Below are 144,179 nucleotides of genomic sequence, written 5' to 3'. Positions count from 1 at the left end.
GGGGAACGGAATCCGACAGCAAAAAATCAGCTGTCGGAATCCGTTCCCCCTCTCCCATTATGAGAGATATTGATGTAGTGGCTTAAAAAATGCTGAATCTATTTTGTGTTTGGATGTAGTTACCTGGCACCAGTTCAAAGAAATATATTTTGGAGTTGTTGCCTTTTATTATGATAGGAAAATATGGGATCAAAAAACAAAAAAAGAGCCCTAGCCGGGACTTGAACTTGTGTCTCCTAAAAATCATCAGCTCTTAAAAGTCATTGCACTGACCACTAGGCTATAAGGGGTCAATAAATCGGCATAAGTTTGATAGATATTAGAAGATAGTTTTTATTTGAGAAATATTACATTGAACCATTTGGCTGACGATTGCATTTGAAATTAGTTTGAGTACACCTTCTTGCTTTCCCTGGGAATCGAACCATTGACCTTGGCGTTGCAAGTGCTCTACTGTTTGAGCTACATGAAGGCTTGATAAAGTGAGATTAAATGTATGGTGATTTCCTGGTTTTTGACTTTTTTATATTAGGAAAATCTGGTATAAAAAAAAGTCCAAGAGCCGGGACTTGAACTTGTGTCTCCTAAAAATCATCAGCTCTTAAAAGTCATTGCACTGACCACTAGGCTATAGGGGTCAACAAACCAAAACCATTGAGATAGATATTAGAAGATCCTCTTTGTTTGAGAAAAACAGGGGGAACAGACTCCGACGGCAAAAAATCAGCTGTCGGAATCCGTTCCCCCTCTCCCATTATGAGAGATATTGATGTAGTGGCTTAAAAAATGCTGATTCTATTTTGTGTTTGGATGTAGTTACCTGGCACCAGTTCAAAGAAATATATTTTGGAGTTGTTGCCTTTTATTATGATAGGAAAATATGGGATCAAAAAACAAAAAAAGAGCCCTAGCCGGGAGTTGAACTTGTGTCTCCTAAAAATCATCAGCTCTTAAAAGTCATTGCACTGACCACTAGGCTATAGGGGTCAACAAACCAAAACCATTGAGATAGATATTAGAAGATCCTCTTTGTTTGAGAAAAACAGGGGGAACGGAATCCGACGGCAAAAAATCAGCTGTCGGAATCCGTTCCCCCTCTCCCATTATGAGAGATATTGATGTAGTGGCTAAAAAAATGCTGATTCTATTTTGTGTTTGGATGTAGTTACCTGGCACCAGTTCAAAGAAATATATTTTGGAGTTGTTGCCTTTTATTATGATAGGAAAATATGGGATCAAAAAACAAAAAAAGAGCCCTAGCCGGGACTTGAACTTGTGTCTCCTAAAAATCATCAGCTCTTAAAAGTCATTGCACTGAACACTAGGCTATAGGGGTCAACAAAACAAAACCATTGAGATAGATATTAGAAGATCCTCTTTGTTTGAGAAAAACAGGGGGAACGGAATCCGACTGCAAAAAATCAGCTGTCGGAATCCGTTCCCCCTCTGCCATTATGAGAGATATTGATGTAGTGGCTTAAAAAATGCTGATTCTATTTTGTGTTTGGATGTAGTTACCTGGCACCAGTTCAAAGAAATATATTTTGGAGTTGTTGCCTTTTATTATGATAGGAAAATATGGGATCAAAAAACAAAAAAAGAGCCCTAGTCGGGACTTGAACTTGTGTCTAAAAATCATCAGCTCTTAAAAGTCATTGCACTGACCACTAGGCTATAGGGGTCAACAAACCAAAACCATTGAGATAGATATTAGAAGATCCTCTTTGTTTGAGAAAAACAGGGGGAACGGAATCCGACGGCAAAAAATCAGCTGTCGGAATCCGTTCCCCCTCTCCCATTATGAGAAATATTGATGTAGTGGCTTAAAAAATGCTGATTCTATTTTGTGTTTGGATGTAGTTACCTGGCACCAGTTCAAAGAAATATATTTTGGAGTTGTTGCCTTTTATTATGATAGGAAAATATGGGATCAAAAAACAAAAAAAAGAGCCCTAGCCGGGACTTGAACTTGTGTCTCCTAAAAATCATCAGCTCTTAAAAGTCATTGCACTGACCACTAGGCTATAGGGGTCAACAAACCAAAACCATTGAGATAGATATTAGAAGATCCTCTTTGTTTGAGAAAAACAGGGGGAACGGAATCCGACGGCAAAAAATCAGCTGTCGGAATCCGTTCCCCCTCTCCCATTATGAGAGATATTGATGTAGTGGCTTAAAAAATGCTGATTCTATTTTGTGTTTGGATGTAGTTACCTGGCACCAGTTCAAAGAAATATATTTTGGAGTTGTTGCCTTTTATTATGATAGGAAAATATGGGATCAAAAAACAAAAAAAGAGCCCTAGCCGGGAGTTGAACTTGTGTCTCCTAAAAATCATCAGCTCTTAAAAGTCATTGCACTGACCACTAGGCTATAGGGGTCAACAAACCAAAACCATTGAGATAGATATTAGAAGATCCTCTTTGTTTGAGAAAAACAGGGGGAACGGAATCCGACGGCAAAAAATCAGCTGTCGGAATCCGTTCCCCCTCTCCCATTATGAGAGATATTGATGTAGTGGCTAAAAAAATGCTGATTCTATTTTGTGTTTGGATGTAGTTACCTGGCACCAGTTCAAAGAAATATATTTTGGAGTTGTTGCCTTTTATTATGATAGGAAAATATGGGATCAAAAAACAAAAAAAGAGCCCTAGCCGGGACTTGAACTTGTGTCTCCTAAAAATCATCAGCTCTTAAAAGTCATTGCACTGAACACTAGGCTATAGGGGTCAACAAAACAAAACCATTGAGATAGATATTAGAAGATCCTCTTTGTTTGAGAAAAACAGGGGGAACGGAATCCGACGGCAAAAAATCAGCTGTCGGAATCCGTTCCCCCTCTGCCATTATGAGAGATATTGATGTAGTGGCTTAAAAAATGCTGATTCTATTTTGTGTTTGGATGTAGTTACCTGGCACCAGTTCAAAGAAATATATTTTGGAGTTGTTGCCTTTTATTATGATAGGAAAATATGGGATCAAAAAACAAAAAAAGAGCCCTAGTCGGGACTTGAACTTGTGTCTAAAAATCATCAGCTCTTAAAAGTCATTGCACTGACCACTAGGCTATAGGGGTCAACAAACCAAAACCATTGAGATAGATATTAGAAGATCCTCTTTGTTTGAGAAAAACAGGGGGAACGGAATCCGACGGCAAAAAATCAGCTGTCGGAATCCGTTCCCCCTCTCCCATTATGAGAGATATTGATGTAGTGGCTTAAAAAATGCTGATTCTATTTTGTGTTTGGATGTAGTTACCTGGCACCAGTTCAAAGAAATATATTTTGGAGTTGTTGCCTTTTATTATGATAGGAAAATATGGGATCAAAAAACAAAAAAAAGAGCCCTAGCCGGGACTTGAACTTGTGTCTCCTAAAAATCATCAGCTCTTAAAAGTCATCGCACTGACCACTAGGCTATAGGGGTCAACAAACCAAAACCATTGAGATAGATATTAGAAGATCCTCTTTGTTTGAGAAAAACAGGGGGAACGGAATCCGACGGCAAAAAATCAGCTGTCGGAATCCGTTCCCCCTCTCCCATTATGAGAAATATTGATGTAGTGGCTTAAAAAAAATGCTGATTCTATTTTGTGTTTGGATGTAGTTACCTGGCACCAGTTCAAAGAAATATATTTTGGAGTTGTTGCCTTTTATTATGATAGGAAAATATGGGATAAAAAAAAAAAAAAGAGCCCTAGCCGGGACTTGAACTTGTGTCTCCTAAAAACCATCAGCTCTTAAAAGTCATTGCACTGACCACTAGGCTATAAGGGGTCAATAAATCGGCATAAGTTTGATAGATATTAGAAGATAGTTTTTATTTGAGAAATATTATATTGAACCATTTGGCTGACGATTGCATTTGAAATTAGTTTGAGTACACCTTCTTGCTTTCCCTGGGAATCGAACCATTGACCTTGGCGTTGCAAGTGCCAATGCTCTACTGTTTGAGCTACATGAAGGCTTGATAAAGTGAGATTAAATGTATGGTGATTTCCTGGTTTTTGACTTTTTTATATTAGGAAAATCTGGTATAAAAAAAAGTCCAAGAGCCGGGACTTGAACTTGTGTCTCCTAAAAATCATCAGCTCTTAAAAGTCATTGCACTGACCACTAGGCTATAGGGGTCAACAAACCAAAACCATTGAGATAGATATTAGAAGATCCTCTTTGTTTGAGAAAAACAGGGGGAACGGAATCCGACGGCAAAAAATCAGCTGTCGGAATCCGTTCCCCCTCTCCCATTATGAGAAATATTGATGTAGTGGCTTAAAAAAAATGCTGATTCTATTTTGTGTTTGGATGTAGTTACCTGGCACCAGTTCAAAGAAATATATTTTGGAGTTGTTGCCTTTTATTATGATAGGAAAATATGGGATCAAAAAAAAAAAAAAAGAGCACTAGCCGGGACTTGAACTTGTGTCTCCTAAAAATCATCAGCTCTTAAAAGTCATTGCACTGACCACTAGGCTATAGGGGTCAACAAACCAATACCATTGAGATAGATATTAGAAGATCCTCTTTGTTTGAGAAAAACAGGGGGAACGGAATCCGACGGCAAAAAATCAGCTGTCGGAATCCGTTCCCCCTCTCCCAATTATGAGAAATATTGATGTAGTGGCTTAAAAAAAATGCTGATTCTATTTTGTGTTTGGATGTAGTTACCTGGCACCAGTTCAAAGAAATATATTTTGGAGTTGTTGCCTTTTATTATGATAGGAAAATATGGGATCAAAAAACAAAAAAAGAGCCCTAGCCGGGACTTGAACTTGTGTCTCCTAAAAACCATCAGCTCTTAAAAGTCATTGCACTGACCACTAGGCTATAAGGGGTCAATAAATCGGCATAAGTTTGATAGATATTAGAAGATAGTTTTTATTTGAGAAATATTACATTGAACCATTTGGCTGACGATTGCATTTGAAATTAGTTTGAGTACACCTTCTTGCTTTCCCTGGGAATCGAACCATTGACCTTGGCGTTGCAAGTGCCAATGCTCTACTGTTTGAGCTACATGAAGGCTTGATAAAGTGAGATTAAATGTATGGTGATTTCCTGGTTTTTGACTTTTTTATATTAGGAAAATCTGGTATAAAAAAAAGTCCAAGAGCCGGGACTTGAACTTGTGTCTCCTAAAAATCATCAGCTCTTAAAAGTCATTGCACTGACCACTAGGCTATAGGGGTCAACAAACCAAAACCATTGAGATAGATATTAGAAGATCCTCTTTGTTTGAGAAAAACAGGGGGAACGGAATCCGACGGCAACAAATCAGCTGTCGGAATCCGTTCCCCCTCTCCCATTATGAGAGATATTGATGTAGTGGCTTAAAAAATGCTGATTCTATTTTGTGTTTGGATGTAGTTACCTGGCACCAGTTCAAAGAAATATATTTTGGAGTTGTTGCCTTTTATTATGATAGGAAAATATGGGATCAAAAAACAAAAAAAGAGCCCTAGCCGGGAGTTGAACTTGTGTCTCCTAAAAATCATCAGCTCTTAAAAGTCATTGCACTGACCACTAGGCTATAAGGGGTCAATAAATCGGCATAAGTTTGATAGATATTAGAAGATAGTTTTTATTTGAGAAATATTACATTGAACCATTTGGCTGACGATTGCATTTGAAATTAGTTTGAGTACACCTTAATACTTTCCCTGGGAATCGAACGATTGACCTTGGCGTTGCAAGTGCCAATGCTCTACTGTTTGAGCTACATGAAGGCTTGATAAAGTGAGATTAAATGTATGGTGATTTCCTGGTTTTTGACTTTTTTATATTAAGGAGAATCTGGTATAAAAAAAAGTCCAAGAGCCGGGACTTGAACTTGTGTCTCCTAAAAATCATCAGCTCTTAAATGTCATTGCACTGACCACTAGGCTATAGGGGTCAACAAACCAAAATCATTGAGATAGATATTAGAAGATCCTCTTTGTTTGAGAAAAACAGGGGGAATGGAATCCGACGGCAAAAAATCAGCTGTCGGAATCCGTTCCCCCTCTCCCATTATGAGAAATATTGATGTAGTGGCTTAAAAAAAATGCTGATTCTATTTTGTGTTTGGATGTAGTTACCTGGCACCAGTTCAAAGAAATATATTTTGGAGTTGTTGCCTTTTATTATGATAGGAAAATATGGGATCAAAAAACAAAAAAAGAGCCCTAGCCGGGACTTGAACTTGTGTCTCCTAAAAATCATCAGCTCTTAAAAGTCATTGCACTGACCACTAGGCTATAGGGGTCAACAGACCAAAACCATTGAGATAGATATTAGAAGATCCTCTTTGTTTGAGAAAAACAGGGGGAACGGAATCCGACGGCAAAAAATCAGCTGTCGGAATCCGTTCCCCCTCTCCCATTATGAGAGATATTGATGTAGTGGCTTAAAAAATGCTGATTCTATTTTGTGTTTGGATGTAGTTACCTGGCACCAGTTCAAAGAAATATATTTTGGAGTTGTTGCCTTTTATTATGATAGGAAAATATGGGATCAAAAAACAAAAAAAGAGCCCTAGCCGGGACTTGAACTTGTGTCTCCTAAAAATCATCAGCTCTTAAAAGTCATTGCACTGACCACTAGGCTATAGGGGTCAACAAACCAAAACCATTGAGATAGATATTAGAAGATCCTCTTTGTTTGAGAAAAACAGGGGGAACGGAATCCGACAGCAAAAAATCAGCTGTCGGAATCCGTTCCCCCTCTCCCATTATGAGAGATATTGATGTAGTGGCTTAAAAAATGCTGATTCTATTTTGTGTTTGGATGTAGTTACCTGGCACCAGTTCAAAGAAATATATTTTGGAGTTGTTGCCTTTTATTATGATAGGAAAATATGGGATCAAAAAACAAAAAAAGAGCCCTAGCCGGGACTTGAACTTGTGTCTCCTAAAAATCATCAGCTCTTAAAAGTCATTGCACTGACCACTAGGCTATAAGGGGTCAATAAATCGGCATAAGTTTGATATATATTAGAAGATAGTTTTTATTTGAGAAATATTACATTGAACCATTTGGCTGACGATTGCATTTGAAATTAGTTTGAGTACACCTTCTTGCTTTCCCTGGGAATCGAACCATTGACCTTGGCGTTGCAAGTGCTCTACTGTTTGAGCTACATGAAGGCTTGATAAAGTGAGATTAAATGTATGGTGATTTCCTGGTTTTTGACTTTTTTATATTAGGAAAATCTGGTATAAAAAAAAGTCCAAGAGCCGGGACTTGAACTTGTGTCTCCTAAAAATCATCAGCTCTTAAAAGTCATTGCACTGACCACTAGGCTATAGGGGTCAACAAACCAAAACCATTGAGATAGATATTAGAAGATCCTCTTTGTTTGAGAAAAACAGGGGGAACAGACTCCGACGGCAAAAAATCAGCTGTCGGAATCCGTTCCCCCTCTCCCATTATGAGAGATATTGATGTAGTGGCTTAAAAAATGCTGATTCTATTTTGTGTTTGGATGTAGTTACCTGGCACCAGTTCAAAGAAATATATTTTGGAGTTGTTGCCTTTTATTATGATAGGAAAATATGGGATCAAAAAACAAAAAAAGAGCCCTAGCCGGGAGTTGAACTTGTGTCTCCTAAAAATCATCAGCTCTTAAAAGTCATTGCACTGACCACTAGGCTATAGGGGTCAACAAACCAAAACCATTGAGATAGATATTAGAAGATCCTCTTTGTTTGAGAAAAACAGGGGGAACGGAATCCGACGGCAAAAAATCAGCTGTCGGAATCCGTTCCCCCTCTCCCATTATGAGAGATATTGATGTAGTGGCTAAAAAAATGCTGATTCTATTTTGTGTTTGGATGTAGTTACCTGGCACCAGTTCAAAGAAATATATTTTGGAGTTGTTGCCTTTTATTATGATAGGAAAATATGGGATCAAAAAACAAAAAAAGAGCCCTAGCCGGGACTTGAACTTGTGTCTCCTAAAAATCATCAGCTCTTAAAAGTCATTGCACTGAACACTAGGCTATAGGGGTCAACAAAACAAATCCATTGAGATAGATATTAGAAGATCCTCTTTGTTTGAGAAAAACAGGGGGAACGGAATCCGACGGCAAAAAAATCAGCTGTCGGAATCCGTTCCCCCTCTGCCATTATGAGAGATATTGATGTAGTGGCTTAAAAAATGCTGATTCTATTTTGTGTTTGGATGTAGTTACCTGGCACCAGTTCAAAGAAATATATTTTGGAGTTGTTGCCTTTTATTATGATAGGAAAATATGGGATCAAAAAACAAAAAAAGAGCCCTAGTCGGGACTTGAACTTGTGTCTAAAAATCATCAGCTCTTAAAAGTCATTGCACTGACCACTAGGCTATAGGGGTCAACAAACCAAAACCATTGAGATAGATATTAGAAGATCCTCTTTGTTTGAGAAAAACAGGGGGAACGGAATCCGACGGCAAAAAAATCAGCTGTCGGAATCCGTTCCCCCTCTCCCATTATGAGAAATATTGATGTAGTGGCTTAAAAAAAATGCTGATTCTATTTTGTGTTTGGATGTAGTTACCTGGCACCAGTTCAAAGAAATATATTTTGGAGTTGTTGCCTTTTATTATGATAGGAAAATATGGGATCAAAAAAAAAAAAAAGAGCACTAGCCGGGACTTGAACTTGTGTCTCCTAAAAATCATCAGCTCTTAAAAGTCATTGCACTGACCACTAGGCTATAGGGGTCAACAAACCAATACCATTGAGATAGATATTAGAAGATCCTCTTTGTTTGAGAAAAACAGGGGGAACGGAATCCGACGGCAAAAAATCAGCTGTCGGAATCCGTTCCCCCTCTCCCATTATGAGAAATATTGATGTAGTGGCTTAAAAAAAATGCTGATTCTATTTTGTGTTTGGATGTAGTTACCTGGCACCAGTTCAAAGAAATATATTTTGGAGTTGTTGCCTTTTATTATGATAGGAAAATATGGGATCAAAAAACAAAAAAAGAGCCCTAGCCGGGACTTGAACTTGTGTCTCCTAAAAACCATCAGCTCTTAAAAGTCATTGCACTGACCACTAGGCTATAAGGGGTCAATAAATCGGCATAAGTTTGATAGATATTAGAAGATAGTTTTTATTTGAGAAATATTACATTGAACCATTTGGCTGACGATTGCATTTGAAATTAGTTTGAGTACACCTTCTTGCTTTCCCTGGGAATCGAACCATTGACCTTGGCGTTGCAAGTGCCAATGCTCTACTGTTTGAGCTACATGAAGGCTTGATAAAGTGAGATTAAATGTATGGTGATTTCCTGGTTTTTGACTTTTTTATATTAGGAAAATCTGGTATAAAAAAAAGTCCAAGAGCCGGGACTTGAACTTGTGTCTCCTAAAAATCATCAGCTCTTAAAAGTCATTGCACTGACCACTAGGCTATAGGGGTCAACAAACCAAATACATTGAGATAGATATTAGAAGATCCTCTTTGTTTGAGAAAAACAGGGGGAACGGAATCCGACGGCAAAAAAATCAGCTGTCGGAATCCGTTCCCCCTCTCCCATTATGAGAGATATTGATGTAGTGGCTTAAAAAATGCTGATTCTATTTTGTGTTTGGATGTAGTTACCTGGCACCAGTTCAAAGAAATATATTTTGGAGTTGTTGCCTTTTATTATGATAGGAAAATATGGAATCAAAAAACAAAAAAAGAGCCCTAGCCGGGACTTGAACTTGTGTCTCCTAAAAATCATCAGCTCTTAAAAGTCATTGCACTGACCACTAGGCTATAGGGGTCAACAAACCAAATACATTGAGATAGATATTAGAAGATCCTCTTTGTTTGAGAAAAAACAGGGGGAACGGAATCCGACGGCAAAAAATCAGCTGTCGGAATCCGTTCCCCCTCTCCCATTATGAGAGATATTGATGTAGTGGCTTAAAAAATGCTGATTCTATTTTGTGTTTGGATGTAGTTACCTGGCACCAGTTCAAAGAAATATATTTTGGAGTTGTTGCCTTTTATTTTGATAGGAAAATGTGGGATCAAAAAACAAAAAAAGAGCCCTAGCCGGGATTTGAACTTGTGTCTCCTAAAAATCATCAGCTCTTAAATGTCATTGCACTGACCACTAGGCTATAGGGGTCAACAAACCAAAACCATTGAGATAGATATTAGAAGATCCTCTTTGTTTGAGAAAAACAGGGGGAACGGAATCCGACGGCAAAAAATCAGCTGTCGGAATCCGTTCCCCCTCTCCCATTATGAGAGATATTGATGTAGTGGCTTAAAAAATGCTGATTCTATTTTGTGTTTGGATGTAGTTACCTGGCACCAGTTCAAAGAAATATATTTTGGAGTTGTTGCCTTTTATTTTGATAGGAAAATGTGGGATCAAAAAACAAAAAAAGAGCCCTAGCCGGGATTTGAACTTGTGTCTCCTAAAAATCATCAGCTCTTAAATGTCATTGCACTGACCACTAGGCTATAGGGGTCAACAAACCAAAACCATTGAGATAGATATTAGAAGATCCTCTTTGTTTGAGAAAAACAGGGGGAACGGAATCCGACGGCAAAAAATCAGCTGTCGGAATCCGTTCCCCCTCTCCCATTATGAGAGATATTGATGTAGTGGCTTAAAAAATGCTGATTCTATTTTGTGTTTGGATGTAGTTACCTGGCACCAGTTCAAAGAAATATATTTTGGAGTTGTTGCCTTTTATTATGATAGGAAAATATGGGATCAAAAAACAAAAAAAGAGCCCTAGCCGGGACTTGAACTTGTGTCTCCTAAAAATCATCAGCTCTTAAAAGTCATTGCACTGACCACTAGGCTATAAGGGGTCAATAAATCGGCATAAGTTTGATAGATATTAGAAGATAGTTTTTATTTGAGAAATATTACATTGAACCATTTGGCTGACGATTGCATTTGAAATTAGTTTGAGTACACCTTCTTGCTTTCCCTGGGAATCGAACCATTGACCTTGGCGTTGCAAGTGCCAATGCTCTACTGTTTGAGCTACATAAAGGCTTGATAAAGTGAGATTAAATGTATGGTGATTTCCTGGTTTTTGACTTTTTTATATTAGGAAAATCTGGCATAAAAAAAAGTCCAAGAGCCGGGACTTGAACTTGTGTCTCCTAAAAATCATCAGCTCTTAAAAGTCATTGCACTGACCACTAGGCTATAGGGGTCAACAAACCAAAACCATTGAGATAGATATTAGAAGATCCTCTTTGTTTGAGAAAAACAGGGGGAACGGAATCCGACGGCAAAAAATCAGCTGTCGGAATCCGTTCCCCCTCTCCCATTATGAGAGATATTGATGTAGTGGCTTAAAAAATGCTGATTCTATTTTGTGTTTGGATGTAGTTACCTGGCACCAGTTCAAAGAAATATATTTTGGAGTTGTTGCCTTTTATTATGATAGGAAAATATGGGATCAAAAATCAAAAAAAGAGCCCTAGCCGGGACTTGAACTTGTGTCTCCTAAAAATCATCAGCTCTTTAAAGTCATTGCACTGACCACTAGGCTATAGGGGTCAACAAACCAAAACCATTGAGATAGATATTAGAAGATCCTCTTTGTTTGAGAAAAACAGGGGGAACGGAATCCGACGGCAAAAAATCAGCTGTCGGAATCAGTTCCCCCTCTCCCATTATGAGAGATATTGATGTAGTGGCTTAAAAAATGCTGATTCTATTTTGTGTTTGGATGTAGTTACCTGGCACCAGTTCAAAGAAATATATTTTGGAGTTGTTGCCTTTTATTATGATAGGAAAATATGGGATCAAAAAACAAAAAAAGAGCCCTAGCCGGGACTTGAACTTGTGTCTCCTAAAAATCATCAGCTCTTAAAAGTCATTGCACTGACCACTAGGCTATAAGGGTCAACAAACCAAATACATTGAGATAGATATTAGAAGATCCTCTTTGTTTGAGAAAAACAGGGGGAACGGAATCCGACGGCAAAAAATCAGCTGTCGGAATCCGTTCCCCCTCTCCCATTATGAGAGATATTGATGTAGTGGCTTAAAAAATGCTGATTCTATTTTGTGTTTGGATGTAGTTACCTGGCACCAGTTCAAAGAAATATATTTTGGAGTTGTTGCCTTTTATTTTGATAGGAAAATGTGGGATCAAAAAACAAAAAAAGAGCCCTAGCCGGGATTTGAACTTGTGTCTCCTAAAAATCATCAGCTCTTAAAAGTCATTGCACTGACCACTAGGCTATAGGGGGTAACAAACCAATACAATTGAGATAGATATTAGAAGATCCTCTTTGTTTGAGAAAAACAGGGGGAACGGAATCCGACGGCAAAAAAATCAGCTGTCGGAATCCGTTCCCCCTCTCCCATTATGAGAAATATTGATGTAGTGGCTTAAAAAAATGCTGATTCTATTTTGTGTTTGAATGTAGTTACCTGGCACCAGTTCAAAGAAATATATTTTGGAGTTGTTGCCTTTTATTATGATAGGAAAATATGGGATCAAAAAACAAAAAAGAGCCCTAGCCGGGACTTGAACTTGTGTCTCCTAAAAATCATCAGCTCTTAAAAGTCATTGCACTGACCACTAGGCTATAAGGGGTCAAAAAATCGGCATAAGTTTGATAGATATTAGAAGATAGTTTTTATTTGAGAAATATTACATTAAACCATTTGGCTGACGATTGCATTTGAAATTAGTTTGAGTACACCTTCTTGCTTTCCCTGGGAATCGAACCATTGACCTTGGCGTTGCAAGTGCCAATGCTCTACTGTTTGAGCTACATGAAGGCTTGATAAAGTGAGATTAAATGTATGGTGATTTCCTGGTTTTTGACTTTTTTATATTAGGAAAATCTGGTATAAAAAAAAGTCCAAGAGCCGGGACTTGAACTTGTGTCTCCTAAAAATCATCAGCTCTTAAAAGTCATTGCACTGACCACTAGGCTATAGGGGTCAACAAACCAAAACCATTGAGATAGATATTAGAAGATCCTCTTTGTTTGAGAAAAACAGGGGGAACGGAATCCGACGGCAAAAAATCAGCTGTCGGAATCCGTTCCCCCTCTCCCATTATGAGAAATATTGATGTAGTGGCTTAAAAAAAATGCTGATTCTATTTTGTGTTTGGATGTAGTTACCTGGCACCAGTTCAAAGAAATATATTTTGGAGTTGTTGCCTTTTATTATGATAGGAAAATATGGGATCAAAAAAAAAAAAAAAGAGCACTAGCCGGGACTTGAACTTGTGTCTCCTAAAAATCATCAGCTCTTAAAAGTCATTGCACTGACCACTAGGCTATAGGGGTCAACAAACCAATACCATTGAGATAGATATTAGAAGATCCTCTTTGTTTGAGAAAAACAGGGGGAACGGAATCCGACGGCAAAAAATCAGCTGTCGGAATCCGTTCCCCCTCTCCCAATTATGAGAAATATTGATGTAGTGGCTTAAAAAAAATGCTGATTCTATTTTGTGTTTGGATGTAGTTACCTGGCACCAGTTCAAAGAAATATATTTTGGAGTTGTTGCCTTTTATTATGATAGGAAAATATGGGATCAAAAAACAAAAAAAGAGCCCTAGCCGGGACTTGAACTTGTGTCTCCTAAAAACCATCAGCTCTTAAAAGTCATTGCACTGACCACTAGGCTATAAGGGGTCAATAAATCGGCATAAGTTTGATAGATATTAGAAGATAGTTTTTATTTGAGAAATATTACATTGAACCATTTGGCTGACGATTGCATTTGAAATTAGTTTGAGTACACCTTCTTGCTTTCCCTGGGAATCGAACCATTGACCTTGGCGTTGCAAGTGCCAATGCTCTACTGTTTGAGCTACATGAAGGCTTGATAAAGTGAGATTAAATGTATGGTGATTTCCTGGTTTTTGACTTTTTTATATTAGGAAAATCTGGTATAAAAAAAAGTCCAAGAGCCGGGACTTGAACTTGTGTCTCCTAAAAATCATCAGCTCTTAAAAGTCATTGCACTGACCACTAGGCTATAGGGGTCAACAAACCAAAACCATTGAGATAGATATTAGAAGATCCTCTTTGTTTGAGAAAAACAGGGGGAACGGAATCCGACGGCAACAAATCAGCTGTCGGAATCCGTTCCCCCTCTCCCATTATGAGAGATATTGATGTAGTGGCTTAAAAAATGCTGATTCTATTTTGTGTTTGGATGTAGTTACCTGGCACCAGTTCAAAGAAATATATTTTGGAGTTGTTGCCTTTTATTATGATAGGAAAATATGGGATCAAAAAACAAAAAAAGAGCCCTAGCCGGGAGTTGAACTTGTGTCTCCTAAAAATCATCAGCTCTTAAAAGTCATTGCACTGACCACTAGGCTATAAGGGGTCAATAAATCGGCATAAGTTTGATAGATATTAGAAGATAGTTTTTATTTGAGAAATATTACATTGAACCATTTGGCTGACGATTGCATTTGAAATTAGTTTGAGTACACCTTAATACTTTCCCTGGGAATCGAACGATTGACCTTGGCGTTGCAAGTGCCAATGCTCTACTGTTTGAGCTACATGAAGGCTTGATAAAGTGAGATTAAATGTATGGTGATTTCCTGGTTTTTGACTTTTTTATATTAAGGAGAATCTGGTATAAAAAAAAGTCCAAGAGCCGGGACTTGAACTTGTGTCTCCTAAAAATCATCAGCTCTTAAATGTCATTGCACTGACCACTAGGCTATAGGGGTCAACAAACCAAAATCATTGAGATAGATATTAGAAGATCCTCTTTGTTTGAGAAAAACAGGGGGAATGGAATCCGACGGCAAAAAATCAGCTGTCGGAATCCGTTCCCCCTCTCCCATTATGAGAAATATTGATGTAGTGGCTTAAAAAAAATGCTGATTCTATTTTGTGTTTGGATGTAGTTACCTGGCACCAGTTCAAAGAAATATATTTTGGAGTTGTTGCCTTTTATTATGATAGGAAAATATGGGATCAAAAAACAAAAAAAGAGCCCTAGCCGGGACTTGAACTTGTGTCTCCTAAAAATCATCAGCTCTTAAAAGTCATTGCACTGACCACTAGGCTATAGGGGTCAACAGACCAAAACCATTGAGATAGATATTAGAAGATCCTCTTTGTTTGAGAAAAACAGGGGGAACGGAATCCGACGGCAAAAAATCAGCTGTCGGAATCCGTTCCCCCTCTCCCATTATGAGAGATATTGATGTAGTGGCTTAAAAAATGCTGATTCTATTTTGTGTTTGGATGTAGTTACCTGGCACCAGTTCAAAGAAATATATTTTGGAGTTGTTGCCTTTTATTATGATAGGAAAATATGGGATCAAAAAACAAAAAAAGAGCCCTAGCCGGGACTTGAACTTGTGTCTCCTAAAAATCATCAGCTCTTAAAAGTCATTGCACTGACCACTAGGCTATAGGGGTCAACAAACCAAAACCATTGAGATAGATATTAGAAGATCCTCTTTGTTTGAGAAAAACAGGGGGAACGGAATCCGACAGCAAAAAATCAGCTGTCGGAATCCGTTCCCCCTCTCCCATTATGAGAGATATTGATGTAGTGGCTTAAAAAATGCTGATTCTATTTTGTGTTTGGATGTAGTTACCTGGCACCAGTTCAAAGAAATATATTTTGGAGTTGTTGCCTTTTATTATGATAGGAAAATATGGGATCAAAAAACAAAAAAAGAGCCCTAGCCGGGACTTGAACTTGTGTCTCCTAAAAATCATCAGCTCTTAAAAGTCATTGCACTGACCACTAGGCTATAAGGGGTCAATAAATCGGCATAAGTTTGATAGATATTAGAAGATAGTTTTTATTTGAGAAATATTACATTGAACCATTTGGCTGACGATTGCATTTGAAATTAGTTTGAGTACACCTTCTTGCTTTCCCTGGGAATCGAACCATTGACCTTGGCGTTGCAAGTGCTCTACTGTTTGAGCTACATGAAGGCTTGATAAAGTGAGATTAAATGTATGGTGATTTCCTGGTTTTTGACTTTTTTATATTAGGAAAATCTGGTATAAAAAAAAGTCCAAGAGCCGGGACTTGAACTTGTGTCTCCTAAAAATCATCAGCTCTTAAAAGTCATTGCACTGACCACTAGGCTATAGGGGTCAACAAACCAAAACCATTGAGATAGATATTAGAAGATCCTCTTTGTTTGAGAAAAACAGGGGGAACAGACTCCGACGGCAAAAAATCAGCTGTCGGAATCCGTTCCCCCTCTCCCATTATGAGAGATATTGATGTAGTGGCTTAAAAAATGCTGATTCTATTTTGTGTTTGGATGTAGTTACCTGGCACCAGTTCAAAGAAATATATTTTGGAGTTGTTGCCTTTTATTATGATAGGAAAATATGGGATCAAAAAACAAAAAAAGAGCCCTAGCCGGGAGTTGAACTTGTGTCTCCTAAAAATCATCAGCTCTTAAAAGTCATTGCACTGACCACTAGGCTATAGGGGTCAACAAACCAAAACCATTGAGATAGATATTAGAAGATCCTCTTTGTTTGAGAAAAACAGGGGGAACGGAATCCGACGGCAAAAAATCAGCTGTCGGAATCCGTTCCCCCTCTCCCATTATGAGAGATATTGATGTAGTGGCTAAAAAAATGCTGATTCTATTTTGTGTTTGGATGTAGTTACCTGGCACCAGTTCAAAGAAATATATTTTGGAGTTGTTGCCTTTTATTATGATAGGAAAATATGGGATCAAAAAACAAAAAAAGAGCCCTAGCCGGGACTTGAACTTGTGTCTCCTAAAAATCATCAGCTCTTAAAAGTCATTGCACTGAACACTAGGCTATAGGGGTCAACAAAACAAATCCATTGAGATAGATATTAGAAGATCCTCTTTGTTTGAGAAAAACAGGGGGAACGGAATCCGACGGCAAAAAAATCAGCTGTCGGAATCCGTTCCCCCTCTGCCATTATGAGAGATATTGATGTAGTGGCTTAAAAAATGCTGATTCTATTTTGTGTTTGGATGTAGTTACCTGGCACCAGTTCAAAGAAATATATTTTGGAGTTGTTGCCTTTTATTATGATAGGAAAATATGGGATCAAAAAACAAAAAAAGAGCCCTAGTCGGGACTTGAACTTGTGTCTAAAAATCATCAGCTCTTAAAAGTCATTGCACTGACCACTAGGCTATAGGGGTCAACAAACCAAAACCATTGAGATAGATATTAGAAGATCCTCTTTGTTTGAGAAAAACAGGGGGAACGGAATCCGACGGCAAAAAAATCAGCTGTCGGAATCCGTTCCCCCTCTCCCATTATGAGAAATATTGATGTAGTGGCTTAAAAAAAATGCTGATTCTATTTTGTGTTTGGATGTAGTTACCTGGCACCAGTTCAAAGAAATATATTTTGGAGTTGTTGCCTTTTATTATGATAGGAAAATATGGGATCAAAAAAAAAAAAAAGAGCACTAGCCGGGACTTGAACTTGTGTCTCCTAAAAATCATCAGCTCTTAAAAGTCATTGCACTGACCACTAGGCTATAGGGGTCAACAAACCAATACCATTGAGATAGATATTAGAAGATCCTCTTTGTTTGAGAAAAACAGGGGGAACGGAATCCGACGGCAAAAAATCAGCTGTCGGAATCCGTTCCCCCTCTCCCATTATGAGAAATATTGATGTAGTGGCTTAAAAAAAATGCTGATTCTATTTTGTGTTTGGATGTAGTTACCTGGCACCAGTTCAAAGAAATATATTTTGGAGTTGTTGCCTTTTATTATGATAGGAAAATATGGGATCAAAAAACAAAAAAAGAGCCCTAGCCGGGACTTGAACTTGTGTCTCCTAAAAACCATCAGCTCTTAAAAGTCATTGCACTGACCACTAGGCTATAAGGGGTCAATAAATCGGCATAAGTTTGATAGATATTAGAAGATAGTTTTTATTTGAGAAATATTACATTGAACCATTTGGCTGACGATTGCATTTGAAATTAGTTTGAGTACACCTTCTTGCTTTCCCTGGGAATCGAACCATTGACCTTGGCGTTGCAAGTGCCAATGCTCTACTGTTTGAGCTACATGAAGGCTTGATAAAGTGAGATTAAATGTATGGTGATTTCCTGGTTTTTGACTTTTTTATATTAGGAAAATCTGGTATAAAAAAAAGTCCAAGAGCCGGGACTTGAACTTGTGTCTCCTAAAAATCATCAGCTCTTAAAAGTCATTGCACTGACCACTAGGCTATAGGGGTCAACAAACCAAATACATTGAGATAGATATTAGAAGATCCTCTTTGTTTGAGAAAAACAGGGGGAACGGAATCCGACGGCAAAAAAATCAGCTGTCGGAATCCGTTCCCCCTCTCCCATTATGAGAGATATTGATGTAGTGGCTTAAAAAATGCTGATTCTATTTTGTGTTTGGATGTAGTTACCTGGCACCAGTTCAAAGAAATATATTTTGGAGTTGTTGCCTTTTATTATGATAGGAAAATATGGAATCAAAAAACAAAAAAAGAGCCCTAGCCGGGACTTGAACTTGTGTCTCCTAAAAATCATCAGCTCTTAAAAGTCATTGCACTGACCACTAGGCTATAGGGGTCAACAAACCAAATACATTGAGATAGATATTAGAAGATCCTCTTTGTTTGAGAAAAACAGGGGGAACGGAATCCGACGGCAAAAAATCAGCTGTCGGAATCCGTTCCCCCTCTCCCATTATGAGAGATATTGATGTAGTGGCTTAAAAAATGCTGATTCTATTTTGTGTTTGGATGTAGTTACCTGGCACCAGTTCAAAGAAATATATTTTGGAGTTGTTGCCTTTTATTTTGATAGGAAAATGTGGGATCAAAAAACAAAAAAAGAGCCCTAGCCGGGATTTGAACTTGTGTCTCCTAAAAATCATCAGCTCTTAAATGTCATTGCACTGACCACTAGGCTATAGGGGTCAACAAACCAAAACCATTGAGATAGATATTAGAAGATCCTCTTTGTTTGAGAAAAACAGGGGGAACGGAATCCGACGGCAAAAAATCAGCTGTCGGAATCCGTTCCCCCTCTCCCATTATGAGAGATATTGATGTAGTGGCTTAAAAAATGCTGATTCTATTTTGTGTTTGGATGTAGTTACCTGGCACCAGTTCAAAGAAATATATTTTGGAGTTGTTGCCTTTTATTTTGATAGGAAAATGTGGGATCAAAAAACAAAAAAAGAGCCCTAGCCGGGATTTGAACTTGTGTCTCCTAAAAATCATCAGCTCTTAAATGTCATTGCACTGACCACTAGGCTATAGGGGTCAACAAACCAAAACCATTGAGATAGATATTAGAAGATCCTCTTTGTTTGAGAAAAACAGGGGGAACGGAATCCGACGGCAAAAAATCAGCTGTCGGAATCCGTTCCCCCTCTCCCATTATGAGAGATATTGATGTAGTGGCTTAAAAAATGCTGATTCTATTTTGTGTTTGGATGTAGTTACCTGGCACCAGTTCAAAGAAATATATTTTGGAGTTGTTGCCTTTTATTATGATAGGAAAATATGGGATCAAAAAACAAAAAAAGAGCCCTAGCCGGGACTTGAACTTGTGTCTCCTAAAAATCATCAGCTCTTAAAAGTCATTGCACTGACCACTAGGCTATAAGGGGTCAATAAATCGGCATAAGTTTGATAGATATTAGAAGATAGTTTTTATTTGAGAAATATTACATTGAACCATTTGGCTGACGATTGCATTTGAAATTAGTTTGAGTACACCTTAATACTTTCCCTGGGAATCGAACGATTGACCTTGGCGTTGCAAGTGCCAATGCTCTACTGTTTGAGCTACATGAAGGCTTGATAAAGTGAGATTAAATGTATGGTGATTTCCTGGTTTTTGACTTTTTTATATTAAGGAGAATCTGGTATAAAAAAAAGTCCAAGAGCCGGGACTTGAACTTGTGTCTCCTAAAAATCATCAGCTCTTAAATGTCATTGCACTGACCACTAGGCTATAGGGGTCAACAAACCAAAATCATTGAGATAGATATTAGAAGATCCTCTTTGTTTGAGAAAAACAGGGGGAATGGAATCCGACGGCAAAAAATCAGCTGTCGGAATCCGTTCCCCCTCTCCCATTATGAGAAATATTGATGTAGTGGCTTAAAAAAAATGCTGATTCTATTTTGTGTTTGGATGTAGTTACCTGGCACCAGTTCAAAGAAATATATTTTGGAGTTGTTGCCTTTTATTATGATAGGAAAATATGGGATCAAAAAACAAAAAAAGAGCCCTAGCCGGGACTTGAACTTGTGTCTCCTAAAAATCATCAGCTCTTAAAAGTCATTGCACTGACCACTAGGCTATAGGGGTCAACAGACCAAAACCATTGAGATAGATATTAGAAGATCCTCTTTGTTTGAGAAAAACAGGGGGAACGGAATCCGACGGCAAAAAATCAGCTGTCGGAATCCGTTCCCCCTCTCCCATTATGAGAGATATTGATGTAGTGGCTTAAAAAATGCTGATTCTATTTTGTGTTTGGATGTAGTTACCTGGCACCAGTTCAAAGAAATATATTTTGGAGTTGTTGCCTTTTATTATGATAGGAAAATATGGGATCAAAAAACAAAAAAAGAGCCCTAGCCGGGACTTGAACTTGTGTCTCCTAAAAATCATCAGCTCTTAAAAGTCATTGCACTGACCACTAGGCTATAGGGGTCAACAAACCAAAACCATTGAGATAGATATTAGAAGATCCTCTTTGTTTGAGAAAAACAGGGGGAACGGAATCCGACAGCAAAAAATCAGCTGTCGGAATCCGTTCCCCCTCTCCCATTATGAGAGATATTGATGTAGTGGCTTAAAAAATGCTGATTCTATTTTGTGTTTGGATGTAGTTACCTGGCACCAGTTCAAAGAAATATATTTTGGAGTTGTTGCCTTTTATTATGATAGGAAAATATGGGATCAAAAAACAAAAAAAGAGCCCTAGCCGGGACTTGAACTTGTGTCTCCTAAAAATCATCAGCTCTTAAAAGTCATTGCACTGACCACTAGGCTATAAGGGGTCAATAAATCGGCATAAGTTTGATAGATATTAGAAGATAGTTTTTATTTGAGAAATATTACATTGAACCATTTGGCTGACGATTGCATTTGAAATTAGTTTGAGTACACCTTCTTGCTTTCCCTGGGAATCGAACCATTGACCTTGGCGTTGCAAGTGCTCTACTGTTTGAGCTACATGAAGGCTTGATAAAGTGAGATTAAATGTATGGTGATTTCCTGGTTTTTGACTTTTTTATATTAGGAAAATCTGGTATAAAAAAAAGTCCAAGAGCCGGGACTTGAACTTGTGTCTCCTAAAAATCATCAGCTCTTAAAAGTCATTGCACTGACCACTAGGCTATAGGGGTCAACAAACCAAAACCATTGAGATAGATATTAGAAGATCCTCTTTGTTTGAGAAAAACAGGGGGAACAGACTCCGACGGCAAAAAATCAGCTGTCGGAATCCGTTCCCCCTCTCCCATTATGAGAGATATTGATGTAGTGGCTTAAAAAATGCTGATTCTATTTTGTGTTTGGATGTAGTTACCTGGCACCAGTTCAAAGAAATATATTTTGGAGTTGTTGCCTTTTATTATGATAGGAAAATATGGGATCAAAAAACAAAAAAAGAGCCCTAGCCGGGAGTTGAACTTGTGTCTCCTAAAAATCATCAGCTCTTAAAAGTCATTGCACTGACCACTAGGCTATAGGGGTCAACAAACCAAAACCATTGAGATAGATATTAGAAGATCCTCTTTGTTTGAGAAAAACAGGGGGAACGGAATCCGACGGCAAAAAATCAGCTGTCGGAATCCGTTCCCCCTCTCCCATTATGAGAGATATTGATGTAGTGGCTAAAAAAATGCTGATTCTATTTTGTGTTTGGATGTAGTTACCTGGCACCAGTTCAAAGAAATATATTTTGGAGTTGTTGCCTTTTATTATGATAGGAAAATATGGGATCAAAAAACAAAAAAAGAGCCCTAGCCGGGACTTGAACTTGTGTCTCCTAAAAATCATCAGCTCTTAAAAGTCATTGCACTGAACACTAGGCTATAGGGGTCAACAAAACAAATCCATTGAGATAGATATTAGAAGATCCTCTTTGTTTGAGAAAAACAGGGGGAACGGAATCCGACGGCAAAAAAATCAGCTGTCGGAATCCGTTCCCCCTCTGCCATTATGAGAGATATTGATGTAGTGGCTTAAAAAATGCTGATTCTATTTTGTGTTTGGATGTAGTTACCTGGCACCAGTTCAAAGAAATATATTTTGGAGTTGTTGCCTTTTATTATGATAGGAAAATATGGGATCAAAAAACAAAAAAAGAGCCCTAGTCGGGACTTGAACTTGTGTCTAAAAATCATCAGCTCTTAAAAGTCATTGCACTGACCACTAGGCTATAGGGGTCAACAAACCAAAACCATTGAGATAGATATTAGAAGATCCTCTTTGTTTGAGAAAAACAGGGGGAACGGAATCCGACGGCAAAAAAATCAGCTGTCGGAATCCGTTCCCCCTCTCCCATTATGAGAAATATTGATGTAGTGGCTTAAAAAAAATGCTGATTCTATTTTGTGTTTGGATGTAGTTACCTGGCACCAGTTCAAAGAAATATATTTTGGAGTTGTTGCCTTTTATTATGATAGGAAAATATGGGATCAAAAAAAAAAAAAAGAGCACTAGCCGGGACTTGAACTTGTGTCTCCTAAAAATCATCAGCTCTTAAAAGTCATTGCACTGACCACTAGGCTATAGGGGTCAACAAACCAATACCATTGAGATAGATATTAGAAGATCCTCTTTGTTTGAGAAAAACAGGGGGAACGGAATCCGACGGCAAAAAATCAGCTGTCGGAATCCGTTCCCCCTCTCCCATTATGAGAAATATTGATGTAGTGGCTTAAAAAAAATGCTGATTCTATTTTGTGTTTGGATGTAGTTACCTGGCACCAGTTCAAAGAAATATATTTTGGAGTTGTTGCCTTTTATTATGATAGGAAAATATGGGATCAAAAAACAAAAAAAGAGCCCTAGCCGGGACTTGAACTTGTGTCTCCTAAAAACCATCAGCTCTTAAAAGTCATTGCACTGACCACTAGGCTATAAGGGGTCAATAAATCGGCATAAGTTTGATAGATATTAGAAGATAGTTTTTATTTGAGAAATATTACATTGAACCATTTGGCTGACGATTGCATTTGAAATTAGTTTGAGTACACCTTCTTGCTTTCCCTGGGAATCGAACCATTGACCTTGGCGTTGCAAGTGCCAATGCTCTACTGTTTGAGCTACATGAAGGCTTGATAAAGTGAGATTAAATGTATGGTGATTTCCTGGTTTTTGACTTTTTTATATTAGGAAAATCTGGTATAAAAAAAAGTCCAAGAGCCGGGACTTGAACTTGTGTCTCCTAAAAATCATCAGCTCTTAAAAGTCATTGCACTGACCACTAGGCTATAGGGGTCAACAAACCAAATACATTGAGATAGATATTAGAAGATCCTCTTTGTTTGAGAAAAACAGGGGGAACGGAATCCGACGGCAAAAAAATCAGCTGTCGGAATCCGTTCCCCCTCTCCCATTATGAGAGATATTGATGTAGTGGCTTAAAAAATGCTGATTCTATTTTGTGTTTGGATGTAGTTACCTGGCACCAGTTCAAAGAAATATATTTTGGAGTTGTTGCCTTTTATTATGATAGGAAAATATGGAATCAAAAAACAAAAAAAGAGCCCTAGCCGGGACTTGAACTTGTGTCTCCTAAAAATCATCAGCTCTTAAAAGTCATTGCACTGACCACTAGGCTATAGGGGTCAACAAACCAAATACATTGAGATAGATATTAGAAGATCCTCTTTGTTTGAGAAAAAACAGGGGGAACGGAATCCGACGGCAAAAAATCAGCTGTCGGAATCCGTTCCCCCTCTCCCATTATGAGAGATATTGATGTAGTGGCTTAAAAAATGCTGATTCTATTTTGTGTTTGGATGTAGTTACCTGGCACCAGTTCAAAGAAATATATTTTGGAGTTGTTGCCTTTTATTTTGATAGGAAAATGTGGGATCAAAAAACAAAAAAAGAGCCCTAGCCGGGATTTGAACTTGTGTCTCCTAAAAATCATCAGCTCTTAAATGTCATTGCACTGACCACTAGGCTATAGGGGTCAACAAACCAAAACCATTGAGATAGATATTAGAAGATCCTCTTTGTTTGAGAAAAACAGGGGGAACGGAATCCGACGGCAAAAAATCAGCTGTCGGAATCCGTTCCCCCTCTCCCATTATGAGAGATATTGATGTAGTGGCTTAAAAAATGCTGATTCTATTTTGTGTTTGGATGTAGTTACCTGGCACCAGTTCAAAGAAATATATTTTGGAGTTGTTGCCTTTTATTTTGATAGGAAAATGTGGGATCAAAAAACAAAAAAAGAGCCCTAGCCGGGATTTGAACTTGTGTCTCCTAAAAATCATCAGCTCTTAAATGTCATTGCACTGACCACTAGGCTATAGGGGTCAACAAACCAAAACCATTGAGATAGATATTAGAAGATCCTCTTTGTTTGAGAAAAACAGGGGGAACGGAATCCGACGGCAAAAAATCAGCTGTCGGAATCCGTTCCCCCTCTCCCATTATGAGAGATATTGATGTAGTGGCTTAAAAAATGCTGATTCTATTTTGTGTTTGGATGTAGTTACCTGGCACCAGTTCAAAGAAATATATTTTGGAGTTGTTGCCTTTTATTATGATAGGAAAATATGGGATCAAAAAACAAAAAAAGAGCCCTAGCCGGGACTTGAACTTGTGTCTCCTAAAAATCATCAGCTCTTAAAAGTCATTGCACTGACCACTAGGCTATAAGGGGTCAATAAATCGGCATAAGTTTGATAGATATTAGAAGATAGTTTTTATTTGAGAAATATTACATTGAACCATTTGGCTGACGATTGCATTTGAAATTAGTTTGAGTACACCTTCTTGCTTTCCCTGGGAATCGAACCATTGACCTTGGCGTTGCAAGTGCCAATGCTCTACTGTTTGAGCTACATAAAGGCTTGATAAAGTGAGATTAAATGTATGGTGATTTCCTGGTTTTTGACTTTTTTATATTAGGAAAATCTGGCATAAAAAAAAGTCCAAGAGCCGGGACTTGAACTTGTGTCTCCTAAAAATCATCAGCTCTTAAAAGTCATTGCACTGACCACTAGGCTATAGGGGTCAACAAACCAAAACCATTGAGATAGATATTAGAAGATCCTCTTTGTTTGAGAAAAACAGGGGGAACGGAATCCGACGGCAAAAAATCAGCTGTCGGAATCCGTTCCCCCTCTCCCATTATGAGAGATATTGATGTAGTGGCTTAAAAAATGCTGATTCTATTTTGTGTTTGGATGTAGTTACCTGGCACCAGTTCAAAGAAATATATTTTGGAGTTGTTGCCTTTTATTATGATAGGAAAATATGGGATCAAAAATCAAAAAAAGAGCCCTAGCCGGGACTTGAACTTGTGTCTCCTAAAAATCATCAGCTCTTTAAAGTCATTGCACTGACCACTAGGCTATAGGGGTCAACAAACCAAAACCATTGAGATAGATATTAGAAGATCCTCTTTGTTTGAGAAAAACAGGGGGAACGGAATCCGACGGCAAAAAATCAGCTGTCGGAATCAGTTCCCCCTCTCCCATTATGAGAGATATTGATGTAGTGGCTTAAAAAATGCTGATTCTATTTTGTGTTTGGATGTAGTTACCTGGCACCAGTTCAAAGAAATATATTTTGGAGTTGTTGCCTTTTATTATGATAGGAAAATATGGGATCAAAAAACAAAAAAAGAGCCCTAGCCGGGACTTGAACTTGTGTCTCCTAAAAATCATCAGCTCTTAAAAGTCATTGCACTGACCACTAGGCTATAAGGGTCAACAAACCAAATACATTGAGATAGATATTAGAAGATCCTCTTTGTTTGAGAAAAACAGGGGGAACGGAATCCGACGGCAAAAAATCAGCTGTCGGAATCCGTTCCCCCTCTCCCATTATGAGAGATATTGATGTAGTGGCTTAAAAAATGCTGATTCTATTTTGTGTTTGGATGTAGTTACCTGGCACCAGTTCAAAGAAATATATTTTGGAGTTGTTGCCTTTTATTTTGATAGGAAAATGTGGGATCAAAAAACAAAAAAAGAGCCCTAGCCGGGATTTGAACTTGTGTCTCCTAAAAATCATCAGCTCTTAAAAGTCATTGCACTGACCACTAGGCTATAGGGGGTAACAAACCAATACAATTGAGATAGATATTAGAAGATCCTCTTTGTTTGAGAAAAACAGGGGGAACGGAATCCGACGGCAAAAAAATCAGCTGTCGGAATCCGTTCCCCCTCTCCCATTATGAGAAATATTGATGTAGTGGCTTAAAAAAATGCTGATTCTATTTTGTGTTTGAATGTAGTTACCTGGCACCAGTTCAAAGAAATATATTTTGGAGTTGTTGCCTTTTATTATGATAGGAAAATATGGGATCAAAAAACAAAAAAGAGCCCTAGCCGGGACTTGAACTTGTGTCTCCTAAAAATCATCAGCTCTTAAAAGTCATTGCACTGACCACTAGGCTATAAGGGGTCAAAAAATCGGCATAAGTTTGATAGATATTAGAAGATAGTTTTTATTTGAGAAATATTACATTAAACCATTTGGCTGACGATTGCATTTGAAATTAGTTTGAGTACACCTTCTTGCTTTCCCTGGGAATCGAACCATTGACCTTGGCGTTGCAAGTGCCAATGCTCTACTGTTTGAGCTACATGAAGGCTTGATAAAGTGAGATTAAATGTATGGTGATTTCCTGGTTTTTGACTTTTTTATATTAGGAAAATCTGGTATAAAAAAAAGTCCAAGAGCCGGGACTTGAACTTGTGTCTCCTAAAAATCATCAGCTCTTAAAAGTCATTGCACTGACCACTAGGCTATAGGGGTCAACAAACCAAAACCATTGAGATAGATATTAGAAGATCCTCTTTGTTTGAGAAAAACAGGGGGAACGGAATCCGACGGCAAAAAATCAGCTGTCGGAATCCGTTCCCCCTCTCCCATTATGAGAAATATTGATGTAGTGGCTTAAAAAAAATGCTGATTCTATTTTGTGTTTGGATGTAGTTACCTGGCACCAGTTCAAAGAAATATATTTTGGAGTTGTTGCCTTTTATTATGATAGGAAAATATGGGATCAAAAAAAAAAAAAAAGAGCACTAGCCGGGACTTGAACTTGTGTCTCCTAAAAATCATCAGCTCTTAAAAGTCATTGCACTGACCACTAGGCTATAGGGGTCAACAAACCAATACCATTGAGATAGATATTAGAAGATCCTCTTTGTTTGAGAAAAACAGGGGGAACGGAATCCGACGGCAAAAAATCAGCTGTCGGAATCCGTTCCCCCTCTCCCAATTATGAGAAATATTGATGTAGTGGCTTAAAAAAAATGCTGATTCTATTTTGTGTTTGGATGTAGTTACCTGGCACCAGTTCAAAGAAATATATTTTGGAGTTGTTGCCTTTTATTATGATAGGAAAATATGGGATCAAAAAACAAAAAAAGAGCCCTAGCCGGGACTTGAACTTGTGTCTCCTAAAAACCATCAGCTCTTAAAAGTCATTGCACTGACCACTAGGCTATAAGGGGTCAATAAATCGGCATAAGTTTGATAGATATTAGAAGATAGTTTTTATTTGAGAAATATTACATTGAACCATTTGGCTGACGATTGCATTTGAAATTAGTTTGAGTACACCTTCTTGCTTTCCCTGGGAATCGAACCATTGACCTTGGCGTTGCAAGTGCCAATGCTCTACTGTTTGAGCTACATGAAGGCTTGATAAAGTGAGATTAAATGTATGGTGATTTCCTGGTTTTTGACTTTTTTATATTAGGAAAATCTGGTATAAAAAAAAGTCCAAGAGCCGGGACTTGAACTTGTGTCTCCTAAAAATCATCAGCTCTTAAAAGTCATTGCACTGACCACTAGGCTATAGGGGTCAACAAACCAAAACCATTGAGATAGATATTAGAAGATCCTCTTTGTTTGAGAAAAACAGGGGGAACGGAATCCGACGGCAAAAAATCAGCTGTCGGAATCCGTTCCCCCTCTCCCATTATGAGAGATATTGATGTAGTGGCTTAAAAAATGCTGATTCTAATTTGTGTTTGGATGTAGTTACCTGGCACCAGTTCAAAGAAATATATTTTGGAGTTGTTGCCTTTTATTTTGATAGGAAAATGTGGGATCAAAAAACAAAAAAAGAGCCCTAGCCGGGATTTGAACTTGTGTCTCCTAAAAATCATCAGCTCTTAAAAGTCATTGCACTGACCACTAGGCTATAAGGGGTCAATAAATCAGCACAAGTTTGATAGATATTAGAAGATAGTTTTTATTTGAGAAATATTACATTGAACCATTTGGCTGACGATTGCATTTGAAATTAGTTTGAATACACCTTCTTGCTTTCCCTGGGACTCGAACCATTGACCTTGGCGTTGCAAGTGCCAATGCTCTACTGTTTGAGCTACATGAAGGCTTGATAAGGAGAGATTAAATGTCTGGTGATTTCCTGGTTTTTGACTTTTTTATATTAAGAAAATCTGGTATAAAAAAAAGTCCAAGAGCCGGGACTTGAACTTGTGTCTCCTAAAAATCATCAGCTCTTAAAAGTCATTGCACTGACCACTAGGCTATAGGAGTAGACAAACCAAAACCATTGAGATAGATATTAGAAGATCCTCTTTGTTTGAGAAAAACAGGGGGAACGGAATCCGACGGCAAAAAATCAGCTGTCGGAATCCGTTCCCCCTCTCCCATTATGAGAGATATTGATGTAGTGGCTTAAAAAATGCTGATTCTATTTTGTGTTTGGATGTAGTTACCTGGCACCAGTTCAAAGAAATATATTTTGGAGTTGTTGCCTTTTATTATGATAGGAAAATATGGGATCAAAAAACAAAAAAAGAGCCCTAGCCGGGACTTGAACTTGTGTCTCCTAAAAATCATCAGCTCTTTAAAGTCATTGCACTGACCACTAGGCTATAGGGGTCAACAAACCAAAACCATTGAGATAGATATTAGAAGATCCTCTTTGTTTGAGAAAAACAGGGGGAACGGAATCCGACGGCAAAAAATCAGCTGTCGGAATCAGTTCCCCCTCTTCCATTATGAGAGATATTGATGTAGTGGCTTAAAAAATGCTGATTCTATTTTGTGTTTGGATGTAGTTACCTGGCACCAGTTCAAAGAAATATATTTTGGAGTTGTTGCCTTTTATTATGATAGGAAAATATGGGATCAAAAAACAAAAAAAGAGCCCTAGCCGGGACTTGAACTTGTGTCTCCTAAAAATCATCAGCTCTTAAAAGTCATTGCACTGACCACTAGGCTATAGGGGGTAACAAACCAATACCATTGAGATAGATATTAGAAGATCCTCTTTGTTTGAGAAAAACAGGGGGAACGGATTCCGACGGCAAAAAAATCAGCTGTCGGAATCCGTTCCCCCTCTCCCATTATGAGAAATATTGATGTAGTGGCTTAAAAAAATGCTGATTCTATTTTGTGTTTGGATGTAGTTACCTGGCACCAGTTCAAAGAAATATATTTTGGAGTTGTTGCCTTTTATTATGATAGGAAAATATGGGATCAAAAAACAAAAAAAGAGCCCTAGCCGGGACTTGAACTTGTGTCTCCTAAAAATCATCAGCTCTTAAAAGTCATTGCACTGACCACTAGGCTATAGGGGTCAACAAACCAAATACATTGAGATAGATATTAGAAGATCCTCTTTGTTTGAGAAAAACAGGGGGAACGGAATCCGACGGCAAAAAATCAGCTGTCGGAATCCGTTCCCCCTCTCCCATTATGAGAGATATTGATGTAGTGGCTTAAAAAATGCTGATTCTATTTTGTGTTTGGATGTAGTTACCTGGCACCAGTTCAAAGAAATATATTTTGGAGTTGTTGCCTTTTATTTTGATAGGAAAATGTGGGATCAAAAAACAAAAAAAGAGCCCTAGCCGGGATTTGAACTTGTGTCTCCTAAAAATCATCAGCTCTTAAATGTCATTGCACTGACCACTAGGCTATAGGGGTCAACAAACCAAAACCATTGAGATAGATATTAGAAGATCCTCTTTGTTTGAGAAAAACAGGGGGAACGGAATCCGACGGCAAAAAAATCAGCTGTCGGAATCCGTTCCCCCTCTCCCATTATGAGAAATATTGATGTAGTGGCTTAAAAAAATGCTGATTCTATTTTGTGTTTGGATGTAGTTACCTGGCACCAGTTCAAAGAAATATATTTTGGAGTTGTTGCCTTTTATTATGATAGGAAAATATGGGATCAAAAAACAAAAAAGAGCCCTAGCCGGGACTTGAACTTGTGTCTCCTAAAAATCATCAGCTCTTAAAAGTCATTGCACTGACCACTAGGCTATAAGGGGTCAAGAAATCGGCATAAGTTTGATAGATATTAGAAGATAGTTTTTATTTGAGAAATATTACATTAAACCATTTGGCTGACGATTGCATTTGAAATTAGTTTGAGTACACCTTCTTGCTTTCCCTGGGAATCGAACCATTGACCTTGGCGTTGCAAGTGCCAATGCTCTACTGGTTGAGCTACATGAAGGCTTGATAAAGTGAGATTAAATGTATGGTGATTTCCTGGTTTTTTACTTTTTTATATTAGGAAAATCTGGTATAAAAAAAAGTCCAAGAGCCGGGACTTGAACTTGTGTCTCCTAAAAATCATCAGCTCTTAAAAGTCATTGCACTGACCACTAGGCTATAGGGGTCAACAAACCAAAACCATTGAGATAGATATTAGAAGATCCTCTTTGTTTGAGAAAAACAGGGGGAACGGAATCCGACGGCAAAAAATCAGCTGTCGGAATCCGTTCCCCCTCTTCCATTATGAGAGATATTGATGTAGTGGCTTAAAAAAATGCTGATTCTATTTTGTGTTTGGATGTAGTTACCTGGCACCAGTTCAAAGAAATATATTTTGGAGTTGTTGCCTTTTATTTTGATAGGAAAATGTGGGATCAAAAAACAAAAAAAGAGCCCTAGCTGGGACTTGAAATTGTGTCTCCTAAAAATCATCAGCTCTTAAAAGTCATTGCACTGACCACTAGGCTATAGGGGTCAACAAACCAAAACCATTGAGATAGATATTAGAATATCCTCTTTGTTTGAGAAAAACAGGGGGAACGGAATCCGACGGCAAAAAATCAGCTGTCGGAATCCGTTCCCCCTCCCCCATTATGAGAGATATTGATGTAGTGGCTTAAAAAATGCTGATTCTATTTTGTGTTTGGATGTAGTTACCTGGCACCAGTTCAAAGAAATATATTTTGGAGTTGTTGCCTTTTATTTTGATAGGAAAATGTGGGATCAAAAAACAAAAAAAGAGCCCTAGCCGGGATTTGAACTTGTGTCTCCTAAAAATCATCAGCTCTTAAATGTCATTGCACTGACCACTAGGCTATAGGGGTCATCAAACCAAAACCATTGAGATAGATATTAGAAGATCCTCTTTGTTTGAGAAAAACAGGGGGAACGGAATCCGACGGCAAAAAATCAGCTGTCGGAATCCGTTCCCCCTCTCCCATTATGAGAAATATTGATGTAGTGGCTTAAAAAAATGCTGATTCTATTTTGTGTTTGGATGTAGTTACCTGGCACCAGTTCAAAGAAATATATTTTGGAGTTGTTGCCTTTTATTATGATAGGAAAATATGGGATCAAAAAACAAAAAAGAGCCCTAGCCGGGACTTGAACTTGTGTCTCCTAAAAATCATCAGCTCTTAAAAGTCATTGCACTGACCACTAGGCTATAGGGGTCAACAAACCAAAACCATTGAGATAGATATTAGAAGATCCTCTTTGTTTGAGAAAAACAGGGGGAATGGAATCCGACGGCAAAAAAATCAGCTGTCGGAATCCGTTCCCCCTCTCCCATTATGAGAGATATTGATGTAGTGGCTTAAAAAAATGCTGATTCTATTTTGTGTTTGGATGTAGTTACCTGGCACCAGTTCAAAGAAATATATTTTGGAGTTGTTGCCTTTTATTATGATAGGAAAATATGGGATCAAAAAACAAAAAAGAGCCCTAGCCGGGACTTGAACTTGTGTCTCCTAAAAATCATCAGCTCTTAAAAGTCATTGCACTGACCACTAGGCTATAGGGGTCAACAAACCAAATACATTGAGATAGATATTAGAAGATCCTCTTTGTTTGAGAAAAACAGGGGGAACGGAATCCGACGGCAAAAAATCAGCTGTCGGAATCCGTTCCCCCTCTCCCATTATGAGAGATATTGATGTAGTGGCTTAAAAAATGCTGATTCTATTTTGTGTTTGGATGTAGTTACCTGGCACCAGTTCAAAGAAATATATTTTGGAGTTGTTGCCTTTTATTTTGATAGGAAAATGTGGGATCAAAAAACAAAAAAAGAGCCCTAGCCGGGATTTGAACTTGTGTCTCCTAAAAATCATCAGCTCTTAAATGTCATTGCACTGACCACTAGGCTATAGGGGTCAACAAACCAAAACCATTGAGATAGATATTAGAAGATCCTCTTTGTTTGAGAAAAACAGGGGGAACGGAATCCGACGGCAAAAAAATCAGCTGTCGGAATCCGTTCCCCCTCTCCCATTATGAGAAATATTGATGTAGTGGCTTAAAAAAATGCTGATTCTATTTTGTGTTTGGATGTAGTTACCTGGCACCAGTTCAAAGAAATATATTTTGGAGTTGTTGCCTTTTATTATGATAGGAAAATATGGGATCAAAAAACAAAAAAGAGCCCTAGCCGGGACTTGAACTTGTGTCTCCTAAAAATCATCAGCTCTTAAAAGTCATTGCACTGACCACTAGGCTATAAGGGGTCAATAAATCAGCACAAGTTTGATAGATATTAGAAGATAGTTTTTATTTGAGAAATATTACATTGAACCATTTGGCTGACGATTGCATTTGAAATTAGTTTGAATACACCTTCTTGCTTTCCCTGGGACTCGAACCATTGACCTTGGCGTTGCAAGTGCCAATGCTCTACTGTTTGAGCTACATGAAGGCTTGATAAGGAGAGATTAAATGTCTGGTGATTTCCTGGTTTTTGACTTTTTTATATTAAGAAAATCTGGTATAAAAAAAAGTCCAAGAGCCGGGACTTGAACTTGTGTCTCCTAAAAATCATCAGCTCTTAAAAGTCATTGCACTGACCACTAGGCTATAGGAGTAGACAAACCAAAACCATTGAGATAGATATTAGAAGATCCTCTTTGTTTGAGAAAAACAGGGGGAACGGAATCCGACGGCAAAAAATCAGCTGTCGGAATCCGTTCCCCCTCTCCCATTATGAGAGATATTGATGTAGTGGCTTAAAAAATGCTGATTCTATTTTGTGTTTGGATGTAGTTACCTGGCACCAGTTCAAAGAAATATATTTTGGAGTTGTTGCCTTTTATTATGATAGGAAAATATGGGATCAAAAAACAAAAAAAGAGCCCTAGCCGGGACTTGAACTTGTGTCTCCTAAAAATCATCAGCTCTTTAAAGTCATTGCACTGACCACTAGGCTATAGGGGTCAACAAACCAAAACCATTGAGATAGATATTAGAAGATCCTCTTTGTTTGAGAAAAACAGGGGGAACGGAATCCGACGGCAAAAAATCAGCTGTCGGAATCAGTTCCCCCTCTTCCATTATGAGAGATATTGATGTAGTGGCTTAAAAAATGCTGATTCTATTTTGTGTTTGGATGTAGTTACCTGGCACCAGTTCAAAGAAATATATTTTGGAGTTGTTGCCTTTTATTATGATAGGAAAATATGGGATCAAAAAACAAAAAAAGAGCCCTAGCCGGGACTTGAACTTGTGTCTCCTAAAAATCATCAGCTCTTAAAAGTCATTGCACTGACCACTAGGCTATAGGGGGTAACAAACCAATACCATTGAGATAGATATTAGAAGATCCTCTTTGTTTGAGAAAAACAGGGGGAACGGATTCCGACGGCAAAAAAATCAGCTGTCGGAATCCGTTCCCCCTCTCCCATTATGAGAAATATTGATGTAGTGGCTTAAAAAAATGCTGATTCTATTTTGTGTTTGGATGTAGTTACCTGGCACCAGTTCAAAGAAATATATTTTGGAGTTGTTGCCTTTTATTATGATAGGAAAATATGGGATCAAAAAACAAAAAAAGAGCCCTAGCCGGGACTTGAACTTGTGTCTCCTAAAAATCATCAGCTCTTAAAAGTCATTGCACTGACCACTAGGCTATAGGGGTCAACAAACCAAATACATTGAGATAGATATTAGAAGATCCTCTTTGTTTGAGAAAAACAGGGGGAACGGAATCCGACGGCAAAAAATCAGCTGTCGGAATCCGTTCCCCCTCTCCCATTATGAGAGATATTGATGTAGTGGCTTAAAAAATGCTGATTCTATTTTGTGTTTGGATGTAGTTACCTGGCACCAGTTCAAAGAAATATATTTTGGAGTTGTTGCCTTTTATTTTGATAGGAAAATGTGGGATCAAAAAACAAAAAAAGAGCCCTAGCCGGGATTTGAACTTGTGTCTCCTAAAAATCATCAGCTCTTAAATGTCATTGCACTGACCACTAGGCTATAGGGGTCAACAAACCAAAACCATTGAGATAGATATTAGAAGATCCTCTTTGTTTGAGAAAAACAGGGGGAACGGAATCCGACGGCAAAAAAATCAGCTGTCGGAATCCGTTCCCCCTCTCCCATTATGAGAAATATTGATGTAGTGGCTTAAAAAAATGCTGATTCTATTTTGTGTTTGGATGTAGTTACCTGGCACCAGTTCAAAGAAATATATTTTGGAGTTGTTGCCTTTTATTATGATAGGAAAATATGGGATCAAAAAACAAAAAAGAGCCCTAGCCGGGACTTGAACTTGTGTCTCCTAAAAATCATCAGCTCTTAAAAGTCATTGCACTGACCACTAGGCTATAAGGGGTCAAGAAATCGGCATAAGTTTGATAGATATTAGAAGATAGTTTTTATTTGAGAAATATTACATTAAACCATTTGGCTGACGATTGCATTTGAAATTAGTTTGAGTACACCTTCTTGCTTTCCCTGGGAATCGAACCATTGACCTTGGCGTTGCAAGTGCCAATGCTCTACTGGTTGAGCTACATGAAGGCTTGATAAAGTGAGATTAAATGTATGGTGATTTCCTGGTTTTTTACTTTTTTATATTAGGAAAATCTGGTATAAAAAAAAGTCCAAGAGCCGGGACTTGAACTTGTGTCTCCTAAAAATCATCAGCTCTTAAAAGTCATTGCACTGACCACTAGGCTATAGGGGTCAACAAACCAAAACCATTGAGATAGATATTAGAAGATCCTCTTTGTTTGAGAAAAACAGGGGGAACGGAATCCGACGGCAAAAAATCAGCTGTCGGAATCCGTTCCCCCTCTTCCATTATGAGAGATATTGATGTAGTGGCTTAAAAAAATGCTGATTCTATTTTGTGTTTGGATGTAGTTACCTGGCACCAGTTCAAAGAAATATATTTTGGAGTTGTTGCCTTTTATTTTGATAGGAAAATGTGGGATCAAAAAACAAAAAAAGAGCCCTAGCTGGGACTTGAAATTGTGTCTCCTAAAAATCATCAGCTCTTAAAAGTCATTGCACTGACCACTAGGCTATAGGGGTCAACAAACCAAAACCATTGAGATAGATATTAGAATATCCTCTTTGTTTGAGAAAAACAGGGGGAACGGAATCCGACGGCAAAAAATCAGCTGTCGGAATCCGTTCCCCCTCCCCCATTATGAGAGATATTGATGTAGTGGCTTAAAAAATGCTGATTCTATTTTGTGTTTGGATGTAGTTACCTGGCACCAGTTCAAAGAAATATATTTTGGAGTTGTTGCCTTTTATTTTGATAGGAAAATGTGGGATCAAAAAACAAAAAAAGAGCCCTAGCCGGGATTTGAACTTGTGTCTCCTAAAAATCATCAGCTCTTAAATGTCATTGCACTGACCACTAGGCTATAGGGGTCATCAAACCAAAACCATTGAGATAGATATTAGAAGATCCTCTTTGTTTGAGAAAAACAGGGGGAACGGAATCCGACGGCAAAAAATCAGCTGTCGGAATCCGTTCCCCCTCTCCCATTATGAGAAATATTGATGTAGTGGCTTAAAAAAATGCTGATTCTATTTTGTGTTTGGATGTAGTTACCTGGCACCAGTTCAAAGAAATATATTTTGGAGTTGTTGCCTTTTATTATGATAGGAAAATATGGGATCAAAAAACAAAAAAGAGCCCTAGCCGGGACTTGAACTTGTGTCTCCTAAAAATCATCAGCTCTTAAAAGTCATTGCACTGACCACTAGGCTATAGGGGTCAACAAACCAAAACCATTGAGATAGATATTAGAAGATCCTCTTTGTTTGAGAAAAACAGGGGGAATGGAATCCGACGGCAAAAAAATCAGCTGTCGGAATCCGTTCCCCCTCTCCCATTATGAGAGATATTGATGTAGTGGCTTAAAAAAATGCTGATTCTATTTTGTGTTTGGATGTAGTTACCTGGCACCAGTTCAAAGAAATATATTTTGGAGTTGTTGCCTTTTATTATGATAGGAAAATATGGGATCAAAAAACAAAAAAGAGCCCTAGCCGGGACTTGAACTTGTGTCTCCTAAAAATCATCAGCTCTTAAAAGTCATTGCACTGACCACTAGGCTATAGGGGTCAACAAACCAAATACATTGAGATAGATATTAGAAGATCCTCTTTGTTTGAGAAAAACAGGGGGAACGGAATCCGACGGCAAAAAATCAGCTGTCGGAATCCGTTCCCCCTCTCCCATTATGAGAGATATTGATGTAGTGGCTTAAAAAATGCTGATTCTATTTTGTGTTTGGATGTAGTTACCTGGCACCAGTTCAAAGAAATATATTTTGGAGTTGTTGCCTTTTATTTTGATAGGAAAATGTGGGATCAAAAAACAAAAAAAGAGCCCTAGCCGGGATTTGAACTTGTGTCTCCTAAAAATCATCAGCTCTTAAATGTCATTGCACTGACCACTAGGCTATAGGGGTCAACAAACCAAAACCATTGAGATAGATATTAGAAGATCCTCTTTGTTTGAGAAAAACAGGGGGAACGGAATCCGACGGCAAAAAAATCAGCTGTCGGAATCCGTTCCCCCTCTCCCATTATGAGAAATATTGATGTAGTGGCTTAAAAAAATGCTGATTCTATTTTGTGTTTGGATGTAGTTACCTGGCACCAGTTCAAAGAAATATATTTTGGAGTTGTTGCCTTTTATTATGATAGGAAAATATGGGATCAAAAAACAAAAAAGAGCCCTAGCCGGGACTTGAACTTGTGTCTCCTAAAAATCATCAGCTCTTAAAAGTCATTGCACTGACCACTAGGCTATAAGGGGTCAAGAAATCGGCATAAGTTTGATAGATATTAGAAGATAGTTTTTATTTGAGAAATATTACATTAAACCATTTGGCTGACGATTGCATTTGAAATTAGTTTGAGTACACCTTCTTGCTTTCCCTGGGAATCGAACCATTGACCTTGGCGTTGCAAGTGCCAATGCTCTACTGGTTGAGCTACATGAAGGCTTGATAAAGTGAGATTAAATGTATGGTGATTTCCTGGTTTTTTACTTTTTTATATTAGGAAAATCTGGTATAAAAAAAAGTCCAAGAGCCGGGACTTGAACTTGTGTCTCCTAAAAATCATCAGCTCTTAAAAGTCATTGCACTGACCACTAGGCTATAGGGGTCAACAAACCAAAACCATTGAGATAGATATTAGAAGATCCTCTTTGTTTGAGAAAAACAGGGGGAACGGAATCCGACGGCAAAAAATCAGCTGTCGGAATCCGTTCCCCCTCTTCCATTATGAGAGATATTGATGTAGTGGCTTAAAAAAATGCTGATTCTATTTTGTGTTTGGATGTAGTTACCTGGCACCAGTTCAAAGAAATATATTTTGGAGTTGTTGCCTTTTATTTTGATAGGAAAATGTGGGATCAAAAAACAAAAAAAGAGCCCTAGCTGGGACTTGAAATTGTGTCTCCTAAAAATCATCAGCTCTTAAAAGTCATTGCACTGACCACTAGGCTATAGGGGTCAACAAACCAAAACCATTGAGATAGATATTAGAATATCCTCTTTGTTTGAGAAAAACAGGGGGAACGGAATCCGACGGCAAAAAATCAGCTGTCGGAATCCGTTCCCCCTCCCCCATTATGAGAGATATTGATGTAGTGGCTTAAAAAATGCTGATTCTATTTTGTGTTTGGATGTAGTTACCTGGCACCAGTTCAAAGAAATATATTTTGGAGTTGTTGCCTTTTATTTTGATAGGAAAATGTGGGATCAAAAAACAAAAAAAGAGCCCTAGCCGGGATTTGAACTTGTGTCTCCTAAAAATCATCAGCTCTTAAATGTCATTGCACTGACCACTAGGCTATAGGGGTCATCAAACCAAAACCATTGAGATAGATATTAGAAGATCCTCTTTGTTTGAGAAAAACAGGGGGAACGGAATCCGACGGCAAAAAATCAGCTGTCGGAATCCGTTCCCCCTCTCCCATTATGAGAAATATTGATGTAGTGGCTTAAAAAAATGCTGATTCTATTTTGTGTTTGGATGTAGTTACCTGGCACCAGTTCAAAGAAATATATTTTGGAGTTGTTGCCTTTTATTATGATAGGAAAATATGGGATCAAAAAACAAAAAAGAGCCCTAGCCGGGACTTGAACTTGTGTCTCCTAAAAATCATCAGCTCTTAAAAGTCATTGCACTGACCACTAGGCTATAGGGGTCAACAAACCAAAACCATTGAGATAGATATTAGAAGATCCTCTTTGTTTGAGAAAAACAGGGGGAATGGAATCCGACGGCAAAAAAATCAGCTGTCGGAATCCGTTCCCCCTCTCCCATTATGAGAGATATTGATGTAGTGGCTTAAAAAAATGCTGATTCTATTTTGTGTTTGGATGTAGTTACCTGGCACCAGTTCAAAGAAATATATTTTGGAGTTGTTGCCTTTTATTTTGATAGGAAAATGTGGGATCAAAAAACAAAAAAAGAGCCCTAGCTGGGACTTGAAATTGTGTCTCCTAAAAATCATCAGCTCTTAAAAGTCATTGCACTGACCACTAGGCTATAGGGGTCAACAAACCAAAACCATTGAGATAGATATTAGAAGATCCTCTTTGTTTGAGAAAAACAGGGGGAACGGAATCCGACGGCAAAAAATCAGCTGTCGGAATCCGTTCCCCCTCCCCCATTATGAGAGATATTGATGTAGTGGCTTAAAAAATGCTGATTCTATTTTGTGTTTGGATGTAGTTACCTGGCACCAGTTCAAAGAAATATATTTTGGAGTTGTTGCCTTTTATTTTGATAGGAAAATGTGGGATCAAAAAACAAAAAAAGAGCCCTAGCCGGGATTTGAACTTGTGTCTCCTAAAAGTCATCAGCTCTTAAATGTCATTGCACTGACCACTAGGCTATAGGGGTCATCAAACCAAAACCATTGAGATAGATATTAGAAGATCCTCTTTGTTTGAGAAAAACAGGGGGAACGGAATCCGACGGCAAAAAATCAGCTGTCGGAATCCGTTCCCCCTCTCCCATTATGAGAAATATTGATGTAGTGGCTTAAAAAAATGCTGATTCTATTTTGTGTTTGGATGTAGTTACCTGGCACCAGTTCAAAGAAATATATTTTGGAGTTGTTGCCTTTTATTATGATAGGAAAATATGGGATCAAAAAACAAAAAAAGAGCCCTAGCCGGGACTTGAACTTGTGTCTCCTAAAAATCATCAGCTCTTAAAAGTCATTGCACTGACCACTAGGCTATAGGGGTCAACAAACCAAAACCATTGAGATAGATATTAGAAGATCCTCTTTGTTTGAGAAAAACAGGGGGAATGGAATCCGACGGCAAAAAATCAGCTGTCGGAATCCGTTCCCCTTCTCCCATTATGAGAGATATTGATGTAGTGGCTTAAAAAATGCTGATTCTATTTTGTGTTTGGATGTAGTTACCTGGCACCAGTTCAAAGAAATATATTTTGGAGTTGTTGCCTTTTATTTTGATAGGAAAATGTGGGATCAAAAAACAAAAAAAGAGCCCTAGCTGGGACTTGAAATTGTGTCTCCTAAAAATCATCAGCTCTTAAAAGTCATTGCACTGACCACTAGGCTATAGGGGTCAACAAACCAAAACCATTGAGATAGATATTAGAATATCCTCTTTGTTTGAGAAAAACAGGGGGAACGGAATCCGACGGCAAAAAATCAGCTGTCGGAATCCGTTCCCCCTCCCCCATTATGAGAGATATTGATGTAGTGGCTTAAAAAATGCTGATTCTATTTTGTGTTTGGATGTAGTTATCTGGCACCAGTTCAAAGAAATATATTTTGGAGTTGTTGCCTTTTATTATGATAGGAAAATATGGGATCAAAAAACAAAAAAAGAGCCCTAGCCGGGACTTGAACTTGTGTCTCCCAAAAATCATCAGCTCTTAAAAGTCATTGCACTGACCACTAGGCTATAGGGGTCAACAAACCAAAACCATTGAGATAGATATTAGAAGATCCTCTTTGTTTGAGAAAAACAGGGGGAACGGAATCCGACGGCAAAAAATCAGCTGTCGGAATCCGTTCCCCCTCTCCCATTATGAGAGATATTGATGTAGTGGCTTAAAAAAAATGCTGATTCTATTTTGTGTTTGGATGTAGTTACCTGGCACCAGTTCAAAGAAATATATTTTGGAGTTGTTGCCTTTTATTTTGATAGGAAAATGTGGGATCAAAAAACAAAAAAAGAGCCCTAGCCGGGATTTGAACTTGTGTCTCCTAAAAATCATCAGCTCTTAAATGTCATTGCACTGACCACTAGGCTATAGGGGTCAACAAACCAAAACCATTGAGATAGATATTAGAAGATCCTCTTTGTTTGAGAAAAACAGGGGGAACGGAATCCGACGGCAAAAAATCAGCTGTCGGAATCCGTTCCCCCTCTCCCATTATGAGAAATATTGATGTAGTGGCTTAAAAAAAATGCTGATTCTATTTTGTGTTTGGATGTAGTTACCTGGCACCAGTTCAAAGAAATATATTTTGGAGTTGTTGCCTTTTATTATGATAGGAAAATATGGGATCAAAAAACAAAAAAAGAGCCCTAGCCGGGACTTGAACTTGTGTCTCCTAAAAATCATCAGCTCTTAAAAGTCATTGCACTGACCACTAGGCTATAGGGGGTAACAAACCAATACCATTGAGATAGATATTAGAAGATCCTCTTTGTTTGAGAAAAACAGGGGGAACGGAATCCGACGGCAAAAAAATCAGCTGTCGGAATCCGTTCCCCCTCTCCCATTATGAGAAATATTGATGTAGTGGCTTAAAAAAATGCTGATTCTATTTTGTGTTTGGATGTAGTTACCTGGCACCAGTTCAAAGAAATATATTTTGGAGTTGTTGCCTTTTATTATGATAGGAAAATATGGGATCAAAAAACAAAAAAGAGCCCTAGCCGGGACTTGAACTTGTGTCTCCTAAAAATCATCAGCTCTTAAAAGTCATTGCACTGACCACTAGGCTATAAGGGGTCAAGAAATCGGCATAAGTTTGATAGATATTAGAAGATAGTTTTTATTTGAGAAATATTACATTAAACCATTTGGCTGACGATTGCATTTGAAATTAGTTTGAGTACACCTTCTTGCTTTCCCTGGGAATCGAACCATTGACCTTGGCGTTGCAAGTGCCAATGCTCTACTGGTTGAGCTACATGAAGGCTTGACTAAGTGAGATTAAATGTATGGTGATTTCCTGGTTTTTTACTTTTTTATATTAGGAAAATCTGGTATAAAAAAAAGTCCAAGAGCCGGGACTTGAACTTGTGTCTCCTAAAAATCATCAGCTCTTAAAAGTCATTGCACTGACCACTAGGCTATAGGGGTCAACAAACCAAAACCATTGAGATAGATATTAGAAGATCCTCTTTGTTTGAGAAAAACAGGGGGAACGGAATCCGACGGCAAAAAATCAGCTGTCGGAATCCGTTCCCCCTCTCCCATTATGAGAGATATTGATGTAGTGGCTTAAAAAATGCTGATTCTATTTTGTGTTTGGATGTAGTTACCTGGCACCAGTTCAAAGAAATATATTTTGGAGTTGTTGCCTTTTATTTTGATAGGAAAATGTGGGATCAAAAAACAAAAAAAGAGCCCTAGCTGGGACTTGAAATTGTGTCTCCTAAAAATCATCAGCTCTTAAAAGTCATTGCACTGACCACTAGGCTATAGGGGTCAACAAACCAAAACCATTGAGATAGATATTAGAATATCCTCTTTGTTTGAGAAAAACAGGGGGAACGGAATCCGACGGCAAAAAATCAGCTGTCGGAATCCGTTCCCCTTCCCCATTATGAGAGATATTGATGTAGTGGCTTAAAAAATGCTGATTCTATTTTGTGTTTGGATGTAGTTATCTGGCACCAGTTCAAAGAAATATATTTTGGAGTTGTTGCCTTTTATTATGATAGGAAAATATGGGATCAAAAAACAAAAAAAGAGCCCTTGCCGGGACTTGAACTTGTGTCTCCCAAAAATCATCAGCTCTTAAAAGTCATTGCACTGACCACTAGGCTATAGGGGTCAACAAACCAAAACCATTGAGATAGATATTAGAAGATCCTCTTTGTTTGAGAAAAACAGGGGGAACGGAATCCGACGGCAAAAAATCAGCTGTCGGAATCCATTCCCCCTCTCCCATTATGAGAGATATTCATGTAGTGTCTTAAAAAATGCTGATTCTATTTTGTGTTTGGATGTAGTTACCTGGCACCAGTTCAAAGAAATATATTTTGGAGTTGTTGCCTTTTATTATGATAGGAAAATATGGGATCAAAAAACAAAAAAGGAGCCCTAGCCGGGACTTGAACTTGTGTCTCCTAAAAATCATCAGCTCCTAAAAGTCATTGCACTGACCACTAGGCTATAGGGGTCAACAAACCAAAACCATTGAGATAGATATTAGAAGATCCTCTTTGTTTGAGAAAAACAGGGGGAACGGAATCCGACGGCAAAAAATCAGCTGTCGGAATCCATTCCCCCTCTCCCATTATGAGAGATATTGATGTAGTGGCTTAAAAAATGCTGATTCTATTTTGTGTTTGGATGTAGTTACCTGGCACCAGTTCAAAGAAATATATTTTGGAGTTGTTGCCTTTTATTTTGATAGGAAAATGTGGGATCAAAAAACAAAAAAAGAGCCCTAGCTGGGACTTGAAATTGTGTCTCCTAAAAATCATCAGCTCTTAAAAGTCATTGCACTGACCACTAGGCTATAGGTGGTAACAAACCAATACCATTGAGATAGATATTAGAAGATCCTCTTTGTTTGAGAAAAACAGGGGGAACGGAATCCGACGGCAAAAAAATCAGCTGTCGGAATCCGTTCCCCCTCTCCCATTATGAGAAATATTGATGTAGTGGCTTAAAAAAATGCTGATTCTATTTTGTGTTTGGATGTAGTTACCTGGCACCAGTTCAAAGAAATATATTTTGGAGTTGTTGCCTTTTATTATGATAGGAAAATATGGGATCAAAAAACAAAAAAGAGCCCTAGCCGGGACTTGAACTTGTGTCTCCTAAAAATCATCAGCTCTTAAAAGTCATTGCACTGACCACTAGGCTATAAGGGGTCAAGAAATCGGCATAAGTTTGATAGATATTAGAAGATAGTTTTTATTTGAGAAATATTACATTAAACCATTTGGCTGACGATTGCATTTGAAATTAGTTTGAGTACACCTTCTTGCTTTCCCTGGGAATCGAACCATTGACCTTGGCGTTGCAAGTGCCAATGCTCTACTGGTTGAGCTACATGAAGGCTTGACTAAGTGAGATTAAATGTATGGTGATTTCCTGTTTTTTTACTTTTTTATATTAGGAAAATCTGGTATAAAAAAAAGTCCAAGAGCCGGGACTTGAACTTGTGTCTCCTAAAAATCATCAGCTCTTAAAAGTCATTGCACTGACCACTAGGCTATAGGGGTCAACAAACCAAAACCATTGAGATAGATATTAGAAGATCCTCTTTGTTTGAGAAAAACAGGGGGAACGGAATCCGACGGCAAAAAATCAGCTGTCGGAATCCGTTCCCCCTCTGCCATTATGAGAGATATTGATGTAGTGGCTTAAAAAATGCTGATTCTATTTTGTGTTTGGATGTAGTTACCTGGCACCAGTTCAAAGAAATATATTTTGGAGTTGTTGCCTTTTATTATGATAGGAAAATATGGGATCAAAAAACAAAAAAAGAGCCCTAGCCGGGACTTGAACTTGTGTCTCCTAAAAATCATCAGCTCTTAAAAGTCATTGCACTGACCACTAGGCTATAGGGGTAACAAACCAATACCATTGAGATAGATATTAGAAGATCCTCTTTGTTTGAGAAAAACAGGGGGAACGGAATCCGACGGCAAAAAAATCAGCTGTCGGAATCCGTTCCCCCTCTCCCATTATGAGAAATATTGATGTAGTGGCTTAAAAAAATGCTGATTCTATTTTGTGTTTGGATGTAGTTACCTGGCACCAGTTCAAAGAAATATATTTTGGAGTTGTTGCCTTTTATTATGATAGGAAAATATGGGATCAAAAAACAAAAAAGAGCCCTAGCCGGGACTTGAACTTGTGTCTCCTAAAAATCATCAGCTCTTAAAAGTCATTGCACTGACCACTAGGCTATAAGGGGTCAAGAAATCGGCATAAGTTTGATAGATATTAGAAGATAGTTTTTATTTGAGAAATATTACATTAAACCATTTGGCTGACGATTGCATTTGAAATTAGTTTGAGTACACCTTCTTGCTTTCCCTGGGAAACGAACCATTGACCTTGGCGTTGCAAGTGCCAATGCTCTACTGGTTGAGCTACATGAAGGCTTGACTAAGTGAGATTAAATGTATGGTGATTTCCTGGTTTTTTACTTTTTTATATTAGGAAAATCTGTTATAAAAAAAAGTCCAAGAGCCGGGACTTGAACTTGTGTCTCCTAAAAATCATCAGCTCTTAAAAGTCATTGCACTGACCACTAGGCTATAGGGATCAACAAACCAAAACCATTGAGATAGATATTAGAAGATCCTCTTTGTTTGAGAAAAACAGGGGGAACGGAATCCGACGGCAAAAAATCAGCTGTCGGAATCCGTTCCCCCTCTCCCATTATGAGAGATATTGATGTAGTGGCTTAAAAAATGCTGATTCTATTTTGTGTTTGGATGTAGTTACCTGGCACCAGTTCAAAGAAATATATTTTGGAGTTGTTGCCTTTTATTTTGATAGGAAAATGTGGGATCAAAAAACAAAAAAAGAGCCCTAGCTGGGACTTGAAATTGTGTCTCCTAAAAATCATCAGCTCTTAAAAGTCATTGCACTGACCACTAGGCTATAGGGGTCAACAAACCAAAACCATTGAGATAGATATTAGAATATCCTCTTTGTTTGAGAAAAACAGGGGGAACGGAATCCGACGGCAAAAAATCAGCTGTCGGAATCCGTTCCCCCTCCCCCATTATGAGAGATATTGATGTAGTGGCTTAAAAAATGCTGATTCTATTTTGTGTTTGGATGTAGTTATCTGGCACCAGTTCAAAGAAATATATTTTGGAGTTGTTGCCTTTTATTATGATAGGAAAATATGGGATCAAAAAACAAAAAAAGAGCCCTAGCCGGGACTTGAACTTGTGTCTCCCAAAAATCATCAGCTCTTAAAAGTCATTGCACTGACCACTAGGCTATAGGGGTCAACAAACCAAAACCATTGAGATAGATATTAGAAGATCCTCTTTGTTTGAGAAAAACAGGGGGAACGGAATCCGACGGCAAAAAATCAGCTGTCGGAATCCATTCCCCCTCTCCCATTATGAGAGATATTGATGTAGTGGCTTAAAAAATGCTGATTCTATTTTGTGTTTGGATGTAGTTACCTGGCACCAGTTCAAAGAAATATATTTTGGAGTTGTTGCCTTTTATTATGATAGGAAAATATGGGATCAAAAAACAAAAAAGGAGCCCTAGCCGGGACTTGAACTTGTGTCTCCTAAAAATCATCAGCTCCTAAAAGTCATTGCACTGACCACTAGGCTATAGGGGTCAAAAAACCAAAACCATTGAGATAGATATTAGAAGATCCTCTTTGTTTGAGAAAAACAGGGGGAACGGAATCCGACGGCAAAAAATCAGCTGTCGGAATCCATTCCCCCTCTCCCATTATGAGAGATATTGATGTAGTGGCTTAAAAAATGCTGATTCTATTTTGTGTTTGGATGTAGTTACCTGGCACCAGTTCAAAGAAATATATTTTGGAGTTGTTGCCTTTTATTATGATAGGAAAATATGGGATCAAAAAACAAAAAAAGAGCCCTAGCCGGGACTTGAACTTGTGTCTCCTAAAAATCATCAGCTCTTAAAAGTCATTGCACTGACCACTAGGCTATAAGGGGTCAAGAAATCGGCATAAGTTTGATAGATATTAGAAGATAGTTTTTATTTGAGAAATATTACATTAAACCATTTGGCTGACGATTGCATTTGAAATTAGTTTGAGTACACCTTCTTGCTTTCCCTGGGAATCGAACCATTGACCTTGGCGTTGCAAGTGCCAATGCTCTACTGGTTGAGCTACATGAAGGCTTTACTAAGTGAGATTAAATGTATGGTGATTTCCTGGTTTTTTACTTTTTTATATTAGGAAAATCTGGTATAAAATAAAGTCCAAGAGCCGGGACTTGAACTTGTGTCTCCTAAAAATCATCAGCTCTTAAAAGTCATTGCACTGACCACTAGGCTATAGGGATCAACAAACCAAAACCATTGAGATAGATATTAGAAGATCCTCTTTGTTTGAGAAAAACAGGGGGAACGGAATCCGACGGCAAAAAATCAGCTGTCGGAATCCGTTCCCCCTCTCCCATTATGAGAGATATTGATGTAGTAGCTTAAAAAATGCTGATTCTATTTTGTGTTTGGATGTAGTTACCTGGCACCAGTTCAAATAAATATATTTTGGAGTTGTTGCCTTTTATTATGATAGGAAAATATGGGATCAAAAAAACAAAAAAAGAGCCCTAGCCGGGACTTGAACTTGTGTCTCCTAAAAATCATCAGCTCTTAAAAGTCATTGCACTGACCACTAGGCTATAAGGGGTCAAGAAATCGGCATAAGTTTGATAGATATTAGAAGATAGTTTTTATTTGAGAAATATTACATTAAACCATTTGGCTGACGATTGCATTTGAAATTAGTTTGAGTACACCTTCTTGCTTTCCCTGGGAATCGAACCATTGACCTTGGCGTTGCAAGTGCCAATGCTCTACTGGTTGAGCTACATGAAGGCTTGACTAAGTGAGATTAAATGTATGTTGATTTCCTGGTTTTTTACTTTTTTATATTAGGAAAATCTGGTATAAAAAAAAGTCCAAGAGCCGGGACTTGAACTTGTGTCTCCTAAAAATCATCAGCTCTTAAAAGTCATTGCACTGACCAGTAGGCTATAGGGGTCAACAAACCAAAACCATTGAGATAGATATTAGAAGATCCTCTTTGTTTGAGAAAAACAGGGGGAACGGAATCCGACGGCAAAAAATCAGCTGTCGGAATCCGTTCCCCCTCTTCCATTATGAGAGATATTGATGTAGTGGCTTAAAAAAATGCTGATTCTATTTTGTGTTTGGATGTAGTTACCTGGCACCAGTTCAAAGAAATATATTTTGGAGTTGTTGCCTTTTATTATGATAGGAAAATATGGGATCAAAAAACAAAAAAAGAGCCCTAGCCGGGACTTGAACTTGTGTCTCCTAAAAATCATCAGCTCTTAAAAGTCATTGCACTGACCACTAGGCTATAGGGGTCAACAAACCAAAACCATTGAGATAGATATTAGAAGATCCTCTTTGTTTGAGAAAAACAGGGGGAATGGAATCCGACGGCAAAAAATCAGCTGTCGGAATCCGTTCCCCCTCTCCCATTATGAGAGATATTGATGTAGTGGCTTAAAAAATGCTGATTCTATTTTGTGTTTGGATGTAGTTACCTGGCACCAGTTCAAAGAAATATATTATGGAGTTGTTGCCTTTTATTATGATAGGAAAATATGGGATCAAAAAAACAAAAAAAGAGCCCTAGCCGGGACTTGAACTTGTGTCTCCTAAAAATCATCAGCTCTTAAAAGTCATTGCACTGACCACTAGGCTATAGGGGTCAACAAAACAAAACCATTGAGATAGATATTAGAAGATCCTCTTTGTTTGAGAAAAACAGGGGGAACGGAATCCGACGGCAAAAAATCAGCTGTCGGAATCCGTTCCCCCTCTCCCATTATGAGAGATATTGATGTAGTGGCTTAAAAAATGCTGATTCTATTTTGTGTTTGGATGTAGTTACCTGGCACCAGTTCAAAGAAATATATTTTGGAGTTGTTGCCTTTTATTTTGATAGGAAAATGTGGGATCAAAAAACAAAAAAAGAGCCCTAGCTGGGACTTGAAATTGTGTCTCCTAAAAATCATCAGCTCTTAAAAGTCATTGCACTGACCACTAGGCTATAAGGGGTCAAGAAATCGGCTTAAGTTTGATAGATATTAGAAGATAGTTTTTATTTGAGAAATATTACATCGAACTATTTGGCTGACGAGTGCATTTGAAATTAGTTTGAGTACACCTTCTTGCTTTCCCTGGGAATCGAACCATTGACCTTGGCATTGCAAGTGCCAATGCTCTACTGTTTGAGCTACATGAAGGCTTGATAAAGTGAGATTAAATGTATGGTGATTTCCTGGTTTTTGACTTTTTTATATTAGGAAAATCTGGTATAAAAAAAGTCCAAGATTTTATTATGATAGGAAAATATGGGATCAAAAAACAAAAAAAGAGCCCTAGCCGGGACTTGAACTTGTGTCTCCTAAAAATCATCAGCTCTTAAAAGTCATTGCACTGACCACTAGGCTATAGGGGTCAACAACACAAAACCATTGAGATAGATATTAGAAGATCCTCTTTGTTTGAGAAAAACAGGGGGAACGGAATCCGACGGCAAAAAATCAGCTGTCGGAATCCGTTCCCCCTCTCCCATTATGAGAGATATTGATGTAGTGGCTTAAAAAAATGCTGATTCTATTTTGTGTTTGGATGTAGTTACCTGGCACCAGTTCAAAGAAATATATTTTGGAGTTGTTGCCTTTTTTTATGATAGGAAAATATGGGATCAAAAAACAAAAAAAGAGCCCTAGCCGGGACTTGAACTTGTGTCTCCTAAAAATCATCAGCTCTTAAAAGTCATTGCACTGACCACTAGGCTATAGGGGTCAACAAACCAAAACCATTGAGATAGATATTAGAAGATCCTCTTTGTTTGTAAAAAAAACAGGGGGAACGGAATCCGACGGCAAAAAATCAGCTGTCGGAATCCGTTCCCCCTCTCCCATTATGAGAGATATTGATGTATTGGCTTAAAAAATGCTGATTCTATTTTGTGTTTGGATGTAGTTACCTGGCACCAGTTCAAAGAAATATATTTTGGAGTTGTTGCCTTTTATTTTGATAGGAAAATGTGGGATCAAAAAACAAAAAAAGAGCCCTAGCCGGGACTTGAACTTGTGTCTCCTAAAAATCATCAGCTCTTAAAAGTCATTGCACTGACCACTAGGCTATAGGGGTCAACAAACCAAAACCATTGAGATAGATATTAGAAGATCCTCTTTGTTTGAGAAAAACAGGGGGAACGGAATCCGACGGCAAAAAATCAGCTGTCGGAATCCGTTCCCCCTCTCCCATTATGAGAGATATTGATGTAGTGGCTTAAAAAATGCTGATTCTATTTTGTGTTTGGATGTAGTTACCTGGCACCAGTTCAAAGAAATATATTTTGGAGTTGTTGCCTTTTATTTTGATAGGAAAATGTGGGATCAAAAAACAAAAAAAGAGCCCTAGCCGGGATTTGAACTTGTGTCTCCTAAAAATCATCAGCTCTTAAAAGTCATTGCACTTTTTTTTTTTCTTTTTTTTTTTTTTTTTAATAAAAACCTTTAACATTTACCACTTATTTTCCATTTCTCTAAAGAGCATTTTTCACATTGGCAGCTTTACTTTCACAGTACTCAAGATATCTCTTACTTCTGGTGTCACAAAATTATCAAAACAGTCCACCTTATCCTCCATTTCCAAGTAACACAGTATTTGTAAATACTCCTCCAATTTTCTTTTGAATAACATCCATAGATTTACCTTAAACTTCTTTTGTTTCACAATGTTTCTTCTACTCCATATTGAGTACTTTGCCAATGCCAATATTACATTTATTACTTTCTTATTTTTACATTTAACATTTACACCAAACATTATTATTTCATTCCAATTAATTTGTTCTTCCCCGACATTTCCCATTAACTTCGGCACAATTTTCTTTAAAATTCCCATCAATTCTTCCAGCTCTGTACAATATAAAAATAAGTGTAAAATTCCTTCATTCTTTTCCTCACACACTTTGGATATTGCATTCTGTGCCATTCCAATTTTACACAACCTCATTTCTGAAAAAATCACGTTTTGTCTTATATAATAGTCCAAACATTCTACTTTGGTATCCAGATACTTCCAATTGATATTACTCCATATCCTCTTCTCATCAATTTCAGGAAATATCCTTTGCCAAAAATGGTTTGCTATTGGTTTTCTAAAAACAGAATCTCTAAAACAAATATAAAACACTTTCACAGCACATAATTTAAAATCAAAATGCTTTTCCCCTACTTTAACCAAAACCTCCATTTTATTATCTTCCCTTTCTTTACTCTCTATTTTTTTGACCCATTCTTTTGGTATTGCTTGTTTTAAATCTTCATATTGCTTTTTTAAAATAGTCATATCAAATTCTTCTTCTGCCTCAACCATAGCATCTACTACTACTTGTACTGGCAAAAAGCCTTCCTTTACTTCATATAAAACATCCTTAACTTTTTTAATCCCAACCTCAAACCACTGTTTATAAAAAACCTCTTTGCTTTTCAATAAAATGTGTCTATTTAAAAACAATGGTTGATTTAAAAGCACTTCTCTTCCTTGTGGGTTAAAAGAAACATGTGGTAAAAAATCAATCCATGCATCTAAAACTTCTTTATAAAAATCCGGAATCCCCTTTATACTTCTTTTTTTCAGTTTCATCCACAACACATCATCTTCCAGCCCCATGTCTCCACATTTATTTAAAAAATATTTCATTATTATTTTCCAGTCACCCTTATTTTCTCCATTTAAATATTTCCTTACTATTTTAATTCTCATGCTTTTTTTCCTTTGCACCACATCCATCAATCCAATACCTCCCTCATCGACTGGCCCGATTAGCGTATCATAGGCTATTCTCGCCGGCTTGCCATCCCATAAAAAGTTTAGAATACATTTTTTTAATCTCTTTTCCGCCCATATTTGTATGGGCATTACTGATAACGCATACCACATTTTGGATAAGAGTAAGGTGTTTGCTATTAGGACCTTCCCTTTCAGATTTAAATTTCTCAGCTTCCAAAAATTTAATCTCCTTTCCATTCCTCCCAATATCTCATCCCACATCATATTCACACTATTCTTCTCATCTTTCCCAAAGTTTATTCCTAAAATTTTCATGTGCTCATCCTCTTTAAAAGCAAAATTAGTTGGTAACATTTTAGCTTCTCTAATCCTCATGAACACAGTTTTTCCAACATTCACCTTTGCCCCAGAACCTTTACAATATGTTTGCACAATCTCCATTGCTTTACTTATACTTTCCACATCTTGCACTATTAAAGTTGTATCATCAGCATATTGGAAGACTTTTTGCGCTTCTATGTTACCCCCAATTTTTATTCCTTTAATATCTGTATTTCTTTGGATCGCAATCCCTAAGGGCTCTGCTACCAAAGAGTAAAGTTGAGGTGACAATGGGCAGCCTTGTCTAATTGATCTTGTAATTTTAAAAGCATTTGTTAATAACCCATTACACTTTATCTTACTCATTGCTCCTTTATATAAAACCTTAATCCACTTAATAAAATTCTCTCCAAAACCAATTTTCTTTAAAACGTCGAATAAAAACTCATGTTCCACTCTATCAAAAGCCTTTTCTAAATCCAGACTAATAACATAACCACTTTTCTTTTCAGCTTCCATGTAGCTTATCACGTCTCTCACATTATTAATCGTATCAGATATATCTCTTCCTTTAACAGCATATGCTTGGTTTGTTTCAATTATTTTTGGTAAAATATTCTTCAATCTGTTTGCTAAGATTTTAGCTAAAATTTTAAAATCACTGTTTAACATTGTGATAGGTCTAAAATTATTTAAAGCCGCTTTGTCCCCTTTCTTTTTATATATAATTTTCACTAAACCCATCCTCATAACTTGACTCACTTCTTCTTTCTTAAAAATATCATCATATACTTCTTTTAAAATTGGTATTAACTTATCTTTAAAAGCCTTATAAAACTCATTCGTTAAACCATCTACTCCTGGACTTTTTCCTCCTTTTAATTGCAATATTGCATTTTCAATTTCTTCCTGTTGTATCTCTTTTTCCCCTGCTTCTTTGTCATGTTCTTCTACTCTTGATGTGATATGTTCTAATAAAAACTCTTTCCTCATTTTATCTATACCTTCTCCATTAAACAAGTCTTCATAATATTCCTTTACTTCTTTAAGTATTTCTTTTGTTTCCTTGACTCTTATCCCATCTTTCCCTATTATTTCTTTTATTATGTCTGCTTTTCCCCTACTTTTTTCTAAATTGAAAAAGAATTTGGTACATTTTTCCCCTTCCACTGTATACCTTGCTTTACTTCTTATCATAGCCCCTCTATACTTTTCCTCTTCTATTTCACTTAATTTTTCTTCCAGCATTATTATCTTTTGCAAATTATTTCCTTCTTTACTTAATTCCTCCCTTAAATCCTTTCTCACATTTCTTTCCTTCATTCCTTTCACCCTTTGTATTAAATTACTATACTCTATTGAATATTTCTTTATGTCATACTTTGTATTATCCCACCAAATTCTTTTATCTTCTTTATACATTCTATTTTCTTCTCTATTTTCAATTAGTCTTTCTACTCCCATCCTATAATCCTTTTTCCTTAAAATTCCTGAATTTAAAATCCATACTCCTGGCCCTCGCTCAAATTCATTAAAATCCATCTGCACAAACAAAAACTTATGATCACTCAGAGTTGTCTCTTTATAATAAACTTTCTCAACACATTTTCCCAGAGCTCTTTTAATTAAAACAAAATCAATTTGACACATGAAGTTTTGTACTATCTGCTGTCTTGAATACTCTCTTTTTTTCTCATTTCTTTCCCTCCATACATCAATTAGATCATGTTCTTCCATTAAGATATTGAGCTCTTTTCTTCCTTTATCTGATTTATACACCATTCCTTCTGCCATGTCAATTTTACTAAAAAGCGTATTAAAATCACCCATTATAAAAACCTTTTCCCTTTTTGAAATCAAAACTCTTAAATTGTTAAAAAAATCCTTTTTCTTTTTTACCTCCCCTGGTGCATGTATATTATATATTATCATCTTTTGTTCCCCACTATTCATTTCCACCGCTAAACTTTTACCAGCTCCATCATCATATATCACTTTAACTTGTTCACACACATCTCTTTCAGTTAAAATGGCTACCCCACTTCCTCTTCCACTTTCATCGCCATTGTTGTAAAAAACATCTCCATTCCACCTGCTTTTAAAATCCTCCATTTTTTCTTTTTTCCAGTTTGTTTCTTGTAGTAAAATAACATTTGCTCCTTTACATAGCTCCTTCATCTTTTCAAATTTTTCCACATTACATAACCCTCTAGCATTCCATGATACAATATTCAAAACCATAAAAATAAATAAATAATTAAAAACAATCATCATTTTTCCCTATTTGCTGTCTTCTTTTCCTTCTTCTAGGCTTTTTAACACTTCAAACCGATTTACATTTTTCAAACTTTCCTTTCTTTTTTTACATGCTTCTAAATTTGGTGTTACCTTAAATTATCTTCTTCTCACCATTTTCCCCAAGTCTTTGTCTCCCCTTTTATCCTCCACTCCTTCTTTTCCATTGCTCATGTCCATGTTATGACTTTTTTCTCCTTCATTATGCTCGTCCATTGTGTTTGTTTTTACTTCCATTGTCGTCCATATTCCTTCCTCCATGCTTTCCTCCTCATTTCTTCTTTCTCCCTCATTGCTCTCAGCTTGTTCAATTTCATTCTCCCTCTCCACTTCTATTGTTAAATCCCGCTGCTCCTCTGTTTCATGCATTTCTTTCCTTTCCATGGTCCCCTCTTGCATCTGTCCGCCATCCTCTTGTTCCTCTTGTTCCTCGTGTTCCTCGTGTTCCTCTTGTTCCTCTTGTTCCTCTTATTCCTCTTCTCTGTTACTCATCCAGCATTCACATTTGTTTAAAGTTTTAAAACAGTCCGGGCACTTGACTGCTTTACAATCTCTTGCGAAGTGGCCTTGTTCCTCACATTTATAACACGTGAACTCCGGACAGTCCTTGAGAACATGCTGTGGACTCATGCACAATCGACAGGTCTTCACCTGCTGACTGTGGATAATCCTAAAGTGCTGTGTTCCCTCCGTTGTCTCGAAGCGTGTACTGTAAGGTAATGATGCCACTTCTCTTGGGAATTTCACCTTTATGAATCTGGTACCGTCCTCAATGTCTGTTCCTGGATAGCACCTTCTCCTTATTTGAGAGGTGGGTACTACTCTCCACCCTTCTAGCTTGTCCAGAATATCCGTGTCCTCTAGGTAAGCGGGCAAATGCATAAAGGAGACCACGTACTCCCTGTCTTGTAGCTTTTTAATTTCACAGATTTTTCCTTTGATTTCTAGTCCATTTCCAAGTTCATCACAAATGTCCTCTTTGTCCAAAGTTACCTCATATAGTCCATGTTGTTTTGGTCTTACAACAAGGATTTTTCCAATTCCCACCTTCTCCGATATGGCTTTAATGATATCCTCTGCTCCTCCATTTTGCACCTCTGTTACATCAATTGTTATGGTCGCCTCCTTTGCATATATTCTTCTTTTCTCCATATTTTTCCCATTCTCTGCTCGTAATCCTTTTTCTGGTCCTTGATCATGTTGTCTGCCAGTTTCTCGTGCCGTTTCCAAGTCAGTTCCTTTGTGTCCGTCCATTTTACTCATTTTCTTTTTCTCCAAACGTGCAAAAACAAACAAAAACAAACCACTTCTCAGACAGCTCAAAGCTGCTGATTAGTGATAAAAAACAAACAACTATAACTTCAAAATATATTTTTTCCACTAAACAAACATAAAACAAAAAATGTATATGCAGAGAGCCTTACTCTCTGAACTGCTGCCAAACTATTTCCTGGAACGTACCAAGTACCACTAGGCTATAAGGGGTCAAGAAATCGGCATAAGTTTGATAGATATTAGAAGATAGTTTTTATTTGAGAAATATTACATTGAACCATTTGGCTGACGATTGCATTTGAAATTAGTTTGAGTACACCTTCTTGCTTTCCCTGGGAATCAAACCATTGACCTTAGCGTTGCAAGTGCCAATGCTCTACTGTTTGAGCTACATGAAGGCTTGATAAAGTGAGATTAAATGTATGGTGATTTCCTGGTTTTTGACTTTTTTATATTAGGAAAATCTGGTATAAAAAAAAGTCCAAGAGCCGGGACTTGAACTTGTGTCTCCTAAAAATCATCAGCTCTTAAAAGTCATTGCACTGACCACTAGGCTATAGGGGTCAACAAACCAAAACCATTGAGATAGATATTAGAAGATCCTCTTTGTTTGAGAAAAACAGGGGGAACGGAATCCGACGGCAAAAAAAATCAGCTGTCGGAATCCGTTCCCCCTCTCCCATTATGAGAGATATTGATGTAGTGGCTTAAAAAATGCTGATTCTATTTTGTGTTTGGATGTAGTTACCTGGCACCAGTTCAAAGAAATATATTTTGGAGTTGTTGCCTTTTATTATGATAGGAAAATATGGGATCAAAAAACAAAAAAAAGAGCCCTAGCCGGGACTTGAACTTGTGTCTCCTAAAAATCATCAGCTCTTAAAAGTCATTGCACTGACCACTAGGCTATAGTGGTCAACAAACCAAAACTATTGAGATAGATATTAGAAGATCCTCTTTGTTTGAGAAAAACAGGGGGAATGGAATCCGACGGCAAAAAATCAGCTGTCGGAATCCGTTCCCCCTCTCCCATTATGAGAGATATTGATGTAGTGGCTTAAAAAATGCTGATTCTATTTTGTGTTTGGATGTAGTTACCTGGCACCAGTTCAAAGAAATATATTATGGAGTTGTTGCCTTTTATTATGATAGGAAAATATGGGATCAAAAAACAAAAAAAGAGCCCTAGCCGGGACTTGAACTTGTGTCTCCTAAAAATCATCAGCTCTTAAAAGTCATTGCACTGACTATAGGCTATAGGGGTCAACAAAACAAAACCATTGAGATAGATATTAGAAGATCCTCTTTGTTTGAGAAAAACAGGGGGAACGGAATCCGACGGCAAAAAATCAGCTGTCGGAATCCGTTCCCCCTCTGCCATTATGAGAGATATTGATGTAGTGGCTTAAAAATGCTGATTCTATTTTGTGTTTGGATGTAGTTACCTGGCACCAGTTCAAAGAAATATATTTTGGAGTTGTTGCCTTTTATTATGATAGGAAAATATGGGATCAAAAAACAAAAAAAGAGCCCTAGCCGGGACTTGAACTTGTGTCTCCTAAAAATCATCAGCTCTTAAAAGTCATTGCACTGACCACTAGGCTATAGGCGTCAACAAACCAAAATCATTGAGATAGATATTAGAAGATCCTCTTTGTTTGAGAAAAACAGGGGGAACGGAATCCGACGGCAAAAAATCAGCTGTCGGAATCCGTTCCCCCTCTCCCATTATGAGAGATATTGATGTAGTGGCTTAAAAAATGCTGATTCTATTTTGTGTTTGGATATAGTTACCTGGCACCAGTTCAAAGAAATATATTTTGGAGTTGTTGCCTTTTATTATGATAGGAAAATATGGGATCAAAAAACAAAAAAAGAGCCCTAGCCGGGACTTGAACTTGTGTCTCCTAAAAATCATCAGCTCTTAAAAGTCATTGCACTGACCACTAGGCTATAAGGGGTCAAGAAATCGGTATAAGTTTGATAGATATTAGGAGATAGTTTTTATTTGAGAAATATTACATTGAACCATTTGGCTGACGTTTGCATTTGAAATTAGTTTGAATACACCTTCTTGCTTTCCCTGGGAATTGAACCATTGACCTTGGCGTTGCAAGTGCCAATGCTCTACTGTTTGAGCTACATGAAGGCTTGATAAAGTGAGATTAAATGTATGGTGATTTCCTGGTTTTTGACTTTTTTATATTAGGAAAATCTGGTATAAAAAAAAGTCCAAGAGCCGGGACTTGAACTTGTGTCTCCTAAAAATCATCAGCTCTTAAAAGTCATTGCACTGACCACTAGGCTATAGGGGTCAACAAACCAAAACCATTGAGATAGATATTAGAAGATCCTCTTTGTTTGAGAAAAACAGGGGGAACGGAATCCGACGGCAAAAAATCAGCTGTCGGAATCCGTTCCCCCTCTCCCATTATGAGAAATATTGATGTAGTGGCTTAAAAAAAATGCTGATTCTATTTTGTGTTTGGATGTAGTTACGTGGCACCAGTTCAAAGAAATATATTTTGAAGTTGTTGCCTTTTTTTATGATAGGAAAATATGGGATCAAAAAACAAAAAAAAAGAGCCCTAGCCGGGACTTGAACTTGTGTCTCCTAAAAATCATCAGCTCTTAAAAGTCATCTCGACGGCCGGACATGTCCGGGAAAAAGAGGATGGTCACCGCTACTACTCAGCTTTCTCCACAGAATAAGAAACTGTTAGCTTAGCTTCCAAATAAAGAATGGCTGACACTATATGTACATTCTGTGAGTGAGATCCCTCTATGGGCGGGTTGAAAACATGCGGAACAGCGCCTTCTACTGGATAAATGATGAGCTAGTGTTTGTAGTCTTACCCTTATTCAAAGAAATTTGACTTCCTGCTTTTTATGACGCAAAATGACGATTTTGCGTCATAAAAAGCAGGAAGTGGAAAACTTAAATCCTTATTTCTCCCATCTCAAGGGAAAATAAGGGAATAAACCATGACCATTCGAAAATGTGACTGGGTTTCTAAAGATACAAAGTCTAATGCAAATGGGTGAAGTGTTCCTTTAAGAGCCGGCGCGCTTGTCACATGGAGGATTGCTATTATAACGGCGGATTTGCCAGCGCGCGCCAGGAGCGGTTCACAGCCGATGAGTTCTCGCCAGGGCCGTAAAAGACAGAGAAGTGACAATGTATGGGGATGGGAGAAACCCACCCAAATAAGCTTCGGTTAAACAGGCATATCATAATGTGGGTAAATGTGTAAGCTACATTTATGCCTATTTTTTCACATCTTCATGGACACAACAATGATTTCCCTCGTGTGTTAATATTTTTCCTTGTAATAATGTATGATTTGCAAAAATGAAAACTGCTGAGTCTGTTTAGATTAGAGAATCAAAGTGTATGCGCGTTGTGCACACGCTATATAATGGCCAAGCATGCGCCCTTAAAATGTTTTCCCTGGTCAGTGGCGGAATTGTTTTTTTAAACTCCAAAATAGCACCAGGGAGCGTTTGCGCCGGAACACGCCTCCTCTTTGCGCTAAACCGCTATTATATATGCTATATTGTATACTAAAGGTCGTTGGATAATAATGAAAAAAAAAGTCTAAAATTCGAATGCGGCTTAGCGTCAGTGTTGCCAAGTCCAAGTTTACCCGCGTAATTGGGCAACTTTTAAGTTGTTACTGGGTAGCATAAACATTTTCCGCTGGTTGATTTCCACCCCCTCCCAGGGAGGCTTCAGTTTCCGGCGGATGGATTACCCCCTAGGTTTGTTGTAGTCCTTTTCTTTAAAAGCAAATATCTTCCTTTGCTTTGAACTTTGAGCGTTGTAACTTTGCAGATGTTGTTTATGCTCAAACAGCAACATTTCACACTAACTAAAGTTAGAAAAGTTAAATCATACTTTACCACCCCTTTAAGGTTGCAGCGGGTTGCCTTCCAAGTGGATTTGATTTAAAGAAAAAAGTGGTCACGCAGCCATTCTCCACATAATACAACAACTCCCTCTAGTGGGCACTTACGAACCGTCACATTTGACTCACATCATAACCGTCATCACCAATTCTGAAACCGGCACACCCCTATATCTGATAACCGAGAAGCTCTTGTAATTATTACTTTACTCCCCCTCTCCATGCCGAGTGATGCAGTAAACATAGCCTAGCTAACGTTAGCTGGCTACGATTTCAGTACAGTAATATCAAAGATCCTTGCTCCTTCTCAATTATCTGGTAATATTCTATTCACAAAATACAACCAAAAGTACGGTAATGTTAAAAATTACTTGTGAAAAGTAATCCCGGGCCCTATTTGCGCTGGTCCGCCGATTAGAACAGGAAAATGCTCCACAGTGCTCTGGAATCTAACTGCTGCTAAGCAACGAAACTAGGAGTACGACCGGTTTAAGATGGCGGCCGTATTTCTCGGTGCCCAGCGGCCAATAGGGCATCTAGTCTCTATATAATATCTATGGTTATACCATAGTGGAGATGCATGCGCTCAGTGAATTGTAAGGTGATTTGACTCCGTTATGAAAATAACAGCGTCTCGACGACATGGCGACAAACACTCTACAAACGCAACTCTTCCTCTTCTCTGTAGGAGCGCAACAAGACCACGCGCCCTTTTTGTGTGTATTCCTCTGTGCGGAGGTTAGTCTAAAATCTGTTCTAGTGACGTCATTAAAGCAGGATGTAGACGAGGGATGTAGTCCAAAACGGCCGTTCGCTGTAGGCTTTGAAAGGGGACTTCTGTTAAATCAATTATCTCGCTTGGCATTGAACTTTGAGCTTTATCATTTTACAGGTATTATTTATGCTCTAACAGCAACATTACACACACACACTAGCTAAAGTTTAAAAAATTGAATCACGAAGAACGGGACCTTTAAAGTGCACTTTATTTGTATTACAAGTACATTCAAAATGTATTATAAGTGTCTTCGAAACATACAAGAAATATACCATAAGTGTATTATATTTAAATAAATAAAAAAGTAGGCCTATATGTTGACTAGCAGAGCTTATTCCAAATACTTTGGCTTTGGCTTATTCCAAATACTACAAACTGCACACCTTGTCTTCAATAACAACAAATGCACATTAATAAACAAATATTACTTGGCTAACATTACATTTATGTTTTACTACTTTCTGAAAGCAATTTATGTCCAAGTGACTTTTCACTTCAAGTATATTTTTTTCTAAAAGTTGTATTGTGAAAATAGGTAAAATCATGATGCTTATATACTTTTAATATATTTAAAGTAAAAAGTTTACTATTGAAAAAAAGGAATAAATTTCAAATACAATGAAGTATAATTTTTTCACTAGGGCTTTTAAATAGTTCACTTTAAAATGAAAATCCTGTCGTCATATACTCATACCCTCAAGTTGTTTCAAACCTGTATGAATTTCTTTCTTCTGCTGAACACAAAGGAAGATATTTTGAAGAATGTCAGTAACCAAACAGTTAACTGGTCCCATTTAATTCCATAGTAGGAAAAAAATATATACTATGGAAGTCAATGGGACCAGTTAACTGTTTGGTTACTGACATTCTTCAAAATATCTTTGTGTTCAGCAGAAGAAATCAATTCATGTTTGAAACAACAACAACCCTTAAAAGGTAATCAGCTAACTTGGCTAGTTATTTTTATTGCTTGCGATTTATTAAATTCTCAATATTCGAATGTTCGTGATAATTAGAAACATAAAGCACTGTTAGATATCAACATACAGAAGTTAATGCATTGCACGGCTCGGCAGCTCCTCTTCTCTCTGTACAGTACATAGAGGTATAGTATGCCACCACCCAGGCACCCTAGTAGTCACAGCAGTCACTAGTAGTGAGCTTACCGCACACCACAATTATCAAAGGAAATTTCAATTTAAATCAAACAAATTAGATCTTTCCTGTAGGGACAAAGGTGTCTTTAATTTCCAATCATCATAGAACAGCATCACGATCGCAGTAAATTATGAAAAATTATTCACGTTATTCATGCAACACCAGATTCATGTGAAAATTCTGATATTTTAATTAAAAATGACAAGGTAAATTTTTTTTCCCAACAAAACAAAAACAAAATATTCACAAACAGTACGAATAATTCAAAATAAGACCAGAAACATACAATAAGAAAATTACGAAAATTCTTTCAATTAATTCACGCCAACTTTAAAATAAAGGAACAGTCAGGAAACGCTATAGGAGCAAGGGTTAGGGTTAGGTTTGTCATGTAAATGATTGATGTAACTATCCACTATAATAGGGATTTTCCACCGACATTTATTTAATTTTTTGCTTTTTATTTTCCACCAACATTTTAATTAGCATCTATCCATTTTCCAAATCACTTGTCCTAAGGCCGAAGGTATAGAAACAGCAGATCAAGATGGCCAGTCCATTACAGACACAGAACAGACGCACACTCACACACACACGATTGGCCTGACCTGAGGGAGAATGTGCAAACTACAGAGAAAAGCCTCCTGCATGGTTCATCCTGGATTTGAACCAAGAAGCTTCTTGCTGTGAGGTGACAGTGCTACCCATAATTATGTAGAATGCACAAATTTGGACAGGATTTTGCCTGCAGTCTTCAGGCGCTCCAGTCGCTCTTTCAGTTCTTTCCTTTTACGAGCAACAGTGGAATCTTCTCGGAGCAGCATTTCTGGATTGTTCCTTCCAATTATGGCAAGCATTGCATTCTGAAGCTTAGAGATGTACAGGTCCAGCAGGTGGTACTGGACTATCAGTGGAACTTGATTAGCCAGACGGTCAGAAGTAATCTACAAATACATACAAAGTATACATTGAAATTAAATTCAAACACAAAATATAACTTGCACAAAACAATATTTGTCACAAGATTTTGCCACACACCATTAATTATGTAAAAGGATAACTAAAATCATTTTTAAGATGTTTATTTTTCTGTAAAAAAAAAATCTTCTATCCCACATTTATTTAAAGGATCAGTTAAATGTAAACACTGCAAGCTGTGGTAGCTGTTTAGAAGGAAATTGACTAGTTTGCAGAGGAATGAGTGGTTATTCAGAATTTGGAAACAATCATTATATTTTGCAGTTATGTTAGGTGCCTCTAGTGGTACTACACACTTCACCCTTTTAAAGAACAAAGATTACTTACTTATTAGGTATACAAACCTTGAAATAGGAGGTGAGATGGTGTGTCATCTCGCGCACATCTGCACTGGCAACCCAATTTATTGCAGGTGAGGATTTTTGTTTTGCATTGCTTAGCTGGTCACTATAGAGACTGTCTTGGCAGTAGACAATCTTCTCAATCTTAAACTGATAATGTATTTTCTCCACAGCTTTCTGAAACTGCTCATCGAATAAATCTTCAATTGGATCTTTAGCAGCCCTCAACAGGTGAGAGAAGGCGTTAAAATGAGAGTTAACAATACGGTCCACACAGGAGTGAACAATGTCTGTAAATAAAAGAGATGAGAAAGCAGAGGAGTTTATCAGAGGTAAGATCATGTATGCATAATTGCCACTGATTTTATGCATTTGTATGATTCTCTCAATCTTTTTTGAAAGAACTTTGTTGCTTGTACAGTAGTAACAAATCACATAAAATTTAAGGGGAACAATTAAAATGTAGGGCACAGTAAACCATCAACTATTACAGTATGGTGCCATTCACCTGTGACCTTTTTGAGCAGCTTTAAAGCAGGTTCCTCCAGCTCCTCAATGTGTTTCTTGACAATGTTCTCGAAAGTTCTGTAGTTCAAAAATCCAGGAAGCTCCTTTCCTCTACAAGTCCTATTATACTCTTCTACCTCATCTCTGAGGGTTTCCTCCACTAGAGAGAGAAGACAGAACAAAATAGTTACAACCATTGGCCTATTGAACTTCGCTGCAACATGAGTTAAATCCGGTTCTAGTATGGTTGCATACAAAGAATATAAAAAAAAAACGTACTTTGTCAGTGGAGCCATTGGCTCAAGTAAATACCTCACATAAATCTATCTTTATGCTGACGATATTAGGCTCCGTTTCAAATATACTGTATGTCTGGTCATGAATGTTTAAATCTCTAACATATTTGGTATACTTTTGGGTGACAAAAATGTTACATTAATGCCCCTTGATGATGCAGCGAGATAAGAATCTAACAGTTACCTTCATTGATCCCAATAGTTAAGCGGTTTGCATGTTTGTCAGGGGTGGGAATCATCACTGGACTCACGATTCAATTCGATTTCGATTATCATGTCTTCGAATTCGATATCACAAACTCATGATGTTGCATCCCACTTTTCAATACTAGGCCTATAGGCTATAAAAGTAAATCGGGTTTAAATGTCAGCCCAGCAAACACATTTACGTTGTGGCAACGTCTGTGGCATGTTGCATTTCTACTAAGGCAACGTCGCTCTCTACGTGCTCGCAACATTGTAACAATGTAGAATTGTAGCTAAGACGCACCAGGGCTGTAGCAACGTTGTTGCATTGTTTACATTCAGCAACTGCGAGATGACGTTCAGACAATTCATTTTTTTTTTATGCTAGATATAACCTAGATATCCCCCATGTCATGTTTTGTGGTTAATTTTTGATTAGTCAGATGGTAGATTATATACTTTTTAAATTATTATTATTATTATTTATGGGCCTAACAGTAAATTAATTATGTATAATAAACACCTAAGTGTATACTTTGAAGAGTAAAAATGACATAGGGTTAGCTAATTCAACTTTATTAAAACTGCATATGGTAGGCTAATCAAATTGCACTTCCATTTGTGAAAAAAGAAAAAAAAATATTTTAAGTATAATAAATAAAACATAAAAAGCAAAGGCAGATCAGAACATTTAATGAGCAAAACGGATTCTGTACATGGCAGACCGGGGAGCGTATAGTCAAAAGCCGGGCGATAAAGGTCGGTAACCGGAATCAGTCCAGGAAACATCAACAAATCCAGAGGAGCAAACGAATAAGACTAAATAGCAGACAAGTCAGAGGAAAAACTAAACGGGTGTGCGCAGGGGCGCCGCCAGCAATTTTGGGCCCTATGAAAGAATACGAGGTTGGGCCACCTACCACACCCATTCCATTAATAAGATCGATCTCTGGGGCCCCCAATAGTGCGAGGGCCCTTAGAAAAAAATATGTTCTCTGTGCGTTTCCAAAAAAGGAAAAAACAGTAACATACAACAAGTACTTGCTTCATTCGCTGTCTGTTGAGTGCTGAAGGCTAGCCTACTAAAAAACTCTGACCAGGCAAACTTTAGGATGTGTTACAGCACTAAATAACCAGTAGATTGATCATTACTGTGTGACACATGAAATGAAAAACAACTTGTAATTAGAAAAAAAGTACGCTTAGTAATTTGCTTATGGTAGCCTACTCGACTGCTTTCCGGACCTAACCGCGGGAAACGACGAAATCACGTGATATTTGGCAGCTCCGTCAAGGGTTCCCTACTGAACTGACGTGAAATGTGTCAGGGCTCTGAGTAAATCGCTTTGTTACTTTCGTCCCGCGTTACTTTTCTTCTTATCTTATGATATATTATTTTAATATATCTTATTAAAAAGATACAATTCTGGACACACCTTATTAATAAAATATAGTAGGCTACTATACTTTATTAATAAGGTGTGTCCAGAATTGTATCTTTTTAATATAACAAGCGTTTTTCACGTTAAGTGTTTGAATATAGCAGACAATTTGAAAAGACTCAAACGGACACAGACAGAGTGAAAGACAGGATTTGATTTTTGGATGCAGTGAACATGTTAAGCTAAAAAGACTGCCACTCCAGTTAGCGTTTTTTTTTTTTTTTTTTTTGGTCTCTGCAGTTAAAAAGACAACATTGACAATTCTGACTATAGGCCTATTTTCGTTATTTTAATAATTTATTTATTTTAATTTGATTTATCGATCACTCAGGGTTATCTAATTTATGTTTGAGACTTGTGTTTTGAAAGTTCCCCTGCACTTTAGGCATTTGCACACATTTGTTCTGCATCTTGTGACTTGATTCTGACTTAATTTCTTTTTGTAAATGTATTTATTAGAAAGGTAGGCCTAAATTTTGTTCCAATTTAATTCTGTAAAATAATTGTTGATTATTTTTCGGTGCATTCGGTGCATTCGTTGCACTGTACTTAGCGTGCTCGCACAGGCAATTTAGCCAATTTAATTTGCGGACATGTGAAATGCAAATCCTGTCTGCGGTGTGGCCATTTCTGCAGTTATTTGTTGTTTCTTAGTTTTATTGATCCGAAATGTTTTTACATTTTCTTCTATATCTTTGTGTGATGTTCTGTACATCGCAGCTCTAAAATGTTAAAGCACCGCCCCCGCCCCACACGATTCGACTATTAGTTGACTTGTGGTTGCATCCCATAAGATTTGCTTCATCTGGATGCAGGATAATTTTAAATAAGAGTTAATGCTATAATGCTAATGCAACAATTCTATTATAAACTCACTCCTAATGGATTTGGCATTCAGGAATGTTCTCCATTTTCCAAATTCCTGCCTGAGTTTGGTGAAGACCCTCATGTCTGAGTCAGAGTCTTTTAGATCTTCTTCTGCCCTCTTTACTCCTTCTATGGCATCATTGCACTGGCGAATTTTCTGAAGAGCACAAAATAAAAAATCCAAGTAAAAACAGGTGTAACATATAGCCTACAATTGATAGGCTACTTCCAGCTTTAGGTTAGGTTATTAACAATAATTTAGGACAAATATTATGAAAATTCATAGAAAACTCAGTCTAGCTGGATGGTGCCAGTGAGTGTACATTAACGGAAATAATAATGTTTAGTATGTTCTGTGGAGTTCACGATATGTCCAGTAGTGTTTTTTTTTTACTGTAATCAGAAAATTGCTCTTCTCGTGTTCATCAGTAGGAACTCCATCTCCCAGTGCTCTCAGATCCTCAGTCGTCTTCTCTAATTTCATCTCAAGTTGTTTCTGCAACTGTGGCAGCGTTTTCTAAAAGTGAAGAAATAAGATGGAAATGGAGACATTAGAATACAAAAAAATCTGACCCAATTCTGACTTTACTTCAGTCTTTTGTTTTTTTAAGGCAAACTTTTTTCTGCTGTATGTCATGTAACTTTTCTTACGCACATTAATGTGTTCAACCAATTCTTTTGTAAGTCTTTCTGCAAGAAGGGGTACTGTAGCTTTTCCTTCCTCAAGAAGAGACCTGAAGGGGAAAATTATTTCAATAGTAACAAACGATTTGAGGACAACTGGAGAATTTGTAAATAAAAACAAGAAAAGGACCATTTTTAAAATGCCACACAAATGTCCCTAATACCTGACACAGACTGTACTGAAATGTGTGTGAAGTGCCCTAAACACTGTAAACTGCAAAACAAAAGTCCAACTCTAAGGATGCACCTCAACAAGAGTGTGTTATTGTTGCTTATAAAACGGTTAGTTCCAGTCCTTGATTATGATTGGTCATAGCTGTGCCTTTTTAACATTTTATTCAAACCAAAACACGGCTTTGTCAGTCTTGCTTCTCCGTGTTCACAACAAGTTTAAGTCCTTAATTAAAAACTCTCAATTAAGTCCTCAATTTAAAACTCTTCCCTACAGACTGACTCAATCACTCATAAAGACAATCTTTGCTGCCATCTAACGGCGAAATAATGTAGCCTAACTTATTTTGCTGTTCATGGTCAGGGACTATTTTTTCGAGTGGAAGGAATGCTTTTATTTACTTCATGAAAGTTGCATTGATGCATATTTTTTGTCTTTAATGTTTGTATTGTGGTAACCATTTTATAAAAGCAATAAGGTACTCGAGGCTAGTGCTGTATCGTGAATAGGTCACGGCTGAAGGTTTTGCAGGCAATCCGCTACTTCTTCAAGATACAGAACAGCCTCTCGTACCTTATTGCTTACATGAAAAAATACCCTAAAATATTTATCAGTATAACAGCACTCTGTTCGATCGTTTGTATCACTCCGCTCGCGGCGACTGTCATGGCGGTCGAGCAAATCCACCATTTAATATACAGTATATTTATTTTTTAAATAGTACTGTTGTGTCACGAAATATAGTTTTAAGAGTTTTTATGTGAGAATGTAGTTATTTAGCCCTCAATATGCCACTAATATATAATCATAGTGCCTATTTTACAATGTGTCGAGATGATTTCGCAGATGCGAGCTCCAGGAAGTTAATGCTATATATCAGATGCAGGTTGTACACATTTAGCAGATCTCTCTCTCATAATACCATGATACTCTACTCCAAAATACAACATGCTTCAATGAAGCGACTCAACGTTCCTTCGTTGCTAGTTCTAAAGTTTTAGAAATATTAACAGAGGCTTGGGCTCAACTGTTAAACTGTCAACTTGAGATTTGAATCCATGGCGGAAGGAAGTAGTTCTACCCAAAAGAGGGTTTTTAAAGACACTCCGTTGTTGTTTCTTATTTATTTACTCACGTGTGCCGTTGAACTGTTGTATAAATGCAATATCACACTTGTAGCCATGTGATATGGCTGTATATCAGCACGCTGTGATTGCCTTCCCGCAGAATCACAGCTGTGCTGTTATACAGCATTGCTCATACATCTCTCACAAACATCTTGGCTTTATTTTTTTCAGTCTACAGTTTCTTACATATATGGTTTGTGCTACATATTCTAAGAGAACTGCAAATACTTGCCTGAAATGAGCATTTTCATCAAAAAAAAGTCTTTCTTTTTCCAGCGCTTTGACCAGACCAAGCTTCTCATTGATGTCTTGCTGGCCTCGGCACTTTACTATCATGTAGCCCTTCATCAGTGGTATCACTTGATTATTGACTGTTCTGACCACCAACTGCTCCATGCCTTTGTCCACTAAATCCGGTTTAGTCAGAATACCTGAAAATACAAAGATAAAGATATGTATTATTTTTATTATTTCACAAAGCAAGATATACATACAATACTTCACATATTCAGTGAGTAGCCTATTTGTACCCAGGGTCCTTTGTCCGGTTGGATCTACTTTGGATGCCATCTGCAGTGCCTCAGTGGTGGCGATGTCAATGTTTGCAGGCACCACAACCAAGCTGATGGTTTCTTGTCTTTTAATGAACTTTTCAATTAGATCTTTTATCTGTTAAAGAAAACCAATATTACTGAATGCATACTGAATACGGAATCAGTGTATTTAGAATACTGTTTTCTGATACTCAAGGTTTGACAGATTTTTTTTTAAACTGAAGATTTGTTAACTTATATGGTGTTTGTGGCCCGTTCAGACCCTTTTGATGTGTCATTGTTCCCTTCATCTCAATGGCATGATACTTTTTGACTAAGCCCAAATCAAGAAAAGTTGGGACATTTTGTAAAATGCAATAAAATCAAGAATATGTGATTTGTTCATTCCAGCAAGAGAGAAATGTCAAACAAAAATAAAATTTAAATTTCTCAATGCAAGATTGTAAAATTTTAGGTATTTCACCATCTACCATACATAATATTCTGAAAAGATTCAGGGAATCTCATACATGGCAGGTACCTTGTGTTAAACCTCCATCATGCATGCTACTCTGTTAAATATAGCCACATGGGCTCAGGAGTACTTTGGACAATTGCTGCATCAAGAAATGCAACTCGAACCTCTGTTACGCAAGGAGAAATCTATAGTGCATCCGGAAAGTATTCACAGCGCTTCACTTTTTTTCACATTTTGTTATGTTACAGCCTTATTCCAAGATGGATTAAATTCATAATTTTCCTCAAATTCTACAAACAATACCCCATAATGACACCATGAAAGAAGTTTGTTTAAAATCTTTGCAAATTTATTAAAAATAAAAAACGGGGGGGGGGGGGGGGACGGGGGGGTTGGGGGGGATCACATGTACATAAGTATTCACAACCTTTGCCATGGCACTCAAAATTGAGCTCAGGTGCATCCTGTTTCTTCTTCTTCTTCTTCTTCAGTGAATTTTATTTGGCAGCTTGCAATCTTTGTGCATTACTGCCATCTTCTGGACTGAGGTGTGATCACATTGGGTCGTGAAAAATAATTTAACTTTTAACATCCCAGAGGATTAGAGCCCAAGCTTCAGCTGGCGCTGCGTGTTCAGCTCCTCCAGCTCAACCTCCAGGAAGAAAAAAAAAAATCCTGTTTCCACTGATCATCCTTGAGATGTTTCTACAACTTGATTGGAGTCCACCTGTGGTAAATTCAGTTGATTTGACATTATTTGGAAAGGCACACACCTGTCTATAAGGTCCCACAGTTAACAGTGCATGTCAGAGCACAAACCAAGCCATGAAGTCCAAGGAATTGTCTATAGACCGCCAAGACAGGATTGTATCGAGGCACAGATCTCGGGAAGGGTACAAGAACATTTCTGCAGCATTGAAGGTCCCAATGAGTAGGGGTGGGCAGATCGAGGCTTCGTGAAACACTGAAACAGTTGAAGCAAATGTGCCGTATAGACCTTTCACACAACTTCCGTATTCCATCCATCCATCCATTTTCTTCTGCTTATCCGGGGCCGGGTCGCGGGGGCAGCAGTCTAAGCAGATATGCCCAGACTTCCCTCTCCCTAGACACTTCCTCCAGCTCTTCCGGGGGGACACACATCGAGAGGGGTCAGCTGAGGTGGCTAGGGCATCTGTTCCGGATGCCTCCTGGACGCCTTCCCGGGAAGGTGTTCCCAGGCCAGCCGGGAGACATAGTCCTAGGTCTTCCCCGGGGTCTCCTCCCGGTGGGACGCGCCCGGAACACCTTCCCAGGAAGGCGTCCAAGAGGCATCTGGAACAGATGCCCGAGCCACCTCAGCTGACGCCTCTCGATGTGGAGGAGCAGCGGATCTACTCTGAGCTCCTCCCGAGTGGCACCCTATCTCTAAGGGATCGCCCAGCCACTCTGCGGAGAAAGCTCATTTTGGTCGCCTGTATCCGGGATCTTGTTCTTTCGGTCATGACCCAAAGCTCATGACCATTATGTGAGAGTAGGAACGTAGATTGACCGGTAAATCGATAGCTTCGCCTTGCGACTCAGCTCTTTCTTCACCACGACAGACCGGTACATCGACCGCATTACTGCAGCAGCTGCACCGATCCGTCTGTCAATCTCCCGTTCCATCCTTCCCTCACTCGTGAACAAGACCCCAAGATATTTAAACTCCTCCACTTGAGGCAGGAACTCTCCAACCTTTTTCCGACTGCAAATACTTCCGTATTTGTGACCGGAAATACACAATCGTTGTGGTAATCTACTTCCTCACCGGTCAGGGCAACGGGCAAACAAATGGCGCAAGCTACGACCAAGAGTTATTGTAACGTACTGAGCTGTTCTGGTTGTTCTTAAAAGCAGCCATGTCTGTCGTGTCATTACATACATTTCAAGTTTCAAGTCATAAATGAATCGTGGAAAAATGTGTACCCTTTATTGATTTTCCTCCACGAGTCTTGTAACGTCGGCAAATTAAGTATTTGACAAAATCCGTTAGCGAAGTTGTGTAAACTGTTACAAAATTTCTCTTGCCTGGGTATATTTTTCTGATGTGTTGAAGCTTGACAGGAACTCCGCTTCCACAACGATTCCGTATTTCCGGTTATTGTGTGAAAGGTCTATTGTGTTGAGGCTTCGAAACAATCCGACACCTGTCTCCACGGTGACCCCTAGTGGTTAAAATAGTGTAAATGCAACAAAAACCCGGGCCAAACATGCACAAAAACACATTTGTACAAATCTGTTGCAAAAAAAATATTGAAAGTAAAATCTTTCAATTGGAATTATCTAATCATCTTATAAGATTATCAAGTGTATATGTTATCTTATCAATTGTCAGGGTTTGTTTTGTTTTTTCTATGAATGGCTCAGCTAAACAGGCCAATAAGACTACCTACCATTATTCATTTTATTTATACTAATGTACAAATGTATACAACTGATCAGAGATCAGGTAAAACCCACAGACACTTGTTCATTGGTTCTCAGTGACTCCTCATGATTCATGGGTTGAGATTATCGCCCCCAGTGGTGATCCATCGACATTTTGAAGTGTTTAGAAACTGTTATGACGTAATGAAGCCTGGTTTACTGAAATTGCGTGACTCTGGCTGTTTGATACACGCTCCGAACCATTGATTCGGAACAAAAGATTCGTAAAGGCTTCGAAGCTTCATGAAGCAGTGTTTTGAAATTGCCATCACTTCCAATGAGCACAGTGGCCTCCATCATCCGTAAATGGCACCCAAAAGAACTTTGGTACCACCAGGACTCTTCATAGAGCTGGTCGCCCGGCCAAACTGAGCGATCGGGGGAGAAGGGCCTTAGTGAGGTGACCAAGAACCCGATGGAAACTCTGACAGAGCTCCAGCGTTTCTCTGTGGAGAGAGGAGAACCTTCCAGAAGAACAACCATCTCTGCAGCACTCCACCAATCAGGCCTGTATTGTAGAGGGACCAGATGGAAGTCACTCCTCAGTAAAAGGCACATGACAGCCCACCTGGATACAGCCAAAAGGCACCTGAAGGACTCTCAGACCATGATAAACTAAATCCTCTGGTCTGATGAAACAAAGATTGAACTCTTTGGCCTGAATGGTAAGCGTCATGTCTGGAGGAAACCAGGCACTGCTTATCACCTGGACATTACCATCCCTATAGAAGCATGGTGGTGGCAGCATCATGCTGTAGGGATGTTTTTCAGCGGCAGGAACTGGGAGACTAGTCAGGATCGAGGAAAAGATGAATGCAGCAATGTACAGAGACATCCTTAATGAAAACCTGATCCAGAGTGCTCTGGACCTCAGGCTGGGGCGACAGTTCATCTTCCAACAGGACAACGACCCTAAGCACACAGCCAAGATAACAAAGGAGTTGATACAGGACAACTCTGTGAATATCCTTGAGTGGCCCTGCCAGAGCCCAGACTTGAACCCGATTAGCCGTGTTTCCACTGTCAGGCCAGTGCGAGCCAGGGCTTTAAACGGGCCGTGACGGTCTAAAAGCCATGGGCCTGTAGCACCGAGCCCAAAACCATGCTGCGTTTCCACTGTTGGGCCAGAAGCTCCACATCGCTTCACTAAAACACGCCTCTCTGGAACAATGTCACACAAACCCATCATTTCAACAACAAATGGAAGTTTTATTAGAAAACTAATCAGAAAGAAATCACTGGAAACAGCGAGATCGCAAAACATGATAAAAGCGATTTACTTAAAGGATTAGTTCACTTTTAAAATGAAAATTCTGTCATCATATACTCACCCTTAAGTTGTTTCTAACCTGTATGAATTTCTTTCCTCTGCTGAACACAAAGGAAGATATTTAGAAGAATGTCGGTAACCAGACAGTTTTTGGTTCCCAATGACTGCCATAGTATATTTTTTTCCTACTATGGCAGTCATTGGGAACCAAAAACTGTCTGGTTACTGACATTCTTCTTAATATCTTCCTTTGTGTTCAGCAGAGGAAAGAAATTCATACAGGTTTGAAACAACTTAAGGGTGAGTATATGATGACAGAATTTTCACTTTAAAAGTGAACTAATCCTTTAAAGCTGCAGTCCGGCACTTTTTTGGGTTTAAAAATATCAAAAAAGACATTTTTGAAAAAAAACGTAACCAGCCAGTGTTCAAAACGATCTGCTTGCCTTACCTCGATTCAAAACGGTAAGCTTGTAATAATGATTTTAATTCCAGTGGTACTGGTGGATTTCCGCGGGAATTTCGAGCATGTCTTTGCGTCATTACGTCACTTCTGTACACATAGAGAAGGAGTCCCCGGCTAGCGTGTGTGGATGATGGTGGAGATTTAGCTTAGCACTTGGTATGGCGGATCCCGAAAGTTTAAAGCGACAATCACCAGTGACAACTGGAGATTCACCAGTTGTAAAACCCAAAGACTTCGGACTTCAGAGTGGCTACAGAAAAAATATATTTTTCACGTTTTGACGTGATATAAGCAATCGTTAGATTTAATCAGCATGATATAGCCTACTGCAATGCTTCTCCCCACCCCCCGAATTTGGTCAGAACAAAAGTGAATGTTACTTACTTGTTCAGATGACATTTTCCGATGAAAATTCTAATGTTGACACTTTCAAAAAGTATACTCTGAGTTTGCTGATGACAGAATAATATCCACAGCGACGCGGCAGCGACAGGTTCTCCTCAATACATTGTGTTCATCCGCGCTGTTTCATGCCGATTTACTACCCACGCACAGTTAATAATTCCGCGAATACCTGCAATTGCAGATTTCGAACAGAGATGGCGACAAAGAGGAAAAACGACAGACTGCAGCTTTAAAGATTTAAAACCCAAGCATCAATGTTTTACCACAGGTTTACATTAAAAAGTGATACATTGATCATAATGTATAATTTGTGTCAAAATTGCACATTAGTCACACATAAATAAAGTGGTTTACCGTTATTTCACAAAAGAAAGAGGACACACTTAGTCGCGTCGGTTCCTGTTTATTTGTTACAGGACATATTTACATCACATTCAGAAAGAATGGTAATTTCTACAAATATGCCACCAAAAATACGACCTAAGGAGCTTTAGCACTCTCTCCCAATACAGTTATATTTTCAGTCAGAGAAACAGAGGACGCTCCCGAAAAGTTGCTTTTTTTATGATAGGCTATGCAGAGCTAAAATATGGATATCAGAAAGTCCGTTATAAAGATGAGACGTCAGACAAAATAAAAACATGATTGTGATCGCCTTTATGATTTGCCTGATTTCTTCAAGCGGTCATATTTACCATGTTTACTATGGTAATAGTTAGCGTGCAGTCCTTTGCATCGCGTATAAATATTTTTTGCCTTATCAGAATCCAAATCGGATCACAAACAGAAGGTATTCAAACATGAATGTGAGTTTTGAGCTAAAATGATTTTTAAAGTATTTAATGCTGATGTTAGCTGGTATAGCTATAGAATCATCCGGTGCTGTCGTCTCCAGACTCAGGTAAACTCCGCCTCTGTTCGTAACCACTCCTCAAGCCCAAGCTGGCCCGCTTTGGCCCAAGGTATTCGTCAGGCCAGAAAACCCTGGCCATTGGCCCAGAGGAAGCCCAGGAAGTGACAGTGGAAACGCGACTGGCCCTGGCACGCACTAGCACGCCCGCTTTTGGCCCGACAGTGGAAACTCGGCTAATATGAACATCTCTGGAAAGATCTAAAAATGGCTGTGCACCTATGCTCCCCATCCAACCTGATGGAGCTTAATTGAAAGGTTCTGCAAAGAATGGAAGAAACTGCCCAAAAATAGGTGTGCCAAGCTTGCAGCATCATACTCAAAAAGACTTGAGGCTGTAATTGGTGCCAAAGCATGCTTCAACAAAGTATTGAGCACGTAGGCTCACTATTGGCCGACGCTGGTCATGTGTGATGCGTGTGATGCTGGGCTGACGTACAACCCAGAAGCGGTGCGCTGTTACACGTGAACTCACTCAGAGGCCCACACAGAAGAAAATGAATATTTGAATAAAGTTGTTGTTGTTGTTGTTGGTTTTTGTCCTGGCTCCTAGACCGTTTGTCCGATTTTTCACCAAAATCGAATCATATCATCTTCAGACTGTGCAGACATAAAGCTATGGGTTTTGTGTTGATTGACAATCGTTTTTGTATATTGCAGCGACAAAGTTGAGGTATGATGCCAAAATTACTGACCCTGTATCTAATGCCTTGACATATTGACAACAAACTTTGATGTGGTGTGAGTAAGGTGACAATTCGCGCTTTTGCATGGTACGGCTCAGTACGTTTCGGCTCGCTTCGCTTTTCCACTGTGTGGTACGACTCGGCTCGGCACGGTTCTCTCCGCTTTAGCTCGGTTTGCTTTTCCACTGTGCAGTTAGTACCGCTTCAAAGTGGGTGGGATATAGACTGATCGTTATAGTTTATCCGCTCCTCGGCAACCAACGAGAGGAACGTCTGCACTTTGTCCACTGACCACGATTCAGCCATTTCTTTAATTTTTCAAGCAAGTAGTTTAAAAACAGGTGCTACCACGGTGGCTGTTACTGGCTATTTAAATCTAGCGGGTTTGGCGTCTCGTGTCGCAAATACAATGAGGCTGGTAGTGACGATGCTGTCTGACCAATCAGTGATCTGCAGTGTTTTCACGTCACATTTTAGTATCGGTAGTATCGGTAGTATTGTACCGTACCATGCAGTGGAAAAGCGCCACAAAGTGAGCCATACCATCATTATAAATGACACACAATTTCGTAACTGCATCACCTATTGGTCAAAAGTGATAAACCATTAAATCAAATTACTAGTGACTGTATTTATGATTTTTTTTTGCCATTTTACCAAAAATCATCTTAAAATGGCGTACATTATTTGCTCGTTGCAATTGGTCTGTGCTTGCAGCTATATTTTACATATGTTTTTATATAATTTTATTCTAAAGTTGTTGTTTTTTACATTTGGTTTATTGAAATAAATAGTCAATACAATCTGACTTAATTTTTTTGTGGAATTTATTTTTATTTTTATAAAATTTATGTGGCATTATAACAAAAACAGACACTTTAAAACACCTCAAACAACAATAGATTCTAAACTTTCACAAAAATATACAGAAAAGTTGTGATAGGAGCAGTTGGCACATCCAGAAAAATTAATGGATCTATGTGGCCCTCTGCTGGCTATACATGGTCAAAATACTTTATTTCTAAAACTAATTCCTACAGGGTTTTTAACCACCAGATGGCAGAATTATGCCTCTAACACCTAGATCAATATCCAGAAACAACTACCGGTAATATTTCATTTAATTCATCATTTAAGTAATTTTTCCAGAAATATTTAATTTGTAACATGCAAGGTAATAGTGTGGAGTAATTTTGCAGTAGATATGTAAAAAATAAAATAAAAAAAGTACCACAAAACACAGCATAAACCTACGAATCCGTATAATCTACTTGGGAAACCAATTTCAGAGTCAGTCGGAATAAAATCAAATGTAACAATTTATTATGTCAGGTAAAAGTATCATGCCAATTTTATAATCAGTTCAAAGATAATAAATACAAAACATCAAATGCTCTGGAATAAAGAGAGAAGATGCGAACCTGACATTATAAAATACATGATGCTGAGTGCCTGCATAGTACACTCTGCATCACGGGCTAATTTGAGTTACAAATCGCCACAAGCTTTCTTCAGCATCTCCCTAAATACTCAGAACAAGGCAGAATCCTCTTGTCAAATGTCAACATGAGTTCACAGTGGGAATTTGCATTAATCATCATCCCAGACTTACTGAGAACAGAAGTTGATTTACATGGGGGCACACCCACATCAGTTAACAAGATATCTCTTGTAAGACTGGAAAAACTGGTTGAAGAACGACCACTGCTCAATAAGACAAAGGACTTTGCTGTAAATTAACATTTGGCATTTTGTATTGATTATCTTTGAATTGATTATGTAATTGGCATGATCCATTTATCTGACGTAATAAATTGTTACATTTGATTATTCTAACTGACTTTGACATTATTTCCATTAGAGTTAAAATAGTCAAACATTCACTCACATTTGATGGTACTCAGATATAATTAAAACCTTTTCATAGAGAGTGAAATGATACCAAACATGTATAGTACTGAATGATAATTGTTCATATTAAACCATATAGTTTTTTGGGTGAATTCAGGTAAAGGGATGGGTGAAGGGAATAATGTGTAAACAAGTGTGATCGTGTCTCGAATGGGGATGGTAATATAGCAAGAGAGTTCAAGTGTTAACTTCCTTTGTTTTCTCAGAGAGTAGCCCTCTCTTCCAGTTCTTCCAGTTTTTCCAGTCATACATCTTTAATGTTGCTCTAGCTCTTTGATCAGAATTATATCAAATAAAAACTTCGATCACAAAAAAAAAGTTTAAACTGTCACACACATTCATTATAAATGGCACAGTCCACATTGTACTATTATGTTAAATCCCTATTACCGTAACTTAACCTAGTTCTATTCTTATTATAATTGTCACGACACGCATACAAAAAGGGTGATAGTCCAAGTGCAGTTTTATTGGGTAATCTGTAATCATAAATCCAGGAACAGGCAAAAGGTCAAGGTCCATGTAAGCAGTCCAAAACAAGAAATAAACCCTTAACCAAACCAAGACTGACTCTGGGAAGCGGGTGACAACATACAAGGATTCCAGAACAAGTGATTAAACAGACAGGGTATAAATAGACAGACACTAACAAGGTGAGTGGGAACAGCTGAGTGTGATAATGAATAATGAGTCCGACAAGGGTGATGGGGATTGTAGTCCAATAGTGACTGACACCTGTGGGGGAAGAGGACCTCTAGTGGCTACCCAGGGGACATCACCCAGACATTGTGACATAACCTCCCCTCTACGGAGCGGCTAGCAGACGCTCCAAGACCCACAAAAAACAAACAAAACAAGAGTCCAGGAGGGAGGTGGAAAGGAGGATCAGGGGGGAGGGATGGGGGGCCAAGTCCATGGAAGGGAACAGAAACAGGAGTTCACGGCTTAACCGACAGCCAGGGCAAAACAGACGACTCATCGGGCAGCCAAGGCAGAGACGACGTCCATCGGGCGGCCAGAGCGAAGCAGGCGACAGTCGACCGGGCGGCCAGGGCGGAGACCCTCCCTCGGGCGGCCAGGGCGGAGACCCTCCCTCGGGCGGCCACGGCGGAACGGAGACCCTCCCTCGGGCGGCCACGGCGGAACAGACACCGGCTCATGAACAGTCACAGACACCGGCTCATGAACAGTCACAGACACCGGCTCAGGAACAGTCACAGACACCGGCTCAGGAACCGTCACAGACACCGGCTCAGGAACAGTCACAGACACCGGCGCAGGAACTGTCACAGACACCAGCTCAGGAACAGTCACAGACACCGGCTCAGGAACAGTCACAGACACCGGCTCAGGAACAGTCACAGACACCGGCTCAGGAACAGTCACAGACACCGGCTCAGGAACAGTCACAGACACCGGCTCAGGAACAGTCACAGACACCGGCTCAGGAACAGTCACAGACACCGGCTCAGGAACAGTCACAGACACCGGCTCAGGAACAGTCACAGACACCGGCTCAGGAACAGTCACAGACACCGGCTCAGGAACAGTCACAGACACCGGCTCAGGAACAGTCACAGACACCGGCTCAGGAACTGTCACAGACACCGGCTCAGGAACAGTCACAGACACCGGCTCAGGAACAGTCACAGACACCGGCTCAGGAACAGGAACAGTCACAGACACCGGCTCAGGAACAGTCACAGACACCGGCTCAGGAACAGTCACAGACACCGGCTCAGGATCGGCAGGCGTGACGTGAAGCTCAGGCTCGGCAGGCGTGACGTGAAGCTCAGGCTCGGCAGGCGTGACGTGAAGCTCAGGCTCGGCAGGCATGACGTGAAGCTCAGGCTCGGCAGGCATGACGTGACGTGAAGATCAGGCTCGGCAGGCGTGACGTGACGTGAAGCTCAGGCTCGGCAGGCGTGACGTGACGTGAAGCTCAGGCTCGGCAGGCGTGACGTGAAGCTCAGGCTCGGCAGGCGTGACGTGAAGCTCAGGCTCGGCAGGCGTGACTAGGGCTGACAGCTTGGGCGGGGCCGGCAGGGCGAGCAGCTTGAGCGGGGGAAGAGGACCTCTAGTGGCTACCCAGGGGACATCACCCAGACATTGTGACAATAATAACCTGCACCATGTTTCCTGTTTGTTAGCATTTATATGTACATAAGCATTTAGATTTCTTCGGAGGAACCATATTTATAGAATGGCATATTTATCTGAGGAACTGTGTTTAAAGGAGCTGTTATCCAAAATATTGGAATGCTGTAAACATTTCTAAACATTTCCATAAACAAATAGTTTCTTACTTGTTTCTCGATGTCTTTTGGCTGGTTGCCAGTGGCAACTCTAGCAATGCCTGGCAGATCAATGAGAGTGAGATCAGGGACATCACTGGACTGGATCTCCAGAGTGATCATCTGCTGACTGATCCCTTCTCCCTCTCCAGCCAATATTGTCTGAGCTATAAAACAATATCATGTCACAAACATCTTACAGATGACAACAAAGTTAATTCAACTATTCTAAAGACTCACAGGGAATTAAAGTTCTAAATACATTTAAATGTGTCAATATACAAACCATTTAAGACAGCATTCTCTATTTCAGCAGGGTTCTTCAGTTGCTTTTTTTGATCCTTATATGACAGCAATCCATGCCAGTTGTTATCCTTCGTAATTTTCTTCAGTTTCAATACCAGAGGACAGCGTGTCACAATACCTGTGTTGAATATACTAGATGTTCAGCTTAAAGTTAGAGTAGGCGATTTCAGAGAGGCTAGCAAAAGCAAGTGCTCTCCCAAAGCCACACCACCTCCAAAAAACATGAACGTGTACAGCCAGAGTCTGCAAAGCGTCAAGAGACGGCGTTAAACTACCGTACTTCATCTCTCAAAGCACATTACAATAATAATGAACATAAAAAAACTTACATAACTCTTACTTTACCACCTGACGGCTGCAGATTCATTTCAGTGTTGATAGTGTTGACATAGAAACGCATAAATCAGAGTCTGAGGATGTGAACAGCGACTAGAACATCATGGGTTTCCATCTTGTAATTACGGTTATAAAATGGTGTGAACTCAGCATAAGCTTGTTGTTTTGGTTCAGGAATTAATTATAAAAGGCGGCTACTGTTTGTTTGGTGCTCTGTGACTGTCTGTCCACAACTCTGCCAAACGAAACGCGTTGATGACTCGTGCACGGAGATATGGAAATACCAACACTATCTCACGACCAATTCGTACGAGTGAGTAAAAGGTGGCTAATTCGTATGACCTCACTCATACATTTTGTCTAAACCCCAGTGATGGGTAGGTTTAGGGCTGTGGTCAGTGGTAGATCATTCGTAATGATTCATACGAACTGGGCAACTCGTAAAATATGTACGATTTAGCAAAAATCGTACGAATTTGCCGTGAGATCGGGTTAGGTAAGGTAAGGTAAGGTTAGGACATCGTATCATTGCATTCGGACTGGTTGCAATGATTGGGGGAACATAACATACTGTATAACAAAAAGTGTTAATAAAAAAAACTCCCTATACCTTTAACAACACATTATTCAGACTAATAAATAAGGAAAGAGCAAAGATGTATTTCCAGTCTGCTGTGTAATGTACTATATATTGTGCTCATATTACCTGTTCCCCTAGGCAGCGCCACTCCAGACAGGGCTTCCAACACAGAACTCTTTCCTGAGCTCTGGTCACCTATGACCGCAATAGCTGGCAGGTTCAGGTCCTTTTCAACACCTAATGACCTGAGAGAGTCCACTAGGTCAATGCATGGGCGGACCTTCTCTTCATAGTGCTGGTTCAGACTATTACTCTTTCCCTTTGAAGAATTGCTTGGAGACATGTCTGAACTCTGTCTGCAAAATATGACAAAAAGAGCCAGTTCTCATCAGTGGTATTGACTATATGACCTATCAGTTTTAGAACTTCAAAGAAAGTTCAACAGTCAACAAAAATAAAGATAGTCATATCAAAACTTGACCATCTTATTAAAACCATGATGACATTTTGATTTCTGTCTATAGAGAAGTTTAAAAAACAGGTTAATGCAAAGGATTCATCAGGATCTTCACTGAGTGAGACACACACCGAAGTAGATTGTGTTTTAAAGTAACACCAAGTATCTTTTCCTCTGCGGTCGCCCTACTGGTTGCAAGCGGAATTGTCCATTAGCGCTGTCGTAAATAATTTAGCCTACCGCAGCCTACTGTCGCACACGCACACGCACGCGCATGCTCGCTGTTGATCTCCAGCACCGGCTTTGGAATCAACAATGGCCACAGACAAGGTAGAGTATGATGCATGATCTTTTTTACCGCTTCGGCCATGACAAAAGCGTCCGAATTTGAGGAAGTGGTGGGGGAAGTGACGTATGCCGTAAAGCACTCGAATTTTGTAGTTCTTTTTGTGCACGGGTTCCGACCCGAAACCCGAAGTTACATAGTGCCAGTAAAAGCGATACAGACCACGTCAGGCTATGGCAGACGTGTCATTTAACTTATTTTAAGTCGATGTACCATCACAAGGGTCTTATATATTATGAAGGTTGAAAACCTACTTAGTGTTACTTTAAATGCTATATTTCTGTTATTATAAAACACCAACAGTTTAGAGGGCTGTTTCATGAAACAAGTTTAGAATACAAGCCAGTTTGGTTAGACTTGGCATGGTGACAAGGTGATTTGCCGTTTCGTGCTGCATTCAGTCAAGCCTCTCTCTCTCTCTCTCTCTCTCTCTCTCTCTCTCTCTCTCTCTCTCTCTCTCTCTCTCTCTCTCTCTCTATGCCGCGTGCGGTGAGATCATAGACTGTAAAAAAATATGGACGTAGTGTCCGTGACGTCACGCGTAGGTTTCTGAAGAGCATTTTTGAAGCCTAAAGTGGGCGGAGCCGGCCGTCGCCATCTTGGCCTCGCGTCACCGCTCGTCACTCCCGGATAACAGAATATGGGCAAAGAGGCGGAGCTAAGGGAGCCTGGCTATCTGAAACCACGCCCACCTAGCGCGACGTTATGGCGTTAGCTCCAGGTTAGCTCAGGCTTGGGAGCTAATGCTATATGCTACTCACAGTACCAAGTCTGCGACTGCACAGGGCATCGCGCTAAAGTGACAGTTGATTATTAAAATCAGAATGGCAATTAAAAGGTCCTGTTTTTGCCCATTGAAATATTATAATAGTTAAAAGACATATTAGCTACAAGTGAGACTGTGTATCGTGATTCTGTACAGCTATTCTGCTAGTTGAAAATGTATTATGCAGTAACTTATAACGTTATATTACTCTGAGAGTGTGTGTGACCGTGATTATGTGCATACATGTCAGTCACTCTTTATTACAGTCTATGGTCCGTCAGCGCGGCATCGCTCGTCAAGTGCGTAGGGAGCTTTATTATTCAGTCCATTTTAAATTCTGATTTTGGCCGCATCTCAAATGGGTCAAACCATAGATATATTACCTATGAAGTTCAAGTAAATGCGCTAGAAATCCGCGCTCATTCAAGGATGTGCATTTATTGCATGGACGGAGAAACACAGACACCTGCAAGATTTCATCTGACGGTACATAAGCATGGAATCCAAAGCCGTGGGCGAAGTAATGGGTGTATTAAATTATATGAAATAGCCTAATCCCGAAAAAAAGCACAAACACGGCAGAGATGGCAATTTCAGCAGCTGGAATTTGTCGAGGTGAAGTGACGGCTAACCGGCTAGCATTTACATCATCGGGAATCCACCTGTCACTCAAAATTGGGCACACCCTTAATTTTGCAGAACTTTAAATATTAATCAACTAAACGGGTGAGTTATAAAAAAATTCACCCCCCTCACAGTTGTTATGAAGGGCGAAATTAGCTGTATAGACCAAAGCCACAAAGAGAACCAGGCTGTAAACAGGTTTTGTTCTGCTGTAAAGTTGGGCATTTTAACATGGGGGAGATACAGATTTGACTCCCTTCTGCAGCCAGCCTCAAGCGGCCAGTCGATGAATTGCCGTTTAATTCACTTCCGTGTTGGTTTCAAGAGAGAGACAGGGAGGTTGCTGCTTGGGTGAGATGCAGAACCGCAGAACCATACGTCATAGCAGTGTGAGGACGACAGCGCCAGCCTGACAGTCCGATGCCGGAAGTGGGCGGAGCAAGGCTCTTTTCAAACAACGTTATTTTAGAGAATTTTTTTTAAACGAATTAATGGAAAAAATATATTTTTTATATATATATAATAATTCATTACATTTTATATAGCGCTTTTCTGGACACCCAAAGCGCTTTACATAGAAGGGGGGAATCTCCTCAACCACCACCAATGTGCAGCATCCACCTGGATGATGCGACAGCAGCCATATTGCGCCAGAACGCCCACCACACACCAGCTTACTGGTGGAGAGGAGACAGTGATGAAGCCAATTAGTATATATATAGGAGGATGATTAGGAGGCCATGATGGACAGAGGCCACTGGGCAAATTTGGCCAGGATGCCGGGGTTACACCCCTACTCTTTCGAAAGACATCCTGGGATTTTTAATGACCACAGAGAGTCAGGACCTCGGTTTAACGTCTCATCCGAGGGACGGCGCTCTTTTGTCAGTATAGTGTCCCCATCACTATACTGGGGCGTTAGGACCCACACAGACCACAGGGTGAGCGCCCCCTGCTGGCCACACTAACACCTCTTCCAGCAGCAACCTGGTTTTTTCTCAGGAGGTCTCCCATCCAAGTACTAACCAGGCTCAGCCCCGCTTAGCTTCAGTGGGCAACCAGTCTTGGGCTACAGGGTGATATGGCTGCTGGCTATATATATATATCAAATATTATAAAAGATACAAATTATGTTTTGTGCTATTAACAAAATACAATATACTAGCCTATAATATGAATAGTTTTTTAAAAGTTAAAACTATACTTTATCCATTTGTTTTGTTGTGTCAAATGATTACAAATATAAATTTAACAAAGCTTAAAAAAATTAAAACAAATCTTGAGTGTTTGAACATTTGATTTAATTGAAAAGCATGTTTAGACCATAGGCTACACAACATAATTCTATGATGGACTGAAAAAACAAAAAATGATTAATTTAAATAAAATGTGTTTTTTTCCTCTGAAATAGCAAAAGCATCACACACTGAGCTGTACCTGCTCCAAATAAATAGCCTAATAGTAGGCTAAGTAATTAAATAAAAATACAAAATCGAACTAAAAAAAAAAAAAATTATATAAAACAAAATAAATCTGAAAACATAATTCGTATCTTTTATAATATTTTATATATATATATATATATATATATATATATTTTTTTTTTTTTTTTTTTTTTTTTTCATTAAATCATTTAAAAAAAAGATTTTTTTTAACTCATGCTAGCAAAAAAAAAAATCTTATAAAAGTTATTAAAACTTATAAAAGTTTTCATAAGAACATAATACTTTGGAATAATAATTAAATAAATAAACAATTCAGAATTTAACTTATTAAAAATAATATTTATTTTTTTCTTATTATAACTTTTAATAAATAAATCTCTCTTTTCAATAAAGTTAAAAAAATAAAATAAAATTATAAAAGTTATGCAGGCACACATTTAACAATAATTGTTAAAGGGTTAGTTCACCCAAAAATTTAAATAATGTCATTAATGACTCACCCTCATGTCGTTCTAAGCCCAAAGACCTCCGTTCATCTTCGGAACACAGTTTAAGATATTTTAGATTTAGTCCGAGAGCTTTCTGTCCGTCCATTGAAACTGTATACAGTATAGAGCTCGGGCGTAGACGTTATGGAATGGTGCATTGTGGGTAGCGGCGGCCATTTTAGAGGTCACGTTTGGAATAAGGTAATAGCGTAATAGCGTAGCCGGCCGGTCTCCACTGGCACCGAGAAAGAGTATGGACCGTGACAAACAAAAAAAGTTGGCTATACTATACCGTATACTGACAAACGTAATAATGAAGCCAAACAACGCTACTTAAAAAAAAAAAAAAAGAGTATATAGGCGGAATCGATTCCTATATGAACTATTATGAAAGTTTAGCAAGCCTCAGTTTCCCTGATATTTTCTCCTACCTGGTCTGTGGAGTGAGCGCTTACACCTCCGATCAATTAAAAAACTTCAAGACAATGGAGGCTCATCTGCCGTTCACAAATGGATGGGTGCAAGATCTGCAGATCTAAGTAAACGCAGAGAAAACAATCGTTCGCACTAAGGCAACGCTAACGTTAACCAAGCATCAGTGGTGACACTGACACACACACACACTTGTTAGATTCTGAGCTATGAAGCTTGTCTATGCGGGTTTGTTACACTTCAGGAGTAATTACTCGCATATCATACTTGCAATAATCCACTGTTTACGTCCGGTAGTTCTGTAATCCAGTATAATAACATTCACCTCAGACACAACCCACCGTTCACCAAAATAAATACTTTAATTACATCATACTTTAAATAGTTTCAAATTAAATAGTTTTTATTGCTTTAAAGGTGATGGTTTTCCTCCGTACAGTGGCGACCCAAGCCATCCGACGCCTCTTTGTATTTTCAGACACCAAGTCTCATTGCGTTTTTTTCCAAGTTCGAAAATGGTGAAAACTAACATGATTTATTTGCCGTCGACCGTGAGACCGATTACAGCAGGTCACAATACAGCAATACTGAACCATTTTCCTTAAAATAACCTAAATTAAACCTAATATTATCAAATGACCAACGTTACAATTTGAATTACCTACTCCCTACTATACAGTACATCTACTTCCGTACCGTGATTCCCACAATGCATTGCGACGTGACGAAACGATCCCGAGCTCTAGTCCCGCCCCCTCCGCTAACCCCGCTGGACCTCAAAGTTGAAAAAGCGTCAATGCAAGTGAATGGGAAAAAATAATTATTTTCTGGTCCCGTTTGAATTGTGCCATGAATGTGAACATATGTTGTCTGTGAATTTTTTATATAATCTTTCGTGTGAAGAATGCTACAATTTAGCGGGTAGAAGTTTGATACGGGTAGACTTTGTGTGAGAGCACTTTGTGGACTACAACTCTTCGCTGCTTTCGGCGCGTTTGAAACGTCAACACCACTAGCTCACGGCTCTAGCTCACGGATCCCGCTAGACATGGCTGTCTTTGGTGCACTTCACCGCCTTCTTTCAGGGAGAGGACAAAATCGTTGAGGTTGGCGAAAATCACGGGTAAGTCAACTTTATGGGGTGACGTCACATAGGCGACATGTAGTCTTTCTCGTTATGTCTTTTCCACAACTGCTAGCCGACGAATCATATACTGTCAAACTTGTAACATGAAAGATTATATAAAAAATTCACAGACAACATATGTTCACATTAATGGCACAATTCAAACGGGACCAGAAAATAATTATTTTCTCCCATTCACTTGCATTGACGCTTTTTCAACTTTGAGGTCCAGCGGGGTTTTACGGAGGGGGCGGGACTTACCAGCTGTCCATGTCCATAAAGGTAATAAAAAAATCATCAAAGTAGTCCATGTGACATCAGTGGGTTAGTTAGAAGTTTTTGAAGCATCGAAAATACTTTTTGGTCCAAAAATAACACAAAATAAGACTTTATTCAGCATTGTATTCTCTCCCTGGTCTGTTGTCAATCTGCGTTCAGGACTCCGCAGTGACGCTGCTGACGTAAGACGCTGATGACGTGTTATCTGGTGCGCCCGAGCTTCGTTTACAGTCTGAGGGAGACGCACGCTATATTCAAGCTATTCTACATTGTTTGCGTGGATATCATTTTTTTAATGGTGCGTAAATGTGCATGTCGCGGATGAGACACTTTTACAGCGTGCGTCTCCCTCAGTCTATAAATGAAGCTCGGGCGCACCAGATAACACGTCATCAGCGTCTTACGCCATCAGCGTAACTGTGAAGGATTGGCAACAGACCCGGGAGAGAATACAATGCTGAATAAAGTCTTATTTTGTGTTATTTTTGGACCAAAAAGTATTTTCGATGCTTCAAAAACTTCTAACTAACCCACTGATGTCATGGACTACTGTGATGTTTTTATTAACTTTATGGACATGGACAGTATACTGTATATACAGCTTCAATGGAGGGACAGAAAGCTCTCGGACTAAATCTAAAATATCTTAAACTGTGTTCTGAAGATGAACGGATCGAGGTCTTACGGGCTTAGAACGACATGAGGGTGAGTCATTAATGACATTATTTTCATTTTTGGGTGAACTAACCCTTTAAGTGACAAATAAATAAAATAAATCAAAACTCCATGCGTTAATCCTGAGGCGCCTTTCGTCATGACACTCGTAAATAAAAACTTCCATGTCTTATTTGAACTAGAAACGAAACATGAAAGGCTCTTGTATTCAATTTGTCCCATTTTTACGGTTTAAAAATACTGCTAACAAAAAGGGCGCCTCAGGATTAACGCATGGAGTTTTTATTTACTTGTCACTTGACAATTATTGTTAAATGTGTGCCTGCATAACTTTTATAAGATTTATTTTCTTTGGTTTGATTTTGTTTTATATACATTTTTTTTATTTAATTAATTTAATTACTATTGAATATTTATAATCAAACGAAACAAATGGATAGAGTAGCCTATAATTTTAACTTTAAAAAAAACTATTAATATTATAGACCTAGCTAGTAAGTTAGCCTATATTGTATTTTGTTAATAGGAAAAAGCAAAATTCGTATCTTTTATAATATTTGATATATATATAAAGTATATATTTTCCATTAAATCGTTTAAAAAAAATCTTTAAAATAACGTTGTTTGAAAATAACGCCTTTCTCCGCCCACTTCCGGCATCAGACTGTCAGGCTGGCTATAATACTGTCGTCCTCACACTGCTATGACGTATGGTTCTGCGGTTCTGCAGTTGGTTAGTATTGGGTGCGGTAGGTGGAATGTGGTAAAAAAAAAAGTTTTTTTTTTTTATGGTAGCCTAAATGGACTGCATTCATATAGCGCTTTCACAGACCCAATGGCCATTGGCCACCAAAGCGCTTTACATTTTGCCTCACATTCACCCATTCATACACCGACGTTTTTAGGTTGTTTAGGTTTAACTTACTGTAACCGACATTTTAACGATTCATAAAAGATTAATCGGATCAGATATTTGAAGGACACGTTTACAGTTTGTCAAGTTTGCTTACAACCAGGATAATCATTATTATTAAATGTAAAGGAATCATACTAGGCGATTTGAGCGCAGAAAGTCGCTCCACTCCGTTTTGTATAGCCAATGTGAGTCCTTTCAATTGAGAAAGAATAGAATATAGTTGATATGAGAAGGCAGGTAGGCTACTCACTCTGTCACTCAGTTCTCCAACGGCGCCTCTGTGATGTGCGATGCGCTGAGACGCTGACCGTGTTATAAACGCTTAAGTTTCACTTTCCTTTCATTTGAAACTGCACAATGTAGGCTAGATGAAATTCTGGTGCGCACAATAAAGTTCCATTTGTTTGTAAAAGAGTGGTTATTTTGCTTTCATTTCATGGTTTCGTGGGGCTGTTTCTTTAGTTATCAATTTGTTCATATAGGCTACAACTTTTGCAGAGCTCATGTCTAGTTTCAGATTACTCTTTACTTTCAGTTTAGGTACTTAAAACGACTTAAACGAAGCCTACATTTCCACTTAGCCTATAAAAAATCTTGGGGAAAAAAATATATCTTATTCTTAAATCTGAATGTTGAGTCATACATATGGACATGTTAAACTATGAGAAACACATAGCCTAGCTATCATGCCGGGATGGCATTGTGCAATGTGGCGTGTGTGCACATCACACTGTGCAATGTGGCGTCGGAGTGACGTCTTTTCTATGACATTTTTGGACGTCCAATTTCGGTCCACTGAAGGGGTTGTTCTCTTACGTAGAGTTCTCTCGTACTGCGTCGAAAGAACGCTACGGGAAAGATATTTCTTTGTCGAGATTGAAGCCTAAAATTAATCCTTAATTTTGTAATATTGTAAAACGCTTTTCTGAAGCATACAACCTAGGCGGAGCAATACAGCTCACCCATTGGCTGCTCTGCCAGAAAAGCACAGCCTATGCGAGGCCAGAGACGCTGACCAATGAGGACGCTTCGCGCCCTTCTGCGTCACCTCCCGCCCAAACAGGCGTGGCCTAGGCCTATAAATACGAGCATAGCTGTCTAACACGCCGATTTTCTTAAATTCAACGAAGCTGCACGCATCGCTGGATTGATTCGAGCCGCCACAGCCGTTTGGATACAAGCACCTCAGCAGGACGAGCCCTTACCTGAAGCCGCTGGTCATCGCCGCCTTCAGCCGCCGTTCCCTGCTGCGCTTCTCCGGCGTGGAATATCCTTTACATTATGTGTGTGTGTTTTGTGTGTGTGTTCGCCGTCGCGTCACACAGTTTTTCCACACTAAAAGAGCCGAGCGTCTTTTTCAAGATGTCTCGCACCTCCTGTGGCTCGTGTAGAGCCCCGCTCAGCGACGGGGACCACGTGTTGTGTTTCCTGCCTGTGAGTATCACGCAGCTTCAGCTCTCGTCGATGGCGGCTGCCATCACTGTGATTTGATGCCTACGGTGACTCTGCGGACTCGCCTGGCGTTCATTTACTGAAGCTGCATCTTTTCCGCCCGCTGTAGTGCCGCGCCGTGAAAAGCGCCGTGCTCAGCGGAGCCCGGAACCTCCCTCCACCACGAGGTGCTCGCCGCTGCTGCCGCTAGCTCCTCCGCCCGCTTCGCTGGACTCTCTGACCGACGGACAAGGGCCGCTGTGTGCCACCGCGTCCGTCATGGACGAGGAAGATGAAGCCGTGTCTGTGGAGGACGACTGCTGTTCTCTCCTCGCTTCGGGTAGCGAGGGATGGGCGAGCTCCGAGGATCTCCCCTCCCCCGCCGCTCGTGAGCGTCGACGGAGAAAGACCAGCATCGATGCGCTTACCGGCTGGACGGCTGCTTTTCTGCAGAGGAACGTACGTTACCGTCCTCACGACCCGCGCCTTTTTCTTCCTGAATTCACGAAGAAATCGCGGAGTCCCGGAAAGCCCCGTTTTCAGCCAGGATGCGCATTTCTGCTTCGAGGAAAGCTACAGTGTTAAAATCCCGCCGCGGCCGGATTTCACTAAAATGTCTCGCTCGCACAGTCCCAACATTCGCGACCGTGCCAGTGTATTTTTGCAGTCACCAAATCGGCATCAATGCCCGTTTGCCTGCACACAGACGCCGTTTTCACGACGCCCCAGGTAAATCTGAAAATGTATTTACTGGTGTTCCGGCCACGGCCGATGGTGTAATGTGTGTATCCGTAATGCCCACGACCTAGTGCCCATTCGTACACACAAGCACAGCCCTACACAATACAGGGCTTGCACACATAAAATCGACTCATGTCGGTTGTGCTTCACATGTAAGTTAGTGAACGTGCCCGCTTTTCAGTGCCCACAATCACTACACACTGCATGTCCCGTGGTTTCTGTAAAAACGAAACGAATGTACGGTCAGTCGGTTCTGATAGACAGTACTCTCTGTGCTACACGGTGTCCCGGCCATGGCCGATGATGTAATGTGTGTAACTGTATGCCCACGACCCAGTGCCCATCTGTACACACAAGCACAGCCCCGCACAATACAGGGCTTGCACACATAAATCGACTCATTTCGATTGTGCATTATATGTAGTGAGCGTGCCCGTTTTCAAGCGCCCACAATCACTACAAGCTACATGTCACGGTTTCTATGAAACGAAACCAATGCACGGTCAGTCAGTTCTAATAGACAGTACTTCCCAGTGCTATAAATGTACCCGCGTTCACGCACCCACATTTATTCTCAAACATGCCGAGCCGTACGGGGCTCGCACCGCGCGCTCTCTCTTTCAGCTGAGAGAGCTGAGAGCGCGCGCGGGCTGCCCGCTCGATTAAGCGCGCCCCCGCATCACGCTGCAATGGCGCCCATGTTACAGCACACGACTGCTCTCGTGTCGCCGCCATTTCGCGACCAGAGCCCGGTTTTTCAACCCGTGCAAGCACAGCCCCGTTCAACACAGGGTTTGCACACATAAAATCGGCTCACACCGATTGTGCTTTACGTGTAGTGAGCGTGCCCACTGTCCAGTGCCCACAACCACTACACACTGCACGTTCCGCGGTTTCTGTAAAAACGAAACTAACGAACGGTCAGTCAGTACACAAACACAGTGTCCCCGGTGTTATAAATGTGCCCGCTACCAAGCGCCCACGTTTATTCACAAACATAACGAGCCCCGTAGGGCTCGCCCCGCGTGCTCTCTCTCTCAACTCAGAGAGTCGAGCGCGCGCGGGACGCATACTGTGTTAAACATGTCCCCCGCCTCAGACGCCACGGCGTCCATGTTACAGCACACGGTTGCTCTCGTGTCGCCGCCATTTCGCGACCAGAGCCCAGATTACATTCAACCCCTAGTCACACGTGCAGATGCATGGGAAGGACTACCCGGGGTCTCAGAATGGGTGCTAGAGACTATAAAAAGAGGCTATTCGCTACAGTTTCATCGACGCCCTCCCCGTTTCACGGGAAAAGTCGAAACCACGGTAAAAACAGAAGTAGCACATCTACTTCGAGCCGAAATAGCGAAGCTATTGAGCAAAGGGGCCATAGAGCCTTTATCTCAAGCTCAGAGCGAAGGGGGCCTGTACAGCAGATATTTCCTGGTACCGAAGAAAGACGGGGGTCTCAGACCCATTTTAGATCTAAGGCGTCTGAACAAAACGCTAACAAAGCGGAAGTTCAGAATGCTCACGACCAGAAGTATCCTCGCGCAAATTCGCCGAGGAGACTGGTTTATGGCAATAGATCTGAAAGACGCGTATTTTCACATACAAATTGCGTCACGTCACAGGCGATTTTTGAGATTCGCCTTCGAGGGCCGGGCATATCAGTACACAGTCCTGCCATTCGGCCTGTCTCTAGCACCTCGTACATTTACAGTGTGCATGGACGCGGCGCTGGCACCCCTGAGACTCCGGGGCGTTCGAATTCTGAACTATTTGGACGATTGGCTAATTCTGGCTCAATCGCCGTCAGAACTCGCTCACCACAAGACACTAATACTCGATCACCTCGAGTGCTTAGGTCTGAGAGTCAATTGGGAGAAAAGTTCACTGTTTCCCAGTCAAAGGATCTCCTTTTTAGGACTGGATCTGAACTCACTGTCTATGACAGCACAGCTGTCATCACAGCGCAGGCGAAATACCCTGCAAATGGCGAAATCCTTCCTCAGCGGCCACATAGTGCCACTCAGGAGATTTCAGAAAATGCTGGGCCTCATGGCCTCAGCCTCAACAGTGCTGCAGTTGGGCCTGCTGCGCATGCGCCCACTACAGTTCTGGTTGAGAGCGCGCGTACCGCGCCGAGCATGGTTACACGGTCGTTATCGCCTCAAGGTCACTCAGGAATGCATTTCAGCCCTGACACCATGGAGAGCGTCAGACTGGTACCGGTCAGGTGTAAGCCTGGGGACTTCCTCGAGCCTGAAGGTGGTGTCCACGGACGCGTCCACCTCAGGCTGGGGAGCACTGCTCGACGGCAGACCGCTCTTTGGCCAGTGGGCAGAGCGAGCCAAACTACCGCACATAAACTGCCTGGAAATGATGGCAGTGGACTTTGCGCTGAGGCGCTTCTGTCCCCGGATAAAAGGACACCACGTCCTGGTCCGCTCGGACAACATGTCGGTAGTAGCCTACATAAACCGCCAGGGTGGCGTGAGATCCCGGAACCTATTCAGGTTAGCGGAACGCATACTGGTGTGGGCCCAGCACAACCTGCGCTCGTTAAGAGCAATGCACGTGCCAGGCCACTTGAACGTAGGCCCGGACAGACTCTCACGGGACAACGTTCCTACGGGAGAGTGGTCCCTACACACACAGACAGTGCGTCTGCTGTGGAAAACGTTCGGCAGAGCGGAAATAGACCTGTTTGCAAACCAGGAAAACGCTCACTGCCCAGAATTCTTTTCGAAGAGCGCGAACGCGCTGGCCAGAGTCTGGCCCCGCCGCCCGCTCTATGCTTTTCCTCCTGTCTCACTCCTGCCTCAAGTGCTGGAGCGTATCAAGGAGAGCGGATGCTCAGTACTGCTAGTTGCTCCATTCTGGACGAATCAGACCTGGTTCCCAGCTTTGATGCGACTGAAAAGTACTGCCCCGTGGCCGATTCCAGTGAGGAGAGACCTCCTCTCACAGGCCAAGGGCTCGATTCTGCATCCTCACCCCGAGCTTTGGTCCCTACACGTATGGGCCATAAACGGGTACCCGCTAACCTCCCAAGAGGAGTGTTAGACACGATCGAACAAGCTAGGGCTCCGTCTACTAGACGGCTCTACGCTTCCAAATGGTCGGTGTTCTCTGGATGGTGTTCAGATCAAGGTCTGTCACCACTTCAGTGTGGAGAACCGGAGATAAGGATAAGGGAAGAACCCCATCCACGCTCAAAGTCTATGTGGCTGCCATATCAGCGTTCGTTAATCCAACGCTTGGCCGTTCACTAGGCAGGAACGACCTGGTGGTCCGCTTCCTGAGAGGCGCCAGGAGGTTAAACCCTCCAAGGCCTCCTTCAGTCCCCGTTTGGGACCTTTCTACAGTGTTGAACGCTATGAAAGGGGCCCCTTTCGAGCCTATTCACTCAGTTGACATGAAACACCTGTCTCTCAAGACCGTGTTTCTTTTGGCTCTCGCTTCAGTGAAGCGTGTGGGAGACTTGCAAGCGCTCTCAGTGAGAGCTTCTTGTATGGAGTTCGGGCCAAACGACTCTATAGTCGTATTGAAACCGAAGCATGGGTACGTGCCTAAGTCCCTCAACACACCGTTCAGGGCTCAGGTCATCTCCCTGTCGGCCCTGCCGGCCTCAGAGGACGGAAATAGCTCCCTTTGCCCGGTCAGGGCATTAAGAGCTTACGTGTCCCGCTCCGCTGTTTTTCGACAGACGGAGCAGCTCTTTGTTTCGTTCAGCGGGCGCTCCAAGGGACGAGCCGCAACGAAACAGAGTCTGTCTCGATGGGTAGTGGACGCCATTGCGCTAGCCTACGCATCTAGAGGCTTGGAATGCCCTTTGGGCATCAGAGCACATTCCACGAGAGGCATGGCCTCTTCATGGGCTTGGTATAGCGGAATCTCGTTACAAGATATCTGTATGGCGGCAGGCTGGGCCTCCCCGTCTACATTTATTAGGTTCTATAACCTAGAGATTCCTGCGTTGCAGGCTAAACTGCTCTCGGTCTAGAAGACTATGTGTAAGTGTTCCTGCCCCGCGCTGCGGCCCAGGTCACTTCAATGTTTAAAATGTATAAGTGTTCCTGCCCCGCGCTGCGGCCCAGGTCACTTCAATGTTAATATGTATAAGTGTTCCTGCCCCGCGCTGCGGCCCAGGTCACTTCAATGTTTAAGCATCACTCACTGACAATGTGTCCCATGAGCATGCTATTACCCCTCATATATATCTATATTACATATATATGCTATTATGCCTTAAGAGGCACTACTATAAGGGATGATGCTATTTTAGCCGCTCTCCCTATACTTCTTGGGGTAGGCGCTTGTATACCAGGGCGCGCGCGCCCTTAGGTGTCTGTGTCGATCCAAGAACACGCACGGCGGTTTGCATAGGGTTCCCGTAGCGTTCTTTCGACGCAGTACGAGAGAACTCTACGTAAGAGAACGTACTCGGTTACTAACGTAACCTCGGTTCTCTCTAGGAGAGGGAACGAGTACTGCGTCTCATGGCCGTGCGTGTCCACGCTGCGTCGCTTCATTGACGAAAATCTGCGTGTTAGACAGCTATGCTCGTATTTATAGGCCTAGGCCACGCCTGTTTGGGCGGGAGGTGACGCAGAAGGGCGCGAAGCGTCCTCATTGGTCAGCGTCTCTGGCCTCGCATAGGCTGTGCTTTTCTGGCAGAGCAGCCAATGGGTGAGCTGTATTGCTCCGCCTAGGTTGTATGCTTCAGAAAAGCGTTTTACAATATTACAAAATTAAGGATTAATTTTAGGCTTCAATCTCGACAAAGAAATATCTTTCCCGTAGCGTTCTTTCGACGCAGTACTCGTTCCCTCTCCTAGAGAGAACCGAGGTTACGTTAGTAACCGAGTACGTTTTGTAACGCCAGACGACGTCTTTTATCGACATCTTAAGTGAACACATCACATAGCAGGAGAAATTGGCACATTGTTTGACTATCCATAAATATATTTTAGATGGTTACAATTGTACTTTGACTAGTCTTAATTATGATTAGAGATATCTGCAATTGTAAAAGGACTAGTAAGAAATTTAATTCGAGATATCTCTATACTTTTGGACTGGTATACTATTCAAGATATCTGCAACTGACATATCATACATACACAAATGTAATTAGAGATATCCCTAATTTAATTTAGACTAGTCAAAATTATATTTTCAGATATCTGAACTGTGCCTGCTCCTGTAGAAACTGCTGTTGTGGCAGACGGAATTGACATTAATATACTGTGGAATTATAGAGCTGTGAGCAACAGGGACATTTATTTGACAGCTTTGAGATTTTTTTGTTTGTTTTTTGCTTAGGCTACCATATCTCATTAGATGTGACATACTTCATTCAGTATATATATATCATGTGATCAGTAAACATTGATCAGTATATCATCAGTGAACATTGATTTTGTGATCATTCACTTAAAAGATCCGATTTTATTTGGTTAGAAAAATCCACCCTTCTGATGTGATCAGGATAATCCTGTTTTTTTGGATCAAATCGATCCCAAACCGAGTTCAAAGTTTTGAAAAACCCAAAGGGCAGGTTTGTGTATGTAAAATCACAAGTTCAGAATCCCTGGAGATTCTCCAAGGCCCAGTTGTTCAAAAATAATCTGATCAGATTTCGGCTATCGGATTGGATCAAATCTTGAAAAGTTTGGTTCAAATCATCAGTTTGTGTTGTTCAAAACTTTTTAGTTGGTTTGGGATACCAAAAAAATAAAAAAATAAATAAATCTGGATTATACCGACCCCAGCAAAAAGGTCAAATCAACATTGTCAAAATGTAAATGCTTAAACACATTTCACTTGACAGGATGTCAATGGATTAGTCAGTTTATAAAAATTATAGCATTGCTGTTGACTTACTGATAATACAGATAAAATATGTACATTAAAGATTTGGGTAATACTTTATTTCGATAGCCCACTTTAGACATTCTACTAAGTTACTTTGCAACTACATGTCAACTAACTCTCATTAGAGTATTAGACTGTCAGCTTAAAATTTGCTAACACTTTATTTTGTTGGTCCCCTAACATACATGCTACTGACTATAATTTGACAACTACAAGTCAACTTATTCTCCTTACCCGAACCCTAACACCTAACCGGTACTGACAGTCTAAAGTCTACTAATACTCTAATGACAGTTAGTTGACATGTATTTGAAAAGTTACAGTTAGTAGAATGTCTAAAGTGGACTATCGAAATAAAGTGTAACCAAGATGGGTTGTTAACTAGCAGGTTTCAGTCAGCTATTTATATAACAAAGATGGTTCTAGTGTAAATGGCAGGATCAACATTATGTTTAGGACAGGGACTAAAAAGCATACTAAAAATAAATATGCTTAGCCTCAATTGTTCACTGACCATAACAATGACAATCAGCATGTGACAAATGAAAGGGCTGCTCAATTATTAATCAGAATCAGAACATTAATTTGCCTTCTTGCTCCTTTGTCTCACAGTCCATTTCAGACATCTCTAGACAATCCATTTGAATACAATTCAACTGTCCAAAAAAGTTTTATATTTTTATATCCACAGTGGAAATGATGGTGATTACAGTAATATGCACATGCAGAGGTGTACACAAAAATGATTGTAAACTACATACACTAATAAATAAATATATACATATAGTACAGTTTTAATACATGAAATATTCCATACTTATATACATACATATATATATATAGGTTACAATTCTAAAGACAACAACAAATTCCAGTTTGAAAGTGACTAAGAATCCACCACAAATCATAAACGTCTTGCTGAACATATAATGTAAGAAATACCCAACATGTTTGTCCAATATGAATCGTTTTACAATCAGGAACTTTGGAGGATTTGATTTGATTTAAGTCTTAGGCCAGAAAACATTGCCACTATTCATTACAGCAAAAGTAAGAGTAAAACACAGAAATGTATATTTGAAAAGGGAAACCTTGTTTTAAACATTTTCGCTCTAAGCTTCTTTTTTTTCCTGGCTCCTCGAAAGGCTTTGATTTACATTGACACAATGAGGCAAAGCATCGACTCTGAGACTCTTCTTTAAAGATAATTTGAACATTTCAAAACTTCTGAGATTTGCAACAAATATGACACTGTGAAAAGGATCAAAATTGTTAATGTTTCATATTAAACTTTCAGATAAAAAAAGTATGCTTCTACTGTTTAAGAGGAACTGAAAGGTTCTGTAGAACTTCTTTTAATAAAACCAGGATCTTCAGGAAATTAAATCTGCGATATTTCTCCTTAAAAAATGTAACACTGATGAGAAATATTTCAAACAAACTGATTTTTGATTCGTAATGGGTTATGGCATAGATTGTTGAGCTTTATCATAACTAATTTCTGACAAACTGAATTAGATGGGTTTGTATGATCAGATAGGACAGAACTGACAATACACAATGGGAAAATATATACTGTAGCAGCTATAAAATGTAGAAATAATATAAAACATAATTGTCCTGTATCATTAAATACAAAATAAATCATCACTAGAGCAATAGAAAAAAAGGCATGACAGGTTTATTTTTTCTTTCTGCTATATAAGCAAAAAAAATTCAAGCTTGAACAAAAAAACAGTCGAGAGCAAGGTTTATAAATGTGTTAGGCAGCATTGATGGGCTTGTATTTTATAAACACAAGTCGTTGCTTTATCGATGATGCATTACGATAAAAAATTAATTAAATGTAAAAATATTGTATTAACAATTTAATTACCACACAAAAGAGGCGAACTACAAATCACAATTTATTCATCACACAGGAAAGGCTGTTTTCTTCAATATATTACCCCTTTTTATCCAAACATATAACAATTGTTGAAATCAAGCAGGCTGAGAATGATTTTGTGTGTTTGTCTTTTTACGCCACTATTTACGGCATTGACAATTCCAACTCCCTAACTGATATTTTCAACCTTACCACAATCTCATGGAATTCTAACATGATGCTCATTTATGTTTCAATGAATTGAAAAAACATACATGCCTCAGAAACATAGATATGATAAACAATATCTACTTACAAAAAGCTAAACTTTATCCATGATACCTCGGTCTGGTGCTTATCAGAGTACGTAATTAGCATTTGCTCTCTGCAAAAAAGTAACATACAAAGCAGCACAAACACACAATCAAACCAGTCAGCACTAGGTAATCGGATACATACAATACAGATATACATTTTTTTTCCTCTTCTGTTCTTGGCAGTAACAAATATTGTATCAAAATACATCCAATATTATAAACTGTGAAAAAGTGAAAAAGAATTTCAAACAAAATAGCACTAGTCCAAAATTTACAAGCGTAGAAAACCATATGGACAAAATCAACTGAATCCATCAGACGGAGGTCTCGGACTGTAGCTGTAGTACAAACTTGTGGGACTTGGGGTGGACGTACTCCTCACTGAGTTTGAGGTGAGGGATAGCTTTGCTTGTGACCACTAAGCTGAAGTCAGACGATTTGAGCTGGAACTCAGAGCCGTGATGGAGGGGACTGGTGACCGACGCCTCGCTGACCAGCGTCCACTGCCGGGTCTGCCAGCACTCTCTCCCGTACTGCAGCGTGGGCCCAGCCATCAGATAGCTCTCCAGAAATGCCTAACAGAGAACAGCAGCATCATTTCTGTTCAGTGATATCTGCTAGTACTGTACAGTGAGCTGATTTGATTAGAAGTTGTGTAATATTTTAAATTCGATTAGAATTGTCCTAAAACATCAGTAAAAATGTTTGAGTAAATAATTAAATTGTGAGACAGAGATTGATTGTATGTAGTTCAGGCAGATCAGTTTAATTGAGAAAGAAAAGACCAATCACAATTTAGTATGCAAATGTAAAAATGACATCAAAACTGACGTACATACTGCTACTACGGTAAATACGGTTGTCACTTCTCTTCTGAGTGTGTCAGTTTTAACTGCGGTTGAAGTTTCGAACATTTATTGGAGAAATTGTGAGTGGAAATCATTTACATTTCCATTGAGTACATACACAAGAACGGGAAATATGATGAAAAACTAAATTCATGACATAAAATCCTAGACTGTGAAAGAATATTCACCCCCATTAAAAATTCACCCCCCTCACAGTTGTCATGAAGGGCAAATTTAGCTATACAGACCAAAAACACTTTTTGTACGAAGCTGTAAACATATTTTTTTCTGCTGTAAACATGGATTGACTCTCTTTTGCAGCCTGTATTCCTATAGGTCAGGGGTCGGCAACAGGCGGCCCGCGGGCCAAAACTGGCCCGCCAGCAATATTTTCTGGCCCGCCGGATTATTTTGGAAATCCGTTTTTTTTTTTTTTTTTTTTTTACTATAACGGTTTACAAATAGGCCCCGTTTATCAGTGATGCGTTGATCCAAAATGAGCGAGTGCCTGCGGTCACCCGCGGTTACGAGTCATCCAAAAATATTTTTAATGATATTCGGGTCGCGGTCGGTCGGGTCGTTTGAAATAAAGATGCCAATTAAACCTTTGTAATATAGTACTAGACCCAATGTTCTATGAAATACACAGGTCTACACTTTATTGGCTGAATAACATGGCGCGAGGATGACGCACGAGCTCAGTCTGCAGATAGAGATAAAAAAAGTGGGAAATCCTTATTTTTTTCCCTTCTCTTCGCGGAGGACATCTAGTTCAGTCCGGACAATTTATGTTTGATTGAATGAGTATTCGTTCTGCTGGGACATTTGGTTTCTGGGGTTTAAATGTGTGTGGAATTGAGTTAAGGTATGCCATGTTTGTTTGATCTATATCGGAGCGCGGCCGCGCCTCCAGCGCTGAATATCTGTGTGTTGCCCGACGGGGTATAAACCTTATATATCTGTCAATACACGTTGTTGAACCTGGGTATTGTGGACTTTTCGTTAATGTATAATTATTTTAAGTTTATACATGTATGATTGATTGTTTATTTTGTTGATTTAAGGGGTTTCTTAACCAAAAGTAAGCTAGTCACTGTCTGTAATCACCCCAGTAGGTATCAGATCCGCCCGTTACCTTATGTTTTGCGTGATGTAGCCTACTTTTCCCTTACTCTTTTAGTGTAAGGTAAATTGTTACATGTTGAGCGCGTATACTTTTGAATAAGAGCTGGAAGTGGAAGCGGGTTGGGTACAATATTTTCTTTCTTTTGTTTGTGGTCCGAGTTGCGGGCGGGTTAGTTGAAAACGTCGGTCGGGTACGGGTTGTTTATACATTGACCCGCGCATCACTGCTGTGTAGCCTATCATTCGTTCAATCGTTTTTTTCCCCAAATTAAAATAAAAAATAAAAAAATGAAAAACGACTTGTTTTTGAGATTTGAGATTCTGAAAACGAGATCTAAATTTTTAAAGCAGGTGAACACAGAGTGTATTTTAAGCGGTTGCTGAATTGAACCTTGTGGGAGCGGGACGGGAAAAAACAGTCCCGCGCAGACCTCCTTAAACCTTAGGTGTGTAACGTTAGCCTATGTGTGTCCCGAGTAAATAATCATTTTAAAAAAGGAATAAAGTTAAAAAGTTGGACTGTATTGGTACAGTCCATTGGTAATACAATGCTAAATCAGATAGATGTACAACAACATGTCCAACAATCGATTTAAATAGTAGCCTACATGGGGTTTAATTTATCGTTAATAAGATGTATCCGCGGCATTTTCTCGTGTGGTTCAATGGTCCAGTGGTAGAACTTTCGTCAAGTGTTTAAAAGGTTTTGGGTTCTAATCTGCATTCGTATAGTTGTTTTTTCTTCTTCTTCATCAAAACCGATTATGCTCATCAGTGGTTGTATATCAAGTAGTAGGGACACGTTTGTGTGCATTATATTTTGTGATTTCACCGTAACGAATAGGCCTATTCCTTGTAGCTGGCCCGCCATCTACTGGATAAAAAAAATATTGGCCCGCGGCCAAAATTACTTGCCGACCCCTGCTATAGGTAGACGTGGATTAGCCGAGAGTCAGCTGATGCGAGCTTGACTAACGTGACCTGCCAGAACTGATGCTACACTTGATTTTCAAGAGAGAGACAGGAAGGTTGTCGCTTGCATAAAATAAATATTATGCCTTTAAATATGTCAAAAAATATATATAAATATTTATAATTAAGGAAATGTATGTAAAATGAATAGTAAATCAATTTTTTTTTCCAAAAAAGTTGTTACACAAACTAAATTATTTAATTTATATTTTTTGTTTTGAAACCAGGCAAGCACAACTGGTTCATATAATAACACAGGGCAAGTAAAAATTCACAAATTGCTGAAAATATAGTAGCTGGCGAATTTTTTATGATTTTTTGTTAAAATGGGTGTCCTCCTGAAGATAAACAGTCAACAGCTCAGTTAATTGCATACTACTGCTCTCATAAAAAAATCTATTTCATTCCAAATGTTATTCCTAATCGGAGGCTTCTGAAAATATTTAGTTTATATGTGAGGTTACAATTAGTGCTACAATGCACTAAGTGTATGTTGTTGTTATAACTTATAGGGCCCTATCTTGCACCCAGCGCAATTGACTTTGAACACCGACGCATGTATCATTCCTATTTTGCACCCGCGCACAGCAGACTTTTCCCTCCACAGACGCACGTCGGTAAATTAGGGAATGAACTTGCGCTCGCGGGGGCGGTTCAGCGCAAAGAGGAGGCGTGTTCCGGCGCAAAACTTCCATGGTGCTATTTTCCAGTTTTAGAAAGCAATTGCGCCACTGACCATGATAAAAACAGTCTAAAGACAGTGGCGCGTTGCGCGTTAGTGATATGGTATTTTAAGGGCGCGTGCTTGGCCATAATGTAGTGTGTTAACGCGCATCCACTTTGATTCTCTAATAATTATAAACAGACGCAGCAGTTTTCATTTTTGCAAATCATACCTTATTACAAGGAAAAATATTAACACACGAGGGAGGTTGTGTCCGTGAAGATGTGAAAAAGATCTATCTAGATAAAAAAAAAAAAAAATCTAGATTAGGCTACACATTTACCCAAATTATAGGCCTGTTTAACCGAAGCTAATTTGAGTGAGTTTCTCCCATCATCCCCAGTGTCACTTCTCTGTGTTTTACGGCCCTGACGAGAACATCGGTCTCTTTGGCTGTGAACTGCTCCTGGCGTGTGCCGGCAAACCCGCCTAATAGCAATCCGCCATGGAACAAGCGCGCCGGCTCTTAAAGGGAATGTGAGAGGACGCTCTGATTGGTTTATTTCACGTTACGCCCAAACCACACCTATGAATAATGAAGCTACTTCAGACCAACCCCTTTTAGATTTGCGTCGGGCGCAAGAGTCGTTTATCCGCCGGGAAAATAGCAACAGCGCCGGGATCCGCCCACAAAGTTACTTGCGCTTTGCGCTTTGACACTTGCGTTTCAGATCGTTAAAATAGGGCCCATAAAGTCATTAATATCTGCCCATTTACACAGATGTGAATGACTTAAAATCAACACAACCCTCTCGCTCATATCGAATGTGCGCAAGTGCTCATGACTCCTGTGACAGACATTTGGTGGTGTCAAATGGGAGAAGTCTAGATTAATGTCACCCACTTTTGTGAGAAAGCGTGTCTGTGTTTGTCTCACCTTCGGGGTCATGTTGTTTGTAATGCAGAACGCCAGGTGGGCCTGAATACTGTCCATGCTGTGGCAGTGCTGCTGGCGGGTGGTGCGCAGGTATTTCTGCAGTGCTCGAGCCATGGAGGGGAAGATGGCCTGTGCTGCCTCACGTGGATCCATCTCATCTCCCGGCGGCTTCTTTTTCTCCTCCTCCTGCAGCCGTCTAACATGTGTGAACGCCTCCTCTACGGCCACCACCAGCCTGGAAAACGTTGCATATTAAGTTGCAGTAGTTTCATTAAAACCACAACTCTATTTGAAATATCTTTACTGTATATTACTGCATGATCTGGAATCACTTTCATACTTCTTGTTCCACAAACTCTGCCACTCTATTGTTTCTCTTACCGTGCTTTGCGCTTTCGGACTCTTCGATCATGCTCAGCTTCCTCGTAGTACAGCTCATTGTGGCTGGTGTCTCTCTGTCGAGCGGCCGCTGCTATTTTAGCTCGAGACTGAGCTGTTGCAGCATCGCTTCCAGCACCTGGAAAGACAAAAATCAACATTATGAGAGAGAGAACAGATGCAAGTACAATTCAATATTCTAAAAAATGACTAAAAGTCATCTTGACATTGTTCCATATCACAAGAAAAACGGATACCTTTCAAAAAAATTGACCCATTGCGAAGTCTGTCAAGCTTTTATAGTGTTATCAAAAGTTATCCTTCTGATGTCATGCACGTTCCTATCAAACTTGGACCCCAAGGCCAAGGGATTGTAATGCCTGATCAAAAATACCGTACATGCCTTCATACTGTTGCAGATTATCATATAAATTGTAATTTAACAGCTGTAATAACTAAAAAGCACTTTCATGAGGATAATATAGTAGTCTTTTAAACAGTCTGAATATTACACTAAATGAGAAAACAGTTTCTTTGTTTGATAATATTGATGACAGAAAAAAAAAAAAGACGTCAGCAATGCTTTAGGATAATTTAAATCACCAATCTAATCACAATTATTATTATTTACATCCAGTCATCATTCAGTTTATTTTCCATCAGGCTAAGACAGGTCATATACACTAACATAAAAAGGTTGGGGTCAGTGTGAAATTAATATTTTTATTCAGCAAGGAAGCATTAAATAGATCAAAAGTGACAGTCAATACATTTATAATGTTACAAAAGATTTCTGTTTTAAATAAATGCTTTTCTTTCTATTCATTAAAGAATAAATACTATCATGGTTTGTTCAAAACAATTAAGCAGCACAAATGTTTACAACATTGGTAATAAGAAATTGTCTTATTCTTGAGCAGCAAATCATCATATTAGAATAATTTCTGGAGGATCATGCGACACTAAAGACTGGAGTAATGATGCTGAAAATTCAGAGGAATCACGGGAATAAATTAAATTTCAAAACATAAATAGAAAACAGTTATTTTAAATTGATTTTTTTATTACCGTTTATATAACTTCTTTTAAAAACATTTTAAAAAAACAGACCCCAAACTTTTTAACGATATTGTATATCTACTGCAAAAAGCCCACTAGCAGTCAAGTAAACCTTTATGTGGAATCAGGTTATGATGATTATACGTAATGCATATTAGCTGAGTGTGCATAGTAATGTGGTGAACAGAATAATTTATGCATATTTATCCATATTCAGGTCACAGATATGGTTAATACTGCATGACAAGGGCAGGATGACTCTCCTCTGTAGGGCAGGTCTGTGATCCGTACTATAACTCAATGAATCACCTCCAGAAATCACATTTACTAAATCTTCCTCAGTGGATTTTTGTGAATAACATGACAAAGACAAAAAAATGAAATAAAATACATACAAACACAAACACCAAGGAGGACCATTACGAGAAATAAGATACAACAATAATTATACCCACAGACAAAAACAAGTTAAGTGTATTCAGAAGGCTTTCAAACCTGGAAGAAAGGAGATGTGGAATTTTTTTTCGGGGAGAATCTTTTTTCCTAGTGATGCATTATTAATACTCTGGCAATCCGTGCAAAGCACAAAAAGAGCTACGCAGTGCTGTTTTTTATATACGTGCACACTCACACTCATACACACACATTCCTGGCCTGGTTCGATAGCCCCAGGCATGAAGAAGGCTTGAGTGCTTAAGGGGGTATCTTGATCCCAAGTATGCATCTCTGGATCATGGTGTGTGTATTTCTCGTGCTGACAGCACATCATTCATGTTCAAACAGTGACAGAGAAAGAGGGAGAGAGACTGGGTGTGTTTGAGATCTGGGGTGAGAAAGTAGTTATTTACATTTATTTTTCATATTTTTACAGCATATAAGTGCAGAGATGAGTGTCTTCTTCATGGCAATTGAGACATGTAGAAGGATTTCTCAATGCATCTCTCGATTGTTTTTTGGATGAGTCTGTGACCTTGTGCACGGTGTACAATGACTGCATGCACAAGCAAATAACCAAGACATGTGGAGCACTTGACAATTCATTGTTTCTGTGAAAGGATTTTTGAATGCATTACACGGTCCGAACTTACAATCGAAAAGATAGCTTTTCAGTTTGGCTTTAAACTCTGCAGAAAGAAACAATCACAGAAGATTTATTAGATGTTGGTGGCGATTTAAACGGCCACGTATCTGTATTAGAAGTGTGCATGAGTGTTTGTTTTTCAGTTGTTGTTTTTTAGGTTTAAGACAATATTATTGCTCAGAGGTTGCTCTTTCACAGCTCAGGGGAATAAGCATGTAAAATGTTACCTTTTTAATCTTGATGCCAAGTATCAACTTAGTCTCAAATCTTTCTATTAAAATTCCTAATGAGGGATACAAATAGATATAAATGAGGCAATTGTTGATATAAGTGATGAAGAGCAAAGGTGGTCATATACAAAACTACAGAGCCCCTAAAATGACATGGTGAAGGAAAGAAATATGAGATGGAGGACATTTTTTTTGTCAATGCTTCTGCATTCTCTTGCAAATATTTAGCATTCCCTCGCAAAAACTTTGGTGTTCCACCGAGAAACTTTGCGTTTGCTCGCAAAGAGCTCAAAAGGTTTTGCGAGCGAACACAAAGTTTCTCGGGTGAACACAAAGTTTCTCAGGGGAACGCAAAGGATTTACAAGCAAACGCAAAGTTTGCCGGGAACGCAAAACATTTGTGAAAGGACGCAAAAGTCCTCTTTTTTATTTTCCCTCAAATCACTTTTTTCCCCACAACCATGTCCCTTTAGGGGCTCCGTACAAAACAAATATGTTTCTTTGATTATAAAAAATATTCACTTTAAAAATAAAAAAGATAATCAAAATAGATTTTAGATATAATGCGCTGTTCATGTTAGTTAACACATTAATTAATGTTAATAAATGAGACCTTATTGTAAAGTGTACCAGTAATTCTTATGCATATTCATATACAAAGTCAAAAAAGGTTAATGTAATATGGATTATGAATGTAATATGAATGTATTATGATGCAATGCATGGTTTTAAAATGGCATTTACACATGGATAGCATTTCTCAGATAATTTGATGTTGTAAGAACATGAGAATGTTTCATGTTGAAATAACAGACTTTCAATTTGTGACATATTTTTCTGAAAATCTAAGGAGACATGTTGCATTTCTAGAGTCTATTACTCCGAACAATAGCATGTGAAGCAGAAGACATAGGCTCTCATTGCTATCTAGGAGAAACATTTGATATATTAAAGACATCTACATTTTTCCTATAAACCATTCCAAAATTAATAATTCAGAATGTCTTGGTCAAGAGAACAATAAGCATCAAGTCAGAAAATAGACAGTGATTCTGCACAGATTAAACTCACCATCCACATTATAGACTTTCAGCCCAGCCAGATGTTTAGCTGCCCTGGACTTAGCAGCCGTCAGGAGGGCAGGGTTGTGAACTGAGAAATCCTTATAATAGTGTTCAAGAATTACCAGGGCTGCCCGCTGGATGCTACAGAGGGAGAGAGAGAGACAGACAGACTGATCAACGTTGTATAAAAAAAAAAAACAGAGGAAAAAAAACCTTGTCATGTTCATTGGTAATAGGGATTTGGTTGTCTCTTAAAACACAGGAACAGACAATTCCATAATATATTTCATTAAACAGACGTCAGATACTAATAGATTTCACTCTGCTATTGTGTGTGTGCTGCCACTTGACTCTGCAGTAGCACTGGATCAAAAACGTCCAACCAATGAAACAATGAGAGCAAGAACAAAGGAAAGCGGTGGGCAGGAGAGAGGAAGGGAGAAGGGAAGTAACGCAGGGCAAAGGGAGTGTCTGTAATGGGGTGATTAATGGACATTTTTCCCTTGGCCCAACCTCAACTCATTATTAATGCATTAAACAGTACAAACACACACACACACACACACACACACACACACACACACACACACACACACACACACATTTGTGTATACAGACAAGCACATATAATATCTAAGCAATAAAGCAGCTCAGCCATAAAATCAGTGCAATTACAGAGGCAAAACACATTTTTTTGGGGGGGTTTCAATGAAGAACCCAATTCTAAAAAAAAAATCACTGCAAAAGGATCCTTTGATCTGCTTAATATGGTTTCTAAGCTCTTAGACACATATTTACATACCGGTAGATGGGTTTCTAAAGAACTAGTTAGCTATGTTAAACTTTTTGGTGCTGTAGAAATTTTCGGTACTAATTGGAAATTTTATTTTGAAGTGTGACTAGTGAGTTCCTATTTATTTTGCCTTTTAACTACAGAGCATGTAACGGACAGTTAAAAAGCATATTGTAGTTATTTTATTTAATGCTTTGGTCATCCGCTGGCACCTGAGTTGTCCCAGGTTGTAATGGTGAGTCTCTCCATCAGTGGAGCGTACGACACAGAGCGAAAAGCAGGGCTGCAGATGCCGGATCTCCAGCAGAACCACTGCCAGGTAATGGATGAACAGCAGAGCATCCACCAATGATACTGCAAACTGCACTATGCCGTGGTAGTTCTCTTCCTGTCAAGCACAGAAAGTAAAACAACAAACCAAGGGGGTCAAAATGACATGCACTGAATTTGTTTTGAAGGTGTGTGTGTGTGGGGGGGGGGGGGGGGGGAATTGGAATTGCAAAAACTATGATCCATGGTCACAGGTGTACATATATAATTGTATATGTGGGTTTGAACATGGCTCATCCAATAAGTTATTATAGCTGAAACTAACAATATTATTAAAGGAAACGTTAAACAAATGCAATTCCACAGATCTCAACATGTTTCTCTTGACTCTTTATGGTGCCCACACACATTTTCCCATACCTGTGAGTCCAAGATGCGCACTCCAAAGAACAGCCAATAGGAGAGCAGCAGGAGGAGTGTGAGCAACCCCAGCAGGGCGCGGAACACTGCTATCCGGGGCAGGGAGGCTCGCGTCGGTCGCACAAACAGCGCCCAGCCAGCCAGCAAGAGAATGAGGAGCTTGAAAGCCAGTGAGAGAAACAGGCCCTCACAGGCAGTACCACAAGCCTGAAGGCGCTCCGGCCACACAACCTGGGGCAGCACCAAGAAGGACAGGGGGGTGACCAGGACCAGCAGGCCCAGGAGGAGGGTGAGGGCCAAAGGAAGGAAGCGTATACAGTTCAATTTCTCAACTGGACCATCCGTCTCCTTTCCGAAGCCAGCCAAGTCCTCTTGAGACAAGCTGTGGTCTGATGTTCCGGTGACCGCTGTGGTGGTCTCGCCCCAGTTGTCATCCTATCAAGAGGTGGGAGAGGAACAGCATTGTATCATGCACATAAAAAATTCAACATACTGCTAAAAGCCCCATTATCTTAGAAGCCTAACATCCAAGCCCAGCACTCAGGATCGATAATACAGAAAAAAAACAGATTTACAGCTTTTGATTTGCTCCCCTTTCTCTCCCTGTTTGTGAGATGACAAATCTGCTTCACAGCTAATTTAGACAGACAGTACGAAAGTACCTAGGTCTCCCTCATCAGCATATATTAATGGCAAATACCCAAAACTCACATACATCTACATATAAATGAGATTGAGAACTGAGAGACACACTAACAACAATTGAGAACTTTCTAACAGAAGGACGTCTGAGCCATGCCAGTGCCACTAGAATGTGAAATGCAGTGCAGATTAGAATTCCATTAAAGATTATTCTGCACTAAGGACAGTAATTCATCTGCAACTATTTATATATTTATTTATGGATTTGTTTGCTTATTTGTATGAATAGAGGCTGTATTTTGTATGGTAATGTAGTTTAGCCAATTTAATCTGAATTGAGAGAGTTTTCATTTCATGTAAATGACAGCAATATTATTATCATAATAAAAACAGACACAAAATACAGACACGTGCAGCAAATACTGGGCCAACTATTGAATATATTCACTAAGTTCAATGCAAAGAGTTTAAGAAAAACACTGATGCAACTTTGCAACATGGCCGAGCAAAACCTGGTATTGCAAAATCTGGTATTGATGGACTCCACCTGAACCAAAGAATAGATTCTTAGAGAAACAAAGAATAAAACTAATAAATACAATAAGGGGTATGCACATATGCAACAAAAGCAAAATGGAGGGATTACTGGTGGTAATTGAGAAGAATAGTGACAAATTAAAAGTGAGTTGTTTACGCCTGATGACTTCAGCTCATTTGACAATTTAAAAAAAAGAAAGTAAAGAAATGTCCTTTCTGTTCTACAGTTTAGAGTTTGCGGCAACCCTTGTGCAAAAATAACTTTACACGTGATCATCAGAAGTGAGGAAATGGCAGATGGAAAAGGTTAAAGAAGCATATTGTGTTGTAAAAGGTGGTGGAAACACAAACACAGATGCACATAAGATTTTTTATAAAAAAAAATGGAGCCCATTGGATGAGGTCTCGGGGTCAACATCCAGAGGGCGTTTGGCTAGCACCAGAGGCAGCTACTGCTGTCAAAAACACATTTACACTTAAATTTGTGAGCACTGAATTCTTAACAAAGCATCTGTTACTATCTGAGTTTCAGCTCCAGAGGCTTCCTTAGTGCTTGTTTTAACAGTGATACAAACAGTACGTTTGTGATCAAACAACACGATGATGATGTTTTTTTCCTGTATCAATTCCAGAGCGAGTCTTTATCCTTTTGAAGAAGATGCAAAGAGGATTCGCAGTGCTGAAAACGGCGTCTTCTCAACATGTTGACAACACGAACCAAACTCTTCCAGGCCTCAGCTACAACTAGTGTTTGAGGGCGGGTCAAAGCAGACGTTATCCACAGGCAGCCAATCATAGGCAGGCATTATGCAAATGTGTTACATTGTTATGCAAGTATGAAACAGGAAGTGAGACTGGAATTCCTGACAACTCCAGAATTTATTATTTATTTTAAGAGACAATAACTTTATTTGTCGTGCACTTACTTTGCAGACCTTTTACATTCACCCACAGCTAAATTACACACTACATAAAAGGTAATATTTGAAAACGCACAATAGGGACACTTTAAAGGGGTCATGACATGGTTTTTTTTATTTTATTATTATGTTCCCTTAGGTGCAATTATAGTATTACTATAGTTTTTTTTACCAAAAACTTTTAAAATGTAGTGATTTATGACCTTTTCCCACCCTGTTTCTCATCCTCTGGTTCAAACAGTCTGTTTTGGGGGTGTTTCCCCTTTAAGAGTTCAGTGTTAACGGCCACTGTTATGATTGGCTAACGTCAGTGCCTATGCATCAATATTAACGCCCCCAGCCAGAACGTTTGCGGATTCGGCGTAACTGTTTAATAGCGGGTGATGCATGCGAAGCGATGGCTCTGGCAATGATAAAACCTTATTATGTTTGAGCCAGAATCAGAGGAAAATGAACCATCACCACAACAACGAAGACTGGATCAGCCCGTGTCCACATGGAAAGTGAAACTATTTTGAATTAATAAAAAAAAATTAACCCGAGACACTTGAAAACGGATTATTGTTGCATAATTATCCAATAGCTTCATTTGCTAACAGTTTAACATTATTTAACTAATTCCAATGAAATGATAGGGTGTACCACGGACAAAAATGCATGCACAGCCCATCTTTGAAGATGCAGCATTGATAAAGGCAACATTTTTAATTTTCTATCACATGTAGGCCTACTAGAAAGGCGACATATTTTCAAGATTCTCTTATACAAATGTGTTTATATTAGCCATGGTAAAAAGTAAGTTTGCGTCGCCGTTATTGAGCCCATAGTCGGCACGGACTTATCTTTGAGCAACAGTTTTCTGGCAAAGCCAGCATCATATTGGGATTTTTTCCTCAAAACAGTCATCCTTAAATGTATAGAACAAACGCTTAAACTAACACTGCCGTGACTGGGACGTCCGCAAAAAATAAAGTGCATCCATTTTTCCCTGACGACTGGATCTTTCAGCGTATTTAAAAAGTAGTTTAAAGTTTTAAATACATTACTTACAGTTTGAGTCGTCGTTGTTGAGCCCAGAATAGACGGCACGGACTTATCTTTGAGCAACAGTTTTCTGGCAAAGCTCAAAACAGTCATCCTTCACATGTATAGAACACACGCTTAAACTAACACAGCCGTGACTGAGACGTCCGCAAAAAATAAAGTGCATCCATTTTTCCCTGACGACTGGATCTTTCGCAGCGTATTCAAAGATGTTGTTTGTCCACAGCCAGGAACAGCACATCTGCGGCATCGTAATTTCCCTGTACACAGACCCACTCGCTGTCCGTCCACTGAACACTTGTGAGGCGCGCGGCGCGCGGGCGCGACAACGATACGAAATGAGCGTAGTTGCCTTGCGCTTTAAGCGTAACTGTCTTCTGCTGGAGGCGGTCTATATGCAAACGCTGGTACGTCACTTCGTACCGTGACGTCACTTCTTACCATGGATCCAGAACGAGCTGTATTTAGAGCTTGATTAAATAAATGATTCGTTTATAATGGGGAGGACGTCTTAAGCTATGAAACTTGCAGGACGTTTTAATGGTACAAAGACCTCTTATATACCAAAAGATCAAGGCAAATTTGGTTTCTCATGTCATGACCCCTTTAAAGAAATCAGTTGCACCAGTTAAAGCATTGTTTAATATCAATGAAAATTACATTTGGGTTCTAAATGACTTCATGAGCTGAATGGCTGCAACAAACTGAAGTGGCCCACATGAAAGGACAAGAAACATTCTTATTAATCGGTTAACCATGAACAGCAATATGTGCCTAATAAAATAACTCCAAAGCTGAATCATTTTTAACTTGACAATACTTAGAAAGCATGTGTTAATATGGCAACAATTTGAAATGAGGCCCCGGTTTCAAAAGATTAAGGACAGTTCACATTATTTATGATACTCAAGTTTGATTTTCAAGTTTAAATAGTCAACGATATGAGGGTGAATAAATTAGAGAATTTTCTTTTCGGTTAACACAAACACAACAATTTTATTTATATTTTATTCAAGTACAATTCCATGAAAAAAATTCTTTGTGACCAGAGGGAAGGCTGTTGTACAGGACTGTGGTCTGATCTGTTCCATTTTGCCTACAGTCCACATTGCTGAATGTGCTTCCCCCACTGAGACAGACAAAAGAAGCACACAACCCAGCTAATAGTGTGTGTGTGTGTGTGTGTGTGTGTGTGTGTGTGTGTGTGTGTGTGTGTGTGTGTGTGTGTGTGTGTGTGTGTGTGTGTGTGTGTGTGTGTTAGTGTACTGCTTGACTCGTGTACAGCTCATTTCCCTGTCACGGAGCCACAGTCTGAGCTGTACCACAGAAAGAAAAGCAGGAAGAGAGGGAGTGGTAAACAAGTGTGAGAAACTCCTGCACCTCTCTCCTCTCCACCCTCCATCCCTTTCCTCTCATTTTTTTCCAAAATAAACCTGCATAGGCATTTTGCTCAGATTTACAACTCTAAATTGAAAGGAACATAAAGGATACAGACATTATTATAGAATCACAGACATGAGAGCATAATGATTTAAAATGATACACAGTAGTACTTGACAGATACTTTTCTTGATTCTGAAATAAATTGTATTGAACCCGGGACATTGTAGCTGACTTTGAAAGAATAGAAGCGGGCTTTGACAGGTAAGATTTATGTATGTCATTATGACCCTGGGCTAGTAACTATGAGAGGCGAGAGGAATCCAAATCAAGCAGTCTTTTGATTCAAGCAGTGAATCTGAGGGTAAGGAGGAGGGACTAAAATAGACATCTGTCATTGGTGATAGAGTGCTGCGGGGATAACGTTTTTTTGTAGGCAAAACCCAAAAACGAGTTAGTATTTTAGCACTTCTGGTTCCATCGTCCTGAAGTCAACGTTTTTTTTTGTAAGCAAGTTTTCGACTAAATGCCTAGAACAAGGTCTGTAGATAACACTAGTTCAAGAAACAAATTTTTACTAAACTGACAGGTGCCTAATATTATAAAGCTTTTACTAAGCAGGTGGCTAAATTGTTGAGAATATTAAACGTCATCCCAGCGCACAGGAAAACTCACTCCCTAGTCCACTTTTATAACCTCGTTGTGTTTATAATTGTGCTCTTGCAAACTAGTCTATCTTCTATTTTTTTTAAATAAAGAATGAGAGAGTTGTTGGAAGCCTAATGGTGGTGACGTTTGTTTGCGGTCTATGCTTAACTTTTTACTTCTGGCAATTGTATTAAGGCTTCAACACTTATTAAAATACAAACAAAAATATGTAATAACTGCAGCACTCTATAGAGGCATTAGATTAATGCCAGACAATATCACCATGTGCCTTAATTTAAGGTTGAAGCAATGGATGATATATCTATGTATGTAGCCTTTGATAATCATCGAATAAAATTACAGAGCTAGATCTATCATTTTATAAATAAAAATGACACTAGCAAGAAAGACACACTCAAAGGGCACAACAAGCAAACATAAACACAGGCCCTTTCTTAGCACGCCAGTTATGACTTACATGCTTGCTATTCCAAGTCATTCTGTTCACTAACGTCTAAAGTTTCCTCACTGGAGACAACATTCCAGAGGCCCAGGCTGAATGACAGGAAGACGAAAGAAGATCAGAGCCAACATGATGAAATTACACAGGGAAGAATAGACCTGACAGCCGTTCAAGGGCACGGCATTAACCTGTTAGCAGTGCCAGGGGCTTTCCTCGGTTTACTATAGATATTTTTATCAATAAACCAGTGTGCATTTGCTCCTTTTAATATCAAGAGATCTGCCGTTCTAATTCAAATGATCTATGAAAAGATGAACCCTACCTAATGTTTAACAATTTTGAAATGGTGCTATTGGAAGGTTCATGTTCGTTTGCATATACACAACTGTTAAAAAAAAAATGTAAAGGCTGCATTTAGTTGATCAAATATACAGTAAAAACAGCAATATCATGAAATATTATTACAATTAAAATAACTGTTTTTCTATTTTAATGTTTTAACATGTAATTTATTCCTGTGATGGCAAAGCTGAATTTTCAGCAGTCTTCACTTCACACTTCAGAAATTGTTCTAATATGCTTATTTGGTGCCCAAAAATATTTCTTATTATTAACAATTTAATTAATAAATTATTTATCAAAAATAAATAAAAATTGACTGTCACTTTTGATTAATTGAATACATCCTTTCTGAATAAAAGTATAATTTTTTTTCAAAAGAGACTTAGAACTTACTCACCCCAAACTTCTTAATGGTAGTGCATGCATGCATATATATATATATATATATATATATATATATATATATATATATATATATATATATATATAACTAGGTCTGTTCAATCAGAATTCTTCCATATAAAGTCCTTTCAAGATAAATGTAGTGTACACACACACACACACACACACACACACACACACACACACACACACACACACACACACACACACACACACACACGCACAAATTAATGTAGACAGGCATGAGGACCTATAAAAACTTTGTGTGCCTTTTGCCCCTGAGGGCGAGCCAAGTAGGTCAGAATAACTGAGACCCTGTAGGAAGTACAAAGCGACGTCCCTTCATACTGAGATGTGTGTCGCTACGATCTTCCATATCTTCCTACACACACAAAACCCCCTCATTACACACACACACACAGATCTCGATTTACACTCGATTTTGTAATCATTGTCTCTCTAATAAGTATTCCAGTATAATCACTTATAATCACTATGCCAGTGTTTCATCACGATAACCAACATAACAGGAAAACAGATATGTAAATATTAAAAGGCAGCAAATATTTATTTTGCCAATAAAGTTTAATTGTTAAGCCTATTTTTTGCAACTCTTAGTGTGCTGAAAACAGCAGAAAATCAATTGAAAACTACACCATGAACCATTTTATTAGCACAATGTTGCCATTTGACAAACACCCAAACACTGCAAATCAGTAAATCAAACTGAATCCAGATCCTTTAAAATGTGTATTATCTTTGGGGTTTGGATTCTATTGTGGATTAATTGCTGTTTGGATGTAAATGGGATCCAGCTCACAATCGGAAATATAATTCTCAATCGCTCACTCCCAATACTCATTGTGGTAACCCAGAAATCACTTTTTTGTATAAAGCTCCAGCTCTTTCATCCAACAGAAACGATGTTAGTGTGAAAACACAATTCGAGCCTGCTATTGCAGCTCCGCTTGCATGCTGTTTATGCATGAGGTGTGAAACAGCATGAACCGCATCTGTGGCTTGCTTTCACAATAGGCAATAGCAGGCAAGCGGAAAAAAGCACAAATGTGAAGCTTGTAATTTTTATAAAAAAATATATAAATTAATAATATTTGTTAGTTGAGCTGTAAATGTGTCTAAATTGTCCGTTTGAGGTGGGACTACATTTTGAGGTTTAAATTCTGAATATTCCTTTAATTTAATCTGGCATAACACTGAGCACTTCACACATGAATTACTCTGGCAGCAAAGAACATTCAATACAAAAAAAAAAAAATGCATTTTTCTGTTTTCTGGAGCATGTCACTGTCTGAAATCCCTGTTATCCTCTTTAACTATGACCAGTGTTTGCTGAGGTGAGCTCAGAATTCAATATATGACAGATGCCGACGTTTGACATCACATACAGTTTCATCATACATTCTGCACAATTGCATAATGCAAAGCAGCATTAAATTCAACAAGAATGTCTGTATTGTTCATCTATACACTATGTATACATGATGTGCATGTGTGGCGATTTTTATTGTACGTTTGGAATAAGCATATAGATAATTATAAAAATGTAAAAAAAATACAGTATATATACAGTACCATTCGAAAGGTTTAGGGTTGATAAATGTTCATAATACAAGCCTCTTTTTTATGCATAAATGCATAAATGCTGAATAAAATTATTTTCTTTTTTTTGTAGTGAGTCCAATTATTTGAAAGGTTGTGTAGTATATTTTTTTATTTAAAAATCTAATGGATATTATGTAAAATTATATGTTTTTAAAAAAAAACATGCTTTGATTAGCTAAAATATGTTTAATTAGGGTTATGATCTTTTCATTTTTTATATATTTTTATATAATTGCTTCTTTTCTTTTAACAGCCAGGCGTCACAGGCCTGGCTGTTAAAAGAAGCCATTGCTTTACTCTAATCTTTGTCAGTCTGAAGCATGGGACTGCTGGGTTGTTTTATTCAAGCAATTTACAGCTTCAGTTACTCTGGAGTTAGTTAAGGGATCTACGTCAAGGGTACAATGGTGATACCCACTATCACATTGATTCTCTGAAATATATCCAGTGTCTGACTCACCTGGGCATCTGTGGGGGCGGAGCCTTGATCCGGCTGCTGTGGCGGGGCTGACGATGCACTGATGGTGACATTTTTGTCTGAGCGGCTGCTGCTGTCACGGCTGTGTGATTTGTGCCGATCCCTGCTGCTGCGTTCACTGCACGAGAGAGACACACACAGCGACGGAGGTGAGGGAAACGCTGTCGCCATGGCGATGGGAGCAGGGAAACACACTCACACTAATGACAGGATAACCACCATCATCATTCTCCCTCTTCATCCTCTCACTGACACGTGCTGGCTTCCTCTATAGCGCCGTCTCGGCCATGCCCTAGCTGGAGCATCTGGTGCAAACTGGGTTAGATGCAGTGAGCTGTGACGACCCTAATCCAAGCACAGATTTCTCTCCCTCACTCTCTGGCTCATTCCTGTCTTTTTAGTCATAGCTAATGTCTGGTAAGCCTTAGAATAAAACAAAATTGATAAACTCAAACAAATACAGCACTATTGAACACACACACACACACACACACACACAGACACACACACACACAATCAAACAAAAGCAGACATAGACGTCTCGCTCTGAGTAAATCTTGACATCAGCAAATAGCTCTGCAAATATCTGCAAAGACAGCATTCGATCTCTTGCTGTCTGTGTTTAACAATACACAGCAATGAGGCATGAAAATGATATTGTTACAGTAACTGATGTTCGTTTCACAACCTAGCATCCTAACGGTCATAGAACCTCACAAAATAATGATTTGGAACACTCCACGTGCAACATAAAAACCCCACAAAAATTGTTCTGCACATGGAAAATTTGACTGGCAATTTATTTCAATAGAGATTGACGTTGGCATATTGATAAGCTAATGCAGCCAAACTAGGTTTTGGAGATGTCAGAAAATGAGTCTGGCATTTGAATATTTTGACTTGAGAAAATAAACTATACCAGTGGTTCTCACCTTTTTAGCTATAAATTCACTACACAAAACAAATTAATATATATTTTTTACTCTATATTAGTGTTATTTTAATATCATTGATATACTAATATCATTTACATTTCAACATTTTAGTTTTTGTTGTGTTTTTGTAATTTTTATTTTTATTTTTTTATACCTGTATAGTTTATTTAGAAAAAGTTATTTATTTAATGAGAAAATTTGCCCTGGCAAAACGTTTTTTATTTTATTTTATATTTTATTTTATTTCAGTTAATGTTTTTTTTTTAGTAGCCTAAGCATTGTTGTCTTGTGATATTGTCTGTGATAGGGTGACCAAATTGGGAGCTTTGTCCCATGTCCAGCTAAATGTAAGCTGTCTCCCGCTTTTAAACTATGAATTGTTTTTCTTCCCTTACAATACTACAATAAGAAATATAAGAAATTGTGTTTATCCATGTGCACACTGCACAGCTGTATGTTCCAGCTAGAGCGGGAAATGTATCAACCAACGCATAATTAGTAGTGAGGGATTTTTCAGCTGTTGACGACTAGACGGAGCAAAGGAATCAGTGTGGACCTCATAAAAACTTGTTGAATACAGCTACATCAGCCAGGACTTCATCTACACACATACTGGATAAGAACATCCTGATTAAACCTCCCAGATCCAACAAAAAATAATTTAATGTTTGCATAGTCTAATCTAATAAAGGAAAATAAATAGGTTTCTACTTAAGGAAATTTATTTGAGTATAAATTAAATGTGATTTTTACCCACTAGCCTGTTGCTTAGTTTAGTATATTTAGCAGACTGATTAGGTTCTGTAGAATAAATAGGCTATATTCTATTACTTGAACCTGGGCAAACTGAGTGCCAGTAATTTTATCTCTCACACACGTGTCCTGCATTGTCCCGCAAAATCACATACTGTCCTGCAACAGAGCAATAACCAGGTGGTCACCCTAGTCCGTGACCCTATCAGAACAGATATGCGACCCACCAGCTGAGAACCACTCAACTATACTTTTCTAAAGCGACTCTCTGATTATAGATCAGTGAGTATGTTTAAAGAGAATGCATTATGAGGATTAGAGAATTGCTTTTGTCTTACAATGACTTCTAACTGTTAAGTTTGGAAGCTGGTTGACGGTTTATAAAGGTACATGTTTTGATTAGCTAAAATAACTTATATTAAAACATTAATTCCAATACAACCCTTAAAATGCTCCTTTCCTTTTACAGCTAGTCATCACAGACCCCGGCCCCCCTGTTGCTTAACTCTAATCCTGGACCGCCTGGGCATAGTGGGAATGAGATTGTGTCGTATTATAGAACATCTACAGCTGAGCCTGAGGGACTAAGCCAAACAGCTGCTACAACATTCAACAAAGTACAAAGTTCAAGATTCGTGGACAGCCATGTATATGAACAATCAATTATTAAAAAACTATATTTGTTTACCACTTCTCTGAATTTTGGGGAGAAAGCATCCACCACTGGTTGTCTACCAATGTCTACTGTCGATGGGTACTTTGGGTATGATGTGGGAAAATATATGATTTAAATATTAGTTCTCCAGTAATATTTTCATTTTTTTTTTTTACATTTAAAAAATATTTTAAAAATGTAAATAGTTTAATAATAATAATAATAATTCAAAATTTTAAATAAAAAAACTTTACCTGCAATTTGGGTTTAAACCTCAAACTGATCTTTAACTGCTACACCATATTCTCTAATTGTTCTCCCTTCAAGGCTTCAAGACTAAACTTCTTTATATTTGCTTTTAACAGTGCTAAAGGTCTTGGCATTGAATTCCCAAAGCGATTCTTTAAAAATGCAATCAATGAATAAAACAACAAAGCCCCTTTTCCCAGCAGTGCAGATCTACACAACTTTGTGTGTATTGCAGTATTGTAAATACCCTGCAGGAAGCATGGGAATGTAATTAGAAGTTATATAAACTGGGTGTTGAGGCTGAATGGGAGAGGCAGTATGATAGCCCCTGGTGAAACACTGAGGTGTCCGTCCCCACCCAGGCATTATAAATGTGTGTTGATGTCAAATGTGGAGCTCAGCTTCGTTTGGAAATTAGACAAAACTATTTTGATCCTGCCCACTGAGCCAAGGTAAAGTGGCCAGATCAGTGTATGCTATAGACATAGACAGAGAGAACTAGACATTCTGAAACTGGTGTGTGAAAAATGAAGTGAATATGTTTTAATAATCACTGTTTTAACTATCATTTGCACATCTTTCAAGGACCATTTTTGCCATGCAAAAGATTAAAACCAGACTGAGTACTAAACAGGCACGATTACCGTAAGATATGGAGATGATGGAAGATATAATTCATCCAAAATATTGACTGATAGGAGTATTAACGAAGGAAAGAGAGATACACAAGTAAAAAGTGGCAGGACAATTAAAAGCTAACAGAAAGAGGACATGCATTTGTGGCTTTCTCATTGAAGATGCACATTCTCTGCTTTAATGCTGGAATTCCACAGGCCTGTTTGGGCCTTTCACTTGAGTTTTTATAGGAAACCTAACAATAGTGAAGCTCAATAAATAACTTCCTAATTACAGTGGGTGGGGTCAAAACAGTCTAAAAGCATTAAATCATATCAGAAAGCACTGACAAGGAGAGCTCGGAGAATTTGAGAATTGGCTCAGCTCACAGCAACTAAAATTACACCCAAATCTGTGAGCTAAAAGTCATACAAGCATTAACAATTATTTATGATAGGAAACCACTCAAGCAATCTCACAGTTGTTGCGCACCCAAACACACATCTTGGAGTTCAACCTAACAGCCTTATTTTGTTTGTTTAAATGCATCTAGAATTACACAAATAGAGTCTTCATCTAATGTGAGCATATTTTATATTACCGGTAATTATATTTGACTAGTATTATTTTTAATGAAGAAAAATTACAGAGCGAACATTTAAGCAAGACTATTTCTTTAATGAGTTATGACACTGATTACCTTTTCAAAGTAATAATGTAGAATCATCAGAGGCAAATTCTCAATAATTTAATCTGAAAGTAATTAAAGACACCCCGTCACTAATGAGCAACAGAATCATTCCACAGACGAATTCACTTAATTTTGTTAATATTCTTGAAGCTTGAAATAAATGCAAAATCTTTTCATGATGATAATATTCATTTTCTGCATGAATAAATCTGGGGGAAAAACCAAGAGAGGAGAAAGAGAGTATGATGTGTACTGTATGCATATGTATGTGAATGCACATGAGGCAGTTCAGTCCTTTACCTCTGTTTGTTTGACCCTCGTGACCTATTGGAGTGGTGGGAATAACCAGAGTGGATGGAATCCGTGTCCATGGCAATGGTGTCTGTGCTGTGATTGGTTTAACACAGCAGAGGGAGGAATGTAGAGACAGTGAAAGTGCAGACGATGATCAGGACATACATGAAGTTGCGCAAGATGACAGGATCGTCTCTAGGGGCTTTCTGTTATCAAGCATTAACCTAAAGAGAGAAAGAGAAAGGAAGAGATTTTTTTTAACAAACTCCTACCTTATACCATAAATGCATCAAATACAATACAATCATGTTATAATAATGTACATTATTGAATTCAGAGCTCTTAAAAATATCAGGGCTATCTCAAGTCAGTAGAAAAGAACTGGTTCCAGAAATAAAAATCCCATTCATTTTCTTCATAGAAGAATCATTTATTAACAATAATGTATTGTTAAGACTTCCACTGCTGTGAAAGACTGCAAATTATCAAGTTAGTCTTCTACAGTCTTAATCTACTTACATACTGATTTTTATTTTTTTATAAACATTTTCACATTTGTTAACCACAAAAAACACTTAAAACTCAACCTAACAGCCCACATTTCGTACTTCTTTTTACATTGCTTTTCTCCAATACAGTGACAACTAATACATTCAGAACGCCAACAACAAGCAAAGCCTAAGGCAAGCTCAAGGTGCATTTGGTTCAGTACTGCTCAACTTTAGCCAGTTCAGAAGCCAAACTAAATTTATTTCCCTTGCAAAAAACACATTTGCCTTCCGCTTCCTCCATCTTAGCTGGAATATATCTGCTAGTGATAAATTATTAAAGAATGGAAGGTATGATCCTTAGGATATCTACTGTAGTTCATTACTATTCAGATATTCCTTTTCATTACTATGCCCCTATTGCCCGCTCACTTGAACTCTTGTGGAAGCTATTTTCCTTAGCCGTTCTGTTCTGTTTGAGCCTTTTTGGTCCTCAGTTCTTCACCTTCAGGGAATTCTGCACTGACTGTTGGGTGCTCGGTTTCATGGCGTTGCTTTAAATTTGATCTTTGAAATTGTGAGACTACACAACCGCATAGCAGACATATGCATTTTCCCTAAGCCAGCATGCTGGCCTGGTAATGTTACTCATAAGCCCTGAACAAAAACATAAACGGTTATTCTGGAGGAAAAAAACTTTTAACATCACACTGTCATTAAAGAGTCTCATGAGACTAGCAAACCAATAGTATCAAGGCTCTATACTGAGACGTTCAGCACAGACCTTGTGCATTGATTTATCCACTCATAAATTACTCATTTGGAGTGCATACAAGCACTAGTGCCACCTGCCATCTCAAAGAAAGCAACCAACACATCAACACACACACACACACACACACACACCTATAAGAGGATTTACAAGTCTAAAAATTTGATCACAGCATGGCACAGCAAATGTATTCCATCACAAGTCACTTGCATTAAACCATCATGATGGAATTAAATTGTGCATTATACTTTCTTCCTCACACATTTCCTGCAAAATACACAAAGTCTGGGGGCCTCAAATAACTCATTTCTGTCATAACAACTCTTGGGAGTGTTTGGCATGGTAATGGATATGACAATGTTGATGTGGCAAGCAGGGTGGGGCCGAGAGACGTGGGAACGGAGCGATTCCGGTGGCACGAGTGCTAATGAGCGCCACCAGCGAGGAGATACGGAGGGATAAAAGGAGGAGGGACGACAGTGCAAGACGAGAGAGGACCAGGCCTGGATTGTACGTTGTTGCTAATTCATGAGGCAATTGTCTGTGATGGGCTGCCACTTTACTTTCATTTTGTTGTTTGTTTATTTTGTCTAAGTTTGTTGAACGATCACGGTTCCCGCCTCATTCTTCCCTGAGCCTTAAACCTAGCTACAGTTGATATGTTTGGGATTGGTCGAATAGATTTGCTACGCTACAGCTGTTATTGCAGAGTAAGTACGGATCTTGCTATTGCCAATACACAACACGTTGCTGTGAGCAAGTAAGACTTGCTGCTGCTGAACAATATAGCATACATGAAGTACCCATAGCAGATCTATGCAGGTGGAGCTGGGGATGTTGGAGGGTTTCTGAAAGCATGCTGCAACTGCTACAGCAAATGCTGACCAAGTATTTGAAAGTTGAGCAGCGAGCTCATTGGCTACTGATACATCAGCTGTGCTTTATAGAAAATGATGTGATTGCAAGCAGATTGAGTTAAGGACCTATCAGCCTGCGCCATCTAGAGTTTCATGACAGAACATTGTCTCTCGGGACGCTTTGCAGACTCTGCTCTGGCTGTGTGCGTTTACGTGTTTTGGAGGAGGCGTGGCTTTGGAGAGCACTCTGAAGGGAGGTTGGGATCGAATGCTTTTAATGCTAGCCTTTCCGAAATTGCCTAGCCTACATTTAATACATTTAGTCCAACAAAAAATTCACTGCAAATATTTACTCTAACTGCATTCTTTAAGCCTATCAACATCTGTATATTTTATAGGTATTCATACCATCCTCTTGAAATCAGAAGAGAATGATATTAAACTATGTACTGTAGAAAAAAAAACAATTATTTTGAGCATGTGGTTTACCTTAAATGGGATGATAGTCTCAATTGCTGGTTTATCTAAGAATTTACAGGTAATTTACGGATATGTTTCTGATCAATGTGTGGTATGTGAGTTTGCCAAGATACCACTGACCACTTTTAAGTCTTCATTTCTCTTATCAATGGGAGAAATCTGACCTGGACAAGCACACATAGCATTCCTCTGGGGTTACCTCATAGTGCCCTGAAAACACACAAACACACCACACGCACACACACACACAAAGAATTCCTCTAAAGTTACTTCATGTACACTCATATGCACTAACAGAAAGTGTATCAGGTTAGAGAAGCTGAGGGCTAAGTGTTTTTAAGTTATTATTCTATCCTATCATAAAGGAGAAGAAAGCAATTACAGCCAAATGTTTAACAACTTCAGACAGGTTTCACTCTTCTTATCTCAGTGTGTGTCGATCCATTACTATTCTGGAGACAATTCAAGGGTTGCTGCATATTTCACAGGGCAGCATAGGTCAAATAAATCTCTTTTGTAAAGAGCAGGAATGCAAGGTTTTGAAGACTTTGATACGTGATCTGTCTAGATGACCTGTCTAGGCTGTTGAAATCTGAAATCTGGGATACATAGATTCCTAATTCAAGGTGAATAGTTTTCTAATCTTACCAGGCTTGCTTTATTGACTTTTATCAGTTTTCAGAGTTCAGATAAACAATAAACGGGAGAAACGAACAGCAGGCATATTCAGCTTTTTTCACCAAACATATCTTGGGCATATTCCTCTTTTTTTTTCTTAAAATTGAGATGCACAAACACAAAACAAGGTATATAAAAAAAGAAGAAGAAAATATATATTTATTCATTGTAAGGGCAAAAACGGTAAAGGCATTTTTCAAAAAATCTTCTGTCTGGGCCCATTTCTAAAATCGTAATATTAGTCTGGGCCTCTAATATCTGGGCCTCAGGCTTATGGTCTCATAAATGGGCACAGTATCTCACCATTACATTCATAAGAATTTCATGGCTCTGAACATCTACTTAGTGTTTGAAGCTCATGCTGCAATAAATGTAGAAATTTTCCTTCAATGACCAGTGACATTCAATTTCAGCCTGTCTGTCACATTGCTATCGTATGGCTTCACAAGACTTGGAAGACATAATATGAGTCACATTTAAAATATTTTTGTGCCCTTCAAAATTCTATTCCCTATTTATTGTCATTTTATTGGAAATGAGCAACCAGCATTGTTAAAAAAATCCTTTTGTGTTCTGCAGAAGAAAGTAAGTCATACGCTGCAGAAACTGGCATATTTTAATGTGAGCTGATGGACAGTTGCTACTAGAGCATATAGTCAGAATGTAGTACTAACTGGAGCAGGAGAGTCCCTAGAGGCTTTCACATTTAGCCATCAAAACTCAGATTTTCACAGCCATTACACCTACAGCGCTAAGACACATCATTTGACAGAGAGGCCCACTCAGCCAACATAGCCTTTAACATATGTTCAAAGCGCTGAGTAATGCATATCACATACACACATGCAGAAACACACATGCAGAAACACACATGCACACAGAAGACTTTCACATTTGCCCTAGAGGCAGTCATGGATGATCAAAGGCAGAACAATAACATTTCTTCACCTTACTAAACAAGAATACAAGACAGGCAGAAAGACAGAATCAGAGAGCAGAAAGAACGAGAGCGAAGGGGGGAGGGACAGTGAGAGTGAAAGGTACAGAAGCAGAAAAAAATACACTGTATTCTTCAGATTGAGCAAGCGTGACTGACACATAAAAGCAAACACACATTAACTGACATATATTAATGCAGATCGAAATAAAACAGGATATGCGTGTATGTACATATGCATGAATATACACAGATATAACATACATATCTGCAAATATCAGCTAATCTTAAATTCACCATAACAATCTACATTGACAATTCTTATTTTTTTATGGAATATGGTGTTTATTATAAATTATTTATCCATGCACATCATTATTTTTGTTTAATTCATGTTCGCTCTTAATCTTTCAGAATATCTTCCCCTCCCTCTCGCAATGACATCTCTTCTCTTGACATGTTATTCAGCATGGCGGGACAACCAATCACTCGCATGAAATCACGCCAATAGGTCCAATCAATCCCGATGGACAAAATCATGTCCCGCTCTATATTTCTCCTTGTCTAAGAAGCCGCTTCACTCAGACACCACAATAGGGAAGAAAAAACGTTAGCATTGCATGCCTACTTTACATTTAGTATTGTTCATTTAAAAAAAATGTCAAAATGCTTGAAGCTATTCTGCACAGGTTTGATTCTGCAATACGTACGAATACAATTTCTCCCCTTTCCTAATAATTTCCTGCCAAGTTCCCCCATTGTCATGTCTTCAACGCACATTAGCTCTTCTGCAAGTTTCCCTAAGGAATTCAAATCACAGAAAATTTAAATAACATGCTTGTGTGTGTCTATTATGGTGAAATGGACAGAGAGAGAGAGTAAGACTACGAAATAGAAAAATTGCATTATAGAGCCTTCCTCACTTTAATCTGGGCGTTGAGGCCAGATGGAAATTAAATAATTGTGTCAGAAACATTGGTAGCTCTATATTTAGCCAGCACAATCCACAGAACAGCTCTCTCTTTCTCAAACTGTCTCTTAGGAGTAGTGTGTATGGGGAAACCACCACACACACACACACACACCACAAAAGCTGCTGTTAGTGACTGTGTATAGTCCTCATTTACTAGATGGACTTTCATTCATATGTTCCTAACGCATTTCATTCATGCGCTTGTGAAACATCCAACTCTCACACTTGCAACCTTATAGCTACTTCACACTTCTGTAGTATTTAAAGTATTTGGATGGTTAAAATATTAATCTTGCCATATAAACCAGCATTATTCTGTATAAATACCGCACTTATTATAGATATATAAGCACATGCAAACACCTACTTTTGAGTAATTGTCCAGAGTTAGTATCAAACTGTTCATACACTCTTAAAAATAAAGATTCTATTAGCATTGAATGTTTCAAATAGAACCATAACCATCAATGAGTTAATAAAAATGAATAAACCATCAATCTTTAGATTAAAATTATCTTCACATTAACTAAGAAGAAACTAGCTCTTTTAAGAATAGATTACTGAAAGGTTCTTTGGGGAACCCAAAATGGTTCTTCTGTAGCATCACTGCAAAAAAAAAAAAAAGAATCGTCTATCCCATTGCTCTTCATCTCACTGTAAAAACACCACATGCTTGTGTGGTTAGCATAATGATTGCAGCTCAGGCCAACATGTGAGCTTTTGAGGCATTTTACAGCAAGGCTTCCCTGTAATAAGTGTTGTTAACGCTCCTGGGTGCTGTTTGAAGAAGCCTTTGCTAGAAGTGTTACCAGGTCAACTATGTTGTGATGGACAGTATAAGATACTATGAAATTAAAACTGAATGTGTAAGTGAGTTTCTGAATGTAAATGCAACTTACATTGCATTTCAAGGTACATTTTTATCAGTTCTCAGTTCTTGCTTTCCCTGGGAATCAAACCCATAATCTTGGTGTTGCAAGCACCAACGCTCTACTGTTTGAGCTACGGGAAAGCATGTCTTATCAAGGTCTTATCAAGTCCAACGTTTCACGGCTCCATGCCTTTCCGTGTTCTTCCTTGGAATACTTTTTAAACAATGATATTTGGTATAATTATTTTTTTTACCAAAGCAAAACTGAAACACTGAAGTATTAAACATGAAACGATCCCATTTTAAATACGTGTGTGGCAAATGTGTGTGTATAGCAATAGAAAGATGGTTTATAAATACATTCCAGGTACTCAAACAACAATGTGGGAGACCTGTTTCTTTGTGGTGTTCTTGAGATAAAGTTTAGTGTTATTTTAGTGCATGTGAACATCAAACTTTTAGATAGGCCAATGCATAATTAATGCGCTGTCAGATATAAAATGCAAGAGTTGAACTGACAGATTAAAAGCCAGAGTTTGCAAGTGACTGTTCGTTCTGTTGTTTTCTGATGTGCAAAAGAAAAAAAATTACTGCTTTACAAGAAAGACTGGCTCATTGCTTATTCCTAGTGCTTTAGAAACACGCACTTCCACTGCTTATCAGACAGAACAACACAGCATACAACACATATCAGAAATACACATGCTCTGTTAAAATAGCTATATGCTAATTTGTTACTAACACAACACTAACTCAAGTTTAAGTACTTTTTTAGGTTTCACAATTCATTGATATGAGGGTCCAACACCATTATCTGGCCTAGACTAGCTGGCAGTAGTTTCCTTAAGAAAGAGACCAAGAAGCACAATGAAGTCCAGAGATGGGAATTTACGTCAGATGTGAGCAGTGTGATTCTATGGTGAACGAACGTGATTTCACCAGGTACAACATTCCAACCAACCAATCAGATTTGAGGGACAAGTTTACAGTTTGTGTCAATTTTAGGCTTACACCAAGGGTGCTTCTACATCAGTGTTATTCACTGATTTCAGGGATAAGTTATGAGTAGAGTTAGGTTTAGGGGTAGGGGTAGGGATAGGGTTAGGGTTAGGATTAAATATTCGCACAGGAATGTTGTTCCAGGATCAACAAAATATGTTGACCCAGGAACATGTCTAACTTGGCAACATCACAGTGACAGTGATTATATATACTCAATGCAATAGAGATGTCACTTATTAAGCAAGTCAAGATAAGGAGCATGTTGCAGATCACATTTTACAATAACAGCTTGCAGTAAGTAAGGACACCTGTATCTGAAGAAAACTGTAGCCTATGTGTGTATGCCCAGTACAATTAATTCACATCATCTTCATTTTGGAGTGATGCTCTGACTAAACATTACAACAAACATTTGTTATTCCACACTTAAGAATAGAAAACAAAGTCAGAGAATAATGTGAACTTAAATCAGCAATCATAATAAGCACATCCAAGTGTTTGTAGCCATGTAAAAAAGAAGATAGATTAATACTGCAGACCCATGCACCCTTTTAAAGATAATCAACCCCACCCCTTTTCTGTCATGATTATACGATTTATACCTTATAAACAAGAGAAAGGAAATTAGTCAATCAGAATTAAAGTTAAATACAAGCATCAATTTACCCTCTGGCGGCACCTAATCCAACGCAATTCTTTACGCAACGTAAAAAAGGCACAATGATCTGTTTCATTCCTGCAAGCCGTTCGTTGTTTCCATGCGCACCACGCATTCAAAACAAAAATGATCCGATGTGATATTTAACATATATTCGTTTCATTTTGCAATAATAATTTCGAGTGCAACCCCTCAGCCTAAGAACACTCTGTGATGAAGAAAAGAAACGGGAACCGCAAGAGGTCATAAATCGCATGTAGCTCATGGGCGTAAATGATAGCGTTGGGAAGACCGGTTCATTTGAAAGAATCGGTTCGTTCGAACAGTTCATTTCAATAGACAGGTTGAAAGGGGATTCACCAATTCGTTTCATTGCTCATAGTGCTCCAGAGGCAGTAGCATTGTGATGTTAAATTATGGGGGAAAGTATAATACAATAATAAGAAAATGTAATAAAATAAAATAAAAAATAAGAATAAAACAATAAAATATTTATAAAAACACTACAATATCAAGATTTAAAATAGTGCATAAAAATTTGGACACTTATTTTAGAAGATATGGGGTGCGTTTCCCAAAAGCATCGTCAGCCAACTATGGTCGTAAATTCCATTAATCTCTTGTTGGTAACGACGGAACTTTGCGACCATTTAGGAAACGCACCCCATGTTGGTTTTAGCTGGTAAAGTTGGAGATCAGCTGGACACCAGCTTGGCCAGGCTGGAAGACCATCTTGAACAGCCTCGGAGACCAGCTTAATCCAGCTACTTCCAGTTTAAACCATAAGACAACCAGCCAGGTTTTAACAGTCTTTTTTTCCATATGATTTTACTTTTTCAATTCCGTGGTCATTCCATGGTTAGATGTTATCATTAGATCACTTTCCCCAGCCATAAAACTATAGTTAGTTTTGTCTTTATTAAATGTTTTGTCAATCCATTCCTTTGCTCTGCTGCTTCGAGAATTGGTTCAACAGAAAGGTTCAAATGACTCGGCTCAAAAGAACAAATCTATTCCGAATCGGACATCTCTAGTCATGGATACACCACCCAAGTCAATGGAATGCAAACCATGTGCTTTGAAAAGGGGAATCACTGCCTATAATACATCCGATAAAACAATAACGAAATATAAAAACAAGCACTCTACATGGTGCGAGCGTGATCCACCCAGAGGCAGTTTTGGCACTCGATGCCACGAGACATGAGATTAATGATCACATTAAGAAGTCAGCCCACGTAAGAAAATGTGTTTTTTATTATTAGAGGAAATGTTACAGAAATGCATCACAGGTGCTTCTATATTAGCATCAAGTGTAATGTAGTGTGTTAGTATGAATTTGCACAGTGAATTTTACGGGTTAATTCGTAGTCAGGAAGCATCAATAATGATTTTCGTTGTAACCCTGTCATAAGGACTATAATCAATACTCTGTATGAGCAATGACTTAAATCTGTCCTTTTAAAGACAGCAGCTGGGCGTGAGAACTTTAACAGCATGCATTCCAGTGTCTTCTAACGCCAAAAGCTGATCACTTGTATTTAGATCAATCCAGTGAGCACAAAAGAATAGACAATAGGTAGGCTATAGTAGAAACTTACCTATAGTGGCCACGCCAACATCCTCGATAAAATGATCCAATGATCAATACACTATACCCAGATTTACCCACTTTCATGCATTGCGACCAATCTGACGGCAGTAATGATAGTATCCTTTACAGGCGGAGCACTCAGATGATACACTTTGGCAGAAGAGGTGGAGGGACTGAGACTCATTACAGTGTGCAGCGCTAGGGGGAGTTATCGCCTCTAATTAGACGCACACTGATACATCACACACACACACACACACGCACACACACACACATCTGTACCAGTCTGTATGTCTAATTGGGCGAATATATATGTGTGTGTGTGTGTGTGTGTGTGTGTGTGTGTGTGTGTGTGTGTGTGTGTGTGTGTGTGTGTGTGTGTGTGTGTGTGTGTGTGTGTGTTCACGTATACGCTATTATATATTTTTGAATTATTGTATTAAGACTTTATTTGTCTGTTTTTGCTGTCAGTGTGCATTAGTGGAGGATTTACCAGGAAGTGACTCTTCCTGCAATGCATATTTCCACCAGTAGGTGGCGACAAGTGAATTTCTTTAAGAGTGAGTCATTGACCCATTGATTCAATCGATTTGTTCAAAAAACTCACTTCTTAAAGGGTTAGTTCACCCAAAAATATAAGTCTGTCATAATTTACTCGCCCTCATGTCATTCCAAACCCATACGACTTTCATTCATCTTCGGAACACATATGAAGATATTGGAAAAGAAATCTTGAGATTTCTGTCCCATTGACAGCTACGCAACTGCGATATTCATAAAGAGATCGTAAAATTAATCCATATGAATTGAGCGGTTTCACAATTTTCTGAAGAAACACAATCACCTTATATGATGAAAAGATTTAATTTAGGCCTTTTTATTCAAATATTTAGGCTACATTACATTTACATTTAATCGTTTAGCAGACAATTTTATCCAAAGCGACTTACTAATGAGGAGAGCAATATAGAAGCAATCAAACTAACAATAGGGCAACAATATTCAAGTGCCGTGACCAGGCCCAGATAGTCCAGCACAGTACACGTAGAAAGGTTTTATATATGTGTATGTGTGTATGTGTATGTATATATATATATATATATATATATATATATATATATATATATATATATATATATGTATATATGTATATGTATATATGTATATAGTAAGTGTTAGTATTAATGGGTCAAGTTTTGCCGAAAAAGATGCGTCTTCCCGAGAACAGTCCAGGTAAAGGTCTTTGAGAGTGATTTTGTGCCTCTTTGGTATGGCACCACAAGGCTCCATTCACTTGCAGAACGCAAGCTTCTGGATGGTAGGCTATAGGTCTGGAGTAATGAGTTTAGGCACGGGGGTGCCGAGCCAGTGGTTGTTCTGTAGGCAAACCTCAGTGCTTTGAATTTGATGCGAGCGCCAATTGGAAAACCAGTGCAGCTGATCCTTCTAATGTTGTATAAGGCAAATCTGCAGGACCGGTCAGTTCTAGCAATGTGGTTTGTGAAGTTCAACTGATCATCAATAGTAACTCCAAGGTTGATGAAACATATAAACATTCATCAACTCACACGATAAACGGAAGCATGTTCGCTTGACTTGTGAGAACCAATGAGTTTCATTCTCGTGTGTTAAGCAGGTTCAGTTAAGCTTCTGTTTTTGTTTGCTGATCAATGTTTCAATGGAAGGACAGAAATATCTCAGATTTCATTAAAAATATCTTCATTTGAGTTCCAAAGATGAACAAAACTCTTACGGGTTTGGAACGGCATGACTATGACGAGTATGTTAGGCATACATGTTAAATGTTAAATTTTTGGGTAAACTAACTTCCCCTTTAATCCGGGAACAAAACAAACGAAACATCTGCGTTGCTCTGAGCAATGGTTGGTTCTGATTCTGCATTGACTGTTTTTGTCTGCGCCTGGGGAAAAAAACTAACATATTAAAAGCAATTGTGTCTAAAATGTAAGTTACTCAATATTAACTGCTTGTTTATTGAACTGTTGAATAAAACCAGTGGCACATTCGGCAATCGTAACCTCGGTTTGATTACCCGCGGCCTAAGGTGTTATAGGCCTACGTATACAACAGCACTCAATTGCTTATGTTAAACAGGTCCCATTATATCTTATGTCCACATCTACAAACCTCTCTCTTTCTCTATTTCCTTTACATCTCTCTGTCTGCAGTCTTTACTGACTACAGCTATCATACATACCCCATAAAACCGATGATGCGAGAGAGATGCATAGAGAGCTTTCTACCGCTCCATCCCCCACATATTCCATCCACTTTCCCTGCCACTTAAAGCTTTTTTTCCAGTGTTCCTTCACAATGGTGACCGAAATAAGGTTGTTTTATTATCATTATTGTTGTCATATCAAAACAAAGGCACCAATATTTTAAAGAATATTCTGGGAATTATAAAATATAGCATATACATTCAATTTAGGCCTACTTAAGAATATCCCTACAAATATACATAGGCCTATTAGCCTATTTTGGTACTGTACTACTGTACATTTTCATAGGCCTCTTATGTAAAGACATGTGTTATCTGTGTATTGAAAACAGAGTTGAGTTATTCTGTAATAGTCACTTTTATGAATGTATCCGCTAAATGACTGCTAATATAAGCATGTAAAGTTGATTTTGATACTGAGAAACCATTTAGAGTGATATAAAAGTAATTCTTTCTCTCTGGCAGTACCACAGGTATCTTTGCTTTTGACATGTATGAATGTGGTTGCTTTATTTTGGCTGGTCAGAAAGACAGTTTTTGTTTTTGTTTAAATCAATCCTTGCAATATTTTGCTAAATTAATTCTTCAAATCATTTTATAAAATGTAATTACAAATAACAGGCCTGTCAGCATAACAATTTTAGTTACAAGTGGAAAATGTACAATGTCACATGTTTGCTTATTTAATAAATTACCTATAAATAAAGGTTTAAAATCTCAAATGTGTCTATATCAAGAAGTCTATTGTATTGAAACATCAACTGCTCCTCACTGACCAGTAGGGGGCGGCAACGACTTTTATTACAGGGTTGTACAATTGGAAGTCAGACTTGGACTTCTATTAGGCAATTTGAAACAAAAACACTGTAGTTGTTGGTTGAGAGGTAAACAGATCATATTTGTGTGTGAACACACACACACGTTGGTGCAACTACATTATGAGGACTCTCCATGCGTAATGGTTTTTATACTGTACAAACTGTATATTCTATCCCCTTACACTGTCCCTATCCCTAAACCTACCCATCACAGGAAACATTCTGCATTTTTACATGTTTAATAAAACATTGTTTTTTATGTTTTTTAAGCAATTTGAATTATGAGGACTCATGAAATGTCCAGTAAGTTGTAATACCAGTATAATACACATGTCATTATACAAATTTGTGTCCTCATAAATCACATAACACACACACACACACACACACACACACACACACGCACGCACGCACGCGCGCACGCGCACACACACACACACACACACAGCCTATTTATTCAATATTTCCATGACTTATTATTATTACTAATATTAGTAGCAGTAGTAGGCATAAGCAGTAAAATAGGCCTATATGTGACGTTCTTAGTCATCTTTATTATTGTACAGACCTACCAGATAAATGACGTGACAGTGGGTTTGTCCACTAAGTGACGCTATAGTGAACAGCAGGGATATCGCATAAACCCACAATTTTTCTATTATCTGGCCCGTTCAACTCAGTGGAGCTCTCTGCTAATGAGCTGGTGATCTCAGGGGTGTTACTGTAAATGAAAGAGAAGAGACGTACAAAATGTGCAGTCCCCCAAGACCAGAATTAAATGGAAGGATATTTTTGTCTGTTTTATTGTTTATACTGGCCCAAAAATTATTTGAACATTCATGAAGATAAAGAGAGTTAAACAACTTAGAGGCTATATTACAAAATGTGTGATTGATTTGTTCTGCGTGCGCACCCAACAAAGATGTGTCATGATTGTTTTTTATTTGTTATTGTCGTCATTTTAGGTTTCTGTAAAAAATCAAGACATGTTCTGTTAGTATGAGTGACATCCAAAGTGTTTTGATGGGTGTCAATATTTGTCAATAAAATATGCATTTTTATTGAATTCTAAAAAAAAGAAAAAAAAGATAGAGGGATAGGCCTAATGTGTCAAGCTGCATGCTGGTAAAATATATTAAATTAGATTTGATCAATAGTGTTCATACATTTACCAAATACCTTTTGCAATTACTGTTGGCCTGTAGTGCAACAGTTATTGTGTGTGTGTGTGTGTGTAAAAGTAAATTTTCCCTTCAAGCTCTAACAACATCCTGTAGCCTTATAGTGGGCTGAAAGAAGGTTATAAATCTGTAGCCTTACTCTTCGATGCACGTATCAACAAATGCATGCGCCGACTAGGCCTGTCCGTGTGTCATTGTGTGATGAAAATCGGATCATTGTATGTCTGACGCGTGCACAGATGGTCCGGGAAGTCGCGCGCAGCCGGGTCGTATTGTTCTGAGTGTGACACTTTCTATGCGCGAGCTAATGAGAACAGACTGACTCTCGTTTTACCCTCTAAGCAGGTTTTTTTTCCTATTATTTTCTTTATAAACACCCTTAATATCATCTGTCTCTCATCCGTCTGTTTCCATCTGGCTCCAAAATAATTTAACCAATGGAAGGATTGACCCGGGACATAGATAGATAGATAGATAGATAGATAGATAGATAGATAGATAGATAGATAGATAGATAGATAGATAGATAGATAGATAGATAGATAGATAGATAGATAGATAGATAGATAGATAGATAGATAGATTTTTCAACTAGGGTTTTAAACAGAGGGAGAGAAGATAGTCACGTGTTTGATGAAATAGCCTACGCCCGGTTCGCCGTTTTGTTTTTAATGAATATTATGTAAGACACATGTAGAGACGACAGATTGGCTCTTTGCTTGAAGGGTCAGCGTCTAATCTGGCTACCTGAGTTTAAGGCTAATGTATTCGACCCTTCTCCGTGACATACTCTCAGACATATGGTATACAGCGGGTCATTCATTACAAAGGTAATCCTTTAAGGCCTCACTTCCAGCATGGAACACACAAACTTATCAGCCTGTTTGCTTGTGTGAGGAGCGTTACGCTGCACTTCTGGGATATGTTTAATTGTCAAATTTGAGATATTTTTATTTTCCTAGACTAAGCCATTTTTTCCCTGATTGAGTGACTCAAGTTGAGTTCCATCATCAGCTGAGTAAAGTTATGATCATTAATGTGAATCAAGAATTGGAAACGTCCACACACGCGCGAACACACACATGCTATCTTGCTTTTTCCCACGGGACGCAGCAGACGGGTCGTAATTTGGTTGCCTTGGCCCGTCTGGACAAGCACCTGTCTCCTCTCTGGGGAGAAAGTCGCCTTTGGGCCGAGAGCAGAGCGGACTGTGAATGTGTGACAGCATGAAAAAGGTATTTTTTCATGTTCTTTAAAATAGTAAAATAATGGTAACGGCAGGGAATTTTATAATGTCAAGCCACATTTCATTATTTCAATGCAGTTGTCGTCTGAAATGACAAACGTAAAAGTAGGCTGAGAACATCTTAGTGGTACAATATCTTTAATTTCATATTGTTTTATACAAAAACTACAACAGACGAATCGGCGTTGAATTAATATTTTTTTTTTACTATTTATCCTAAAATAGTTATGAAAAACTGCGATACAAACCAGTGTAGGCCTACTGGCTATTCCACTACAAAATGACGGACAAAACCCCGATTTAACAGGGTAATCTTTGGATATGAGGCAGATGTGAGATAATTTGTTCACTATAAAATTTCCAAAAGGTTCACAAGAATCACGTAAACAAATAATCTCTATAAATAGTTTCTAAAAGAAAAAAATAAACTACTTTGAGATCATTTTTGGTCGCGGCAGAGAGAGCGTCTATGGGTAGCTACAGACTTGGATAGGAACCAAGCAACTCGTTATGTAGCCTATTTTACCAAATTATTTATCTGACATTGATTATTATATTTAATTTAATCTACTGGTACTTTTAATTAATCACAAGTCATCTGGTACCCATAAAGCGCTATCTATGAGCACTTTGTAAACAAAATAAACAATACAGTACAGCAATAGATCCTATCCGATGGGAAGTGCTTCTTGTTATCATAGGACAGGACATCAACAGCAACACCATTATAATAACAGTAGTGCACACACAGCGAAGGCCCTCCTACTCCTAAGAAAACTGCCAATGAAAAGTGCAAATGAAAAGCAACAGTAAACCCAAACTCTGCGACATCAATAATAATAAAACATTAAATATTTACATGTACGTAAACACTTTATATGCTATTTTAAGAACACTCACATAACTTAACTTACGTCATAAATAAAATAAACAAACAAAAAAAAGTAAAAAGAAAATAAGAAATAAATTAACAACAAGGTTACGATTTGTTCCAGCACAGATGTAGCCTATACATTTATTCCCCCCAGACGGATGGTAGCCCATAAAATCCGCTTGATTTATATCAAGATTGCGAAAGGTAAATGTTATTTGTTTCGCTTAGGCCAATGATGTATGAAGATCCAGTCCAAGTCAAATCTCTCCACAACAAATGAGCATATGATTTTATGTGTTGAACAGGATAGCTACTCTTTGAATGGCTATCCTAAACTCTTGTGTCAAAAACAACAAGCTTCACTTATTGCAACACGTAAAACTCTTTATAATAACTTTCATCAAGGCTAAATGGCCTTGTTTTTGTACTGAAAGTTTGAAAACACTGTCTAACAGAATACATACTTTATGACTTCCTTCTTTCTTTTTTTGTTCTTTTGGGTATCTTAAGGTCAATTCAATACCAATACATAGGCCTATTACTGAATTATAAAGTGTTACCCATTTCTCTTAATATTTGTGTGTTGTCACGTCAATGAAAGTAGGCATTCTTCACCTGTAGGATTTTGTTTCAAAATGCTGTATAATGTGCTGAAAGTTAGTCTAAACGTCCAAAACGTGGTTAAGATAAGAAATGTAACAGATAGCAAGACGAAGTATTTCTATCTTGGACAGCTTCTTGTCGGGTGGAAGTGTTGGTAGCAGCTTCCTAAGCTCAGCGAATGCTACGTTGAACGCTTCCACTCTGATGCGCTCGCGCGTGGCATGCGCAGAGCGGTACTTCGCAGTCGCGCGCCTCCTCCGTCTCTTCTCCTCTCTAGTGAGCCCGGCTGGCACGAGTGCGCGAGTCTTGCCATCTTCGGCCTCAAAGGGCTCACGAGGCACACATTCCACCTTCATGATGTTCAGACATTCCGTGTCCGGCTGTGCCCAGGTGAGGTCCGGATCCGTCTGATCGGGGCTCAGCATCATTTTCAGATCCGTTTGATAAAAGCTTCAAAAGTGCACTAATTGTTAATTGCCCTGGTGAATTAGACACAAAGGATTTATGTTTTTCACATGAATAGTAATCTGTACATATTAAAATAAATGTAATGTTGGCATTTCACCTCTAATTTTAAGGGTAACACTCAGTGTTTACAAGTAGCTTCATGCTATTCGTTTGTGTGACTTTACATTTTTTTAGTAGCCTAGGTCCTAAATATTTGTATAATGGTTGTCTTATGCATTTCGCAATTTAGCTTATTCAGCACACATTACCATCAGTAGATGGGATATTCACTGGTTCCATGCGAAAGTTAATGGAAATCAATTACTGTCACAAAACCAAAGTCATAGTAGACCATCTGTCGCAAATGCAAATGCAAATGCAAAGCCTAGCTCCAGATGACACAAGTGTGCATGATACAAGTCATGGTGAATCATAAATATATATTTTTGTAATTTTTTTTTTTTTAGTTAGGCTATAAGATGGTCGAATGTTTTTTTTGTTTTTTTTTGTATAACGCCACGAAGATTTGTTGAGCACACTGGCTACATTCAAATGTTACAATGTTATTACCTAACATGATGCAAATGAACTAACACCGTATATTAAAACTGAAAACGTACTTTTAATTGCTGTCTTAAATTTGAAAGAAAAAAGCAAAGCTGTGCCAAAGTGACAGCCTGCAGATTAGTTAATTTTTACTTTCCCTAAAGACTTTAATTACTGATGAAAATCGAGTTGAAATTCTGAAAACTCAAAAAGTAGAAATATAGGCTAGGTTTAAGTAGATAATTGCGACAGTTTAAACGAATGAAAATTAAGACGTTGTTATGATAAAACGATGAAAATATATAATATCAATGAACATAATTATTTTGCGGAGCTGCCCATAATTAGGCGATAGACTGTTGCAGCTAATAATTTAATAGTGAAATTGAATGCATGTAACATTAACACTAATGTAAAGTGTTTAAAATAACCACAACATTTTATGAAATTGATTTGAAACTCACCTCTGTTGATGATGGATAGGACGAGAGTTTATTCCCCAAAATCCCCTTTATCAAATCTGTTTTAGTGTTTCATGTTCATCTGTCCATTGTGCTTTCTGAATTTTTATTTTACATCAGCAACAGCATTTCTCAGCCTAATATTTTCCTCTCCACTAATTCCACTTTTAATACGCAGCCGGTATCGTAGGATTCGTGTTGTTGTAGTAGGCTATGATGAAATTTCCGTGAGCAGTCTTACAGAATGGATATTATAATAACAGGACCGGTAACGCACGCTCTGAGATGTGTTGCCCTCTGACCCGTGCGCGGAAACAATGGACACGCGTCCTCAGATAAGATCGATGCGACAAGAAAGTGTCGTCTTCGGCTGTCCTCCTTTCTGTTTCCCGCGGATTAGGATAATATTGCTCCAGCCATCCTTACAACCACGCGTGCTTGTCCTCGTGCCTCTGATGATTTGAGAGATAACATTCCACCTCCCTATAAAGTCTCTCTCTCTCTCTCTCTCTCTCTCTCTCTCTCTCTCTCTCTCTCTCTCTCTCTCTCTCTCTCTCTCTCACACAAATCATTCACTTTATGCACTTATCCACGACAGTCACACCTCCGTCCCACCCCCTCTTTTCTCTCTCCTTCCACTCAACGAGTTCTTTCTCGACCAGATTGAAAGGAGCGCCTGAGGCTAGAGTTTTCGTGGGTTGCACGACTGTGTTTAAGTGGTACATTTGTTTGTAAAAAGTTTCAGCTAAATTAATTTAAAAAAAATGTTCAGTTATGATATTTTAAGAAAATCACTTTTATATGACGTTGGATTTACAGCATTTCCTGTAGTGTAACATTAAGAATGTCTCTACATTTATTTTTTATTTTTACAGATATTGAGAGAAATATTTGACAAAATACACTGTAATTCATCAGGGCTATTGAAAGCGAACAGCAAAACAGCTAAAAGATCATTAAAAAATTGTGCAAAGGGGAATTGTAACCATGCAGCATTAAAAATGCAGCCTCCTTTATACATACATTTTAATCTAAAAATGGTGGTTGAAAGCATTTCATGTCCATGTTTTTTGTCAAGTAGGCTACCTGCTTATAAATATATATTGGTAGGATTTTGGTAGGATTTACTTCAGAACCAAAAGACAGTCAACTATTCCTTTTGTTTGCCTTGTGAAATGTATGATCACAAGTTCATTCTATACACATTTTAAAAACTTTTCACCAAATCTAAGCTCTCCAAAAGTCACAATAATGACTTACCACAAGAATTGATGGGACGAGTAGGCTACATAAGAAATGATTATTCATCAATCCATGATGTTGCAAAGATCAATCCTTCTATTATCCAGTAAAAAAGAAAAAGAAAGAAAAAGAAATCCAGTTAGTAATGATTTGTTGTAAAATGCAAGATTCTGCTTGTGTGATTATAAAGAGGACAGTCTTGGAAAGCTTTGCTTTTCTCAATGAGAGACAGAATTTTAATAGGATATTTCTAATAAAAGATAAAAGGGACATGGCTGGTAAAAAAAGAGGGAATGTATTGCCAAAGTTCACATAAAGACCTTTAATAGACATATCGATGACAAATAGATCTTTCCAGTCTGTGCAAATGATTTAAAAAGACAGTTGTAATATAATCAGTAAAATGAATGTATAGTTCGATACCAAGTTTGATGAGAAAAAATGTCTTTAATATAAAATGAAATCATTGGAATTCTTTGGGATCCACATATCATCCTCCGACTGATTATGTTTAGACTATTATTGATCATGGCTGATGAGATGTGTTAGATTCCATTAAAATCCTCTTATTTCTGCCCTCTGTTTGTGAACAAAGTCAGCTGGTCCGCTATTTCCAGCAAAACACCCCTCTCCTCCTCACACATACACACATAAATACACAGAGTCAAATGTGAGAAAGAGGCATATGGCTTCCAGAGTCACCCATCCCCCCTCTGCTGCCCTTTTTTGCCTGGTGCATGTGTTCAGATCTGGGCATAGCTTTGGGAAGGGGGCAAGGACCTCACTGACTGAATTAAGGTCTATGTGTGTGTGTGTGTGTGTGTGTGTGTGTGTGTGTGTGTGTGTGTGTGTGTGTGTGTGTGTGTGTGTGTGTGTGTGTGTGTGTGTGTGTGTGTGTGTGTGTGTGTGTGTGTGTGTGTGTGTGTGTGTGTGTGTGTGTGTGTGAGTGTGAGTGTGTCTGTGCGTGTGTTGGGGCAGCTGGCTGATGTTGCTGGAAGGATGGAAAGATGGATGGGTGGATGGAGAGATAGATGGAGGCAGGATGTCTGACCCAGGGCCAGTGGAGGGGTATGAAAATAGTAAGACCCAGAGAGAGAAAAACAATAGAGGGGAGGACATGGATGCAGAAGACAACTGGGCATAAAGAGGGGAAAAGACAATGGGGTGGAGTATTTTGACTGGAGAGAGACAAGTAAAGATGATATGCCTTTTGGGCAATATTATTGGATCTGTTAATAAAGGCTTTATGTTTGTATCATTTGTTTTAGTCAGATTATGGCGACTCTGAAGGGAACATGTGTTGTCCTGTGTGCTTGGTTTTTGGAAGGCTGGTGGAGATCATAAGTATTGATCTCTGTTGTTCATGGTGAAAGAACAATGGATTGCAGCTCATTTCACGGCTTAATTCAGTCCAAGTACGCGGTCAATAAGAAGACCTTCTGCCGGGCCAAGCTTTGATTCATGTTCATTTAAATCAACACATATCCAATGCTTTATTTTGATGTGTAATACGAAACATTCAACATGTCATCCACTTTGTCTCCAGATTGTATGTTTACAAATAATCCAATAGACTGCATAGCTGACATAAACTGTGGTTCTGCCTAATTTCTGTTTAGTCTTACAGATATGCATGTGTATGCATTAGTGTAAGACTGTGTGTCTTTTAGAAATGAATTGAGAATGCCTTTTAAACTCCAGTACAATTCCTGAATTTGAAGGTGACATGTATGAATGTAAGGAAGAATATAATTAAAGTGAATATCAAATCAAATACATTCAAATAGAAAGTCTTGACAAAAGTGAACAAATTTGATGATGTTTGGAGGCTTACAGGGCTGACAGATAGATAGATAGATAGATAGATAGATAGATAGATAGATAGATAGATAGATAGATAGATAGATAGATAGATAGATAGATAGATAGATGATAGATGGATGGATGGATGGATGGATGGATAGATAGATAGATAGATAGATAGATAGATAGATAGATAGATAGATAGATAGATAGATAGATAGATAGATAGATAGATAGATAGATAGATAGATAGATAGATAGATAGATAGATAGATAGATAGATAGATAGATAGACATCAGCACTAATGCACAGACTAAAAGCCTGCTGAATTTTTTAACTGAATTTTGATATATCAAATTTGAGAGACCTAACTTGTATAATGTGGGATTCATTTATTTGTTTTTGGCATTCATTGGGGATCCTTATTAAGGAAATTATTACATGCCTATTCATAGAATTGGAGTGATCACAATAACTTGTCATGGAGGACACATTTATTTAAATGGAACAGTTTAATTCAGAAAATCATAGGATATTCACACAAAAATGTAAATACTGCTATCATTTACTCATCCACATGAGAACATGATTTATTTTTTCAATGTCATTATAACCCTTTTCAGATCTGTTTTTGGTTACCCGGACTCACGACGGAGAGACGGAAACCTCTCAGGTTTCGTTAAAAAATATCATAATTTGTGTTTTGAAGATTGACGATTAAAGTCTTATGGGTTTTAATGACTTGCCTCATTAAGTACAGTGCATAACTTCTATACGTTTAGAAGGCTGAATGAGCTTGAACATGGACTGTTAAACTGAGGGTAGTCGAAACTCAGCTGCATGACTGACCCAGGCACTGGATAGCACCCATTACAGCTCCAATGAGAGCCAGCTGCAGCTCATCAGCACAGGACACCTGAGCTCAGCCTTGGTTGGACATACTGCCCTTTACACACAATAAAACTCATGCACACGGATGCACAATGCTATACGAACATGCACATGCATGCATATGATTCTCAAGGACACTATCTAATGTGGTTCTGGATGTTATTGTTGGCGTTAATCTGACAGGAACACAAAGAATTACTATCCTTGTAAGAGATAGAGAGAGAGAGAGAGAGAGAGAGAGAGAGAGAGAGAGAGAGAGAGAGAGAGAGAGAGAGACGAGAAAAGATGAGCGATGGCATATATTTTGTTCTCTCTCACCTCTCCAGGGTGAGCTCAGATCAGAACACATCCTCCTCCCCCATGCATTGGGATCAGGTGGGGATCAGCTGGACCTTCGAGAAGGGGGGCAGAGGGTTTATGTGTGTGTCTGTGTGTGTGTGTTTTGGTAGTGGTGCTGATGAGCAGGAGGGTAGGGTGCCAGGCCGGCCGGGGGCCAATGTTGCACCTGTGAGAGATCCTGGAGGCAAATCTGGGTGTAGAAGCATGGATATGATTGGAAAGGTCCATCTTTGCACCTGCACAGAGGCAATTGAAGAGTTTGACAAGCCCAGAAAAAAAAAGAAGAAAAAAAAAGAAGCAACAACCTAACTTTGGCTTTTCGGATACATCCGAGAAGCCCAATGCATCCAGGGTGATGTCTGTGAGTGTGTTGCATGCGTATGTGAGGATGCACTCCTGGGCGGAAAGAACGAATTGGTCAGCCCTTTCCCCCGAGGACAATCTTTGAGGTGTAAATAACTGAGACAAAGAGGGAGTTAAGAGAGTACCCAACATCTTTCTCCCTTTTTGCTTTTCTCTGTCTCTCTCTTTTTCCCTCCCACTTCGTCTCCAGGGACTGTACCAGCCTGGCTTGAACTGGACACCATCTGCTATAATGTGACAGAATGGAACCCCCAAATACTTTCATTTAATTCTGCTTTGTATGTGTGAGTGTGTGTTTGTTTGTGTGCACATGAGAAGAGAGCTATTATCTCTGTTTTTTTTTTTTTAATACAGCTTTGTTTTTGTAAATATATAGACTTGTATAGATACACACACATGTGCATTAAAGGTGCATGGGTCACGTCTGCACCCAAAATTTGTTCCCTTGAGTCCTTTGTTGAATTTAAAGACCATCTGTTTTTCTCTAACAAGCTTTCTCTTTTTCTCTTTGTTATTTTAGCTGTGTTTCTTTGCGTTTTATTTGTTTAAAGTTTCCGTGTGATCCAAATTAAAGTGTTTTATGCCTGTAAGGTTAAGAGAAATGTGGGAAATTCAGTACCATGGACAGTGTCGGAAACCATATAAGGCATTGCCATAATTAAATAATCATTATTATTATATTTTAAGTATGCATATGCTGAATTTCACGGGAGCCCAAAAGACAGTATCAGATTTCATAGAACTTTCAGTAGGTACGAATCAAATGCAAATGCTAAATATTTTCTATTAAATGCTAATTATTCAATTGAATAATTTATTAGCTTCAAAGCTGCTAGAGGGTACGGGAAATTGACAAGCACATTTAAATTATGTCTGATAAAATGTGCCAATTTATTATATTCTAAAGCCAGATTTTCTGCTTATCTGTGCTATCCATTTGTTTGATATTATATTCATTAAAGAGAGCGTGGATATGAAATATGTTAAAGCATTTTAAGTTGTAGTGTTGTCATTGGCATGTGTAGAGAGAGGGGTTATTTTAATGTCCCATCAAGACCTATCTAAGAGATGGATCACTTTTTCAACCCTAAAGACAGTGTTTTGTCTTATTATCTTGATTATGATTAAAGCATAATGCCCTACCCACAACCCTGCGGGGAGTTTCACCTATTCCA

The 144,179-nt window shown here is 38.8% G+C and overlaps 3 protein-coding genes across 7 annotated transcripts; all 3 read right to left on the bottom strand.

The window, feature by feature from the left end:
* Positions 1-60,153: 60,153 nt before the first annotated feature.
* Positions 60,154-88,227, bottom strand: LOC307002104 (interferon-induced GTP-binding protein Mx-like). 3 transcript variants are annotated; one of them, XM_079619373.1, is made up of 12 exons: positions 88,149-88,220; positions 80,471-80,700; positions 79,409-79,546; positions 79,135-79,289; positions 68,252-68,390; positions 67,954-68,152; positions 66,394-66,472; positions 66,133-66,255; positions 65,748-65,895; positions 62,949-63,107; positions 62,444-62,730; positions 60,154-62,065 (listed from the first exon to the last, which is right to left on the bottom strand). In XM_079619373.1, the coding sequence occupies exons 2-12, from the start codon at positions 80,685-80,687 to the stop codon at positions 61,832-61,834; spliced, it is 1,878 nt and encodes a 625-aa protein (XP_079475499.1). In that variant the 5' UTR covers positions 80,688-80,700; positions 88,149-88,220; the 3' UTR covers positions 60,154-61,831. The 3 variants fall into 3 exon arrangements, with proteins under 3 accessions (XP_079475499.1, XP_079475500.1, XP_079475498.1); XM_079619374.1 differs by having other exon boundaries at positions 60,213-62,065; positions 80,471-80,696; positions 88,149-88,227; XM_079619372.1 differs by lacking the exon at positions 88,149-88,220 and adding an exon at positions 84,483-84,504 and having other exon boundaries at positions 60,213-62,065; positions 80,471-80,696.
* Positions 88,228-96,600: 8,373 nt separating this feature from the next.
* On the bottom strand, positions 96,601-130,227 carry vangl1 (VANGL planar cell polarity protein 1). Of its 3 annotated transcripts, none has more exons than XM_079619376.1 (9): positions 129,955-130,227; positions 120,644-120,861; positions 116,428-116,563; positions 107,967-108,401; positions 107,489-107,664; positions 106,491-106,624; positions 103,053-103,188; positions 102,672-102,906; positions 96,601-98,700 (listed from the first exon to the last, which is right to left on the bottom strand). In XM_079619376.1, exons 2-9 carry the CDS (start codon positions 120,712-120,714, stop codon positions 98,440-98,442), a joined length of 1,584 nt encoding a protein of 527 aa, XP_079475502.1. In that variant the 5' UTR covers positions 120,715-120,861; positions 129,955-130,227; the 3' UTR covers positions 96,601-98,439. The 3 variants fall into 3 exon arrangements, with proteins under 3 accessions (XP_079475502.1, XP_079475501.1, XP_079475503.1); XM_079619375.1 differs by lacking the exon at positions 129,955-130,227 and adding an exon at positions 128,362-128,664; XM_079619377.1 differs by lacking the exons at positions 120,644-120,861; positions 129,955-130,227 and adding an exon at positions 113,616-113,692 and having other exon boundaries at positions 116,428-116,557.
* Positions 130,228-135,563: 5,336 nt separating this feature from the next.
* Positions 135,564-138,505, bottom strand: nhlh2 (nescient helix loop helix 2). The gene is made up of 2 exons (XM_079618495.1): positions 138,369-138,505; positions 135,564-137,390 (listed from the first exon to the last, which is right to left on the bottom strand). The coding sequence occupies exon 2, from the start codon at positions 137,337-137,339 to the stop codon at positions 136,971-136,973; it is 369 nt and encodes a 122-aa protein (XP_079474621.1). The 5' UTR covers positions 137,340-137,390; positions 138,369-138,505; the 3' UTR covers positions 135,564-136,970.
* Positions 138,506-144,179: the final 5,674 nt, after the last annotated feature.

Source organism: Phoxinus phoxinus (assembly GCF_949152265.1).
Source record: "Phoxinus phoxinus genome assembly, chromosome: 7".
Classification (NCBI taxonomy): domain Eukaryota; kingdom Metazoa; phylum Chordata; class Actinopteri; order Cypriniformes; family Leuciscidae; genus Phoxinus; species Phoxinus phoxinus.
This window is presented reverse-complemented; position numbering and strand designations above follow the sequence as displayed.

Coding starts and splice junctions, on each gene's coding strand:
- LOC307002104 (XM_079619372.1), bottom strand. Junction 79,290..79,408: donor AGAGAATGCTGTCTTAAATG/GTTTGTATATTG, acceptor ATTGTTTTATAG/CTCAGACAATATTGGCTGGA. Junction 62,066..62,443: donor ATCTCACCTCCTATTTCAAG/GTTTGTATACCT, acceptor ATGTATTTGTAG/ATTACTTCTGACCGTCTGGC.
- vangl1 (XM_079619376.1), bottom strand. CDS start 120,714: ATGGACACGGATTCCATCCACTCTGGTTATTCCCACCACTCCAATAGG. Junction 116,564..120,643: donor CGAGGGTCAAACAAACAGAG/GTAAAGGACTGA, acceptor TCTCTCGTGCAG/TGAACGCAGCAGCAGGGATC. Junction 98,701..102,671: donor CAAACAACATGACCCCGAAG/GTGAGACAAACA, acceptor GTTCTCTGTTAG/GCATTTCTGGAGAGCTATCT.
- nhlh2 (XM_079618495.1), bottom strand. CDS start 137,339: ATGATGCTGAGCCCCGATCAGACGGATCCGGACCTCACCTGGGCACAG.